Source organism: Bubalus kerabau, chromosome 5, assembly GCF_029407905.1.
Source record: "Bubalus kerabau isolate K-KA32 ecotype Philippines breed swamp buffalo chromosome 5, PCC_UOA_SB_1v2, whole genome shotgun sequence".
Classification (NCBI taxonomy): Eukaryota; Metazoa; Chordata; class Mammalia; order Artiodactyla; family Bovidae; genus Bubalus; species Bubalus kerabau.
The window spans coordinates 83,370,188-83,514,366 of record NC_073628.1 but is presented as its reverse complement, the minus strand read 5'-3'; the positions used below and the strand labels follow the sequence as shown (position 1 = coordinate 83,514,366).

At 41.7% G+C, this 144,179-nt stretch overlaps 2 protein-coding genes and 2 long non-coding RNA genes across 6 annotated transcripts in view; 2 read left to right on the top strand and 2 right to left on the bottom strand.

The window, feature by feature from the left end:
* The window catches only part of LOC129653954 (uncharacterized), an 11,906-nt gene extending 2,068 nt beyond the window's left edge, over positions 1 to 9,838 (bottom strand). The window contains exons 1-2 of one of the 2 annotated variants that reach the window (XR_008715314.1): positions 9,591 to 9,838; positions 61 to 188 (exon numbers count right to left, since the gene is read on the bottom strand). This is a non-coding gene — a long non-coding RNA (uncharacterized LOC129653954). Of the gene's footprint in view, positions 1 to 60; positions 189 to 2,150; positions 2,463 to 9,590 lie in introns of those variants that run through there. The other variant, XR_008715313.1, reaches the window with a different exon arrangement.
* A 1,267-nt stretch (positions 9,839 to 11,105) lies between these two features.
* Positions 11,106 to 43,331, top strand: LOC129654260 (uncharacterized). The gene is made up of 8 exons (XM_055583767.1): positions 11,106 to 11,509; positions 35,156 to 35,281; positions 37,823 to 37,893; positions 38,346 to 38,370; positions 40,011 to 40,081; positions 40,516 to 40,540; positions 43,119 to 43,190; positions 43,294 to 43,331. The coding sequence occupies exons 1-8, from the start codon at positions 11,275 to 11,277 to the stop codon at positions 43,329 to 43,331; spliced, it is 663 nt and encodes a 220-aa protein (XP_055439742.1). The 5' UTR covers positions 11,106 to 11,274.
* Positions 43,332 to 80,085: 36,754 nt separating this feature from the next.
* On the bottom strand, positions 80,086 to 93,196 carry LOC129653953 (uncharacterized). 2 transcript variants are annotated; one of them, XR_008715311.1, is made up of 4 exons: positions 92,954 to 93,196; positions 91,690 to 91,874; positions 82,858 to 83,075; positions 80,086 to 80,328 (listed from the first exon to the last, which is right to left on the bottom strand). It is a non-coding gene; the product is annotated as an uncharacterized LOC129653953 (long non-coding RNA). The 2 variants fall into 2 exon arrangements; XR_008715312.1 differs by having other exon boundaries at positions 82,858 to 82,985.
* A 4-nt stretch (positions 93,197 to 93,200) lies between these two features.
* Positions 93,201 to 119,341, top strand: LOC129654259 (uncharacterized). Its single transcript, XM_055583766.1, has 8 exons — positions 93,201 to 93,605; positions 111,160 to 111,285; positions 113,826 to 113,896; positions 114,349 to 114,373; positions 116,017 to 116,087; positions 116,522 to 116,546; positions 119,129 to 119,200; positions 119,304 to 119,341. The coding sequence occupies exons 1-8, from the start codon at positions 93,371 to 93,373 to the stop codon at positions 119,339 to 119,341; spliced, it is 663 nt and encodes a 220-aa protein (XP_055439741.1). The 5' UTR covers positions 93,201 to 93,370.
* The last annotated feature ends 24,838 nt before the right edge of the window (positions 119,342 to 144,179 follow it).

Genomic DNA, 144,179 nt, shown 5'->3' with positions numbered 1-144,179 from the left:
GTGCAGTGGGGATGGCTATTTCTGCTCTAGGATGTTGGGGTCTCAGGAGAGGAGACTCACCAGTTGGGGTTGATACTAACACTAGGGGCTGGACTCCTCTGGAGGTGACGTCACTGCCACGTCTGCAGCTGAAGCCGGGCTTGCTGGCGGAGATTCAGGAAGCCTTCCCACGAGGCCTGGGCTTCCTCCTAGAAGGCAGAACCGCCGAGTTCATTGTGGGTGGTGGACGGCTCCAGCAGGAGGTTGACCTGAGTGGCTCATGGCCTTTTCAGGCTTAACTGTGGACATTACACAGTGTTATTTCCAGGACATCTGTCAGTGGTAAGTAAGCCCTCATCACTCTGTATCAACTCTTGTTAAAAGAAAGGGCACTGGGACGACCCAGAGGGAGGGTATCGGGGGGGAGGAGGGAGGAGGGTTCAGGATGGGGAACACAGATATACCTCTGGTGATTCATTTCAATATTTGGCAAAACTAATACAATATTGTAAAGTTTAAAAATAAAATAAAATTTAAACTTCCTACTGTAAAAAAAAAAAAAAGAAAGGGCCTAGACCCACATCTAAGTGGGTGAAACATAAAAGAAATTGCATAGGTGTTAAGATTTATACCTGTACATATCAGTTTAAAAATCATAGCAACACATTAAAAGATGCTCAGCATCATTAATCATCAGGGAAATGCAGATTAAAAAAAACAACCAATGAGGTATACAAAAAACAAATGTTGGTGAGGATACTGAGAAAAGTGAACCCTCCCACACTGTTGGTGGGTATGTAAATTGCAACAGACACTACAGAAAACAGTATAAAGGTTCCTCAACAAAATAAAAATAGAGCTACCATATGATCTAGCAGTTCTACTCCTGAGTAGATATTTGAAGAAAACCAAAACCACTATTTCAAAAAAGTACATGAAGCCGACTGTTCAAAGCAGTATTATTCACAGTTGCCAAGATATGAAAGTAACCTAAGTATCCAGCAGCCAGTGAATGGATAAAGAAGATGTTATGTGTGTGTGTGTGTGTGTGTATGTGTGTGTGTGTATTCATATATATATATATATATATATATATCTTCACAGACATACAATAGAATACTACTCATCCATAAAAATTAAAATATGCCATTTGTAGCAACATGGATAGATTTGGAAGGTATTATGCTCAGTGAAATAAATCAGAGAAAGACATATACTGAATGATATCCCTTATGTGTGGAATATCAGTAACACAATAAACTAGTGAATGTAACAAAAAAGAAGCAGACTCATAGATAGAGAGCCCAAACTAGTGGTTACCAGTGGTTACCATTTCTTTCTCCAGGGCACCTTCCCCACCCAGGACTTGAATCCTCATCTCCTGCATTGGCAGGCAGATTCTTTACTTCAGAAGGAAAGCCCAGGGAAGCCCACAGATACGTATGAAGATATATATAGATATAGATATAGATATAGATATATAACTGAATCACTTTGCTGTATACCTGAAATTAATACAACATTGCAAATCAACTATACTTCAATCAAAGTTAAATATTAGTTCAAAAAATAAACACACTTTTAAATGGCCTACAGGTAATTTGACTCAAAGCAGAGTAAGCAATAATTTCAGTATCAGCATTTATATATCTCCACTACATAAGACTGTTCAAGTGACCCCTGCTCCCTTCCCACTGTATGCTCCTACCTCTATCTCTAGTCTCAGGCCTCACTCTGATGTCAAACACTACACGTGCACAGCTTGCATTGTGCAGTCTGGGAGAAGGAAAATCCCAGTTTCATTGTTTAATAGCCATGTGAGTGTTCTGAACTTAATATTATCATCCGACACTTATCTGTTGCAGTCTTAATTCTGTATCTACACAGAGAGAAAGCCATGAGAGAACCCTAGGAGAAGGCCGTCATCTCAAAGCCAAGGATGGACTGCTCAAGAAAATCCAACTCGACCTTAAATCCCAGCCTCCAGAACATGAGAGAATAGTGTTCGGTCTTTTAAACAACCGGGTCTGTGGTATTTTGTGATGGCAGGCCTAGTAAACTAAGATAAGACTCTAAAACATCTTTGAATCTAAATTACTTTATTTATATAGCTTGTAATTACAAGGTATTGACGAACGAGTGAAATAATCTAGAGACAATGGTGTACATACCTATGAATTTTATTTTCTCTTGGTATGTTTTTCCTGTGACTTCCAATTCCAATGACCTACTCATTGAACTCATTCTCAGGGCTTCCCTGGTGACTCAGAGGTAAAGAAACCACCTGCCAATTCAGGAGATGTGGTTTTGATCCCTGGGTTGGGAAGATCCCCTGGAGAAGGAAAAGACAACCCACGCCAGTATTCTTGCCTGGAATATCCCATGATCAGAGAGGCCTGGTGGGCTACAGTCCATGGGGTCGCAAAGACTCAGACACAACTTTGCACCTAAACAGCAAACTCAATCCCGTCAAGGTTCATGTTATACAGATAGGGGCAAAGACAATGAGAAGAGAAAAAGTTAATAGTCCAAGGCATTTAGAGAAAGTTCGCTTGCATAAAATTTACAAAATATTATTCAAATAATTTCTCGTTTTATTTTTACTTTCCTCTCATTCTGGTAATACTATTCTTCGTGAATATGTCTGTTAGAATATTATTGCTTTTCTTGAAATGAAAAATTTTGAATTGCATAACACCCTTAGAAATTCTCACAGTATTACAATGTAAGTAAATAGAAAATGAAAATGACTTCATCTTGTTGTCTAAGCAATTAATGCATTTTGGTTTCCTATTTCAATGCCAATTTGTTGGGGCTCCCAAATCTTCTGCCTGGAACTTGTGAGTCGTATTCAAGTGTGCCATCAACTCAAGAGAAGGGATCTTTCTCTGCTGCAATCTGCCTCACTTCAGAGTCCCATAGACTCCTTACAGTGTTTTCTTGACAAAAAGCTGATAATCATGATTAATCCCTCACTTTCTTTCACTTCCCATTTCACATCTGCTAGTTCAACCTTCAGACCACCTACCCAACCTCCACCTCCACCAATTCTGAATCAAATCTCCCCTTACATTAGTTCTTTCCAGTCCTTGAACCACAAACCATAAAAAGGATCAGACCTCACATCTCAACTCTCCTCCAGCAAGGGGGCTTTGCCTCACAGGGCAGTCCCACACATGCTCTTTTTCTCCATCAATTTCCCCGATCCCCATTATCTCTAATTAAAGGCAGGGAGAAGAAAGGAACTGGTATTACCTACATCTGGTGATTCTAGGCTAGCTCCCTTTTTAATTGTGTGTGTGCCCGTAGGGTCCACCTCTTTGCGGTCCCATGGAGTGTAGCCCACAAGGCTCTCCTGTCCATGGATTTCTCCAAGCAAGAATAATTCGGAGTGGGCAGTTATTTCCTTCTCCAGGGGATCTTCCCAGCCCAGGGACTGAACTTGAGTCTCTTGCTTCTTCTACATTGAAAGGCAGATTCTTTACCTCTGTACCATCTGAGAAGCCCATCTTTACATACATGACATTATTACACTCATTTCATAGACAATGAAACCAATGATTATCTGAAATATTTGTGTAGCTCTGTGAATAAGTGTCAATTTAGCTAACTAGTAGTGACACTGGGATTCAAACCCAGATAAATCTGGGGCCAATGTCCACACCCTATCTACACCATCCTGCCTTGAAGGCCTTCTTTAGCACTTCTCATTGGCCTCCCTGGGATCCTAGAAAGACTGTTTTGGCAGGTGGTAAGAGGATGTGGTTTAAGAAACAGAAAAAAAAGAATCTGAAGACCATTTCTTCACATGTAAAAGAGAGAAAATTTCTAACACGGAGAGTTATTTAATGAAATCAAAAGTGAAAGTGAAAGTGGCTCATTCATGTCAGACTCTTTGTCACCCCACGGACTATACAGACCATGGAATTCTCTAGGCCAGAACACTGGAGTGTGTAGCCTTTCCCTTCACCAGGGGATGTTCCCAACCCAGGGATTGAACCCAGGTTTCCCACATTGCAGGCAGATTCTTTACCAAATGAGCCTCAAGGGAAGTCCAAGAATACAGGGGTGGGTAGCCTATCCCTTCTCCAGCAGGTCTTCCCAACCCAGGAATGCAACTGGGGTCTCCTGCACTGCTGGTGGTTTCTTTACCAACTGAGCTCTCAGGCAACTCCAAGAATCAGATAAAGAATCTAGCACTGTTACTGCTGCTAAGCTGCTGCTGCTAAGCTGCTGTTGCTAAGTCATGTCAGTCGTGCCCAACTCTGGGCGACCCCATAGACGGCAGCCCACCAGGCTGCCGTCCCTGGGATTCTCCAGCCAACAATATTGGAGTGGGTTGCCATTTTCTTCTCCAGTGAATGAAAGTGAAAAATGAAAGTGAAGTCGCTCAGTCGAGTCCGAGTCTTCGCGACCCCATGGACTGTAGCCTACCAGGCTCCTCCGTCCATGGGATTTCCCAGGTAAGAATACTGGAGTGGCTTGTCATTGCCTTCTCCTTAGCACTGTTAGTAGGGAAGAATAAGATCACACACAGATATATACCTTGCTACTTTTCCTAACCCCTTTCTGATTAAACAGATCTAAACACACACACACACACACACACACACACACAGTAATTCAGGTCAGGCCATCTGTGTTCTTGTTGACTTCTGCAAATTCACCACCTAACACCTCAGTTTATGTCAACTTCCTTGACTTCCTCACTGTTCCTGGCAGGCACATCCACACAGGGGTGCCTTTGCTTTAGACATCTTCTCTGCCTGCCGAGTTCATCCCCAAGACTTATATCTGTCATTGAGCAAATAAAGATTTTAAAAACTAAGATCAATCTCTGGCCATTTTGTTGGCCAATTGTATCTTCTTTGTCAGTCATATTAAGAGTTTTTAATATGTCTCTGCTGATTGATCATTTGCAATAGAAGTCAAAATTGCAATTAGTTAATTCCACAGGTTGCTTTGGAGGGCAATAAAACAGAAATTTGATACTGTTTGATCTTTTTCACAGTTCTTCCTTTATGGAAGCTTACCTTTTGTAATGAAAATGTACTACTAAACCACTTTGACATTTTCCTTAATGTGCACAAAAACAGATATACACAATAGATCAGAATAGAATGGAAAACAAACTTAAAAATGTCATTGTGGAATATTGTGAAGTGCTCTGAATATTTACCATTGTAAGAAAATGTCCAAGAATAGCGTATATGGAAAGTATTTCTAAATTGTACAGAATTTATTAAAAAAAATAAACCACCATTCGCTATCGTTTGAAAAAAGAAAATATCCAAAAAGGTGTTAGTAATTTTTCTTAATCTGTTTTCAATATTGTTTGAAGCTAGGGTTTGAAAATTTAACAGAAATATAGATCAATGGAACAAAATAGACATGCCTTATGATCCAGCAATCCCACTGCTGGGCATACACACTGAGAAAACCAGAAGGGAAAGAGACACGTGTACCCCAATGTTCATCGCAGCACTGTTTATAATAGCCAGGACATGGAAGCAACCTAGATGTCCATCAGCAGATGAATGGATAAGAAAGCTGTGGTACATATACACAATGGAGTATTATTCAGCCATTAAAAAGAATACATTTGAATCAGTTCTAATGAGGTGGATGAAACTGGAGCCTATTATACAGAGTGAAGTAAGCCAGAAAGAAAAACACCAATACAGTATACTAACGCATATATATGGAATTTAGAAATATGGTAACAATAACCCTGTGTACGAGACAGCAAAAGAGACACTGATGTATAGAACAGTCTTATGGACTCTGTGGGAGAGGGAGAGGGTGGGAAGATTTGGGAGAATGGCATTGAAACATGTAAAATATCATGTATGAAATGAGTTGCCAGTCCAGGTTTGATGCACGATACTGCATGCTTGGGGCTGGTGCACTGGGACGACCCAGAGGGATGGAATGGGGAGGGAGGAGGGAGGAGGGTTCAGGATGGGGAACACATGTATACCTGTGGTGGATTCATTTTGATATTTGGCAAATCTAATACAGTTATGTAAAGTTTAAAAATAAAATAAAATTAAAAAAAAACAAAAAAAACAAAAAAAAAAACCAAAATAGAAAGTCCAGAGATAAATCCACGCACATATGGAAACCTTATCTTTGACAAAACAGGCAAGAAGATACAATGGAGAAAAGACAATCTCTTTTTAACAAGTGGTGCTGGGAAAACTGGTCAACCACTTGTAAAAGGATGAAACTAGAACACTTTCTAACACCATACACAAAAATAAACTCAAAATGGTTTAAAGATCTAAACGTAAGACCAGAAACCAGAGGAAAACACAGGCAAAACACTCTCCAACAGAAATCATAGCAGGATCCTCTATGACCCACCTCCCAGACTAATGGAAATAAAAGCAAAAATAAACAAATGGGACCTAATTAAACTTAAAAGCTTTTGTACAATGAAAGAACCTATAAGCAAAGTGAAAAGACAGCCTTCAGAATGGGAGAAAATAATAGCAAACAAAGCAACTGACAAAGAATTAATCTCAAAAATATACAAGCAACTCCTGCAGCTCAATTCCAGAACAATAAATGACCCAATCAAAAAATGGGCCAAAGAACTAAACAGTTCTCCAAAGAAGACACACAGATGACTAACAAACGCATGAAAGGATGCTCAACATCACTCATTATCAGAGAAATGCAAATCAAAACCATTATAAATTTAAAGAATAAATAAACTGGAAAGTATATCATAAAAAATAAAATTTATTATGATAAATATAATATCATTTATGAGATGGCTTTGACTTACAGACTACAAAAGTAGGTTTCACTCTATTTTATATATTAGTTTAATATTTAAAAAAAAAAAAAGAATCACTTGCCCTTTGGCTCTGACCAATCAGATAAAAAATTCTAACTTTTTTTTTAAATCTATCTAGTTTTTGTATGGTTGTATGATAGGCAAGTTTACGGGAAATATTTACCTTAAAGATATTACTGTTGTTGAAATTAACTTTTCTTAGAAATGTGTTTTTCACTGCCAAGATAAGAACCCAAAGTAGTACAGGGAATTATTATCTGATTTTTTTGTTTGTTTGTTTTTTTCCAGTGGTATTCCTCAGAATAGTTGGAAATTCCCCAGATTTATGAAATATCAATATGAAAAATATAATAACTATTCTATAAAATCTAATTGCATAGGAATTGAAAAATATCCTCTGTTTATTAAAAGGTTTTAGGAATGGAGAGTTTATAAGGGGTTCTCTCTTGAATGTGGGAGAAAAAGTATGCCCCACATTCCACAACCAAAAATAACATTATTGAAGACACACAGCATTACTCAGTGTCATGATAAGGCTGAAAATTCACAGGACAAATTCTATGAAAAAGTTAAGCCATTTATGATACTTATATATAGTAAACCTATATATGTAGTAAATATATATATAGTACAAAATCCATTAGCTCTAAAATTTGGTAGTGCCAATGAAAATTTTGACGTGATAGAAAAACTCCTAAGTATGATGTCCGTGACAAGCACAACTTAGTTCTGAGGTTTAACAATGTTTCAGAAGGGAGGTGGGGTTATTTTCTTTTTTTGCCACACCTTGTGGCTTGCAGGGTCTTAGTTTCTTGACCAAGGATCCAATCCTGGGCCTGGGCAGTGAAAGTTCAGAGTCCTAACCATTGGACCACTGAGGAAGTCCTGTAATGTCTTAACAATGCTCATATGAAACTGGCCACATTTAGGACATCTAACTACTGACAGTTCTCCCCAAATGGTCAAAGCTGTTAGACCGTTAATTTAACTGAGGTGGCAACATTTTTCAAGGCCATGAAACATAAGTCAGTTCCCTGCATAAGGGTCTTAGAGTTACTCTCCGTTAGAAAATTAAAACAGAAGACATACTGTTTGTAATAATTAAGTCTCTGAACCTTGTGTCCTCTTAGGGTCAGGCCACAGGCTATTCAGTTGTGGTAGATGAATCAGAGTACCAAGAACAATCTTCTTATATTGAAATTAAGATGCTTAGCTATGGCATCTTCCAGAGAGAATGGAAATTTTAAGATTTCATTTTATTGACTTGTTTTTTTTTTATTTTAATTTAATTGCAGGACAATTATTTTACAATATTGTATTGGTTTTGCCATACATCAACATGAATCCGCCACGGGTGTACACGTGTTCCCCATCCTGAACCCCCCTCCCATCTCCCTCCCCATACCATCCTGCTGGGTCATCCCAGTGCACCAGCCCCAAGCATCCTGTATCATGCATCGAGTTTACAGAAGATCAAGAAAGGGTCTGATATTTACAAAACTAGTTTTATATTTCTCATTTCATGTTACAATAGTGTTGTGAATTTATTGCAGAACATTTTTGGAAAATAGAAACAAAAAACCAAAAATTAAATCACTGACACATCTACTGCATTAAAACAACTACTGTTAACATTCTGTTTTATACATATTCAACATTTTGTATGCATTTTAAAATATATACTTTACTTCTTTTTGAGAATATTATTTCATTAGCATCTTGGGAACCATCTTCTCATTGTTTTTCTGCCTCACTGATTGCTATTTTTAATGTTTAAAATTTTTTTAACTTAACATGTTTATTTATTTTTTACTTTACAATATTGTATTGGTTTTGCCATACATCAACATGCATCCGCCACAGGTGTACATGTGTTCCCCATCCTGAACCCCCCTCCCACCTCCCTCCCCATACCATCCCTCTGGGTCATCCCAGTGCACCAGCCCCAAGCTCCCTGTATCCTAAATTGAACCTAGACTGGCGATACGTTTCTTATATGATAGCATACATGTTTTAATGCCATTCTCCCAAATCATCCCCCTCTCCCTCTCCCATGGAGTCCAAAACACTGTTCTATACATCTGTGTCTCTTTTGCTGTCTCGCATATAGGGTTGTCATTACCGTCTTTCTAAATTCCATATATATGCGTTACTATACTGTATTCGTCTTTTTCTTTCTGGTTGACTTCACTCTGTATAATAGGCTACAGTTTAATCCACTTCATTAGAACTGATTCAAATGTATTCTTTTTAATGGCTGAGTAATACTCCATTGTGTACATGTACCACGGCTTTCTTATTCTTAAAGAGAAATTTATTAATCAGTTGGCTCCAGATAGTCAGAGGAAACTCCTAAAACTGGCCTTTCTAGGTCCTCCTCACCATTCTATGCAAAACAAAGAACTCTGACCTGAAGAAAAAAAAATGGACAATAAGGTTGATCACACCCAGCTCCTAACTGGTCCCAGCTGGTCTCCAGAATTCCTTGCCCCAGCTGTTTAAGAAATACCTACTCCGAAGACTTCCCTGGCTTCCCTGTGGCTCAGACGGTAAAGTGTCTGCCTACAACGCAGAGGACCCGGGTTCAATCCCTGGGTCAGGAAGATCTCCTAGAGAAGGAAATGGCAACCCACTCCAGTATTCTTGCCTGGGAAATCCCATGGACAGAGAAGCCTGGTAGGGCTACAGTCCATGGGGTCACAAAGAGCTGGACATGACTGAGAGACTTCACTCACTCCAAACAACCCTGGAGAAGAACAGGCACCCGTAACAGTAGATGTCCACATATATGCCTATATATACTTACTCTTTTCTTGGGTTAGCGCAGCAGGTCATTAATCTGATGCTGCCCCTTCTTGCCTCATTAAAGGTGAATCCGTTCTGTAAAGTGCCGGTCTCCTTCTTTTTCCGAACCTCGCCTCCTCTAACTCCCTTACCCTACACTGGTAAGAGCTGCCACATCAGTATTCTTAAACAGAAATCAGGAAGAACCTAAAGAAAAAGGGAATAGAGATAAGAGAAAGGCCAAAGCTCTCCTTATGGCCCTAAAGGGAGTTAACTTTAGGGCTACAAGGGTGGGAGGATACAAGCAAAAACCTGAAGTCTTTTTTTGTTGTGGCAAAAATGGACACTTTAAGAGACAATGCTCCCAAGGCAAGCAGAGGCCACCACCAAGGCCCTGCCCCACTTGCAAGGGAGATCACTGGAAGAGTAATATCCCCAGGGACGTAGGTTTCAGGGGTCAGAAACTCAGACACAAGATCAAGATTCACGGGGCCCAGGGCTTCCCACTTTGGCTTCTGTCCTCATTACCACACAGGAGCCTCAGGTGACTCTAACTAGAAGAGGCCATCCTGTTAAATTCCTACTGGATACGGGAGCCACATTCTCAAGCCTCCTGTGTAATCCGGGTCCTCCTTCTACTAAGTCAGCTACTAAAGGTGGCATTTCTGGAAAGCCAATTACAAAACTCTTTACACAACGGTTGAGTTGTAACTGGGATTCTCTTTTTTCTCATGTGTATATGTGCCTGTGCTCAGTCGTGTCCACCTCTCCGACTCTACGACCCCTTGGACTGCAGCCCGCCAGACTCCTCTGTCCAAGGGATTTTCCAGGGAAGAATACAGGAGGGGGTTGCCATTTCCTCCTCCAGGGCATCTCCCCCATTCAGGGATCGAGCTTGCATCTTTTGCAATTGCCTGCATTAGCAGGCTGATTCTTTTCTACTGTGCCACCTGGGTATCCAAGTGAGCACAGGGCGCCTGGCGTGCTTGGCGTGGGGTGAAGGGCCGTGGCAGCAAAACTCCACGAATTGAAGAAGGGGGAGGGTGATCAGCCGAGGCCGGGTGATCTGCTCCTCCCATGGGGAGGCCGAAGGATCCCCCACACTCCATCCACTAGGGATGCAGCATCCTTCCCCAAAGTTCTGATGGGGAGACCCTCCTCGAGGGCCCGGGCGCTGGAAGTGGGGCTAAGGACACCAGTCGGGCACATCAGGGACGGCCGTGGCCCCTCACTTCCACCCCCCCTCCCCAGGGGTGGCGGTATAGGCATGGTAGCCAGCCGGTGACCTGTGCACACTTGGACGAGCGCACCGCAGGGGGCTTCGCGCCGGGGGCTTAGGCGCTCTTCCTGGTCCAGCACACGACAACATCAGCGGACAGAAGGAGGCAAAGGGCAATGGAGACGGGGCAAGGCGGGCCGGGGAAGCGAGAAGCACCAGGGCGCAGGCCCAGGGATCAGAGGATAGGACGAACGAGGCACAAATGGAGTGCTGCCACGTAGCCCACGTGGCATAGATGCAGCAGAGGCATAGAACCGACAGTGGAGGTGGGGTGGCCGCCAGCTACTGCGAGGGGCCCGGAAGCCATTCTGAATGACCCGGAAGCGAAGCTGCTTCTGCGTCACGCCACGGAATCTGACCGCAAGAAACCTCCAGCGCAGGAGCGCTCCCCTGGCACCCAGGATGTCTATTGCCCTTCCTGGCCCCCATGGAGCTCCCCTATCGGGGCTTGAGCCGACCACCGCCAACACCCAGAGCCACAAGTGGCCCGGGAGAGCACTCTCCAGCCATGTACCGGTGCCTCCACAGCCCTCACGTGCAACTTGTTGTGCCCAGCTTCCCCCCTCGGGGACCGAGGGCACTTCTGTGCCCGGAGACACCACCAGCCATGGAGGCCAGGGAAGGACACCACATGAGGCGAGACGGGTTAGGTCCTAAACAGGGTAAGGGGGCACTGGGCGGTCACCGGTGTGGGGCAGGCCGGGAGCGGGGAAAAGCTGGAAGTGACGGGGAAGAGCAATAAACACGCACAGGGAGGGCCGGGGGACAGGGGCACGCGCGCTGTCTGGTGATCACAAAGACTGAGTCACGGCCGGCCACCTAGTTTTCAAGTAAGAATATTGCTATTTTTAAACAAAAACACGTCCACACCTGTTAAAGGATTTTGAGAGGCAGGTTGGAACCGCTGACCCTTATGTATACTATCAGCTGATTGAGTAGAATGATTTGAATTTGTTTCATGAATATAAAGATATTTTGCTGCATTGTTTTCCAAACGTATACTACAGATTTACACTCCAAATAGTAACAGAGATGAATTTCAGGTGTTTAATACATTCATCACCTTTGGGTAATTTTTTTTCTTTTTTGTTTTATTCATCCTGTTGAGTATGTAATGGGTCCTAATTTTCTTGAATACATATGTTTCCTGATGACTAATGATATTATGCAAGTAAGCTTTTGGGTCATCACTTTTTTTGGCCAAATTTTGTTGGGTTATTTGCCGTATTAGTACATTAAACTTCTTATTAATTGGGACTATGAGTCTTTTCTTAGAATAATATATATTTCAAATAAGTTTCTTCATACTTTGGCCTGTGTATTTACTCAGAAAATGCATTTGGTAAGCAGAAGTTCTTATTCATAATATATTTCAGTTCCTTTTATTTTCCTGTGTAGTTATTACTTTTCAAATCCTGGATAAGAAATAATTCCTACTCCAAGATTTTGAAAATGTTTCCTTATGCTTTATCTTCTAAGAGACAATTCTATTTTTATTTGCACTTATCTCTATAATCTATCTAGAATATATTTCTGTGTTTAGGGTGAGGTTGCTGTTGTTGTTTAGTCACTAAGTCCAACTCTTTGTGACCCCATGGCCTATAGCCCTCCAACCTCCTCTGTCCATGTAATTTTCCAGGCAAGAATACTGGAATGGGTTGCCATTTCCTCCTCCAAGGGATCTTCCCAACCCAGCAATAGAACCTGTGTCCCCTGTCTCCTGCTTGGCAGGTGGATCATTACCACTGAGCCACCTGGGAAGCCCTTAGTATGAGGTAGGTGGTTACATTATTATTATTTTTTGTGTGTGCTTATTTAAACAAACTCATTCAATTTCTTAAAAATAGTAGAATTTCCTCTCACTTCACTGCAGTGGAACATTTCTTACACATAACATAACTTTGTAAAGTATTAATATATGTTTGTCTGTCTTCTGTTTTACTGGCCATTTGTTTTTCTTCCTCTTTTTATACTAAGGCTTCACAATCTTATTTACCAATGGTTTATAAGAGCCTTGATATCTGGTGGTAAATGATGATGATACCAGCAGTTGATATACCAGGCTCCTGTGTCCCTGGGATTCTCCAGGCAAGAACACTGGAGTGGGTTGCCATTTCCTTCTCCAATGCATGAGAGTGAAAAATGAAAATGAAGTCGCTCAGTCGTGTCTGACTCTCAGCCACCCCATGGACTGCAACCTACCAGGCTCCTCCGTCCATGGAATTTTCCAGGCAAGAGTCCTGGAGTGGGGTGCCATTGCCTTCTCCGAAAATTGTGTTTACTAATCTTGATAATAAAAAAAACTACTTAATCAGATGGTTGTATTGACGGCTATGATGATGTATGTTAATGTTTTGCAAAATACAATATTCTCTGAAAATGTATGTATGTATATACACTCTTGAGAGTCCCTTGAACTCTCAAGATCTTGAGAGCTCAAGGAGATCCAACTAGTCCATCCTAAAGGAAATCAGCCCTGAATATTCTTTGGAAGGACTGATGCTGAGGCTGAAGCTCTAATACTTTGGCCACCTGATGGCGGAGCACCGACTAATTGGAAAAGGCCCTGATATTGGGAAGGATGGAAAGCAGGAGGAGAAGGGGACAAAAGCGGATGAGATGGTAGGATGGCATCACTGACTCGATGGACATGCGTTTGAGCAAGCTCCAGGAGTTGGTCATGGACAGGGAAGCCTCATGTGCTGCACTCCACGGGATTACAAGGAGTTAGACATGACAGACAGAGAAGGCAATGGCACCCCACTCCAGTACTCTTGCCTGGAAAATCCCATGGATGGAGGAGCCTGGTAGGCTGCAGTCCATGGGGTCAGTAAGAGTCTGACAGGACTGAGTGACTTCACTTTCACTTTTCCCTTTCATGCATTGGGGAAGGAAATGGCAACCCACTCCAGTGTTCTTGCCTGGAGAATCCCAGGGACCGGGAAGTCTGCTGGGCTGCCGTCTATGGGGTCGCACAGAGTCGGACACAACTGAAGCGACTTAGCAGCAGTACCGGCAAACATGACAGAACAACTGAACCAAACTGATACATCAGTTCGGTTCAGTTCAGTCACTCAGTCGTGTCTGACTCTTTATGACCGCATGAACTGCGGCACGCTAGGCCTCCCTGTCCATCACCAACTGCTGGAGTTTACCCAAACTCATGTCCATTACACAGGCCTCTAGGGTTTCCCAGGTGGTTTAGCCTGCCAAGCAGGCTGACCCGCTTCAGTCTGCGGGTTGGGAAGATCCCTGGAGAAGGAAACGGTAACCCTCCTCAGTCTTCTTGCCTGGGAAATCCCATGGACAGAGAAACCTAGGGGGCTGTAGTGCATGGGATCACCAATGAGTTGGACATGACTTAATGACAAAACAAGGAACGGAAGGGTCCTCTAATCTCCCCAAAGGAGGGAGAAGGGGTGGAAGAGAGATGGGAGGTAAGCAGGTTGACAGGAGTCTATCAAAGTTACAACTCATTCTCAGGGCCTTCTTTCCCAATCCAAACTAGAAATTTCAAGCCAATGATCATTTGAAATTACATTATAATATTGCTACTCTCAGGATTAAAATGGAGAACTTAAATTCAGATAGATGTGTTTTCTGCATTTCCAAGAAATTAGAGACTCTGAGCGTGCCCACAGAAGATGTTCTTTGGCCCAAAACCTATAGCATGATTCCAGAAGAGTACAAGGGATAAGTTTTGTGGTTGTTGCTGTTGTTTGCCACTGAATTACATTGACTTCCACTCTCCCAGTTCCGTGCAAAATAAACCATTGCCATCCTCTAACCTAACCAGATTAGACAACGTATTCCAGATTCCAGCTTTAAGGGTCTCTTTCCTGGAATCACTTCTGTAGCATATGGTTTCTATTTTTTCTCTTTTTATCCTGGATTAATTTTTCAAGAAAACAAATTATTATATACTTGGTCATATTCATTCTCATATAACTTAACATCCATGTAGTTGTGTAATTTTTCTTCTCATTACTCCTTCAAATACAAATTTAAATGTAAATATTTATGGGGTAAATCTTCTGAAGAGGAAAGTGTATGAGAAACATACATATATACACACACACACACACACACACACACACACTCACATATGTATATACAGATGTGTAAAGTCAAAGAAAGAAAGGGAAGTCACTCAGTCGTGTCCGACTCTTTGCGACCGTATAGACTGTAGCCTACCAGGTTTCACCGTCCATGGGATTTTCCAGGCAAGAATATAGGAGTGGGTTGCTATTTCCATCTCCAGGAGATCTTCCCGACCGAGGCATTGAACCCAGGTCGCCCGCATTGCAGGCAGAAGCTTTATCGTCTGAGCCACCAGGGATAGACAGATGTATATATATGTGTATATTCACACACACAAATATATGAATTATCCCCTGATATTTGAAGGTGATCTAGTTGATAAAAATTTTTATCCTAGCCTTCTTTTTTTGTGATTTTTCAAGAAGTTTCATTGGAATGTGGTTGCTTTTCAATGCTGTGTTAGTTTCTAATGTATAGCAATGTGAATCAGCATACGTATATATACATCCCCTCCCTTTTGTACTTCCTTGTTATTCAGCTCATCCCAGAGCATTAAGTAGAGTTCCCTGTGCTGTAACATTCTCACTAGGCATGTTTTTAAAATACATAAAATATTGCATTATATAACTACTGAGCAGTCTGATGGCTAGCCCAATCCTTGTCAGAGTCTCAGATGCAGTCCTTGGGAATATCAGCCTGTTGTGTAAATTTGTGGGTGGGGAAACAGTTGCAGGCAAGACCCGAACTTGTACATATCTTTTCTAGTTTATGCACAAATGAGTGCCCAATAAAAGACAGCTACATGATGTCATGAAACTGATAAAGATCATTTTTCATTACTTCCATGTCCAGCTTCCCCAAAGGGCAATTCCATTCATGGGACTGGAGAGATAACTGAATTCATGGTGACTTAGAAGGAAAGGAATAAGAAAGTTGAATGTCCACAGACGTGTGGTTAGTTGAAACCAATATTCATCTCTTCTGATAATGACCTGTGAACACATAGGCTAGGTGTCAAATCTTGTGAAAGAAAAAGATCACAATTATCCTGGGGAACCAGAGAGAAATAAGAGGTCAATGGAAGCATTCCACACTATTCTATTTAATGCATATTCAGTATTCACTGCAACACCGATGCTAATTTTTCCGACCTAAGAGACTCTTTTGTGAACATTTTTGTCCTTAAGCCTTTATATAAAAGCAATTCTAGGGTATATACCTGAAAGTGGAGTTTTGGGATCATGTACAAGGGCATCTTAAACTTTCTCAGATATTAGCCAAATGTAATCTAAAGTACCGTAAAATATTTCTATTTAAATGCAAGCAGTGTGTTAGAGTTTCCTTTACATTTTTATAAAAGAATAATATTTTAGACTATTTTAAATCAATATTAAATAAGTGTATAGTGGTATCATCGTCCTTGTTGTTCAGTCGCTCAGTTGTGTCTGACTTTTTGCAACCCCATGGACTGCAGCATGCCAGGCTTCCCTGTCCTTCACCATCTCCTGTAGCTTACTAAAACTCAGGTCCATTAAGTTGACGATATCATCCAACCATCTCGTCCTCTGTTGTCCCCTTCTCTTCCTGCTTTCAAACTTTCCCAGAATCAGGGTCTTTTCTAAGAAGTCAGCTCTTCACATCATGTGGCCAAAGTAGTGGAGCTTCAGCTTCAGCATCAGTCCTCCAATGAATATTCAGGACTGATTTCCTTTAGGATTGACTTACTTGATATTCTTGAAGTCTTCTCCAATGCCACAGTTCAAAAACATCAATTCTTCAGCACTCAGCCTTAACAATTAGTATTTTAGACTATTGTAACTCCATTTTATAGGTGGACAAAGGTATCATATAATCTTTTAATTTGAATATTCCTGATCATCAATGCAATTGATTATTCTTTTATTTGTTTTCTGACTATTTTGATTATTCTTCTGCAGATTACCTGCCAGTCCAAAGTTTTCATCAATTATGCTCTTGGTCTTTTCCCTTTTTGTGTGTGCACATTTAATGTGTATCTTTGAGACTAACATTGGTGATTTAGTTACATTGCATATTTGTCATAGTATTTAAGGTCAATTTTAAAAAAAATAAAATCTTTTCTTCTGTGTGTGTGCTTAGTCACTCAGTCGAGTCTGACTCTTTGTGACCCCATGGGCTGTAGCCTGCCAGGGTCCTCGGTCTATGGGGATTCTCCAAGCAAGAATACTGGAGTGGGCTGTCATGCCCTGCTCCAGGGGATCTTCCCAAACCAGGGATTGAACCCAGGTCTCCCGCACTGCAGGCAGATTCTTTAGCATCTGAGCCACCAGGAAAGCCAGTGTTGTTTTATATTTTAGATGTCTAGTAGGTGGAGTCCCCCTTTGTACTTCTCTCTTTTTGATTGGAATGATGTTTATTTTGGAGATTATTTAGGAAAAATAATTTCTATCAGTGATATTGTTACTGTAGACTTATCACCTTTATTTTTGCATGAGCACATTTTTGTTTTAAACTTCAATGTTACTTCTGAGCAATTTCAAAGTGGTTTATTAATATTTTCTGTGTTATATTATTCTTATGATTTTTCATTTTCTGATCACTTTTTTTGCGTTTTTATATTCAGAATTTATAGAGAACTAACTTGGCATTTTTATTTAATTTATTTAATAAATCTTTTTATTCCTTAACACATTCTATCTATCTATCTATCTATCTATCTATGTATCTATCTATCTAACCTTTTGGCCATACTAAGTGACATGCGGGATTTTAGTTACCCAACGAGAGATCGAACCTGTGCCGCTTCAGTGGAAGCTGAGAGACCTAACCACTGGATCTCCAGGGAAATCCCTAACACCTGGCATGTTTTTAATTTGCTTGTTTATTTAATTAATTTATTTTTAAAGACGGATATTTGCTTTTCCGAATTTGTTGGTTTCTGCCAAACATCAACATGAATCAGCCATAGGTATACATATGTCCTTTCCCTCTTGAACCTCCCTCCCCAAACCACCCCTCTAGGTTGATGCAGAGCCCCTTTTTGAGTTCCCTGAGCCATACAGCAAACTAGCTATCTATTTTACACGTGGTAATGTGAGTTTCCATGTTACTCTCTCAATATATCCCACCCTCTCCCTCCTCCCTTCTCCCCATTTCCATAAGTCTGTTCTCTATGTCTGTGTCTGCATTGCTGCTCTGAAAATATTTCCATCAGTACCATCTTTCTAGATTTCATATATATGTGTTCAGTTCCGTTCAGTTCAGTCGCTCAGCAGTGTCCGACTCTTTGCGACCCCATGAACTGCAGCACGCCAGGCCTCCCTGTTTATCACCAACTCCCGGAGTTGACTCAAACTCATGTCCATCAAGTCGGTGATGTCATCCAGCCATCTCATCCTCTGTGGTCCCTTTCCCCTCCTGCCCCCAATCCCTCCCAGCATCAGAGTCTTTTCCAGTGAGTCAACTCTTCGCATGAGGTGGCCAAAGTACTGGAGTTGCATCTTTAGCATCATTCCTTCCAAAGAACACCCAGGACTGGTATCCTTTAGAATGGACTGGTTGGATCTCCTTGCAGTCCAAGGGACTCTCAAGAGTCTTCTCCAACACCACAGTTCAAAAGCATCAATTCTTCAGCACTCAGCTTTCTTCACAGCCCAACTCTCACATCCATACATGACCACTGGAAAAACCATAGCCTTGACTAGACGGACCTTTGTTGGCAAAGTAATGACTCTGCTTTTGAATATGCTATCTAGGTTGGTCATAAATTTTCTCCCAAGGAGTAAGCGTCTTTTAAATTCATGGCTGCAGTCACCATCTGCAGTGATTTTGGAGCCCCCCAAAATAAAGTCTGACACTATTTCCACTGTTTCCCCATCTGTTTCCCATGAACTGATGGGACCAGATACCATGATCTTCCTTTTCTGAATGTTAAGCTTTAAGCCAACTTTTTACTCTCCTATTTCACTTTCATCAAGAGGCTTTTTAGTTCCTCTTCACTTTCTGCCCTAAGGGTGATGTCATCTGCATATCTGAGGTTATTGATATTTCTCCCGGCAATCTTGATTCCAGCTTGTGCTTCTTCCAGCCCAGCGTTTCTCATGATGTACTGTGTATATAAGTTAAATAAGCAGGGTGACAATATACAGCCTTGACGTACTCCTTTTCCTCTTTGAAACCAGTCTGTTGTTCCATGTCTAGTTCTAACTGTGGTTTCCTCACCTGCATATAGGTTTCTCAAGAGGCAGGTCAGATGGTCTGGTATTCCCATCTCTTTCAGAATTTTCCACTGTTTATTGTGATCCACACAGTGTTAGGATACCATATTTATCTTTCTCTTTCTGACTTGCTTCACTCTGTAATAGGCTCTAGGTTTATTCACTTCATTAGAAAGGACTCAGGTGTTCCTTTTATGACAGAATAATCTTCCGTTGTATATATGTACCACAGCTTCTTTATCTATTCATCTGTCCATAGACATCTAGATTGCTTCCATATTCTGGCTATTGTAAATAGTACTCTAATAAACAGTGGCGTACATGTGTCTTTTTCAATTTCTCTAACCTGGCATGTTTTTAATAAGCTTTATTTGTGGTAAATAAGAACTATAAAATAATTAATAAAACATATTCAGAGTTTGTTACTTTTTACAGTCTATTTTTAACTCTCATGCAATATATATATATGTATATATAAATATTGAAGCATAGTTAGAAAATGAACATTTACCAGTAATTTCAAGAACTACCAAAGTATTATTAGTATTGAATGTAGATGTCTGATCTAGTGTAGTTTAATTTCACTCTATTTTATTCCATAGTTTATTACTCATTTAAATGTCAGTTATGCTTTCAGATATAATTTTGAACATCATTTTTAGACTTATTTCAAGACTTTGAAATGTTGCTCTTTACAGATTAATTTGATCAGAAATCAATTTTTAGCTGTCAACTTCATTTGGATTTTCAAGATTGCCTTTCTTATTGTTTTGTTTTAACTTTTGTTGAGAGTTCATTGTCAGCAAGAGCTTTTGGATTTTTTATTTTTCTTTTCTTCTGTTTGGCATTTTGAAATTAAGTAGCTCATAAGGAATTCCAGCTTTAAGACATGTTTGAGAGAGTGATTGCTAAGTCACACAGTCGTGTCCAACCCTTAGTGTCCCCATGAACTGTGCCCACCAGGCTGCTCTGTCCATGGAATTTTCCAGGCAAGAGGACTGGAGTGGGCTGACATTTCCTCCTCCAGGGGATCTTCCCAATCCAGGGAGATATGTTTAGTAGTACTTAATTATTTTCCCTTCTTTTATTCACTGATAGAAGTGGAAATACTGACTTCGAGTATTAAGTTAACCTGAGGTCCCCATAATCCTAACAATAAATTGGCACACCAACCAAGAAGGAGCAATACTCATGTGATAGTCAAACTCCTTGTTCTCGGATTTATTTCATATATGAACCCAACCGTCCTTGTTAGCTTTCTTCATGTTTATAGTTGCTCTGATTTTAAATAAAGGGCAACATCAAAGCTAGAAAAAACTTTCTGTACTGTGCCAGTTGTTTGGGCTGAGTTTCAGAACTGCTTCAGAATCCAATAGAAAAAGCAATTTTCAATTATTGGAAATAAGTACGATATACTTTCACAATATAATAGGTAGCCTACACTGTATACAAAGGGTCATTCTATGTCATATTGCCTTCTAATTTATGATTTTGAGGAACCACCGAGAATTTTTATGCAGTTAATGACATTTTAATCTATGCTGATTTATTTAGATTAGAAAATGTTACGTTTTCTAGTTTTGTGGATAACTTCTCAATAGCATTGCTTGTGTGATCATATGTACTCGTATGTATAGTATATCAGCAACTTCATTTTTTAGTTTGAACTGTTTCTGTTACATATATTTTATTTCCTTTTTTCTTTTGGAACAATTACAGTGACATAAAAATTAACTTACTTAGATTTACAAAATGCGTTATAGGAACCAGAAAACTGGTGCCTCTCACTGTGGCCTGTACAGACAGGACTGGAGATTGAAATGCTATGAGGAACTGATATTCTTTGGGAAGATTCAGCTTAAGCTTTTATCTATCATTAGTGTTCATGTCATAAGTGTATTCAGCTATTCATGAATTCTGTGTTTGTTCCACAGTAAGAACTACCTAGTCAAATACCTTACCTTTATGACTAAGAAACACAAGGATCCAACTTGTGACATTTGTTACAAACTGTCACAAGTTGGAAAGCATTCTTAAGATGATAAAAATTTACAAGTAAATGGATACAGTTCTTTGACATTAAGCATTGTAAAACTGTAAACTTAAACTGTAAAACTCCTACATTACCAGTTGAAAAGTATATTCGAGTTTAAGAACTGTGTTATAATGTTAACCTAATTATTTCTTACATAATCCAGTGGCCTGTAGTTGGATTACTTCCATCAGATAATTCAGGTTTAAGAAAACATAATTTAGCAATGGACTGGAATATATAATGGCTGCTTCTATGTACTATTCTGCTTGAGTGCATGCTGTGTGTTTGATTGTGACACCAAGGACAGCAGCCTTCCGGGCTCCTCTGTCCGTGGATGTTTCCAGCAAGAATACTGAAGTGAGTTACCACTTCCTCCTCCAGGGGATCTTCCTGACCTAGGAATTAACCCCAGTTCTCCTGTGTCTCTTGCATTGGCAGGCAGATTCTTTACCACTGACCCACCTGAGAACTTCGTTCATTACTTGCAACAGTGCCGATCTACGCAAAACAAATTACACACCCTCATTATCCTAAACTAATGTCAGCCATGACGTCTCCGGAATAACAGCATTTAACTTTCTTAAGGAAATTAGGTGTGACAGCAATGCAGCTTTCCCTTACCAAGCAATAAATAAGAGCTTGTTTTATTTTGGTTAGTCTGTGTGACTTCAAAAAGCAAAAGTTAAAAATATTCCATAAAATGATTATTTTCTACATTATATAGATGTTCTGAAATAAAAGTTCTAGTCAGTACTTTTTATGCATATCAGAAGATGGAATGTAAACAAAATTTGCACTTGAAGGTGGAAGATTAACTATATTAATTTAGATCCACAAAATGTGTTTTCTAAGTGTGAATGAGTGTTATCCAATTTTTATGTTTCTTTCTATAAAAATGAGATTTCTTGTTTTAAAATCTTCTGCTCTTGGATACGTGCCTTACTCCTTTTCATAGAATTAATGTGGTTTGCATCATTTCTCAGACAGGACTCTTGGTGTCTCTTTCTTTCATCTGGACTGGTGTGAGTCCATACCTTTTGTAAGGTCTGTATGGACACAGGACTCTTACAGAAAAGTACAGTCTAGTTCGCTCTGTAGAGAAAAACAAGTGATGTTCTTTCTGTTCTTCTTGGTCACATTTCTGTCTTATATCAGAAAGTTTGGGTTCATATTCTGATCAAAAGAAGTGATATTTATTATGTCTTATCAGTTATTTTATTCTTTACTATAAAAGTACATTTAATTACACTTAACAAACTTACCTGCTCACCTATTTTCTGTATTGAAATCTAATTCTGTAATTTCTTTTGTATATTTTCCCTTGTGTACAGGAATAATAAGAATTACATTTACACTCATTAGATGTAGCAACTAGTTGAAACACACACACATAATTTTTTCTTCACAACAGTTTTATGAAATAGATGTTATTATGTCTCAGTTAAGGAAGACAAGATAGGAAAAGGATGACTAACCACTCCTAGGATACAGACCAAGTAAATGGTAAACTAAAGATTCATCCTCAAACAGCCTAATTTCAGAGTTCATATCTTTTAAAATTTATTTTCTATCTCACATAGCATTTTTAGTAATTTCTTCATTAAAATTGTATATAACATAAAACAAAGTAATTGTTCCAAACAACTGACCGTGTACTTCAGTTCAGTTCAGTTCAGTTCATTTGCGCACTCATGTCTGACTCTTTGTGACCCCATGAACTGCAGCTTGCCAGGCTTCCCTGTCCCTCACCACCTCCCAGAGCTTGCTCAAGCTCATGTCCATCGAGTCGGTGATGGCAGTGGCACTGAGTAACCTCTCTCTCTGCCAGTAGTGCTTCGAGCCCCATTAGATCTGCTGACCCGTGGGACTTTAGTGGCAGAGCAGTTGCAGCTGGTGCCCCTGGGCATCCAGTCCGCTGCAGTCTTCCTGTCTGACTGCTGCGTGTAGACATTAAGCTTCAGCTCGGTGCTGAATATTCTCTGACTCTTAATGAGTATTGCTTGTACATGTGAGTAGAAATAGGATGTTTAAATTATTTTGCATCTTCTTCTTCTTCTTATTTATACTTCTATTCCTGTTTATCATGAGGCAAGATACTCTGACCTACCAAGGCACAAAGTCAGGCACGTGTGACAGTGCTCCATTATCAAATGGAAGTGGGAATGAAGGAGACAGGGCTTGAGCAGGGCTGAGGAAAAGTAGCTTGTGTGAAGGAGGTAGCTCACATCCCCATGGCTCCAACTCATATATCACATTCTTGAGCCCAGGAAAGACAGTACTGTGGGATATAAAGAGACCACCTAAAGCTGACAGCTGGGGCCATCTAGTTTCTGTCTGGGGGTACCTCTAAAGGACAGGGCTGAACGGAGGCTCGACCAGGAGACTTGTCACAGAGCACAGCCAAGAGCAGACCTCAGCACAGCCGTACCTGTGAGCTATTACTCTGCACCCTGTTACCAGGCAACAAGTCCTGTTCAGCCATTTTCAATGGGCTCCTCCCCCCAAGGAAGCAACTGTCAGTGAGTGACTGTTAGTGGGGACAACCAGGCAAGGTCAGCGGAGCAGGGGTTGTCACGTGGAAAGTGAGGTAAGAGTCAATCCTGGCCTCCCCTCCAGGGTGCTCCAGTTCATCCAGCCTCAGACCAATGGTGATGTGGGGGCATCAGGGCACATGTGGGGGTCTGTGTCCTGTTGACCCTCCAGAGCCCTCACTGTGGCCTCTACTGGCCGCGGCCAGGCCTTGAGGAGGCAGTGACCCTCTCCCCGCCTCTGCCACCTCCTGGCAGCACCATCTGCCCTGGATACCATCTGCAAGACCTGCTCCCACACCCCCCACATGGCTGGCCTGAGGAGCCGGAGGGCCAGTTGCGTTTGGCGCCTGGCTCCCTCAGCAATGACAGCTGAGCAGGGTCTGAGGACCCAGCGCTGAGGGCGCTGCCAGCTGAGCTCTCACTCTGCCAGAACTGGACCCTGGAGGGTAAGCCGTGCCTCAGGACCTGCCCTTTCTTGTCAGAACAGAAACTAACACTCATGAGGTATTTACGGGAACAGTTACCTGACCCTGACCTGGCCCCCAGATCTAGAGCTCTGACAGCAAGATGTTTAAACACCTCACCATGCTCCTGCCTCAGCTTTCTAGGAAAGGGCTTCCCTGAGAGCTTTCAGGCAGTTTGGGGTTTTTAAGGCATGAGCCACTCCTCTCCTTGCAGGGCCCTCAGTACGTCTTTCTGGGCTCTACACCCTGACCTTCTGTTGTTGTTTAGCCTTCCTGTAAGTTGGGCATAGGGACTTGTTTTTCAGTAAAAGGCAGAGCTTCAGTCAGGGTAATTGCCTGTTTGCTTTTGCCTTTAAGGCGAAATGCCAAATGACCAGCTCGATACCAATTCATGAAATGTGGCCAATGGTTTGGTGGAATGATTAGGGGCACAATTGTAAGATTCATGGAAAAAGAATCTTGAAGATGGTCTGTAGGTAGATGTCTTTAGAAACAGGATAGGAAGATATTTGTGTTCCATGTGAATTAGTAAAAAGAAAACCAACCAACCAACCAAACACACACACAAAAAAGAGGTACTTTAGCAATCAAGTGACTAAGATGGCTTCTCCTATGAATGTCTGTGAGCATCCTGTTCAGCCACCTCTGTCTTTGCTCAGTGACTCATGAACAAAGCAGCTCTGGTGACAAGGATGGGATGAGCATGAGGTTACCAACGCTGAATTCTACCCCCAAGGCTGGCCTAGCTGTTGACTCTGTTGAGTGTCCTTATCCCCAAAATGGAGACTGACCCTGAGTTCTCTGAGGTGATCAGCCAGCTACCTGGTGGCAGGCTGACTACATCAAATCCCTTTCTTTATCCAAGTGGGTAACATCTTGCTTTCCTTACTCAGAAAATGAATTTGCTTTCCTTGTCCACAGTGCTTCCCCCTAGACTACCATGACTGCTATATCCACGGTCATGGTTTCCCACACAGCTTTGCTTCTGAAGTAAATCCTGCAGAATTCCCTTTCTAGTGTGTTTCTCCATCAGGTAGGCTGTAAGAGCTACAGTCCTGTGAAACTTCAAGGAGGCTTTGAAATAACTATTTTATAGTGCACACAAACACACACCTCCTAATGACCTAGTTACACACTCATCTTTGCACTGCTGTGTAGGAGTTTTGAAGCTGCAATGAAATTTATTTAATGAATCAGGCCTAAGAAGTCAATTTGATTAAAAGATATATCATCTTGGGTGGGCCAAATTTAATTAATCCAAAGGCCTTTAAAAGACGGTGTGTGCGTGTTAGTCGCTAAGATGTGTCTGAATCTTTTGTGACCCCATGAATGAAAGCCCACCAGGCTCCTCTGTTCATGGGGTTTCCCAGCCAAGAATCCTGAAGCAGATTGCTATTTCCTTTTCTAGGGGATCTTCCTGATGCAGGGATCAACCCAGGTCTCCTGCATTAGCAGGTGGCTTCCTTAGCCTTGAGCCACATTGGAAATTCCGTTAAAAAAGGATAGACCCTTTTTATGTCCAAAGATTCCAGGCTTCATTTCATATAGTTTCCAGTCATGAGTTTTAGCTCCTGGCTATATGCCTTGCCAAAGTTCTCTTCTTTAATCAGCTACCAGAAATGGGTGAACCAGTCCCTTGTAATAAGTATTGCTTCTTTTATTGAATTTCTGTGCACAAAAGTAATTCATGTTATTAGAGATTATTTCTAATGTGAGAAGCACGTTTGTTAATTACATTTCTTTATTTTTGATTATAATTTTTACAACTGATGGACCAATGTTGTCACCTGATGATCCAGTAAGCACCATAATTTATGTTAGGCATCACTCTTCCTGTTGCACAGTTTTGTGGGTTTTGACAAATGCATCATGCCATGTGTCCACCATTGTAATATTGTATAGATAGTTTTAGGACCCTAAAGACCCCTGGGCTCCACTTATTCTTCCTCTTTCTCCTCCCCTTGCACCAAACTTCTGGCAGTCCCTGATCTTTTCAACACCTGTAGAGCTTTGCCTTTTCCAGAATGTCATATAGGTGAAAGCATGCCTTTTGATTCAGTATTTTGAGAATGACTTCTTTCACTTAGTAATAGTTCTTTAAACCTTCTCCATTTCTTTCAAGGCTCAGTAACTCATTCCTTTACCTACCAAATACTAATCTGTTGTATGAATGCATCACAGTTTATTCACTTACTGAAGGACAACTTGATTCCTTCCAATTTTGGGCAATTATGAATAAAGTTGCTCTGAACATCTGGGTGGAAGCTTTCATGTTTTCAGTGCATTTGGATAATTAGCTAGGAGTGTGATTGCGGTATGACATGATAGGTAGCCTATATTTAGCTTCATAAGAAGCCCATAAAGTGCTTGTACCGTTTTACATTCCAACAACAGTTAATAACTTGAGTTCCTTTTGCTCTGTATCTTCACCAATATTTGGGATTTTCTGTTTATTGGAGTTTAACCACTCTGATAATTGGCGTAGTGGTATCTGCTTTTAAAAGAAATGAATTTTTCATTCTTTCTTACTTTACTTTAGACCTTATTTTTGTATTTATTTGTTTATTTAGTAGTGTAGCTGTAGTGTAGTACCTGAAAACTTTAATCCTAGAACCTGGTTTCTTAGGTTCAAATTCCAACTCTACCTTTTACTCCTTGGTGACATAGGTTAGCTATTTAACATGTGCTTCAGTAACTTTATGGGTTTCCACAGTAAAGAGCTCAGATGCTAAAGAATCCACCTGCAGTGTACAAGACCTGGGTTTGTACCCTGGGTCTGGAAGATCCCCTGGAGAAGGGAATGGCAGCCCATTCCAGTATTCTTTGGTGAATCCAGTATACAGAGGTTTTAGTCCATGGGGTCACCAAGAGTTGGACAGGAATAAGTGACTTTCACTTTTTTCAGTAGCCTGAATGATAAGATATACCTCACAGAGTTGTTACAGTAATTAGGTTTAGATTATTCTGGAACATATAAATAGCAATGAGTATCTGGCCCGTCCTAAACTCTTTTATTATTTAATTGTATAAAATAACTTCATTTTTTGTCAGAGGAAGCCAGTTAGAATGTAAATAATTCCAAATATAGGTAGAATAATGGTAATTATTTTAATTTTAAATTAATTTTAAGGAAAACTTTCACATACTGAGAACATTCCTCCATTGCTGCAGCATTACCATATTCAGTTATGACTCCACTATTTAAATTGTAATTCAGTCACTTCACAGTTGTAGGTCTTTTCACAAACCTTCAATATTGAGAAGGGCAGCCTAAAGAGTTCTTCTTTATTTAATGAAGGGGAAAAGGATGCATTTTAACCCCCACTATTTTGTAATTTTGTTTGATCATGGCTTTGACTTGATGAAACTGAGTTCAGTATAATAAATGAAATTGCAAGTTCAAGGTTTTGATCCTATATTTATTGTTAAATTCTAGCAATCAGAATCCAGCAACACATTAAAAAGATCATACACCATGACCAAGTGGGCTTTATCCCAGGGATGCAAGGATTCGTCAATATCTGCAAATCAATGTAACACACCCCAACATTGCAGCTCAACAGACAGGAGGGTCATAGGTCTCTATCATTGAAAGCTGACGTGAGAAATATGTGATGCCAGGTACTCACTAATGGATTTAATTATGATACAAATACCATAATAAGTGAAGGAGTAGGAAATCTCGCGTGTTGCAGTCCATGGAGTCACAAAGAGTCCGACATGACTTAGTGGCTGAACAACAAGAAACTGTATTTTAATAAGTTTTCTTCAATTTTACTCTGGCTAATGCGCTTGCAAATAGGAATACGCACATATCTGTATGTGTTCAGGGGTCTGGGTGTCTCAGGGGGATCCCAAGCTGATAGCAGTCTGGCATGACTTCTAGCCCCTCACACTGTTACCATTACAAGATTAGTCATTATAATATATACTCTCATATCATTGAGCAAAACATCCAAAAGCTTTGATTTGTTGTCATTGTCGTATTTGTCCTTCATTAAAATGTAGAATTGTAAAGTATGTATTAATAAAAGATATTATCAAGAATGATGAGGGATTATTTTTACTGCTTCGTTTATTCAGAGTTTCTTCATGAATAAACCACAATGTAAAATGATTAGCAGTGCATGTCTACCAGATCAAAAGATTTTCTTTTGTTTATTTTTGCCTTTCTATCAAGAGTTAATAAGCAAGAACTAGGACTTGACGAAAAGGGCCTTAAGAGTCCCCACAGTTTGTATAAACTTCAGACATTTTTAAAAACTAATTTGTCTTGGAGTACAGTTGCTTTACAATGTTGTGTTAGTTTCTGCTGCACAGCAAAGTGAATCTGTTACATATATACACTCATTTTTGACTCTCTCTCTCTCTCTCTCTATATATATATATATATATATATATATATATAAAAATTATGGAGTATTGACAGAGGAGCCTGATGGATTACAGTCAATGGGGTCACAAAGATTTGGGCACGACTGATTGACTAAGCACAGCACATAGAGTATTGAATAGAGTTCCCTGTGTTGTATACTAGAGCCTTATTAGTTGTCTACTTTGTATATAAGTGTATAACTATAAATCCCAATCTCCCAATTTATTCCAGACACTTTTTCTTGATCTCCTTGTTCTTTGACCATCTACTTCAGAAGGTGTGTCAATTCCTTCTCTACCATGATGGTATGTGAACATTTTACAACCCAGGAATGTCTTTCTCGAGAACCTGTGAGCCCGCCTTCCTAAAAGTGATCATCTGAAAAATGGGTCCCTTTATCCCAGTCTGTGTAGAAAGGCGGAAGCTTCATTTCCACAAGTGCCAATGACTAAGCACAGATGGGAACCTTGAGGCTGAGGGCCTGTGTTATGTTCTCATTAGCTCACTCAGTGTTTACAAATCCCCCTATCCCAGTCACTTGTTTCAGGGGAGTTGAGTTCAATCTTTCTCCTTCCAGTAGTCTCAACCTTTATCACAATGTCTTGAATAAAGTTTTCCTTGCCTATTTAACTCTTTCCAGTGCAATGTTTTTGGGAGGATCTGTGGCTCCTTTCTATTAACTAAATAGCTAAAGAAAACTCTTACTCTCAAAACCCATAATGATAGGTGCTTCAGTCAGTTAGGGGTGCAGTAACAGAATACCTTGGATGAGGGTGCTTATACAATAATTATTTGTTTCTCATAGTCTAAAGGTTGAGAGTCAAGGTCAGGATTCAGCACGGTCAGGTTCTGGTGAATGTGTCTTCCTTAGATTTTGCCACCTTCTCATTTATCTTCATGTGGCAGAAAGAAAGGACGAGCTTTATTCCTCTTTTTAGAAAGATGATAATGTTATGGGGACTCCACCCTCATGATGTAATTACCTCCCAAAGGCCCCACCTCCTGGGACCCTCTTACTGATGGTTAGGGTTTCAACATATAAATTTATGTGGGGACAGAGAGATTTAGTCCATAACAATAATAGCTCACACTACTTATAGTCAGCAGAATTTAGTTAGGATATTCGAGGTACTATGCGCTTAACAGAGTGATATTCTCTAAGTTGGTCCCATTTCCTTGTTTTACATAATTTATCCTGTTTAATTATTAGAAATATTCACCAACTTTTATAAATAGTTCTTGAATCAACTGTAGGAAAACTTGCAAAAAGTCCAATATGTTGCTTGGTCAAAGAAATACAAATAGACTTGGCAAATTGGAGCTGTAGTAAAACTCAGTGAATTCTCCATCATTGAAATCATTAATAGGACATACCAAATTTAATCACAAATTCTTTTAAAGTTCTTTAACTAACATGAATTGAACGTGCCCCTCTTTTCTCAGAAAACAACTGCAAGTTCATTATCTGATGAATAGACACATTGTAAATGAAATTTGTTAAAATGACTTAATCATTGATATACCACCATTATCACTTCCAAAATGTTTTCAGGTTTTTGAGACATAAATGATCACATGTGCTTTACAGAACACGCAGTTCCATTTATGACTTCATCAGGATATTTCTACTCTATATCATTTCTGGGGGAAATTTTCTATCATTACCCTAAAAAATTAATTAGTCCATTTTGACAAACATCTTTAGAAATATTTAGAATTGTTTAATAGAAAAGTTGTCTTTAAACACCTGCTGTTATTTTCCTAGTTATTAAAATATTTTTAAAGGAGTACTTGGCCCTTAATAAAAATATTAGTCATACCATCCTTCCCCTTTTCCTTCTCACAACCAAAATAACAAAAATATTTAAATTACTGATGTTTTTGAAACTAAATGTCTTCATGATAGAAGTAAAAGTAACCTAGTACAAAGACAGTGATGGGACTTCCTTTGTGGCCCAGGGGTTCAGAATCTGCCTGCCAGTGCAGAGGACATGGATCTGATCCCTGGTCTGGGAAGATCCCACATGCCGCTGAGCAACTAGCCCGTGCACCACAGCTACTCACCCAGGACCCTAGAGCCTGCGAGTTACACCTACTGAAGCCTGTGCACCTAGAGCCTATGCTCCACAACAAGAGACAGGTCCCTACTCAGGACAGCTAGAGACAAGACAAGCATGACAAGGAAGACCTAGCATAGACAAAAACAAATAAACAAAAATTAAAAAAGCAATTAAAGATAGTAATAAATTGAAAACATGCTTGCAACACACGGCAAAAACGTTCATTTTTGTGAGAAGAATTTACAGGGATCCAAATAAAGAGTACAAGTGGATACATTAGGTGTGAAACTTAATTTTGTTTATAAGATTAAATCTTAGGCTTTGTTTCTTCTAGGAAAGCCTGGGGACTCAGAAGGAGTAGAAATGGGTAGAGGAGGCTGTGCTAGGGGAGGGGTGGGCGCACAGTCAATATTGTAAGACCTTCAGTGGGACCCTTAGCCTAGGGTTAGAGGTCATGCTCCACCAACAGGAAACCTGTCAGCAGTCCTCACCAGAGTTTGATGAGTCTGGGACAGAGGCCTGTCCATGCGCTATCCAACCCTCAGGCCTCAGGGCAGATGGGTGAGATGGGGGCCCAGGACAGTCTGGGGACTGTGTCCCACAGAGTCCCAGAGCCCTTGCCATGGGTGCCCACAGGCCAGATCCAGGCCACAAAGCAGCTGAAGTGAAAGTGAAAGTCGCTCAGTAGTGTCTGACTCTTTGCGACCCCATGGACTATACAGTCCATGGCATTCTCCAGGCCAGAATGCTGGATTGGGTAGCCTTTCCCTTCTGCAGGGGTTCTTCCCAACACAAAGCAGTGAACCTCTCCCCAGTCCCTGCCTCCATGACCTATAAGCTGCAGAGGACGATCTGGGCATGGTCCCCAGAGCCCTGGGCAGCTGGAGGATATGACCCTGGCTACTAAGGACAGAGTTTCCCAGCTCCTGTTCTCCATTCACGTTTCCACACTTGGTCCAGCATTGATTGGTTGTCCACCCCCAGGAGGTGGCAGGAGGTTAGGTTGGTGTGCAAGGATCTTACACATCATTTCAGGCTTGCCTCTGTGGTTGGGACTTCTTTCAAAGAGAGTAATTGTTGTGAAGTAAAGATTAACCCAGTTGGAAATTGCTACAAGTGTGTCTCTGCAGCTTAAATGAAGAGCCTGAGGCCCGGCTGAGTCCTAGGCGCCAGGACCCAGACAGATGAAAGTTGGATGGGGTCTGGGACTTGGCTTTGAGGTGCTGCCCGCTGAGACCTGCCCCCTCAGCCAGGGCCAGGCACTGGACATATGACCCCGACTGGGTGCCGGATACCCTGCACGCCCAGGACCCCGTCCTCCTGGCCTGGGCCTGGACCCCAGAGGTAGAGGGTGGTGCCTGGGACCTGATGCTTGCTTTTCAGAACTGAGAGTAGCATTTGTTTGGGGGGGAGGTTTACAGCAACATTAGGGCTTCCCTCTTGGCTCCATCGGTAAAGAACCTGTCTGCAGTGCAGGGGACCTGGGTTTGATTCTTGGGTTGGGAAGGTCCCCTGGAGAAGGCAATGGCAACCCACTGCACTATTCTTGCCTGGAGAATCCCATGGACAGAGGAGCGCGGCAGGCTACAGTCCATGGGGCCGCAAGAGTCGGACTTGACTCAGCGACTAAACCACCACCGCTACCACAAGAACATCATGACCTGACCATGACCTGACCTCAAGAGCAAAGACTCTGACCCCAGAAGTAGCCAGGCCACTCCCTCAGCGTTCCTAGAAAAGTGTTTTGCTGAACGTTTTCTGGGTGCTCAGCTTTTTTTGGTTGTCTGTCTTTTCTCCTTGTGTGGCCCTGCAGTAAGGCTTTCTCTCCTCCCTGTGTGTTAGGAGCACAAACTTGTGATCAGTACCAAGATGATATTCTCATCAATAATAGAATCTCTTTATTCTCAATGTGTTAGATTTGTCCCTCCTCACCCTGAAATGTTCACTATCAGCTATACTTGGGGACAGAACATTTTAATTCATATAAATTATTTTCATAATCAGAGAGGAATGTGTGAGCCTGAGATTCAATTTTTGAAATAAAATGGTTACTCTGAAAAGCCAAACTTGTCCATGAAATGACAGTAGCAGTTGGACAGTGGCAGTTGGACTCATCCTGTGCAGAGTCCAGTTAATTCTGAAGGTTCTGTGATGTGTGGTCGCCATGGTAATGTGGTGATACACATTCTGCATTCAGTGTGTTTTCGAGCTGAGAGCTTCATGTATGGTGGCAAAGAGAAATGGGTAACCTGAATTGTTTGGGAGGTAAGTTCCCACTGATCCTCTGAAGGCTGCTCCTTCAAATGGGCTGGTTAATCTTTACTGATGAACTTTCCTCATCTTTTTTTTTTATTATTTTTCTTTTCCATCACTCTAACTTATCTACAGAGTTATAACTGTGTTTTATAGTTTTGTATTATTCCTTAAATTATATTTTGATTCTCCTGTCAGCTGGCTGCCTTAAATATCTTCCTAGATTTCCAATTTCCCAATGCCAGTTTTGTACACCAGAAACAGATGAAAAGAACTAACAGAGGAGACCCATGATGTCTCCCCAACATTGGACATTATAGTAAAGGGAATTACATCTCAACTGTTCTCAAATGCTGCTGCCCAAATCTACAAACACTAGCAGTGTAAATCTAGAGACTTAAAAAGGAAAGAAACTGGAATTTACTGGTAGGATTCCCATGGGTGATGTGGGCTGGATCATTGTTTGTCTGTTGCCAAGGAGTTTAGTGAGATGGCATAGTGCTATTGGGTTGGTAGGAATAACATTTGGTCACTGAGGGAAGAAGAGCCTGTCTGTTGATCCTCAAGGAGAATCTAGGGTTACGGTCTCCAGGCTGTGAGGATGGAGATGATTTTCAAAAAGAATATGGGGCTCTGTTGTCTTCCACTACAGGGTCTAGAGCATGATGAGAAGTTGATAGAGTCAGAATTTTAGTGGAGAAAGATTGAACTCCTGCCCATTCTTAGCTAGCACTTGGTCCAGGCTGCTCAAATAAGTGTTCAGATCAGCTGTGAGACTTGGAGCATCTCAGACTTAGTTAAGCCACCAAAGGCCAGCACAGAGCCCACCTCCCAAGTTAACTCACATTAACTGCTCATCCAGACTTGCTCAAGTTAAAGGGAAGTTAATTCTTGGTAGAACCATCATGTGGCCTTTGGTTTAGACGGTTCTGAGCTCTGAGCCAACTTGTTGGCCAAACAGACCGCTGGTCACTTAGCACGGTGAACTGGGCTTTGGGAAGGCTGCTCGTGAGACGGTTGAGTGTGTGAAGAAGCTTTGGAGGATGGACAGACTTGGAATCCTGTGGTCTTTCTGAGGGGCTTTGCTCAGAGGAAACTTGTATTTTGGATCAGGAACTGAGATATAGGCATGAGTGGTAGAAGGAGGATTTGAGCTCTTTTTAAGGCTGAGGCATCTTCTTCAGGGCATCAGCTCTTATCCACAGAAAACTAGGGGCAGGATAATTTGAGTTGGAGGTAGGGTTGAGGTCCTGGGTAAGGGGTTTTAGCACAGGTCTCAGGGGTGCAGGCATCTGTGTCCTCAGGGAACCATCTACAATCCTGCCCCAGGTTCACTATTTATTATTGTGTGACCCTTGGAAAATCACTTCCTCTCTCTAAATTTCAACACCATCTAATGTAACATATGGATTACAGCCCACACTTTGTCCACCCTTCCTCTTGAACAGGGCTGAGTGTCCGAAGAGGTGCTAATAGATACTCTCCATGAGCTATAAAAACTTGTTTCGGTGAAAAAGCTAAGGAATAAGCTTCCATCCCCACTTATTGGAGCCATCAAAATGTCCTCTCTGCTTTCAACCACTACTGAAGGTCCATCTTATTCTTGCCATCATTCAAGGTTGAACATTTAACAGAGAAATTATGAAGCACCAGTCATTTACTTTTGTATTTATTTATCTGTCTGTCTATCATTTATTTATTTGGCTGGATCGGGTCTTAGTTGTGGCATGTGGGATCTTTATCACATTGTGCAGATCTTTCGTTGCAGGGCACTGACTCTCTACTTGGGGTGCTTGACCTCAGTAGTTGCAACAGGTGGGCTTAATTGCTCAGAGACATGTGGAACCAGAGTTTGCCGAGCAGAAATCAAACCCCATCCCCTGTGTTGAGAGGCAGATTCTTACCCACTGGACTGCCCGGGAAGTCCCTCCTTTATGTTTCTAATATTTTACCTGTATTTAATCATTCTTGGCCTCATAATACTAAAAATAGGCCATGTTAACATTTCTCCAACTCAGGACAGGGAACTGAGGCAAAGAGGGATCCATATGTCTTTCCCAAGTACCTGCTTCTCCTAAATGTGATTTGAATCCAGTCCATCAGGCATGGTAACCATGCTTTGCTGAGCTTCTAGATCTCAGTTAAATAGAGATATTTGCACACACAGCCAGTCTGTTGGATGTTTTCAGTGCACATCAAACTGCAGAACTTCCTAAGTCCACCTTGGATTCAGGAGGCCTTGCGAGGCATCTGGTGAGGAAGGGGACCAGAGGATTGAATTATGGATCAATTATTATTAGTTCCTGGGTGGTCCTCTGCCGGCAACATGTCGACAGCTCTCATCATTTCACAGGAAGTCTCATCCAGAAGGAGAGAAGGAACACCCCTAAAATGTCAAGAACATCAAAAAGCAGCTGGTTGAAGAGAGTTTCGTTTTGGCCACATAATAGGGTGCACCCTATAACTGACTCAACTGAAGGTACTGTGGAAATTTTCTCATGAAGTTCATTCAAGAATGAAAATTGTAGTATGTTCAGGGCCTGATATTTAAGGAAAAAAAACCACCAGAAATATTAAGCAATGTCCTTTTATTTCATGTGTTCAAATGGAAACTATATCAGTTGGTACTGCTTTAACTATGAAAGGAAAGATGCATTTTAAATTCAACATTTGGTACATGCTTAAAAGTGGAAATGGTCTCTAGCTATGGTTTGGACATTAGCTAATGTTTTAACACTAGCTGTGATGTGTTCCCCCCGAAGTCATGTTTCAGGATTTCTTTAAATCATTAGACTTTATTTAAAGCAGGATTACATTGACATAAAAGTTGTATGGATTAGACAGAAAATTCCAATATCATATCACTTCAGTTTCGGCTATCAAATTCTACTCACAGATAACATATCTATGCTACATTTTTTACAATTAGTGAGAAAATATATTTTTAGTAATTCAAAGTCTAACATTGTTAGTTCACCTAACATTCACACTGTGTATTGTTATATTCAGTGATATTTTAAATATGCACATTTAAATTATAGGACCATACAGACATCTACACACTAATGTTCACAGTGTATTATTAGTAGTTAAATACTAGAAACAACCCAAAGACCATCATGTGATGAATGGATAAATGAAATGTGGTATGTACTCAGAATGGAATACTATCCCGCCATAAAAATGAATTCAGGATTGAAATATGCTATAAAATGGATGGACGATTAATACAAACATTTATTATAGTTAGTGAAATAAGGCAGGCACAGAAAGACAAATATTGCATGATTCCACTGGGTTAAGGTACACAGAATAGGCTAACTCATGGAAGCTGGAAATGGAAATTACCAAAGTGAGGAGGCAATGGAGAAGGTGGATTATGACTTAAAGGGTACAGAGGTTATATTGGATCTGATGAAAAAGATGTAGATGGTGTTGATAGGTACATTAAATTGTGAATATAGAAAAATCAAGATTGCCGCAAGAAATATCAATAACCTCAGATATGCAGATGAGACCACCCTTATGGCAGAAACTGAAGAAGAACTAAAGAGTCTCTTGAGGAAAGTGAAAGAGGAGAGTGAAAAAGTTGGCTTAAGGCTCAACATTCAGAAACTAAGATCATGGCATCCGGTCCCAGCACTTCCTGGGAAATAGATGGGGAAACAGTGGCTGACTTTATTTTTCTGGGCTCCAAAATCACTGCAGATGGTGATTGCAGCCATGAAATTAAAAGACGCTTACTCCTTGGAAGGAAAGTTATGACCAACCTAGAGAGCATATTAAACAACAGAGACATTACTTTGTCAACAAAGGTCTGTCTAGTCAAGGCTATGGTTTTTCCAGTAGTAATGTATGGATGTGGTAGTTTGAGTATAAAGAAAGCTGAGCACCAAAGACTTGATGCTTTTGAACTTTGGTTTTGGAGAAGACTTTCAACAGTCTCTTGGACTTGAAGGAGATTCGACCATTCCAACCTAAAAGAGATCAGTCCTGGGTGTTCATTGGAAGGACTGATGTTGAAGCAGAAACTCCAATACTTTGGCCACCTTATGTGAAGAGCCGAGCCACTTGAAAAGACCCTGATGCTGGGAAAGATTGAGGGCAGGAGGAAATGGGAATGACAGAAGATGAGACAGTTGGATGGCATCACTGACTCAATGGACATGGGTTTGGGTGGACTCTGGGATTTAGTGATGGACAAGGAGGCCTGGTGTGCTGTGATTCATGGGGGTCACAAAGAGTTGGACACGACTGAGCAACTGAACTGAACTGATGGAACTTTGTCATTCTTAAAAATTATGAGAAGAATAAATACAATTTATTTTTGATGACAATGCTGAGTCCCTAGTATATTTCTGTGAGCCCATGGACAGCAGCACACCAGGCTGACCTGTCTTTCACTATCTTCCTGAGTTTGCTCAAATTCCTGACCATTGAGTTGATAATGCTATCCAGACATCTCATCCTCTGTGGCCCCTTCTTTTCCTCCTGCCCTCAGTCTTTCCCAGCATCAGGGGCTTTTTGAGTGAGCCTGTTCTTTACATCAGGCGGCCAAAGTATTGAAGTTTCAGCATCAGTCCTTCCAATGAATATTCATGGTTGATTTCCTTTATGATTAACTGGTTTGATCTCCTTGCTGTCCAAGGAACTCACAAGAGTCTCTTCAGCACCACTATTCTAAAGCATTAATTCTTTGGCACTCAGCCTTCTTAACGGTCCAAGTCTCACAAATGTACATGACTACGGAAGCCTAGTGTGATTTTTAGTGCTTCCCTCTGTCAGACCGAGTTTCAAGGCGATCAGGTTCCCCTTAGCCAGAAAGCTTAAGGCTCTCTGACTCATTTCTGAAACGTTCATCTCCTTTGCCTTCCTCCAGCCATGAGAAAGGTTGGCCAACAGATTTCAGCCCACACTTATTAACCACCCGTATCCACACACTCCCCCGATGTGTCCACATTAACAAGGTCTTCCCAATGAGCATCACAAATGTCCTGACAATTCCTCTATGTCCTCCTAGAGCTCCCTGAGAACCAGCTTGAGGGGCTACCCATTTCAACGCTGGAGGAAGAGGCTCTGCCCAACTCCATAGTAAGTGCCTCCGATTCATCTGAGATAAAAGTGTTGCTTCATGACTGTATTTTCTAGTGGAATTCAGATAAAGGTTGAAAATATTCAAGACAGTTCATATAAACAGTTTTTAATTTGATGGATGAATCTCTCCCAGCAGGTAACTGTTTCAAAAGGATGTTTTTCAAAAATGACAACATAAATTAAAAACTGGAATCGGGAGCAGTTTCCTCAGCAGAAACTATTCCTTCCTGAAATGAAAGTTTTAATTACTGGTGAAAATGAGCTGGAGTGCTCTTCCAGGAGGAGCTCCAGCCTTTCCCACAGATGTCCTCTATGTGTTCTTTTGGGACTACGGACTCAACGGCACATTCCCATTTGGTTTTCTGAAAAGAAAAAGAGAACAAAAGCCCTGAATGCACAGTACTCAAGATGCTGACACCCTCACACTGTTTTCTTCTTTCTAATTGCAGGCCTGTGAACAAGCCAGTGAACACGGTAATTATTCAGGGATCATCCCTCTGATGAAAATAATCTAGTTGATGAAGGTGGCAATCTCTTGCCAGCTCTATTTGGAGAGTCGCCCTGACACTGGATTCCTAAAGGGGGTGAAGGCACAGGGTGCAGATAAGAGACTAATCTCCCGGGAAAGAAAATGTCTGTGCTCTATGGTACCTGGAAACCACTACATCATTTAGATGCGTGGGTTTGGGTCCCATGTGTGAGCCCATGCAGTGTGATTCTAAAGCTGTCTGTGTGTGTTTCCTCAGGAGATGTTTCCCTCTTATAAAGCACAAGTCAACTGTGAACTTTCTAAATACTTCTCAACACACTGTGCACTGGCTATAGATTCCCTAATTCTTTCCTCATCTCAGTCATTCCTCAAGTTCGGTTAATATTCATCTTGCTCGAAGGGAGATGGTGCTGAGAAAAATGGACCAAGCTATTGACCTCCTAAGTGGGAAAAAAATAACCTGAGAACCTTGGGGTGGTCCCAGTGTGTCTGCTGTGGACCCGTGACCTGCACTTATCACTCAACCATGGGATCCTCAGTCATGGAGCAAGGGGGTCCCTGCATCTACGTTTATGCCTGGAGGTACTAGAGCTCCAGAGGTCCAGATTGTGCCCATCATTGTAAGATGGGCTCAGTGGTCATGGAACCCAGGGCAAACGTAGGTGGATTATTGCCAACATTGTCACAGTCGTTATTGTGGAAGGCACCTTGGGATTCATATCCTCTTGGTGAGTTCAAAGCTCTGAAAGTTGTGTTCCCTTGTTTAGACAGTACAGGCCACATCTGTTGGTGCTAGTGTCACTGCTTAACCAAGGACAAAAGCAGAGTGTCAACAGAGAGATATTTCATTGTACTGGGTGACATTACCATAAGCCTTACATTGGTTAAACCCTGTAGCACACTTTTAAGGGAAGGTGTCAAATAGATCTCACAGTGGAACTTGACACTCTGCTTGGTGACCTTGACTCTTGCTGTAAACCTCCTGCATGCCAGGGTCCAAGAAGGTCAACGTTTACCCCATGCTTTCTCTCCATGATGAACTGTCCGTCTAAATGTATGGCTTCACTGAGTGTGAACAGACACTGACTCAGTGGACGTGGAAATATTTGGAAAATGAAGACTAAGAAGAAACATCACATGATAGATTATAGCTATTTGGCAAGGTAGGGTTGAATTCAGTTCTCTTAACAGAGATTGATTATAATGAAGAACAAAATCTCACAGAAAACTTAGTAAGTGCATCAGCTGAAACTGAATCCTGGGGAGGCAGTGATCTAGGAAGAAATCCAGAAGATAGGTGTGATTTACCAGAAGCTCTAAACAGAAAGGAGGGTCATGGGTCTCTGTCATTGAAAGCTGGCATGCATTGTAATGTTTCACATTTCCCCATTGGTTTGGTTATCACCAGTTACATGCAGCCAATCTCCTTCATTGCCTTCTTGCTTGTCTCCTTGGTTGTACTTCATCCAGCAAAGGGGAGGATTCAAGAGCAGCTCAGTCCATAGTTACTAGCCTCTCTCCTGTACACATTCCACCCCATGTCCCATCCAATAAACACACAAAAAATCTGAGATCTTTGTAAACAGCCTCATCTCTGTCCTCATGGCCTTCTGTTTCCCTCTAGCTCCCCAGGAGCACCTGGTGTTGGAACTGCCCCAGGCCGGGGCTGAGGATCCGCCTCTGCCACCCCTGGAGGTAAGCTCAACTGTCTGTGTCTCACAAAGGCTGCTGCTTCACCTCTTTATGTTTCATTCAGCGAAATACAGTTATAGTCATCTGACAATGTATATTAGCACTTATGCATGCAGTTTGTTGCTGGTGAAATATTGACGTTAAATCTGTTATCAAAACAGAACTGATCCAAAAGGACACTAAAAATAGCATCAATTCCGACTGTAGGTACATTCCTCAGTAGAATTTTTTCCTCCTGGAAACTGAAAGATCTTAAGTGAAAGAGCCCAGCCTTTGCAACAAGGGTCCTCTCTGTTTTCTTTTGGAACGATTGATTTTTTAAAGAGTTTAGGGGGTTAGTTACCTGAGGAAAACAAAAAAATCAGATAACATAAAAGTTACTGCAGAGAACACACGATGCTGCCACCCTCACACTGTTTTCTTCTCTCTAATCACAGGCAGCCGGAGAAGCCAGTGAACGTGGTAAATATTCAGCAACCATACCTCTGCTGAGGAACAGTTTAGCTGATGATTGTGGGGCTCTCTTGCCAGCTAGCTTTGCAGAGTCACCCTGATGCTGGATTCCTAATGAGAGTGAGGGTTGGGGGTTCTGAGAAAAGACTGATCTCACATTAAGAACAATGTCTGTGCTCTATGGTCCCTGGAAACAACCACATCTTTTAGATGATGTGAGTTTGTGTGAATCAGGGTTGGGGGCCCATGTGGAAGCCCCTGTGATGTGATTCTGAAGGTGTGTGTATGTGTGTTTCCTCAGGAGATTTTTCCCCCTTACACGGCACAAGTCAACTGTGAACTTTCTAAACACTTCTCATCACCACTGCCCACTGATTATACATTACCTGATTGTTTCCTCAACTCAGCCATTCCTCAAGTTTCATTAATATTCATTTTCCTCAGATGAAGATGCTGCTGAGAAAAATGGCCCAAGCCCTTGTCGTCCTAAGTGGAAAAACCAAACTGAGAACCTAGGGGGCTTCCAGTATTTCTGGTCTGCAAACCTCACCTGAACTGATCACTCATCCTTGAAATCCTAGTCATGAAACAAGGGGTCCCTGCATCTATGTTTATACCTGGAGGTATTATAAGCTCGAGGTCCAGACCGTGCCCATCATTATAAGGTTGGCACAGTGGTCCCAAAACCAGGGCAAGCAAAGTGGATTAACAGCTACCTTTGGCACAGTCTTTATTGTGAAAGGCACCTCGGGGTTTGCATCCCCTGGTGAACTCACAGATTGTTAGTTTGGCGGCCTTGTGTCGACAATGCTGGTCCTGTCTCTTGGTGCTAGTGTCATGCTTAAACAAGGAATAAAGCAGATTATCATCAGGGAGGTATTTCATTTTACTGGATGATATTACCACAAGCCCTACATTGATTAAACCTGGTAACACACACTCTAGGGAACGTGTCAAATAGATCTCACATTCGATTTCGATAGTTAGCCTCGGACCATGAGTCGTCGTAATCTCCTAAAGCGCTGGATCAGAGACAGTCAGCATTCACCCTTGGTTCCTCTCCATAATGAACTGTCTGTCCCATTAAATGTATCACTTCTCTCATTGTGGACAGCCACTGTCTCAGTGGACATGCAAATATTGTTTGGAAATTGAAGACTGGGAAAAAATATCACATGATTGATAATAGATATTTGTAAAGGCAGGATTGAATTCAGTCCTCTAATAGAGCTTGCTTTTAATCAAGAACAAAATCTCATAGAAACTTGGTAATTTCAATAGCTACAACTTTGCATCCTGGGGAGGGAGTGATCTAGGAAGAAATCCTGGGCTGATTTAGCAGATGCTCCAAACAAGCAGGAGGGACGTTCATCTCTGTCATTTAAAGCTGGAATGCATTTTAGTGTTTCTTTTTTCCCCACTGTTCAGGTTATCATTAGATCACTTGTTAAAATGCAGAGGCTCTCTTTCATTTCTTTCCCGTTCCTCTCGTTTGTTCTCCTTCATCCAGCAAAGAGGATGATTCAACAGCAGCTTAGTCCATAGCTACTTACCCCCTCATGCATACACTTCAGCCCTTGTCCCTATCAAAAAAAAAAAAAAAGGCTGAGTGACTGGTGAGTAGCCTCACCAGTGTCCTAAGAGCTACTCTGTCTCTCTAGCTCCCCAGGAAGACCTGGTGGAGGAACTGTGCTTTCTATAACCAGCTGTCCCACTAAACAGATGGCCCCTGTGAGTATGAGCAGCTAGTGGCTCAGTGGGCATGTACACACTATAGAAAATGAATATTGTGAAGAAGCAATAAAGGGGACGAACTAGCATTTTATAATTCTATAATTTGAAAGACTTAAATTCCAAATGGCAATTTAGTTCCTGATCCAGAAAAAATAAAATTATAGTACCTTCACATAAAAAAAGAAAATATTGATAGAAAAATATTATTCCTAATAGCTATTTATAAATGGTAGGAATTCAGTAATATAAAAACTTGTGTATTTGATTTTCTCTAAGACAAGTAATTAGTGAATTAATAGAATAGCATACTTTACCCAGGATTGATTTCAGTCCTCTAACACAGTTTACTTTAAATCAAGTCCAAAGTTTCATAGAAAATATGATGAACAGAGTAGCAGCAACTGTGGATCTCGGAGGAAGAGTGATCTGGGAAAAATCAGGAGACAGTGGCGATTTAGCAGGAGCTCAAATGATGGGCTGCCGTCTATGGGGTCTCACAGAGTCTGACATGACTGAAGTGACTTAGCAGCAGCAGCAGCAAACGAGCAGGAGGAGTCATGGGTCTCTTTCATTGAACAGTACACCCATTTTAGAGTTTTCCATTTCTTAGATTGAATATTTCATGTTGATTAGATTCCTCTAGCTAGAAAGCCAAAGATGTGTTTTCATTTCCTTCCTCCTCTTCTTTACTTTCCTTCCTCCTCCAAAGAGGATGGAGGAACACAAGTTCAGTCCATGCTTATTAACCTCCCACATCTATACACACCACCCCATGTCCACACGAAGAGAAAAAACCCTGCATGATTCCTCAGCCTCCTCTCTAGCATTCTAACAGCTACTCTGTGTGCCCTAGGTTTCACTGAGGACCTGCCAGTCAACCCAGCTTGTGACAGGACCGAAGAGACTCCATATGTCTCCAAGGAAAGTTCTTTTTTTTTTTTTTCCTTCCTCTGGTCTGAGATAGAAATACTGTTTCATTTCTTTTTCAGTAGAATTAAGTTATGAGCCTTTGAAGGTGTTTGTTTCAGATAGAGACAGTTCCCTTGGTTGGGATAATGTGGAGTGAGATACTTATTACCAAATCATGATGCCTCAGTCCACAGGATATTAAAATTGTTAGCATCCATTACATCCTGTTGAGTACAGATTTCTCTCTCCTGCAGTCAGATTTCCTCTAAGAAAAGAATTCTGCAGTTTCCAACCCAAACGATCTTGGAAGTTCCATCCTCCAGGCAAAGGTCTTGCCTTTCATCCTGAGTATGTGTGTTCTGATATTGCTGAACTCCACCAGTGTTCCTCATCAGGATCTGTCACTAAATGAACCAAAGAGTGTGCATCTATGTGATCTTATCCTCATAGTGCCTTCTCTTCTGTACTTGCAGGTGGCCCTTTCAGAATGTGAAAATGGTATGTATTCTAGAAGCATTCACTTTGGGAGAAAAACTTTGTAGATGAGAAAGTTGGGGCTTTCTCTCTGGTTTTAGTGTAGAGGCCAAACTGATTCCAAATTCCCGCTGGCAATGAGTGTAGGGGCCCTAGTGACAGAAAGTAATGTATAAGTCGAGCAATGTGGCTGATTACTGTAGTTCCAGGAGGAACCTGTACCATGGTTAATAGTGTAGGTTTGTGTCCATGGGACTGGGTGTGTGTCTGTGTGTAATGAATAGTGTGATTCTCCATGTGTCTGTGAATTTTCTGTCTTGTGCTTTCCTCGATATTTGTCACCCTAAACATCACTGTTACTGGTGTCAACTTCCCCCCAGAATTTCCCATCACCGTGTACCATTAATGAGTATGTGCATAAAAATTAAACCAAGTATACACATTCACTGTATCCATTGATTTTATACCAAGTGAACATCCGATACCCTGAAAGACAAATCTCATCACTCCCCAGGAACATGTTGACCCCAGAGTCTTTTTAATTTTTCTTGAATTTCTTCTTGGCTCTGCTGGGTCTTCATTGCTGCACAGGGTTTTCTCTGCTTGTGGAGAGTGAGGGCATCTCTCTAGTTGTGGTGCATAGGTGTATCACTTTAGCAGCTTCTTTTGCTACAGAGCATGGCTTCTAGGGCTCTTGGGCTTCAGTAGTTTTGGAAGGTGGGCTCAGCACTCGTGGCTCCCGGGCTCTAGAACACGGCTCAGTCCTTGGGGTGCACTGACGGGTTTAGTTTCTCCAAAGCATGTGGAATCTTTCCAGACCAGGGATTGAGCTCGTATCTCCTGCGTTAGCATGTAGATTCTTAAGCACTGAGGCACCAGTGAAGCCCGATACGATTCTTAAAAAACAAAACTGTGTTTTAGTATCCCCCTCCTGGGTCAATCACACCTTCATTTAGTCATAACTCCCATTTCTTACTAGGTCTTATAGAATTTTGATTGGTCATGATTCATCTGCCATTTCCATCATTCAAACTCTTTCCTATTAGAGCCTCAGAATGAGTCTTTCCCCCTCAACCAAGGCCCCCAGTACTGGGGAGGCTTCTTCCTTCTGCAGGGATCCCTGGTGGTACCCACATGCCACACCCAGGTCTAGAGGAATCTGAGAAAGGAGGAACCTAAAAGCATAGATGAAGTTCAGGCCAGCTTTGCCTGTTAATCTTTGAAGTGTCCAGTCAGTCCTGTTAATTCAGTGCACTGTGTTGTTCAGCTTGTCTCTAGAACTTCTCCATCCTGCAACAAGAATGTTATACCCATTAAACAGACACTCCCTCTGTCAACCTCCTCCCAGTTCTTGGAACCACCCTTCTACTCTCTGCTTCTCTGAATTTTCCTTTAGAAACCTGAGGTAAATGGAACTGTGCAGTATTTGTCCTTCATTGACTACCTTATTTCACTCTTAGCAGGATCCTTGAGCTTCATTCACAGTGCTGCGAATGACAAGGTATCCTTCATTTTTAAATGCTGAAAGGCTTCCAGTGTATGTGTACACCCCATTTTCTTTTTTTATTTATCTGCCCGTAGACACTGGGCAGTTTTCTTGGATTTTGTGTACAAGATGGCAATGGATATGTGATTGTAGATATCTCCTGGACATTCTCATTTTATCTTCTTTGGACATAAACTCAAAAGAGTGATTTCTGAATCTTATGATCAGTCTCTTAATACTATTTTGAGGGACTTCCAAACTGTTCCATAATGGCTATGTCATTTCACATTCTTAGCAACAGGTACAAAAGTTCCAGTTCGCTACTTTATTGCCAAAATCTTTTCTTTTCTTTTTAGAATACACAACCTGAAAGGTGATGTCTCTTTTTGACTTGGTTTCCATTTCACTGATACTTCGTGATGTTGAGGACTATTCCTATGTATATTGATCACTTCTCTGTCTTCTATGAAAAAATGTCTATTGAAGCCTTTACCCATTTTTAAAAGTCAGTTGTTTGCCTTTTGTTGTTTTGAAGCTGAGTTGTAGGAGTTGCTATATATTCTGGATATTGGCCCCTTATTCAGATGCAAAGTTTGCAGATACTTCCTTTCATTCCATCAGTAGCCTTTCTGTTGATTGTTGAAGAGACCATCTTTTCTTGATTTGGTCATCTTAGAACCCTGGCGAAGATCATTTGGCCTCACGTGTGTGAATTTATTCAAGATTCCCTCCTTATGATTCCTTGGTCTCTCTGCCTGTTTTGCTGCAGGTAGAACACAGCTTTGACTGCTGTGGCATCCTTACCTGTTTTGAATTCAGGAAGCCTGAAGGCCCCATTGTCGTTCTTTGCTCTCAGGATTGTTTTTGCTCTTTGGGTTTCTCTTCGGTTGCATAAATTTCAGTATTTGGGGATTTTTTCTTTCCATGTCTATAAAAATGACATGAGAGTTTGTGAGTGGTTTCAATATATATGTACATCACTTTTAGGAGTATAGGAAGGTCAACAACACTCAGTATTCCAGTCTATGAATATAGTATGGTATTCTGATTACTTGTCTCGTCTTTCTTTCAAAAGCATTCTGTGGTTTTCAGTCCACAAATCTTTCACTTCCTAAGGGGCATTTTCTGTTGCCTTGCTTGGGACCTCCAGAGTCAGGGATGAGAAATATGGGCTCTTGAAGACTGTGAATGTCCCTTCCCTCCCCTCTGTACCTACTCTCTAGTTACTTGTCAAACAGGAACTCTGGGCCATGCCCTTCACCTCTGCCTACAAGTGAGCCCCCTACTGGGGATTTGCTTTGAATCTGAGTGTTCACCTTACTATTTATTGGAATGTTCACAAGCACTCTCCTAGTCCCTGGCCTAGGATCAAGAGCCCCAAGTATCCCTATATATGAATGATCTCATCAGGGCATCAAATTGTCTACAACAGAGAAAAACCTGAAGAGGCAATTAATTACCTTTTCCTCGTCTTTGGAGCTATGAGAGCGGAACTTTCCAACGTAGTAGGCAGTAGTCACGTCTCCCTATCTGTAATTAACATATCGAAACAATAATTAACATATTTTAAAAAAATCACAAAAAACACACATTTGTTGATCACAGTAGCCATATTTCCAGTGTGTCCACAACTGTTGGAATTTCAGCTTTGTAAGCTTGAATGTAAGCGCTATATAGGGCCTGTAGAAGTGTAGTGTTACAATGTGATTCTGTCAGCATCTCTCTCTCATACGAAATTTTGCACTGGGATCGACATCTTGTTGAGAGGCTCTGACTCCACAAACACGGGGGAGGTCTGTGAACCTGGAAGAAAGACCAGGGCAGTGCTGTGTGAGCCAAGCTGAGGAGGAGAAATGGGTGGGTCAACTTGTATAATAACTGTATTATTGCTCCTGGTTGTCTTTCTGCAGACTGCTTCCTGGAAAATATTAGCAACAGTGATGCAGAAGACAACTCAGGTAGGGAACAACTCTCAGGTGGGCTTAACAGGGAGAGGGTTCCAGGACCACTTGAGTTACACTTAACTCTTTGAAGATGAGGCAAGGTGAATATCAACTGAGGAAGTAGAAGGAAATATGTGTAGAATTTTTATTTGTTCTTTTCATATTTTAATGATTTTATAGACCCATGTGATCATGTGCTATATCGTGCTGTGCTTCAAGACATCTCTTTTTATTTGTCCATTTAAAAATCTCCTTTCTGACAAGACTACTCTTTCCTTGCCCTTTCACTGCTAAATGTGAAAGCTTGGCTTCTGGTCAATACCTGCAGGGTTTTATGTACAAGGAACTTTGGCTTTTTGTTTAGATTTTCCTGTGATGACCACATGCTGTGGACACACAATTCTCGTGGTCACTTGACACTGGAGACCAAGTTCTGGCAGTGAGTGTCAGGTGGCGGGTGAGACGTGAACCCATCTCCCTCTGCATTTTCAGGACTTGTGGTTTCCCCTCATGTTGGTCCTCACTGTTTGTTCCTTGTATGAAGGGTGCTCTCAGAGTTGGATGAGTCAAAGCTCATGTGCTCTGGTGTCCCTGTCTGGGCTGAGTCTCCTGGAGCTCATCTCCGCACCACACCTCCCCAAGGACGCTGTGTTGCGTGAGAGCAGTCCATGTGCAGCTGCCCCTGGAGACCAGCATATCCACAGATTCTAGAGACTGTGAAGGGGCCGCTGGCTTTCTTTACACATTTGCTCTAGCAGTACTGCTGACCTGGTCTCCTGGGACTGACCAGACCTAGGTCAGAGACTCAGAGCAGCAGGACCCGGGGTGACTGCTCCCCTTAGGACCACTACTCCCTCCAGACCAAAGCTCCAGGTGGTTTTGATCACCGTCTTTGCACACTCCTCAACTCATTTGTTTACCTTTTATTTTTTTGTTTGTTTTGCATTTGAGCTTTGGGATTTTGTGATATATTTTGAGTATGAGTTCCTAATGTGATATATGGTTTGCAATTTTTCTGGAGGTTAACTTTTCATCCTACTGATTGTTGAAGAGACTACCCTTTCCCTATTTTGTTGTCTTAGAACCTTCGTGAATTTCATTTCACATTGAATCCATGAGTTTACTTGTTTCTTTGTTCTTTATTCTGGTATTTAGGGCTATGCATCTATTTCTATGTCAGTATCATACAGCTTTGATTCCAGTAACTTTGTAATGTGTTTTGAAATCAAGAGGTGAGAAACTTTGGTCTTTGTTCTCAAGATCATTTTGTCTGTTTGGAGTTCTTAGTGGTTCCATGCATATTTTTGGAATTGTTTTTTCTATTTCTATGAAAATGACATTAATATTTTGCTTGGTATTGCAATGAATCTTTACTTAGGTTTAGGCACTGCAGAAATGTCAGTAGTACTAAGCCTCCAGTCTCTGAGCATGGAATGTCATGTCAATTCCTCGTCCTTGAGTCACTCTCTCAGTGTGGTGCGTAGTGTTCAGTGTGCTGGTCGTGTCTCTCTGAAGGCCCTGTGTCCCTCCTTCCCTGATCTCAGAGTCAGTGGTGGAGGGATGGGCTTGTGAGGAGACACAGTGTCTCTCCCTCCCTCCTCACCTCTTCTCTGATGATGTTCAGCACAGGTGCCCTGGGCCCTGTATCCATACCTGTCCCCTCAAGAGGAATACCTGCTGGGAATTCCTCTAAGATCTGGGTGTTGACATTGCTGTTTCAGTGTCCCAAAGGCTCATGAGTACCTGGGATGTGTGCATGAGCCCAGGAAATACCTACAAATGAATAATCAAATCAAGCCAGGCGGATGGATGCTCTGCAGAAACTGTTGGGGTACAATTCACAGGCCTACAAGTCCTGTGCTTATCTAGACTTGAGACCAAAGAAAGATCCCAGAGTTGACAGAGATCCCAAAGGTTTAATAGATGGGGTGATTTCCATGTCTGGAGTAAAAGGATCCTGGAGAGACACCCACTGTGGATAGCAGGGGACCGGCAGAAGACAGCAGCTGCAGCATTCGTCACTCGGGGGGGTTGGAAGTCTACCAGTTACAGTGGGGATGAACAGCAGGTTGGCTCCTTGGTTGAATTGGTTACCATGGAAACCAGTGGAGCATCACATCCCTCTCCTAGCCCCTCAGGCTAAAGACTTTCATGGGGCTGAAGTCTTGTCTTTGTTAATCTGTCAGCAAACAGCCATCCTGAAATGGCCAGAAATTGCAGAGGGAAGAGAGAGGAGAGGGAAAACAACAGAGGGGTGGTAACATCCTATATATAGCCTTGCATGCTCAGTCACTCAGTTTTGTCTGACCCTTTGAGATCCCATGGACCCATATCCCACCAGGCTCCTCTGTCCATGTATTCTCCAGGGAAGAATATTAAAGTGATTCACCATATCCTCCAAAGCCTCTTCTCAACCTAGGGATCCAACCCATGTCTCCTCTATTGGCAGGCAGATTCTTTACTACTGAGCCACCTGGGAAGCCCCACATCCTCCCTTGTAACAAAGTACCCTGGCATTCCAAAAACTGTTCTACCACAATCTATCAGAAGTGTTAGAACAAGTGGTACTGATCTCCAGATTCATTCAATCTTCCCTGGTGACTCAGACAGTAAAGAATTCACCTGCAATGCAGGAGACCTGGGTTTGGAACTTGGGTCAGGAAGATCCCCTCAAGAAGGAAATGACCACCCACTCCAGTGTTCTTGCCTGGAGAAATCCATGACAGAGGGGCCTGGTGGGCTACAGTCCATAGGGTCACACATTGTTGAACATGACTCAGTGACTAAGCACATGCACGTGTATAAGCTTATATAGTGGGTGTTGTGTGTTATAGTGTGGTAGCCACTAGCCAGATATGACTGTTATAATTTGCTTAAAGGCATGTTTTACATGTGTCAAAAACACTTGGAATTTCAGGTTGGTTAGCATGAAGGTGAGAAGTCTAATGGGCCTGTAGAAGTGAGAGGTTGGAATTGACTCTTTCAGCATCTCTATCTTTAGGTTTGCAACTGAGATCAGTGTCTTATTGAAGGTCTCTGACTGCACAGAGCACAGATGACTGCCATCTGCTATCCACGGTGAAGTGTCTTTCTAGAATCCTAGGAAGACGTTCAGGGTGATGCTGTGAGAGCCAGCGGGGCCTCAACTGGAGCAGAAGTGGGTGGGTCACTCATCTAATCACCTTGTTGCTCCTGGTTGTGTTCCTATGGAATGCGTTGTGGAGAGCATTTGGTGCAGTGATGAGGAAGGGGACACGGGCAGGAAACAATATTCAGTTGGGATCTGATGGGAGAGGCTTCCTGGAACTTTAGGGTTAAATACCCTGCTTGGAGCCTAAGGAAGGTGAACATTAAATTAGGAAGAAGGAACTCTGTGTACAGTTCTGACTTACTATTTTCATATTTTCATGATATGATAGAGAAATTGTGTCCCGGACTTGCATCGTGCTCTGTTTATAAACACCTTTTGTTGCTTTACTCTTCAAAAATTATTTTGCCCATACGAGCTGCTCTTTTCTGCTTTTCCACTAGTATGGAAGCCTGGTCTCTGGTCAGCACATCTCGGGTATTGTGCACTGAAGTCTGTTTTCTATTGCATGTTGAACTCTGATGGCCATATCCTAGTGGGCACAAAACTGTCATTGCCACTTGACACTGGAAACCATGTACTTGTAGCGCATGTGAGGTAGTGTGTGAGATGTGAACTCTGTCCTCCTGAGCTTTCAGGACTTGTGACTTCCCCTCATGTTTGCCTTCACTGTTAATTCCTCATGTAGATGTCGCTCCCAGGGGTGGATGAGTCACAGCACACAGGTCCTAGTGTCCCTCTCTGGGCTCGGTCTCCTGGCGCTCAACTCAGCCTCCGCACCAGCCAAGGCTGATGTGCTTCCATGTGAGAAGTCCACGTCCAGCTGCTCCTAGAGAATGGCTGCAGATTCTAGAGTCTGTGAAGGGGCCACGGGGCTTCTTCACACAGTTGCTTTCACAGCCCTGCTGACCTGCTGTCCTGGGATTGAGCAGTCCCAGGGCAGCAGGTCCTGGGGTCACTTCTGCTCTCATAACCCACTGCTGCATCCAGAGAGTCCTGCCCCTTCTTCCCAGTCCCAGGCCTGCCCCATCCTCTGTCCTCTGTCCTTTCCTTACACCTTCCCAGGTTTCATCCCTCCAATTTTCCAAGTCTCAGTGCAAACCTGGAAGCTACCAGGTGTTTATGGAGGACCCTTGCCACATCATTCTGGCTAAATGAAATTGGAAGCATTTGCCTCTGTCCTCTCTAAGGGTTTGGGAAACTTAAGGTGTTGCTGTGAACATTAAGCATCTCCCAGAGACCTCAGGTCACCCCAGTCAACGGGAGAGTCTCTGTTGTGTGGAATTTTTGTCCTTCCCTCCCGCGGGGGTCAAAACCCTCTCAGATCCATGCCAAGTCCTCCCTGGGAGGGATGGATTGGTTAATTCAACAATGGGCTGATTGGAGATGTTGGTCATATACCCATGGTCCTTCTTCCAATGTGCCCCTGTTGGAGAACTCTAGGGTTGGTGGAGGTTCAAGGAGGAAGGAAAGGAGCAGGGACAAGAAGAGAGAAATGAGGAAGGAAGAGAGAGGAAATAGTGGGAGAAAGAGGCAAGCGAGGTCATGGGCAGAGATGCACGGAGACAGTGACCACCTGGAGGAGGAACAGGTGGTCACGGCCTCATTTCTGGTCACATGTAGACAAGTTGAGGGTGGCAACAGGATGTTGGAGGTCAGAGACCCACTTTTTCATTGCAGAGGTGAGACTCTGAGGCCCTGGGAGGTCCTTGAGGCAAGTACACCAGGGGTCCCAAAGCCAGGCTGTGAGGAGCACCAGGGTCCCCTGGTCATATCCTGACTCTAAGTCTCCCATTTGCTTTCCCACAGCCTCTGCATACGACTGCTGCCCTGAGACACCAGACGAGTACATGGCAGATGATGAGGATTCAGAGACGGTGAGCAAGAATACTGAGGTCATTTATTTCTTCTTTCATATCTTTCAAAAATTTTACCTTTCTCTGATCCATAGACTCTTCCTTGTAACCCTTCCCCATCTCCTCTTTCCAACTTTTTGTGATTAACCTTCTGGAGGACTTGGTCTCTTGTAGGCACTTAGGGTTCTGGAAGCTTATATAAAATCTATGAAATCTGTCTGCAGCCCTCTTCCCCCATTTTGTTAGCATTGCCCTGGCTCCTGACCGCACGTCTACACCCTTGAACCTGGCTTGGTCACCTGCTGAGTGGCCTGAGCAGGAGTTGAGGCTGTAGTCAGTTGAGGCTGTAGTCAGCAGGTCTGGACCCACACAGCTGAAGGAGCCCCATGAAGTCTGCACTGCCCTGAGCTACTCCATATGATTGCTTTCCTGCTCTGGGACCTGCCTGACTGATCTCTTCCTTCCAGATGTCAGACAATTCTCTAATCAGCTCTTTGGAGAATGGCAAAAATGTCCTCAGTGATGATGAAAAAGACCAGGAGGAAGTGTGAACGTGGGGCCCGAGTTGAAAAGGTGAGGCAGACGAGGGCATGTGTCTCCATCATGACCCCAGCTCACTTGGTGCTTCAGAAACATGAGCAAAAACCCTGGGGTCTGCTGCTGAGTGTGACCACACAAGTGGAGACAAGAGGGTGGTAGCAATCTGCACCGATGAGTGGAGGATGCCCTTAGCACGTCTCCCCAGGGCACAGGTCCCGTCCACAGACACCCCCGAGGCTGCTGGGCTGGCTCCTCCGGCAGCTCTTACATTTGCAGGGAGGCTGGGGAACTGTGGGGCCACCGTGTGCAGGAGTCCAGGAGCTGCTGTTGCAGTGTGTTCCTTTTGAAGATCCCCACTGGGGGCTTCCTCATCTCCCTCTGCAGGACCCAGCTCTGCCCTCCAACCCCCCCAAGGCAGCAAGGGGAACCCCTAGTTCATCACCAGCTGCAGAGAGAGGTTCGGGCGGCCCCACCCTCCCCAGTCCTGGGCTCCCGGGAACAGAGTGAAAGAGACACGGGCGCCCAGAGCTCGTGCAGTCAGGGAGTCACCTGGCAGCTCTGCCTCCCTGTGTGTGCTCCGTGGCCCTGAGGGTCCCAGAGAGCCTGGGGGGTGTCTGAGTCTGGGGTCCCTCAGGATCTGGAACCCTGGGGTCCTGGGTCAGCTCAGGTACCTTTTCTCAACCTGAAGTTAGAGGTTGTGTAGATTCTTCTGTGTATGTGTCCAATTCCAACTTAAGAATCACCAGAAAGCAATTCAGTGCCGTGTGCACTTCAGATGGTGGTGCTGGTGGTAAAGAACCCACCTGCCAGCGCAGGAGACACAGGAGCCTCAGGTTCAACTTCTGGGTAGGGAAGATAGACTGGAGAAGGTAATGGCAACCCACTCCAGTATTCTTGCTTGGAGAATCCAGTGACTGAGGAGCCTGGTGGGCTATCATCCATAGGGTTGCACAGACTCGAACATGACTGAAGTGACTGAGCAGCATACTTGGGATGAGTGGCAGGATTGAACTTACTCATGTTCCTTTTATTTATTTTTTTTCCAATTCTGTCCTTAATAACATATCTTGTTTTATTACTGTTTAAAAAGCAGTGTCTTCTCTCAAATTTTAATGTTGTAATATGCTAAACAAATAAAATGCACCTTTATAGTATAACAACATAATAACAATTTAACATCATAAACCTCAGGAGAGTTTGGCTGGGGGTTAGAAATGATTACTCAGGAAAAGAGAGACCCTATGTGTCTGTCCATTTCCAGTGCTCAGGTCTCAGGAGCAGTTGTATTGAGTGTAGGATGGGTGAACAGGTTCTCCTACCCACTGTGTCATCTGATCCCCGCTCCTCCCAGGGCCTAGAGGGAAGGGGGGCCCAAGCTTTTAGTCCTGAATCCGAGTCCCCTGTTCCTCCACCTGAGTCTCACTGTCCAGGGGCCCATCAGTTGAACATCGCTGGCCAGACGCTCAGGTGCACTTGCTCCTGTGGGGCATTTCTAAACGCTTCCCACTCACAGACAACACCCTCAACAGGGAGCAGCAAGCAGACCCAGCGCCCTGAAGATCGGAGCCCCAAAGCCAAGGCTAGATCCTGGGAAGCCTTCTGGGTCCTGCTCACCCTCCCCAGGGAGCCTTCCTCTGTCTGACTCTGCACCTCCCAGGGACTCCATCACCTGTGTTGTCGTTGCAGGCTCTCAGCTGAATCCCTGAAGACCTGGACCCTAGAGGCGGCGGAGCCCACACAGCACCAGGAGCCTCATTTGGATCAGATTAGGGGAGGCCTCACTGCTTCTTTCCTGAGGGCCCTCATTTAGTACAGCTTCAGTTGTTTTGTTGTATAGATTTTGTATTAGTTTTATCTACAAGTTCTGTATGTATCTGTATGTTCAATGTTTATAGGTAAGGTTTTTCATTAAATTTAAAAATCTATTTGTTATTTTTACAAAATATTTGCTTGTAAAACACACATGTATAGAATAGCAACCTCAGCAGAGGTAGAACTTAATGAATTGTCGTGAGCCAGTCGCCCTAGCCTCTGCTACTAGGGTCACTGCCCCTTTCACTCAACTCAGTCTTCTTTGAGAAAGGAACTGCAGACTTAGTCCTTACATCTGTCCAGGGTCACCAGCTTCCTCTGCTTCCTTTAAATAGTCCCCCTGGCTTGATTTACTGAAGTGTGTCTGGACTGCTCTTTTCGTTAATCTGAACAAACTGTCGACAAGATAGCTGTGCACTTTCCTGGCAGAGGCCTGACTATCAGGACTCTGAAAGCATCGGAATCTAATTCAGGATGCACGCTTGGGGTCTCCGTACCAGTGAATCCATACAAAGTGTGTTTTGAAACAGACAGAAGAGCCACAGCGTCAGGCCCTGGCTGCGATTCAAAGACTACAGGCTAGTCATCTGCCCTGGGGCCTCGAGAGAACCCTGCTCCTCTGATGTTGCAAAGGAGGCTGCAGAGACCCACGCTGAGCAGAGCCTGGGGCAGATTCAGGGGTCCTACAGCATCAGTCAGGGGCCTTTCAGACTTGATGTTGATCCCATGCAGCTGCTCACCTGCCCATCCTTTATTTTGTATTTTTTAAATTAATTTTATTGCACAATAGTTAACTTTATAGAGCTGTGTTAGTTTCTACTGTACAGAAAAATGAATCAGCCATATATGTATGTGTGGGTATATATATATGTGTGTGTGTGTGTATATATACGTATGTGTTTGTGTGTGTGTATATGTATGTGTGTCTGTGTATATATATGTGTGTGTGTGTATATATATGTGTGTGTGTTAGCAAGGCTCCGTGAGTTTAGCTCATAGTGTGACTGGGAGAGTGAATCTCATTAATCTCCATTCCTCACTATTCAACCTAATGCCATATATGTGTGTGTGTATGTGTATATATATATCTATGTGTGTGTGTGTATATATATATATATATCTGTGTGTGTGTATATATATAAATGTGTGTGTCTGTATATGTGTGTGTGTGTGTATATATATCTGTGTGTGTATGTATATATATATATATAAATGTGTGTGTATCAATGCCAAAGAATGCTCAAACTACCGCACAATTGCACTCATCTCACACGCTAGTAAAGTAATGCTCAAAATTCTCCAAGCCAGGCTTCAGCAATATGTGAACTATGAACTTCCTGATGTTCAAGCTGGTTTTAGAAAAGGCAGAGGAACCAGAGATCAAATTGTCAACATCTGCTGGATCATGGAAAAAGCAAGAGAGTTCCAGAAAAGCATCTATTTCTGCTTTATTGACTATGCCAAAGCCTTTGACTGTGTGGATCACAACAAACTGTGGAATATTCTGAAAGAGATGGGAATACCAGACCGCCTGATCTGCCTCTTGAGAAATTTGTATGCAGGTCAGGAAGCAACAGTTAGAACTGGACATGGAACAACAGACTGGTTCCAAATAGGAAAAGGAGTTCGTCAAGGCTGTATATTGTCACCCTGTTTATTTCACTTATATGCAGAGTACATCATGAGAAACGCTGGACTGGAAGAAACACAAGCTGGAATCAAGATTGCTGAGAGAAATATCAATCACCTCAGATATGCAGATGACACCACCCTTATGGCAGAAAGTGAAGAGGAACTCAAAAGCCTCTTGATGAAAGTGAAAGTGGAGAGTGAAAAAGTTGGCTTAAAGCTCAACATTCAGAAAACGAAGATCATGGTATCCGGTCCCATCAGTTCATGGGAAACAGATGGGGAAATAGTGGAAACAGTGTCAGACTTTATTTTTCTGGACTCCAAAATCACTACAGATGGTGACTGCAGCCAGGAAATTAAAAGATGCTTACTCCTTGGAGGGAAAGTTATGGCCAACCTAGATAGCATATTCAAAAGCAGAGACATTACTTTGCCAACAAAGGTTTGTCTAGTCAAGGCTATGGCTTTTCCTGTGGTCATGTATGTATGTGAGAGTTGGACTGTGAAGAAGGCTGAGTGCCGAAGAATTGATGCTTTTGAACTGTGGTGTTGGAGAAGACTCTTGAGAGTCCCTTGGACTGCAAGGAGATCCAACCAGTCCATTCTGAAGGAGATCAGCCCTGGGATTTCTTTGGAAGGAATGATGCCAAAGCTGAAACTCCAGTCCTTTGGCCACCTCATGCGAAGTGTTGACTCATTGGAAAAGACTGATGCTGGGAGGGATTGGGGGCAGGAGGAGAAGGGGACAACAGAGGATGAGATGGCTGAATGGCATCACTGACTCGATGGATGTGAGTCTGAGTGAACTCTGGGAGTTGGTGATGGACAGCGAGGCCTGGCGTGCTGCGATTCATGGGGTCGCAAAGAGTCGGACACGACTGAGCAACTGATCTGATCTGATATATATGTCTCTGTGTGTGTATATACATCTGTGTGTGTGTATATATATGTACATACATGCATATATGTGTATATACACACACAGACACACACACATCCCCTCTCTTTTGGGTTTCCTTCCCATTCAGGTTGCCACAGAGCATTAAGGAGAGTTCCCTGTGCTATTCAGTAGGTTATCATTAGTTATTTATTTTCTACATAGTTCTCTATATATGTCAATCGCAGTCTTCCAACTTACCCTATTGCCCCTTTCCCCCTCAGTGTCCAAATGTTTGTTCTCTATGTCTGTGTCTCTATTCCTGCCATGAAAGTGGGTTCATCTCTACCATTTTTCTAGATTCCACGTATATGCACTAATACACAAAATTTGTTTTTCTTTTCCTGACTTACTTCACTCGGTTTGACAGTCTCCAGGTCCCATCCTTTAAAAGATACTTATGAACCACCTCTCAGGCACTGCTTTTTGCTAGACTTGCTACTGAAGATACCAAGTAACTCTGAGACTGGAGATGCGACAACTACATATTTGTAAGGAAATCGTTTAAATATGGAAGGGACATATGTTTTTAAATTCACTAATTTAATGATAAAGGAAATTAACTGCACTTCTTTAGCAATAGACAACACCTACAGATGACTAGACACAAACTCCAAGCTTTTGCTTACCCGAGACCCATGCCAGGATGTCAAGGGCACGTTGGTTAGCAGTGGAGTGAGAACGCTTGATATTTCGCTCAAGACTGGGCAGGGGCCACTGAAGAGTGTGACTCCCTGGGCTGCAGACACTGGGGGATTGTCTCTGTCTTGTGGGCTTTTCCTCCATGAACATCAGCAGGCATCTGAGGGGAAGCTTGTCGCGGGGTGGGGTGGTGTTCCTGGGGAAGGTTTACCTGTATGGCCACCCAGGGGATGCAAATGGTGGGCATTGCTGGAACTCTCCACGAATCCATCTCCTCCCTCTCCTCCACGGAAAGCTTTTGTCTACATGGAAAAGGAATATATATGTCCACATATATTTCCCCCTGAAGTCACGGTAGAAATCTGTAGCACCTGGGGTATGAGAACAGGGAAATTCTACTGCTGGAGGAGGAGCAGGAAGGCATCTTAGGATCAAAGGTAGACCTGCAGGAGGGACAGAAAACCTTGTGACACCTTCGTCCCAAAGCCTAGGTTGACGGGGCTGCCTACAGTCCACAGCTAATCAGAACGTCAGCCAAGACCCAGTGTGACTCCACCACACACTGACAAGCACAGGTACCCGGGGCAGAGCTGCCCTAGGCAGGTTTTCTTGAGCGACAGCACAATGGGAGCCCCAGAGACAAGCAGAGAAAAGATGTTCAAAGATAGAAACACCGGCAATTATCTCACCACAACATGAGGTGTGGCTAGAGTAGTCTGACATCTGTGCAGTGAGAGTTACCCCAGCACAGAAAAACTATGAGCTCAGTCCAAATCCTGAGGCGATGAACACAAATCCCCACACTGAAGGCCTGTCAGAAGGAAAGGAGGACTTCCTTCAAGCAAAAATGGTATTTACCTTGGTACCAGCTTCTTTGGGCTTGCCAGGTGGCTCAGTGGTACAGAATCAGACTGGCAATGCAGGAGACACAGGTTCAATCCCTTGGTAGGAAGATCCCCAGGAGGAGGGCATGGCGACCCACTCCAGTATTATTGCCTGGGAAATCCAAAGGACAGAGGAGCCTAGCGGGCTACAGTCCACAGGGTTGCAAAGAATCAGACACAACTGAGCACACACACATCAGCTGTCTTATTCGACATGTCATTATATATACACACAAACACACACACATGTGTTAGCCTTTTCTCTGGTACACTTTTTCATACTTAATGCCATGTTTCCTATGAAATAGATTGCTACTTGTCTCTTATTAAGACCTTAGATGCTAGAACATCTTAAAGCTTAAGGATAATAGAATTTCTTTGACTTTTTCCCTAGAATATTTAAATAATAAATTCATAAGTGGAAATAGTTCTGACTTTAAATGAAGTTCTATATATAATGTATGGTAAGCAGGCTTTTTCTTTGTTCAAATGTAACATTGCTTTTTAAAAGTATCAAACACTTTTATTTAGTATTAAATTAGCCTTAAATTGTACAATAAGGTCTTTCTCACTAATTTACTTGATGATACTTGTTGAATTTTAGATAACATAAAACCAGTTCTTAAAATTACATTAAAGTAAATTTTAAAAAGACAGTGTTGTATGAGTTTAATATGGTCGAATATTCATAGGAGGGGCTTCCCAGGTGGTGCTAGTGGTCAAGAATCTGCTTGCCAATCCAGGAGACTCCAGTTTCTATCCTTGGGTCAGGGAAATCCCCTGGAGAAGGAAATGGCAACCCGTTCCAGCATTCTTGCCTGGAAAATTCCATGGACAGAGGAGCCTGGAGGGCTACAATCCATGGGGCCTCAGAGAGTTGGACCCAACTGAGTGACTAAGCCCATGTGTGCGTGCATACACACACACACATGTTCATAGGACGCTGTATTGAAATAAACCCAGCTTTACTTAGTTTGCAATGGAAAATTATTTTAAATTTGTCCACAAGATGGTGCTATCACAAGTTCAAAGAAATAAAATTGTATTCCAAAGTGCTTGTGTTTCTTTCCAACCTAAGACTTTAAATGTAAATATTCTTGTCAATCAGTGACTTCTCTTAAATTATGTTGTATTTCTTGATGTGTTCCATGTCTGTATTTTTTTTTTGCCCCTCATATCTACTACCTCAGAGAATATTAATTAAGTCTATTGCATTGAAACCTATATGCAATAATAGCAAAATAAGATTTCAAAAATAGGAAACAATATACTGCCATTTGTATTCATTATTGTTGTTGACTCGTTTCTTGTTATTTAATAGTGAAGAGATTTCCTGCTCCTGGATCAGTGTCAAACAATGACAAACAGAGCGAGCACTTGGGAAAATAATACACTCAATAAGAAGCTGAAAGGATATTTTTGTTCACTGGGTCAGGTCCCTCTCTTTCCTCACCATCTGGATCTCCATGTGTTGAAAGGTTTGCTTAACCAGCTGAGGCAACAAACAATTAAGGAACTTCTCCAAGATACATAGAAATTGAGAGAAATGCATAACAAAGCATCAATCCCAGATGATTTGATATTCTTCACACTGCTTTTGATGGTCCTGTGTCCAAAACGGTGTGGATACTGGTTAGTACTCTTTCATGACCCTCAAACAACTCAAGACCCTCATGCTTCAGCTTGTCTAGAAGCTGAGTGTAACGTCTGAAGCTTCTTAAGACCCTCAGTGTGTCCTAAGGACAGAGTGATTTGAGGATTTAGAAGCCGAGAATAAATTGTACTAGAAATTGCAGCCGCTAATCCTTATGGCAGAAAGTGAAGAGGAACTCAAAAGCCTCTTGATGAAAGTGAAAGTGGAGAGTGAAAAAGTTGGCTTAAAGCTCAACATTCAGAAAACGAAGATCATGACATCTGGTCCCATCACTTCATGGGAAAGAGATGGGGAAAGAGTGGAAACAGTGTCGGACTTTATTTTTTGGGGCTCCAAAATCACCGCAGGCGGTGACTGCAGCCATGAAATTAAAAGACGCTTACTCCTTGGAAGGAAAGTTATGACCAACCTAGATAGCATATTGAAAAGCAGAGACATTACTTTGCCAACAAAGGTCTGTCTAGTGAAGGCTATGGTTTTTCCAGTGGTCATGTATGAATGTGAGAGTTGGACTGTGAAGACAGCTGAGCTCCGAAGAATTGATGCTTGTGAACTGTGGTGTTGGAGAAGACTCTTGAGAGTCCCTTGGACTGCAAGGAGATCCAACCAGTCCATTCAGAAGGAGATCAGCCCCGGGATTTCTTTGGAAAGAATGATGCTAAAGCTGAAACTCCAGTCCTTTGGCCACCTCATGCAAAGAGTTGACTCATTGGAAAAGACTCTGATGCTGGGAGGGATTGGGGGCAGGAGGAGAAGGGGACGACAGAGGATGAGATGGCTGGATGGCATCACTGACTCGATGGACGTGAGTTTGAGTGAATTCCGGGAGTTGGTGATGGACAGGGAGGCCTGGCGGTGCTGTGATTCATGGGGTCGCAAAGAGTTAGACACGACTGAGCGACTGAACTGAACTGAATGGTCCACAGGTTAAAAAAAAAAAAAAAAATGACACCGTGGACTGTGGGTACATATTTTAGGAACTGTCTTGCTCCACCTCAGAGTTAGCACCCATGGGCACTCTGTGAATGTACATGTAGGGAAAATCCCCTGGAGAAAGGGCATGGCCACCCACTCCAGTATTCTTACCTGGAGAATCCCATGGACAGAGGAGCCTGGTGGGCTACAGATCATGGGGTCGCCCAGAGACAGACAGGATTGAGCAACTAACTTCTACTTTCAAATCATTTGTTATATGGATTTTCTAGGTGCAAGGCATTTTACTGCTATCCAGAGAAAATTGCTCTCAGAAATCTAAAAATTTTCAATTGTAAAGTTTAAAAATAAAATAAAATTTAAAAAAAGAGAAAAGAAAAAAAGAAATCTAAAGATTTTCAATGTGAAATTAGGATGGGTACCCCCTTTAGATTTATAACCATACGTGTTAGTCCCATCTTGGTTTATTTATTCATCATAAGACTGATTTTCTTGGTCCCATGTAACCAGAACACCTCTTTCATGGAGGACCCTATGCCCTTCCTTCTATACCGCAAATAGTTTTTCTCTAACCCTGCATCTCATTCTTCATTGTTCTCTGCTTTTGCTTTTGTATATTGACAAAAAACCTCATAAAGAAAAAAAGAAAGATGAATGGAAGATAGATTATCTGAGTCCTTCCGAATCTCAAAAATGACCTTCTCTACCCTCAGAAGACCCTGATAATTTTATTTGGTATAAAATCAAAGTGGAAAATGATTTCCTTTAAACTTGAAAAGCATAGCTCCATTCTAGACAAAGTGTGTCAAAGAGCAAACTGTTGCTGATCTGAACTTCATTTATTTCTAGATGACCTGTTTTAGTTGTGTGTCTGTTCGTTTTTCTTGGTTTCTCTGGGAGCTTTAGGTTGTTGTTTTTATGACTCAAGGCCTAAATCCCAGGGCGTGTCTAGGTGTATGTGGCAGCAGCCATTGGTTACGCTCATTAAGTATCTCCAGCTCTCTCTTCTGAGCCCTTGAGGCAGGTTGTACCACAAGACCAGCTATGCACAGTGAGCGTGGGTGAAGGTGTTCTTAGTTTTTGTTCATCTCCACAGACACGGAGACAATCTAAAGAGAGAAGCCTGGCATGCTGCAATCCATGTGGTCGCAAAGAGTCAGACACAACTGAGCAGCTGAACTGAACTGATAATAGGGAGAAAATTTGTTTTTAATTTTCAGAAAATTTTGCTGAAAGAAGAAACCTCATCCCTTAAGGAAATCGAAGGAACAAACACCCCCACAATGAATGCGTCTACCAGAAGTCTGTTTCCTATGAAAAACAAGTTTAATGGCAATAGATGAACAGTCAAAACCAATGGGGAAAACATGTATTCATAACCATATGCATTTTTTAATCAATGAAATCCACAAACGGAAAGACTAAACATTTTTGGTATTTTCTTCCTCTGTTCCCAGCCATATAAAAAGTCAGATGGAAACAGTAACAGAAAAATCCAGGGAAATGAAACTGTGGTACAGGGCTATACATTGGTTCACATATTTATTCCAAGTATTCAGAGAAACTATTTCACTGAAGATGTAATTAAAGAAAGAAAAAAAGCAGGAAAGGTCATGATAGTTTTCAACAGGACTTTGGGGGTACACAAAAAACTTGATCCATGAAGGTTTAATGGGTATAAAATGGGTTACTATTTATGACTTTGATACAAAAACTATTAGCAACAATTTCGCCTTCAGAACTTTAGTTCAGTGGCTTTCTGTGAGGTTTTTGTCTAAACGAAATTCTGTTAAAAGATGGTACGAGCCAATGGATATTTATCTGGAAGTACAACACCCAGATTTTTTTTTTTTTTCCTGGAACTGGATATGTACTTTCAGGATCTTGGACCTGAAACATCTACACTGCATCTTTCAGCATACAAACACTTAGAAGATCTGCATGTAGGGCTAGGTCTTCAGAGTTTAGGATTCTCAATAAAATTACCACCCAGAATATCATTCCTAAATTTACATAAACTGAAATTTTCTTTCTGTCTTTTTTTATAAGCTTGTTACCCCCATTATTTGTTTTTTCCTACTGAGATGATTATATTCTGGAAACTTTGTTCCAGCTGGTAAGGACTCTTGTTCTGAGTAAAGAAGAATTGAGTCTATCACAAAATTTCTGGGCTCTCATGATAATCTGTGTTCCCTCTATGAAATTCAAACTATACCATGATTATGAGATTCAAATTTGACTCCATCCTAATTTTAATATCAAAAGAAAACATGCAAATAAAGATTTAAAGATGATTTGAATATCTGAAGTTATTGATACCCTACTGATATTTTTTAAGTGGGTATAGTTTTGAGAATTGCTTGCATGGACTTCATGAAAGTAAATTCATATCAAGAAGTATTAAATGATTACAGAAAGCATAAGAATTACTCTGTGGGAATGCAATAGTGAAAAATAAGTGACTTGTTATGGGTTTGCATATGAACAATTTTCTCCTACCAAACTTATTTCCCAATTTCATCATGCAGGTACCAAGGCCAGTAGTTTCCAGCCCTCAAAGCCTTGGCCAAAGCATATCAGTTGGTAAGAAATGGGAACAGAAACAATTGCCATGTTACACGATTGAGGCGCTGGTGCTGGATGACAAATCACCTTTGCACACAGCCAAAATTTCCCACCACTTAGCTTCATCTGCATGCCCAGCACAAAGTAGCTGCCTCTGTAAGTGGGTGCAGTAATCCACACCAGGATATAAGATGTGGCAATTACAACACAGGCAAATCTACAGAAGTGATCAATATTGTGTCCACAAAGCAAATTCCTTACTTACCCTTGATCATCATCTGTATCCCATAGTTTATTCTGCAATGATATTGGGAGAGTATCATCAAAGAAACAATTGATTTTGGACTCAGATGAATATTGTCTTTTACCCATGACACAAAAAGACATTAAATTACTTACCTAAGTTCCTTCAAGGATACATGAATTTAGTAATTGTTTTGGTAGCTATTTTATATCAAAAGATAAGCAAAAGGAGGGTGTTGAGAATTATTGAACAATGTCAGGGAAGTTTGATTCTTTTAATATGGAAAATGTCTCTGTTAAGTCCAAATAATTATGAAGCAGACAGATCCTGTCATATTGGATAGTTTCTATTTGAGAAAAAGTTTACAAATATTACAGGGACAATTCTGAAATGCTAAGCTTTTGTTCTTGCAGATTCCTAATAATATACATTTAATAGCATATTTACAAGACATGGCTTTGTTGACCAAAATGAAAAGGGAAAGGAAGCAAACCCAAAATTGCCAAATGATAACTTTATGACAACGACAACCTAGAGGGGTGAGGTGGGGTGGGAGGGAGGACCAAGAGGGATGGAACATATGTATGTGCTGTGCTGTGCTGTGTCACTCAGTCCTGTCTGACTCTTTGTGACCCCATGGACTGTAGCCCGCCAGCTTCCTCTGTCCATGGGGATTCTCCAGGCAAGAATACTGGAGTGGATAACCAATCCCTTCTCCAGGGGATCTTCCTGACCCAGGAATCAAACCTGGGTCTCCTGCATTGCAGGGGGATGCTTTACCTGCTGAGCTACAAGGGAAATGCAGAATATAGGTATAACTATAGCTGATTCATGCTGATGCATGGCAGAAACCAACACAATATTATAAAGCAATCATCCTTCCATTAAAAATAAATAATCTTTTTAAAAGGATGAGTTTATTCAGGAATAGCAGAGGAATTGCAACTTGGGACATGAAATCAATAGCAAATAACAAGCAAGCCTGTTTAGGGCTTGAGGTTAACTGCATTTATGGGCAGAAACATAAAGAAGGGAGAGTTCAGCTAGACTTTTTTAAAATGAAAAACCAGTGGAGACCAGCCTTGCTATTTCCCTACTCAGACAAAACCAGCCTCGCCAGACAAACAAATTCAGTTCAGCTTATTTGTTGAGGCTAACCTTACCTGGATCATTGTTTGTTTCCATGAAGGAAATTTCCTGAGGTTAGTACAAGGCAACACCTGACCCACTCTCCCTCATTTAAGAAATACCAATATTACTGCTGCTGCTGCTGCTGCTGCTAAGTCGCTTCAGTCGTGTCCGACCCTGTGCGACCCTATAGACGGCAGCCCACCAGGCTCCCCTGTCCCTGGGATTCTCCAGGCAAGAACATTGGAGTGGGTTGCCACTTCCTTCTCCAATGCATGAAAGTGAGACGTGAAAGTGAAGTCGCTCAGTCGTGTCTGACTCTTGGCGACCGCATGGACTGCAGCCCACCAGGCTCCCCCGTCCATGGATTTTCCAGGCAAGAGTACTGGAGTGGAGTGCCACCAATATTACTAGTTTTGGGTAAATCACATATTGATAGCAAATCATTTCTCACTTCTTAAGTTTTTGTCTTCCTGAGTGCATATATTTGAGATTTTCCCATTTTTCATTCTCTGGCTCCATTTTAGGTTGAAATTCTTTTACAATATCAATATTTCAGCAAAGTCAAGGCGAAAAATGATAGAATGACCTGAAAATGACAAAATAAAATTATTTTATTAAGTAATTTTTAACTTATCTCAGTATCATCTGATAAGTTCTTTCCAAGTGGCACTGCCGCGGCTGCTAAGTCGCTTCAGTCGTGTCCGACTCTGTGTGACCCCATAGACAGCAGCCCACGATGCTCCCACATCCCTGGGATTCTCCAGGCAAGAACACTGGACTGGGTTGCCATTTCCTTCTCCAATGCATGAAAGTGAGAAGTGAAAGTGAAGTCGCTCAGTCGTGTCGGACTTCTAGCGACCCCATGGACTGCAGCCCACCACGCTCCTCCATCCGTGGGATTTTCCAGGCAAGAGGACTGGAGTGGGGTGCCCCGTGGCACTGGTGGGAAAGAAAACCCCTGCCAATGCAGGAGACTTAAGAGACACAGGTTTGATCCCTGGATCAGAAATATCCGCTGGAGGAGGGCATGGCCACCCACTCCAGTATCCTTGCCTGGAGAAGCCCATGGACAGAGGAGCCTGGTGGGCTACAGTCCATGTGGTCACAAAGAATCAGACATGTCTGAGACTCTGAGCACAAGTGAAAAATGAGGATTTCTCACAATAACTTGGAAAAGGCTGAGTACTTCAAAATAAAAGATTTTTCTCCTTTAGTTAGAGATAGTAAATCAAACACAGCTACTTAATTATTTTTAGCAACACGTTTTTCAGTGAAAACTTTAGTCATTTTATAGTCATGTCATAGTGTGCTTTTTCCCAAAAACATTAAAAGTCAATTAATTTCATTAAAAAGTGATCATAAGATAGTCTCTTTTCAAAATCAATTCATTTGTGTCTTAGTTGGCCCCCAAACCTCTAAAATTGAAGCACTTTTCAAGTAGTGTTTCTCTCAATATTTTTTGTCTACGTTTGAATTCTTAGCTAAAATAATAAATATTTCCATTATATGTATACACTTGAAATAATATACATCAATAATCGTATTTACAAATCTCAACTTGAGTTCTTACTTTGGGCTTAGTAATAAAAGCATCTCATAGGCCTAATCTTTTGTTAAGTTGAGACTATTCCAAGACATACTCAAGTTTTCTTATTCTATATAAGTATTAATAACATACAAATCAGGGAATGGCAGTCTGTAAATTCAGGAACTTTTCCTTTTGGAATTGTATTTAATTTTAAAGTGCAAAACTATCTCGTCTGTTAGCACATGAAATTAAACCTATTTGTACAAAGAGAAAAAGAAAGATATGTCTCTGCGTACAACTCTGAATGTCTTTGAAATGTGACTAAATTACAGTGCAATTTCTTAGATTTCTGCTATTACTTAGGAGGACAGACATTTTAACTCTATGGCAACATTTTTATTAATAGATATAAACAGTAGAATAACATTTTATTGACTCTTGAGAGTCCCTTGGACTGCAAGGCGATCCAACCAGTCCATTCTAAAGGAGATCAGCCCTGGGTGTTCTTTGGAAGGAATGATGCTAAAGCTGAAACTCCAGTACTTTGGCCACCTCATGTGAAGAGTTGACTCATTGGAAAAGACTCTGATGCTGGGAGGGATTGGGGGCAGGAGGAAGAGGGGACGACAGAAGATGAGATGGCTGGATGGCATCACGGACTCGATAGACGTGAGTTTGAGTGAACTCTGGGAGATGGTGATGGACAGGGAGGCCTGGCTTCTGCAATTCATGGGGTCGCAAAGAGTCGGACACGACTGAGCGACTGAACTGAACTGAAGATAGTACATAATCTTTAATTATAAGCCAAATAATATTTTTTTCAGAACCACTGGGTATAATCTCATATTGGTCTGCCGCAGTGAAATCTGACCTGTTCCTTCAAATAATACAGATTGGAGAACAACCCTATAAAATGATCAGAGATCAAAATGAAATAATAGTTGTCTAATGCTCCACAGAGTAAGTGTTGTCTGTCTTCAAAATTTCCCAGCAGGTACTATTTAATTTGCTAAATTTTCCCAAAATTTGTCCTTCAAATTCCAGGCCTTGGAATTTGATATCACCATTATCTCATGTTATTCAGATGGAGAACTACTGGCTTATGCATTATTGTCAGCCAGGATCTAATCTGAAGAACTACACAGTGATTTTGACAGAGAAAGTTACAGATAATCATTAACTGTATCAGAACCTTGGAGTAATGACAGATTGGTTAGTGCGAAGTACAGAGGACTTGAAAATAACACAGCAATAACAGATATAAGGAGCTTGCATTATCTTAAGAGCTGAGACTGAGCATACAGGAAGAGACCCCAGGACTGAAACCAGGCTGTTGGTATCGCTACAGTTCACAGAATTGCAGATACTTCTGTGGTACTCCTCTGCTGAACATCTCAGGACAGTCTTCACGGAGGAGTGTACCACTGGAGGCCCTTGATTACACAATCATCCTGGGGGTGCTGAAGGAAGCTCCTGGCCACTGGATGTTTTGACCACCATATATTTTAGGTGATGTTCTGTAAACAAGCCACTCACACTGCAGTGTCATCAGGAGTCTGGTGCTGTGACAGCTGCATGTGCTGCCAAGTTGGTCCCGTAGAAAGAGCAGGCTTTTCTTGGTTTTGCTCTTCTCACTAACATGTCCCAGCTTCCCAGTTGGAACAGCGGTAAAGAATCCACCTGCCAATGCAGGAGATTCAGGGGATGCAGACTCAGTCCCTGGATTGGGAAGATCCCCTGGAGGAGGAAATGGAAACCCACTCTAATAGACTTCCCTTGGAAATCCCATGGGTATAGAAGCCTGGCGGGCTCTAGTCTGTGGGGTCACAAAGAGTTACACATGACTGAGCATGCATGCACATGGGTATTTCCAAATAACCAAAGCAATTGTCGGAGGCAAAAAGAAAACCCAGAGAACTCATCACCATGCTGCTCCTCAAGCCCTACTTCCCTAGTCCATCTTCCTTCTCTTCAGCCTTCTAATGCTGGATTGATAATTTCTTTCAAGTTAGCAATTGATAGCTTAATAGACTGATTACTTCTTTCCTTAAGTATTTAACAACTGTTTATTTACCACTAACTTTCCCAATGATATAACCTTCATGTTTATATTGGTTTTGAAATATTAAAGTGACAGATAAAAATACAATTGTGGCAAATCAAAATATAATTTGCCTACGCAACTCAAGTGTTGCCAAAATAAATGTTTTCATCATCAGCAATAATTTTGTCATTCAACCCAACTTAGGTCTGCTTGCTTGAGGCACAGCAAAGCCATCTATGGACACCAGGCAGTGCTGAAGGAGAGTACAGTGTTTATTGCCAGACACCAAGTAAGGAGAACAGTCAGCTAGTGTTCACAAAACTCAAACTTGTCAGTGGCTTTCAAGGAAGGGTTTTTAAAGCCAAGGAGAAGGCGAGGGTCCTTTGCAACTGGCTCATGTACATCCTTCTGGTTGGTTGGGGCTGAGGTAACAGAATGGTTTTCCAGGAATCTCAAGTATCAATTTTCTGGTTCCCACTAGTCTGGGATCTATGTTCTGGTGGTCAGCGTGTAGTCAACTTCTTCCCTTGTGGGGGTTTCAGTATCTGCAAAACAACTCCAAGGTATGGCTCAGAATATGACTAAGAGCTCTTGAGGAATGAAGTGTCCTTGACTCTGTTTTTTTGGCTAAGTTAATACTATTTTGTCTTGCTTGACTGTTTTCCTAGGACATGCAGGATGGTGTGTCTGTCCCTGGGAAGGCCCAGAGGGTGCTGCTCAGTTTCATATCTAGGGTTTTCAGCTGCACTTAGAAGTAACAGGGAGAAAAGTTTCTACTCCATTTCCCTGACGAAAAGTCTAGCTTTGCATTTAAAATTGGTTTTCTCTAAGCACTGTTTTTCTGGCCTTTAAATTACTCTTTTGAATCATTATCCTCTGGGTTTTAAAAGAAAGAAACAAACAAAAAAAAATGTTTTTTTTTCTCTTCTGGCACCTACATTGGTATTTCTTTTTTATTTTTTTCCTTTCCTTTTTTTTTTTTTTTGCCTTCTTTTTTTCCTCTCTTCATCTCTTTCCCTTTCTACTTTTCCCTCCCTTCCATTTGTTCACTTCCTCCTCTGTCTCTCTGGCTTTCCTGTCCTTCTTTCCTTAAGTAATTTAACAACTGTTTATTTATCACTAACTTTCCCAGTGATATAACCTTCATGTTTATATTGGTTTTGAAATATTAAAGTGACAGATAAAAATACAATTGTGGCAAATCAAAATATAATTTGCCTACACAACTCAAGTTTTGCCAAAATAAATGTTTTCATCATCAGAAATAATTTTATTATTCATTTTAAAGCAATGTAACTGGTAGCAAAATGGCACATAGACAATAGACAGACCCAAATCCCATAGGGTTACAAGAACTAATATTGACTTCATAATTTACTTGCATGTGCAAGTGTAAGTAATTTAAAAAGGCAACCATTTGTTAAAAGGCTTTTATAAGTGTGTTTTTATTTTTTAAATAACAGAAAGACTAATAAACTAATAAACTATCAGCAAGCTGATCTGAATTCTGTTGAATTTCAAATTTGGACTAATGTTCATAGTCAAATAATTATTTTAAAATTTATGAAACAAATTTTTTATTTTCATAGAAAATATAGTCAGGTCCTACCTAGCATAAAATCCTAGTCTTGGCAACGGTCATAATGCAAAAATACTCAATTTGAGATATTGGAGGAAATAGAAGATTTCATAAAACCTTGCATTTATTCCTAAACACAACTGCAACAGGTAAAGACATGGCAACTCAGAGAAACATCATATTTAAATTTCAATGTGCAAATATGAAACGAGTTCATTAAGTTTATTATTGTTCTCCATTACATATATTAATTCAATTCTGCCTTCAGTTTGAATAATTTATATGGGAATATGTTTATCAAATGTATTTCACCTGTGTTCATAACATATACACATGTATAGGCATACCGTCTTTGTTTTAAGCTATGTTTCTATTTCCTTGTTTAGTTAAAGAGAATTAAATATAGGGTCTCCCTATTTTAGGGGAAATTCTTGGTGGTCATGTTCTTCTAAAATGAAAGTAATATAAAACACTAAACAAAAACAACAACAAAAAGGCATTTCATATACTCAAAGCCAAATTATACAATAGCTATAATCTATAATTTCACATTTTATACTTTAAATTTTATATTCACAGAATTATGGGGAATATTAGATTTTATTTATTTATTACCTTTAATCTTATTTTCTTTTCAATGTATCTGCTTCTTTGTGTAAAGAAATGATACCACGTCTCTTTCTAGTTTTAAATGTTCTACTTTCTGTTGAATTAAAATTCAAAGTAAAATTCAGAAAAAAAAAATTTGGAACAAAAATATCTTTTAAAATCTGTCAGTATCTATTTCATGGGAATAACAACACGTTCCGACTACCTCCAAACTAAGCCCTGTGTTTGTCAACCCGTTGCTGAAGGGGACTAACGCAATACAGGTGAGAGCACTGGAGTCACACAGGGTCAACCTTTCTTTTATAACTGTCCAATTCTTTATGGTCTGCATTACATTTAAATGGCAGAAACTACCTTTTCTTGTCGGCCACACCACACAGCTCGCAGGATCTTAGTTCTCTGACCAGAAATAGAACTCAGGCCCTTGGCAGTGAAAGCACAGAGGCCTAACCACTACACCACCAGGGAATTCCCCCAAGCCACCTATTTTTATTGTCTATGTTTTCCACACAATGCTAAAGTACAGTTAAATTAGATAAAACTTTTGATACAGCATTTTTTGGAATATGATTAATGCTAAAGGCATAAATGAGGACTTCTAATTCAAAGAATGTTTTGAAAGTCTTTGTATTCTATAAAAAGCATAATTATACTTCTCTTAAAGTATCTTTCTAATGATATATACTATATAGATATATAAAAAATGTTAAAGCTCAAAATTTTAATGAAAGTCATTACATAACACTTCAGTTTCAATTCTTGGATTAAATTTAAGTAGACAAATGTGTTTCAAGTATGTTCCCTATGTTAGGTATACTCTCAGGAGAACAATATGTTAGGAGAGCAAGAAATATTTGCTTTTATACTTTTCTTGGCATGTAATGTGTGTCAAACATAAAGTTAGGGAACATTTCATGTAGTTAATATTTATTTTAGTTGGTTTTGATTTCTTCAGAGTAATAAAACATGCTATCAACATGGCAAATTCTAAAATGGATATCATATCATATGAAAAGGCAACAAAAAGGTTAAAATGACTGAAGAATTCATATTCTAAAGAAAACTATGATTCTTACACAGAAGTCAGCCACGTAAAATTGTTTATCTGTGTAAAGAAGACTAGACACAGTATGATGAGCTGTTTTTATAGAACAGCAATGTAATAGGACACATTTAATTTTAAGAGGAACAACCATCTTTTATGTCCATTGGGATGCACCAAACATAGATTTCTAGTTTACTTTCATAAAGCCTTCATACTTTTTAAAAAATTGGTTTCTACAACTTGCATCATTGTCAAACAAGGAAACGTCAAGTTTAAATTTTTGTGTTCTGATTTAGGTTTTCAAAACCATTCCATTGATGTCTTTCAAATATTAATAGGAGGGGTATCAACAAGCAGTACTTCAAATTTCAAAATACGCTATACTTCCAGGAGAATCTATTTTTTTAAATATGAGAGAACTGGATATATTCCAATCTAGTTTATTTCATGCCAGCAATGCTTTTTCTTTCCTAAGATCTAAAGTTGTTTCAAGCAACATACTTGGAGGGGGGAAAAAACAAACAAACAAACAGCTTATTATTTATTTTTTAAATCAAAGCTGAGTTTCCTCTCAACAGTCCTGAGCCTTGGTGTTGCAGATGCTGTTTTTTTGACTGGGCTCGCTGTTGGGTAGGTAAGCCAGTGGATCTGGTTGGATTAAGTATCTAGTAAAAGAAAGCAAATGACTGCAGTAACAACTAAAGGCAACGCTCATCCACCTGACGCTCTGGACTGTTACTTAAAGTTTATTTGTTTAGTGTTTATGGTTATCAACACTTGTTTCTATATAATGTTGGTGGAAGGACTTGCTGATTATTTGGTCTGTGAAGTTTTGCAGGGCTTGTATTATTTCTATATCTAAAAATGTTGTGAAGATGAATATGGATGAATGATGAATCATTATCGTTCAATTACAATCCATCACCACGTTCACCTTATCAAGCATTTATGTTTTATTCTAGTATTTTGTTGATCTATTATTCTTTTTTTTTCTTTTGAACTTTTTATTTTGTATTGTGGTATAGTCAATTAACAACGTTGTGATAGTTTCGAGTGAACAACAAAGGGACTCAGTCATACATATCCTATTCTCCCCGAAACCCAGCTGCCACCCAGGCGGCCACATAACACTGAGCAGAGTTCCATGTGCTATACGCTAGGTCCTTGTTGGCTGTCCATTTTAAATATATTGATTTATTATTCTTTATTTTGGCTATTTTTCTATCAAGGAGACCTAAATTCTAGCCATGAATATATCACTTGATTGTTCTTAGTTTTATCATTCATAACTATTAATAATTTGATCAAATTATTTCTACAGTCTTTTAATTTAAACATTCTATGATTCTAAAAAAAATTAATGATTTCAGAAATGCTATGAAGAACATTGTGCATAGATACCAGTTTAAATTAATTAACCTAATATTCAGGTTGTGCTATATTAAGCAATTAGACAAAAACATCCTTAATTCACTCTATCAATAAATAGGTAAATGTTCATCTGCCAAGCTCACACATTTCCATGTTAGAATTTGTTTCAAGAAGGATGGTTTACTTCAGACTGCCTAATGATATGAGTGTCTGTTTCTTGAGCTTCTCTAGACTACAAGCTGGATCTGGGAATATGAAAAGCCATACTCTCTGACCCCTGCAGAGGATTTAATTTATGAAGCAGATAAAAGCATGAAAAAGAAATTCCAAACACCACAGAAAGATGAAAAGAAAAGCAGAAAATGAGGGAATGTTTTATTGAGGGGCTTAGGTTGATGTCTCTCCAGGTAGAAGTGGAGTGGAAATACGACTGAAAAAAAAAAAATTCCATCCCAGGGATGGCCTTGGCATGTTCAGAAAATGAGTTTGACTTCAGAGGACTGGTTAGACCAGGAAACAACAGGAGATAAATTCATAAAAGAACCTAGAAAGATGCTAATGAAGGACTTTCAGCTTCAGGATAAGTTTCCATTCCTGTTCTAGAGGCAGTGGGAAGCCATGAGCACTTGGAAGTGAGGTGGAAAGTGAATACATGTAACACAGCTCCTAAAATGTCTTGTTCAGATGCAAATGCAATGAGTATTTCATCACTTTGTAATAATGTTACGAGTCACACAAATACATGGAGAAACTGGGAGCTAAATTGAAGATATTTTCTTCTCTTAAAGACCAAAAGGAAGATATTCATAAATATGTCCGAATTAAAGGACATATTTATTATGAATATTGGATCATAGATGTTCTCTGCTTTATTGACAAAGGCCAAAGCCTTTGACTGAGTGGATCACAACAAACTGTGAAAATTCTTAAAGAGATGGGGATACCAGACCACCTGACCTGTATTCTGAGAAATCTGCATGCAGATCAAGAAGCAACAGTTAGAACCGGGCGTGGAACAATGCACTGGTTCCAAATAGGAAAAGGAGTATGTCAAGGCTGCATATTGTCACTCTGCTTACTTAACTTATATGCAGAGAACATCATGTGAAATGCCAGACTGGATGAAGCACAAGCTGGAATCAAGATTGCCGGGAGAAATGTCAACAACCTCAGATATGCAGATGACACCACCCTCATGGCAGAAAGCAAAGATGAATTAAAAAAATCTCTTGATGAAGGTGAAAGAGGAGAGTGAAAAAGCTGGCTTGAAATTCAACATTCAAAAAACTAAGATCATGGCATCCAGTCCCATAATTTCATGGCAAATAGACGGGGAAACAATTGAAACAGTGAGTAACTTTATTTTCTTGGGCTCCAAAATCACTGCAGATGGTGACCGCAGCCATGAAATTACAAGACGTTTCTTCCTTGGAAGAAAAGCTATGACCAACTTAGACAGCATATTAAAAAGTAAAGCCATTACTTTGCCAACAAAGGTCTGTATAGTCAAAGCTGTGGTGTTCCCAGTAGTCATGTATGAATGTGAAAGTTGGACCATAAAGAAGGCTGAGCATTGAAGAATTGATGCTTTTGAACTGTGGTGTTGGAGAAGACTCTTGCAAGTCCCTTGGACTGGAAGGGGATCAAACCAGTCAATCCTAGAGGAAATCAATCCTGAATATTCATTAGAAGGACTGATGCTGAAGTGAAGCTCTAATATTTTGGCCACCTGTTATGAAGAACTGACTCATTGGAAAAGACCCTGAAACTGAGAAAGAAAAGATTGAAGGCAGGAGGAGAAGGGGCTTACAGAGGATGAGATGGTTGGATGGCATCACCAGCTTGATGGACATGAGCTTGAGCAAGCTCCAGGAGTTGGTGATGGACAGAAAAGCCTGGCATGTTGCAGTCCATGGGATCACAAAGAGTTGGGCAGGACTAAGCAACTGAACTGAACTGATGTCCTTTAATGAAAATGAGAAGAGCAATTTAAAGCACTGTAGTCTATGTTTTTCCATCAAATGAAAGGAAATCGGTGTCCTTGGATCTATCGACTGGATTTTGTTATCTATGTGCCTGCTTTATAATTACTGTGAATATTGATAGCATGGTAGATCAATGAAGAAAACTAATAGTGCCCATTACATTTTTTATCACCATATCATCTAGTGATTTATTGTACTTGAATCAAATTAATATTGTGCCTTCAATTAAAATGAACTTTTGCATGCGATTCTTTAGAAAACCATGTGGGTTTTCTATTTAGAAACCATTTAGAAAAAATTTAGGTATAATCCATTATCCCCTAAATTCATTGATTTAGCTGCAAAAGTCCCCTTCCATATTATAATCACTACTAAACTTATGAGTATAATAAAAAAATAATTCTTGAATGTCTTTTTGTACATCTTGTCATGTTAGCCTTTTTTTTTTTTTGCTCCAGTTATACTAAAATTTAATTATCTCAATGCCCAAAATACAGAGCATAGCAAAGGAGTCTTTTTTTTTAAATAGTAGTCAATTTGATGTTTTAGCTCAAAACTAATACACATAATAGTATCTAAAAGGCATAAAACCCCATGCCTATTTTTCATGTGTATATTGTAACATCCATATTTTATTTTTATGTTTGAGTTTTAAAAAGTTTCAGGAATTATTTTGAGTTACAAAATCTATCTGATGGAAGGCTAGGTACATATACTCACAAGGTTAACATGATCTTACCATTTCATGAAAAATAATCATGGAAAAGAATCATATTAGTCTCAAAAAAAAACACATGATTTTTTATGAAATAAGGTACAATCAATTTAAAACTATATATAATTGAAACTTTGAAAAAGAGGCATGCAGAAGTTGGGACTACAAGGGCAGACTGGATACCTAACAGAAATTGCCTGATTTTATGGGTCAAAGGAGGAAAGATATGTGTAAATATAGACACAAGAAAAACAGAGCAGTTTTATCATATTTTAATTATATATGAAGTGCAGTCTCCAGAATGGGCAGTTGAAAGCCAGGTGTACCACAAATAAGATATTTTAATCGAACTTAAAGTGTTCCACTTCATCATCACCACTGGATATAAATTTTGACAGCTGCCTTAAGAACATTAGCAGCTGGAATTATCATCATCTGATTCCTCAAAGTTCTAACATTTTAACTCTCTGCTACTGCTGCTGCTAAGTCGCTTCAGTCGTGTCTGACTCTGTGCGACCCCATAAGATGGCAGCCCACCAGGCTCTCCCGTCCCTGGGATTCTCCAGGCAAGAACACTGGAGTGGGTTCCCATTTCCTTCTCCAATGCATGAAAGGGAAAAGTGAAAATGAAGTCACTCAGTCATGTCCGATTCTTAGCGACCCCATGGATTGCAGCCTACCAGGCTCCTCCATCCATGGGATTTTTCCAGACAAGAGTACTGGAGTTGGGTGCCATTGCCGTCTCCAATTTTAACTATCAGATGGCAAAAAAAAAAAAAAAAAAAAAAAAAAAGGCATTATTATACTTGCTAGTTGTATCTTTGATGCCTTATATAAAATCTTTTCACGCTGATTTTGGGTCAGAGTTACTCCTGCTCATGTTATTTTTCTGAGGAGTGTTTGAAGAACATTCATCTTTTGGCCCTAAAACTGAGTACTACTACTCAATAGGCCAACATTCATTCTTCTACTTTTTCTTCTTTAAGTATCTTTTCTTTTAAAAAATAATTCGTTTAAGTTTCATTCATTTAAAAGATGAAAAAATAACTAATTTCTAAGTAGAACTAGCTTCTTTCCAAAGCTCAGCACTATATCCCCATAAGCTTTCTAGACATTTCCATTAGCGCATTGAACAATGTACTGAAACCCCAGCTCCTCACCTCTCTTTCCTCCCCACCCAAAGACTGCTCTTTTCTGCTTGGAAAAGTGCCTCACCTTCATGACTTGTTTCAATTAAAGAGGTGGTTTTTTTTGTTTGTTTTTGTTTTTGCAACCACATAGATTTTAACTCTTAAAGCCATGTGAGAGCCATTCTTTTCCAATTCCCAGAACAAAGAACAAGTCTTACACTTGGCCTCCATAAATTTATTCCATAGGTTTTTGTCTTTACAACCCTCATCTAGATATTATGACAGAATCTTATTTCCATCCTGCCAATCAATTCCATTCCTTCATAGACAGCTCTTTCAAAAAACTGAACCCTTTCAATCCCAGCTGAAATCTCCCAGAAAACTGGCAATATCTACAAGTAGGCTTCTAATTGCTGGCATATTACTAGTATCAACTTTAGTTCTAAACAACTTGCATAGATCCACTGTATGCTCTGCATCACAGAATGTCCTCACCCTTCCGAGTCACTGGCCTTATTGCTTATTTTCCTGGTTATAGACACACACACACATCCTGTGGACCTAACACCCACCAATTCAAGTTAATCTTTGGCATTAGTTTTATGTCACTAATACAATCTGGAGTTAACTACCTTGTGTAATCAGGCCTTGGTCTAGAAAAACCTTAGAACCATGGATCTCGGTGGTAGCTTCTTATCGGGGTCCTGCCTTGGTTGAATCCAGGGATTCCCTCAGGATGACGGTGTCGGTGATTAGAATAGCGATAGCTTAGTTAAGTATTAATTAGAGGTATAAAGAGTGGTTAAATAGGGATAGCTCAGTGAGAAAATTCAGTGGAGCAAAGAGGCTGAATAACTTGGTTTATGTGGAAAACCAATAAAACTCCAAGACAAGGAGTTTGTGTCACCTACGTAGGCCACAGGCATCCTCCCATTCTCCCAAAGGAGAGGAGACAGTAAGCCCTCCCCAGTCAGATCTTAGAAGCCCAGGCAAAATTAGTAGGCTTAACGAGCCTCCTTTCTCCAGATGGGAATTCAGCCAGAAGGTGAGAGAAAAACGACATGGGGAGACCAAGCTTCGGTGAGCAAGGCCCCTAGCTTTATTTTCAACAGGGGCTTTTATACCCTAAGTTGCACATAAAGGATAATGGGGGTATGAAATCATGCAAAGTCAGCAGTCTTTGATCCTTATCGAAACCAGGGTTTCTTTTCTGCAAACTTACCATACACAAATGGTTTAGGTGATTTACATCATCTTCTGGCCAGAAGGCCTGTTAACATTTCATGACTCTGACCAAGGTTTGTCAACCGTAAGACTTATTTTCTCTAAGAGTAATAATTTTAAAGTTTGACACCATCCTCCAAAGGTGTTAGATAAAGTTGCATTCCTATAGGGCAAAGGCGCAATGGGTTTACAAGGAAGGAAAGAATTTATTACCTTAAGGGTCTAAAGTTGTTAACACCAAGGCCACTACTTATTTTTTCTACATACCAACTATATTAATTAATACACTTCCAAGGGTACAATACAGGGGATGTGGAAACTTAGCAGCAAGCATGTGCTCAACAATGAAATCTTCTACTAGTTCTATTCTGACAATTTCTAACTCTCCGAGAGGCTCTATACTATTTGAATACCTTAAACTTCCCACGCCTCTTGCGGTTGGGAGACTGTAAACAATCGTATGTGTAGCTGTAGGAGTCCGGGTAAACCTGTCAGGCAAGTTAGAGAGCCATCTGAGGGGTTTGTGAACTAAAACACTCTTGTCACGCCCAGGAACTTTATTAACTGGAGCTGTAAGTTAACTCTTTTTCAGAGGGAGAGATGGTGGTGGGGGACGGCCCCCCATAAAGTCAGAGGTGTAGGTGAGAGCACAAAGCAGTAAAGTAGGCAGACTCTGGTTTGGGGGTAGATGCTCAGGCAGCCCCAGAGGGGCACCCCTCGAGATCTGGCTTGCCTTGCCCACCAAAACTCTCCCACATAACTTTGTTATGGGTTGGGACTCCCCTGCTGGCTCCCGGCAGCTTCTCATAAGGAATTTCTCTCCTAGGCTTACATCAACAGCTTCAAAACGACTTTTCTAACTTTTTGCCACTTTCTTGCTCATATATCCAAGTGCTCTTATTACCTAGACGATTGAGCATAAATTCTTTATTTTCTAATCTAAAATCCTTCCAAAGTCAGGTTTAATATGTTTCCAATACTGCAAAGAATTAACTCATTTGAAAAGACCCTTATGGTGGGAAAGATAGAAGGCAGGAGAAGAAGGGGATGACAGAGGATGAGATGGTTGAATGGCATCACCGACTCAATAGACATATGAGTTTGAGGCGGCTCTAGGAGTTGATGATGGACAGGGAAGCCTGGCATGCTGCAGTCCATGGGGTCGCAAAGAGTTGGACACAACTGAGCAACTGAACTGAACTGAATATCATGTTTAACTAGTTATTTGCAATGCAAATGCTAACAATACAAAGCTTTTACTCTGGTCACACTAGGCTCTGTAGTATTGCCAGCTGGCACACATTATGTGATGCCTAGGTACTGCATTTTCTCAAGCCATTTCCATGTTCTGCAATGATCTCTCCTCTCCACCTGCACAAATCCTATCTACCCTAAGAGTCTAGTTCAAGTCCTCCATCTTTAGAATCAGAGTAACTCACAATGATGCCTTTTTTCCCTGAGTTTAGAAAAACACTATCTCATTTAATGCATGCTTAACTCATGTGACAGTTATGCTATAGAGACCATACTTTTAAAGCAGCACTTTAACACTTTTATGAACATGAATAATACCAATTCTTACTATAGACCCTTTCCTAATAAAGATTTTGACCCATCTACCTTGGCTTTGAAAAGTCTAAGGGATTTAGAATTAGCTAGTGTGGGATATTTTAGGTTTTCCTTTGAACTTCTTTCTTCTTTTTATTCCACAGATTTTCTATCATTTGTCCAAATGTATTTCAATATATTGAATATATTGAAATATATTGAAAACAAAATTCAAGTTGTCTTCTATACCTCTACCATCCTAGGATGCTTTTGTATAGTATGACACACAGCAATACACAATGCAGTACACAAAATGCATTTGTTTATTGAACACCAAAATTAGACTTCAATTTTATAAGTGTTTCTATCACAAAAACAATATGGGGCTTTATGGGGAAATAAAAATATAAAAATAAATAAATGTGTGGTTTTCTGAAAATACAGGCCTTATGTGAGACACATCAACCTACACAACATCATTCAGCTCCCGTGTGGTGTCTGGAGATGGGTTTATCCCCATGTAGGACAGGGTATTTTGATGATCATTCATTTCATCTACAAGATAAATAAATGCCAAGTTAGTTATACCCCTCTGGGCCTGCCTGAGCATCTACCCCAAAACCAGAGTCTGCCTACTTTACTGCTTTGTGCTCTCACCTACACCTCTGACTTTATGGGGGGCCGTCCCCCACCACCATCTCTCCCTCTGAAAAAGAGTTAACATACAGCTCCAGTTAATAAAGTTCCTGGGCGTGACAAGAGTGTTTTAGTTCACAAACCCCTCAGATGGCTCTCTAACTTGCCTGACAGGTTTACCCGGACTCCTACAGCTACACATACGATTGTTTACAGTCTCCCAACCGCAAGAGGTGTGGGAAGTTTAAGGTATTCAAATAGTATAGAGCCTCTCGGAGAGTTAGAAATTGTCAGAATAGAACTAGTAGAAGATTTCATTGTTGAGCACATGCTTGCTGCTAAGTTTCCACATCCCCTGTATTGTACCCTTGGAAGTGTATTAATTAATATAGTTGGTATGTAGAAAAAATAAAATAAAAAAATAAAAAGCAGCAGTAATTGAAATTCAATTGCAAAATGTCATATTCTGATTGTAAAATACATATACTTATCAAATTATGTAAATCTTTCTCTCCTTTACATATATTACTTCCTTTTCTCCAGATACATCTACATGTACACACTTACTTATCTCTCAACCTCTGCCAATTCATTTAACAATTTATCTGTTATTGTGTGTAAAGCCTGGCTATTTACTGAACAAGTAACAAAAAACAATTCATTGTGTCTTCAGCTGTAGGTTAGGTGAAAGTGTATTGTTTTTCTACATGAAGAATTTTAGACCACCCCAAACTCTAGGATTAAATGTGCGTTCTGGGTCACAATTCAACGCCTAATCAATCCCCATTCTCATGGTCATGAACAGTGGCTATAGAATGATAAGTGACCAGCCCCCTAGAACACAGAAGTGAAAACTTTTAGAGAAAGATGAAAAAGTGAGAGTGAAGTCACTCAGTCATGTCCAACTCTTTGCGACCACATGGACTGTAGCCTCCCAGGCTCCTCTGTCCACGGGATATTTCAGGCAAGAATACTGGAGTGGGTTGCCATTCCCCTCTCCAGGGGTCTTCCCAACCCAGGGATTGAACCTGTGTCTCTTGCACTGAGGTAGATTCTTTATTGTGTGAGCCACCAGGGAAGCCCTTCATTGCTGACTCAACTCACCTCACCTCCAAATATCTGAACTAAAAGATTAAGTGGGTCCTTGATGAAGTAAAACAATAATTAAGATGGTGTCAAATTATTTAAAAGGATTACCCAACTGAGATATGAACCAAGTGTGGACTGTGAGGAAAGCTGAGCGCCGGATAATTGATGCTTTTGAACTGTGGTGTTGGAGAAGACTCTTGACAGTCCCTTGGACTGCAAGGAGATCCAACCAGTCCATTCTGAAGGAGATTAGCCCCGGGATTTCTTTGGAATGATGCTAAAGCTGAAACTCCTGTACTTTGGCCACTTCATGGGAAGTGTTGATTCACTGGAAAAGACTCTGATGCTGGGAGGGATTGGGGGCAGGAGAAGAAGGGGACGACAGAGGATGAGATGGCTGGATGGCATCACTGACTCGATGGACGTGAGTCTGAGTGAACTCCGGGAGTTGGTGATGGACAGGGAGGCTTGGCGTGCTGCAGTTCATGGGGTTGCGAAGAGTCGAACATGACTGAGTGACTGAACTGAACTGAAATGAAATGAACAATTTTAGTGCTTCCCAGCTTGACGGAAAATGTGTGTGTGTGTGTGTCTGTGTGTGTGTGTGTATAAATAAGGAAACTGACGAATAAAAATTAAAAAAAGAATTAGGGACTCTATTTCTTTTTTAATAATATTTTTAAAGTATGTATTGAATCTGTTACAATATTGCTTAGTTGTTTTTTATGTTTTTGGATTTTTGGCTCCCAGGCATGTGGGATCTTAGTTCCCGACTAAAGACTGAACCCACAACCCACTCCCCTTACTTTGGAAGGGCAAATCCTAACCACTAGACTGCCAGGCAAATACTGCCTAGGGACTGTATTTTCAAATATATTGGAGGAATATAATTCAAAAGGGAATTGAGGACAGCAGTTCAGACACCCAATTTTGGAAGGAAATCAGAATGAAGCAGAAGACTTCCCTTCCAGTTACCACCTGAGAACTCATGGTGAACGAAGAACAAATGAGTAAATGTAGGTACAGCTCTTAGAAACATGTACGTCAGAGTGTCAGCACTATCTGATAGTTCCATTAATAAGTCTGGAAAAAATAACAGTACTTCCAGAGACAGCATCTAGAAGGCTATAGACTACAGAAGGAAGGAAAGAGATTTTAATATACATTCTGTTGTAACCTGTGAATTTTCCACAAGTGTGTTATTCTCGATGCTTTTAATATAAAATATTTTTATAAACTAAGCCCCACGTCATGGCACGTGACACCCACTTTGGTCCCAAGGTGAGGAATTCAGACAGGGTGCAGTGGGGATGGCTCTTTCTGCTCTAGGATGTTGGGGTCTCAGGAGAGGAGACTCACCAGTTGGGGTTGATACTAACACTAGGGGCTGGACTCCTCTGGAGGTGACGTCACTGCCACGTCTGCAGCTGAAGCCGGGCTTGCTGGCGGAGATTCAGGAAGCCTTCCCACGAGGCCTGGGCTTCCTCCTAGAAGGCAGAACCGCCGAGTTCATTGTGGGTGGTGGACGGCTCCAGCAGGAGGTTGACCTGAGTGGCTCATGGCCTTTTCAGGCTTAACTGTGGACATTACACAGTGTTATTTCCAGGACATCTGTCAGTGGTAAGTAAGCCCTCATCACTCTGTATCAACTCTTGTTAAAAGAAAGGGCACTGGGACGACCCAGAGGGAGGGTATCGGGGGGGAGGAGGGAGGAGGGTTCAGGATGGGGAACACAGATATACCTCTGGCGGATTCATTTCAATATTTGGCAAAACTAATACAATATTGTAAAGTTTAAAAATAAAATAAAATTTAAACTTCCTACTGTAACAAAAAAAAAAAGAAAGAAAGGGCCTAGACCCACATCTAAGTGGGTGAAACATAAAAGAAATTGCATAGGTGTTAAGATTTATACCTGTACATATCAGTTTAAAAATCATAGCAACACATTAAAAGATGCTCAGCATCATTAATCATCAGGGAAATACAGATTAAAAAAAAACAACCAATGAGGTATACAAAAAACAAATGTTGGTGAGGATACTGAGAAAAGTGAACCCTCCCACACTGTTGGTGGGTATGTAAATTGCAACAGACACTACAGAAAACAGTATAAAGGTTCCTCAACAAAATAAAAATAGAGCTACCATATGATCTAGCAGTTCTACTCCTGAGTAGATATTTGAAGAAAACCAAAACCACTATTTCAAAAAAGTACATGAAGCCCACTGTTCAAAGCAGTATTATTCACAGTTGCCAAGATATGAAAGTAACCTAAGTTTCCAACAGCCAGTGAATGGATAAAGAAGATGTTATGTGTGTGTGTGTGTGTGTATTCATATATATATATATATATATATATATATACACGCACATATATATTCACAAACATACAATAGAATACTACTCATCCATAAAAATTAAAATATGCCATTTGTAGCAACATGGATAGATTTGGAAGGTATTATGCTCAGTGAAATAAATCAGAGAAAGACATATACTGAATGATATCCCTTATGTGTGGAATATCAGTAACACAATAAACTAGTGAATGTAACAAAAAAGAAGCAGACTCATAGATAGAGAGCCCAAACTAGTGGTTACCAGTGGTTACCATTTCTTTCTCCAGGGCACCTTCCCCACCCAGGACTTGAATCCTCATCTCCTGCATTGGCAGGCAGATTCTTTACTTCAGAAGGAAAGCCCAGGGAAGCCCACAGATACGTATGAAGATAGATATAGATATAGATATAGATATAGATATATAACTGAATCACTTTGCTGTATACCTGAAATTAATACAACATTGCAAATCAACTATACTTCAATCAAAGTTAAATATTAGTTCAAAAAATAAACACACTTTTAAATGGCCTACAGGTAATTTGACTCAAAGCAAAGTAAGCAATAATTTCAGTATCAGCATTTATATATCTCCACTACATAAGACTGTTCAAGTGACCCCTGCTCCCTTCCCACTGTATGCTCCTACCTCTATCTCTAGTCTCAGGCCTCACTCTGATGTCAAACACTACACGTGCACAGCTTGCACTGTGCAGTCTGGGAGAAGGAAAATCCCAGTTTCATTGTTTAATAGCCATGTGAGTGTTCTGAACTTAATATTATCATCCGACACTTTTCTGTTGCAGTCTTAATTCTGTATCTACACAGGGAGAAAGCCATGAGAGAACCCAAGGAGAAGGCAGTCATCTCAAAGCCAAGGATGGACTGCTCAAGAAAATCCAACTCGACCTTAAATCCCAGCCTCCAGAACATGAGAGAATGGTGTTCGGTCTTTTAAACAACCGGGTCTGTGGTATTTTGTGATGGCAGGCCTAGTAAACTAAGATAAGACTCTAAAACATCTTTGAATCTAAATTACTTTATTTATATAGCTTGTAATTACAATGTATTGACGAACAAGTGAAATAATCTAGAGACAATGGTGTACGTACCTATGAATTTTATTTTCTCTTGGTATGTTTTTCCTGTGACTTCCAATTCCAATGACCTACTCATTGAACTCATTCTCAGGGCTTCCCTGGTGACTCAGAGGTAAAGAAACCACCTGCCAATTCAGGAGATGTGGTTTTGATCCCTGGGTTGGGAAGATCCCCTGGAGAAGGAAAAGACAACCCACGCCAGTATTCTTGCCTGGAATATCCCATGATCAGAGAGGCCTGGTGGGCTACAGTCCATGGGGTCGCAAAGACTCAGACACAACTTTGCACCTAAACAGCAAACTCAATCCCGTCAAGGTTCATGTTATACAGATAGGGGCAAAGACAATGAGAAGAGAAAAAGTTAATAGTCCAAGGCATTTAGAGAAAGTTCGCTTGCATAAAATTTACAAAATATTATTCAAATAATTTCTCGTTTTATTTTTACTTTCCTCTCATTCTGGTAATACTATTCTTCGTGAATATGTCTGTTAGAATATTATTGCTTTTCTTGAAATGAAAAATTTTGAATTGCATAACACCCTTAGAAATTCTCACCGTATTACAATGTAAGTAAATAGAAAATGAAAATGACTTCATCTTGTTGTCTAAGCAATTAATGCATTTTGGTTTCCTATTTCAATGCCAATTTGTTGGGGCTCCCAAATCTTCTGCCTGGAACTTGTGAGTCGTATTCAAGTGTGCCATCAACTCAAGAGAAGGGATCTTTCTCTGCTGCAATCTGCCTCACTTCAGAGTCCCATAGACTCCTTACAGTGTTTTCTTGACAAAAAGCTGATAATCATGATTAATCCCTCACTTTCTTTCACTTCCCATTTCACATCTGCTAGTTCAACCTTCAGACCACCTACCCAACCTCCACCTCCACCAATTCTGAATCAAATCTCCCCTTACATTAGTTCTTTCCAGTCCTTGAACCACAAACCATAAAAAGGATCAGACCTCACATCTCAACTCTCCTCCAGCAAGGGGGCTTTGCCTCACAGGGCAGTCCCACACATGCTCTTTTTCTCCATCAATTTCCCCGATCCCCATTATCTCTAATTAAAGGCAGGGAGAAGAAAGGAACTGGTATTACCTACATCTGGTGATTCTAGGCTAGCTCCCTTTTTAATTGTGTGTGTGCCCGTAGGGTCCACCTCTTTGCGGTCCCATGGAGTGTAGCCCACAAGGCTCTCCTGTCCATGGATTTCTCCAAGCAAGAATAATTCGGAGTGGGCAGTTATTTCCTTCTCCAGGGGATCTTCCCAGCCCAGGGACTGAACTTGAGTCTCTTGCTTCTTCTACATTGAAAGGCAGATTCTTTACCTCTGTACCATCTGAGAAGCCCATCTTTACATACATGACATTATTACACTCATTTCATAGACAATGAAACCAATGATTATCTGAAATATTTGTGTAGCTCTGTGAATAAGTGTCAATTTAGCTAACTAGTAGTGACACTGGGATTCAAACCCAGATAAATCTGGGGCCAATGTCCACACCCTCTCTACACCATCCTGCCTTGAAGGCCTTCTTTAGCACTTCTCATTGGCCTCCCTGGGATCCTAGAAAGACTGTTTTGGCAGGTGGTAAGAGGATGTGGTTTAAGAAACAGAAAAAAAAGAATCTGAAGACCATTTCTTCACATGTAAAAGAGAGAAAATTTCTAACACGGAGAGTTATTTAATGAAATCAAAAGTGAAAGTGAAAGTGGCTCATTCATGTCAGACTCTTTGTCACCCCACGGACTATACAGACCATGGAATTCTCTAGGCCAGAACACTGGAGTGTGTAGCCTTTCCCTTCACCAGGGGATGTTCCCAACCCAGGGATTGAACCCAGGTTTCCCACATTGCAGGCAGATTCTTTACCAAATGAGCCTCAAGGGAAGTCCAAGAACACAGGGGTGGGTAGCCTATCCCTTCTCCAGCAGGTCTTCCCAACCCAGGAATGCAACTGGGGTCTCCTGCACTGCTGGTGGTTTCTTTACCAACTGAGCTCTCAGGCAACTCCAAGAATCAGATAAAGAATCTAGCACTGTTACTGCCGCTAAGCTGCTGCTGCTAAGCTGCTGTTGCTAAGTCATGTCAGTCGTGCCCGACTCTGGGCGACCCCATAGACGGCAGCCCACCAGGCTGCCGTCCCTGGGATTCTCCAGCCAACAATATTGGAGTGGGTTGCCATTTTCTTCTCCAGTGAATGAAAGTGAAAAATGAAAGTGAAGCCGCTCAGTCGAGTCCGATTCTTCGCGACCCCATGGACTGTAGCCTACCAGGCTCCTCCGTCCATGGGATTTCCCAGGCAAGAATACTGGAGTGGCTTGTCATTGCCTTCTCCTTAGCACTGTTAGTAGGGAAGAATAAGATCACACACAGATATATACCTTGCTACTTTTCCTAACCCCTTTCTGATTAAACAGATCTAAACACACACACACACACACACACACACACAGTAATTCAGGTCAGGCCATCTGTGTTCTTGTTGACTTCTGCAAATTTACCACCTAACACCTCAGTTTATGTCAACTTCCTTGACTTCCTCACTGTTCCTGGCAGGCACATCCACACAGGGGTGCCTTTGCTTTAGACATCTTCTCTGCCTGCCGAGTTCATCCCCAAGACTTATATCTGTCATTGAGCAAATAAAGATTTTAAAAACTAAGATCAATCTCTGGCCATTTTGTTGGCCAATTGTATCTTCTTTGTCAGTCATAATAAGAGTTTTTAATATGTCTCTGCTGATTGATCATTTGCAATAGAAGTCAAAATTGCAATTATTTAATTCCACAGGTTGCTTTGGAGGGCTATAAAACAGAAAATTGATACTGTTTGATCTTTTTCACAGTTCTTCCTTTATGGAAGCTTACCTTTTGTAATGAAAATGTACTACTAAACCACTTTGACATTTTCCTTAATGTGCACAAAAACAGATATACACAATAGATCAGAATAGAATGGAAAACAAACTTAAAAATGTCATTGTGGAATATTGTGAAGTGCTCTGAATATTTACCATTGTAAGAAAATGTCCAAGAATAGCGTATATGGAAAGTATTTCTAAATTGTACAGAATTTATTAAAAAAAATAAACCACCATTCGCTATCGTTTGAAAAAAGAAAATATCCAAAAAGGTGTTAGTAATTTTTCTTAATCTGTTTTCAATATTGTTTGAAGCTAGGGTTTGAAAATTTAACAGAAATATAGATCAATGGAACAAAATAGAAAGTCCAGAGATAAATCCACGCACATATGGAAACCTTATCTTTGACAAAACAGGCAAGAAGATACAATGGAGAAAAGACAATCTCTTTTTAACAAGTGGTGCTGGGAAAACTGGTCAACCACTTGTAAAAGGATGAAACTAGAACACTTTCTAACACCATACACAAAAATAAACTCAAAATGGTTTAAAGATCTAAACGTAAGACCAGAAACCAGAGGAAAACACAGGCAAAACACTCTCCAACATAAATCATAGCAGGATCCTCTATGACCCACCTCCCAGACTAATGGAAATAAAAGCAAAAATAAACAAATGGGACCTAATTAAACTTAAAAGCTTTTGTACAATGAAAGAACCTATAAGCAAAGTGAAAAGACAGCCTTCAGAATGGGAAAAAATTATAGCAAACAAAGCAACTGACAAAGAATTAATCTCAAAAATATACAAGCAACTCCTGCAGCTCAATTCCAGAACAATAAATGACCCAATCAAAAAATGGGCCAAAGAACTAAACAGTTCTCCAAAGAAGACACGCAGATGACTAACAAACGCATGAAAGGATGCTCAACATCACTCATTATCAGAGAAATGCAAATCAAAACCATTATAAATTTAAAGAATAAATAAACTGGAAAGTATATCATAAAAAATAAAATTTATTATGATAAATATAATATCATTTATGAGATGGCTTTGACTTACAGACTACAAAAGTAGGTTTCACTCTATTTTATATATTAGTTTAATATTTAAAAAAAAAAAAGAATCACTTGCCCTTTGGCTCTGACCAATAAGATAAAAAATTCTAACTTTTTTTTTAAATCTATCTAGTTTTTGTATGGTTGTATGATAGGCAAGTTTACGGGAAATATTTACCTTAAAGATATTACTGTTGTTGAAATTAACTTTTCTTAGAAATGTGTTTTTCACTGCCAAGATAAGAACCCAAAGTAGTACAGGGAATTATTATTTGATTTTTTTGTTTGTTTGTTTTTTTCCAGTGGTATTCCTCAGAATAGTTGGAAATTCCCCAGATTTATAAAATATCAATATGAAAAATATAATAACTATTCTATAAAATCTAATTGCATAGGAATTGAAAAATATCCTCTGTTTATTAAAAGGTTTTAGGAATGGAGAGTTTATAAGGGGTTCTCTCTTGAATGTGGGAGAAAAAGTATGCCCCACATTCCACAACCAAAAACAACATTATTGAAGACACACAGCATTACTCAGTGTCATGATAAGGCTGAAAATTCACAGGACAAATTCTATGAAAAAGTTAAGCCATTTATGATACTTATATATAGTAAACCTATATATGTAGTAAATATATATATAGTACAAAATCCATTAGCTCTAAAATTTGGTAGTGCCAATGAAAATTTTGATGTGATAGAAAAACTCCTAAGTATGATGTCCGTGACAAGCACAACTTAGTTCTGAGGTTTAACAATGTTTCAGAAGGGAGGTGGGGTTATTTTCTTTTTTTGCCACACCTTGTGGCTTGCAGGGTCTTAGTTTCTTGACCAAGGATCCAATCCTGGGCCTGGGCAGTGAAAGTTCAGAGTCCTAACCATTGGACCACTGAGGAAGTCCTGTAATGTCTTAACAATGCTCATATGAAACTGGCCACATTTAGGACATCTAACTACTGACAGTTCTCCCCAAATGGTCAAAGCTGTTAGACCGTTAATTTAACTGAGGTGGCAACATTTTTCAAGGCCATGAAACATAAGTCAGTTCCCTGCATAAGGGTCTTAGAGTTACTCTCCGTTAGAAAATTAAAACAGAAGACATACTGTTTGTAATAATTAAGTCTCTGAACCTTGTGTCCTCTTAGGGTCAGGCCACAGGCTATTCAGTTGTGGTAGATGAATCAGAGTACCAAGAACAATCTTCTTATATTGAAATTAAGATGCTTAGCTATGGCATCTTCCAGAGAGAATGGAAATTTTAAGATTTCATTTTATTGACTTGTTTTTTTTTTATTTTAATTTAATTGCAGGACAATTATTTTACCATATTGTATTGGTTTTGCCATACATCAACATGAATCCGCCATGGGTGTACACGTGTTCCCCATCCTGAACCCCCCTCCCATCTCCCTCCCCATACCATCCTGCTGGGTCATCCCAGTGCACCAGCCCCAAGCATCCTGTATCATGCATCGAGTTTACAGAAGATCAAGAAAGGGTCTGATATTTACAAAACTAGTTTTATATTTCTCATTTCATGTTACAATAGTGTTGTGAATTTATTGCAGAACATTTTTGGAAAATAGAAACAAAAAACCAAAAATTAAATCACTGACACATCTACTGCATTAAAACAACTACTGTTAACATTCTGTTTTATACATATTCAACATTTTGTATGCATTTTAAAATATATACTTTACTTCTTTTTGAGAATATTATTTCATTAGCATCTTGGGAACCATCTTCTCATTGTTTTTCTGCCTCACTGATTGCTATTTTTAATGTTTAAAATTTTTTTAACTTAACATGTTTATTTATTTTTTACTTTACAATATTGTATTGGTTTTGCCATACATCAACATGCATCCGCCACAGGTGTACATGTGTTCCCCATCCTGAACCCCCCTCCCACCTCCCTCCCCATACCATCCCTCTGGGTCATCCCAGTGCACCAGCCCCAAGCTCCCTGAATCCTAAATTGAACCTAGACTGGCGATACGTTTCTTATATGATAGCATACATGTTTTAATGCCATTCTCCCAAATCATCCCCCTCTCCCTCTCCCATGGAGTCCAAAACACTGTTCTATACATCTGTGTCTCTTTTGCTGTCTCACATATAGGGTTGTCATTACCGTCTTTCTAAATTCCATATATATGCGTTACTATACTGTATTCGTCTGTTTCTTTCTGGTTGACTTCACTCTGTATAATAGGCTACAGTTTAATCCACTTCATTAGAACTGATTCAAATGTATTCTTTTTAATGGCTGAGTAATACTCCATTGTGTACATGTACCACAGCTTTCTTATTCTTAAAGAGAAATTTATTAATCAGTCGGCTCCAGATAGTCAGAGGAAACTCCTAAAGCTGGCCTTTCTAGGTCCTCCTCACCATTCTATGCAAAACAAAGAACTCTGACCTGAAGAAAAAAAAATGGACAATAAGGTTGATCACACCCAGCTCCTAACTGGTCCCAGCTGGTCTCCAGAATTCCTTGCCCCAGCTGTTTAAGAAATACCTACTCCGAAGACTTCCCTGGCTTCCCTGTGGCTCAGACGGTAAAGTGTCTGCCTACAATGCAGACGACCCGGGTTCAATCCCTGGGTCAGGAAGATCTCCTAGAGAAGGAAATGGCAACCCACTCCAGTATTCTTGCCTGGGAAATCCCATGGACAGAGAAGCCTGGTAGGGCTACAGTCCATGGGGTAACAAAGAGCTGGACATGACTGAGAGACTTCACTCACTCCAAACAACCTTGGAGAAGAACAGGCACCCGTAACAGTAGATGTCCACATATATGCCTATATATACTTACTCTTTTCTTGGGTTAGCGCAGCAGGTCATTAATCTGATGCTGCTCCTTCTTGCCTCATTAAAGGTGAATCCGTTCCGTAAAGTGCCGGTCTCCTTCTTTTTCCGAACCTCGCCTCCTCTAACTCCCTTACCCTACACTGGTAAGAGCTGCCACATCAGTATTCTTAAACAGAAATCAGGAAGAACCTAAAGAAAAAGGGAATAGAGATAAGAGAAAGGTCAAAGCTCTCCTTATGGCCCTAAAGGGAGTTAACTTTAGGGCTACAAAGGTGGGAGGATACAAGCAAAAACCTGAAGTCTTTTTTTGTTGTGGCAAGAATGGACACTTTAAGAGACAATGCCCCCAAGGCAAGCAGAGGCCACCACCAAGGCCCTGCCCCACTTGCAAGGGAGATCACTGGAAGAGTAATATCCCCAGGGACGTAGGTTTCAGGGGTCAGAAACTCAGACACAAGATCAAGATTCACGGGGCCCAGGGCTTCCCACTTTGGCTTCTGTCCTCATTACCACACAGGAGCCTCAGGTGACTCTAACTAGAAGAGGCCATCCTGTTAAATTCCTACTGGATACGGGAGCCACATTCTCAAGCCTCCTGTGTAATCCGGGTCCTCCTTCTACTAAGTCAGCTACTAAAGGTGGCATTTCTGGAAAGCCAATTACAAAACTCTTTACACAACGGTTGAGTTGTAACTGGGATTCTCTTTTTTCTCATGCGTATATGTGCCTGTGCTCAGTCGTGTCCACCTCTCCGACTCTACGACCCCTTGGACTGCAGCCCGCCAGACTCCTCTGTCCAAGGGATTTTCCAGGGAAGAATACAGGAGGGGGTTGCCATTTCCTCCTCCAGGGCATCTCCCCCACTCAGGGATCGAGCTTGCATCTTTTGCAATTGCCTGCATTAGCAGGCTGATTCTTTTCTACTGTGCCACCTGGGTATCCAAGTGAGCACAGGGCGCCTGGCGTGCTTGGCGTGGGGTGAAGGGCCGTGGCAGCAAAACTCCACGAATTGAAGAAGGGGGAGGGTGATCAGCCGAGGCCGGGTGATCTGCTCCTCCCATGGGGAGGCCGAAGGATCCCCCACACTCCATCCACTAGGGATGCAGCATCCTTCCCCAAAGTTCTGATGGGGAGACCCTCCTCGAGGGCCCGGGCGCTGGAAGTGGGGCTAAGGACACCAGTCGGGCACATCAGGGACGGCCGTGGCCCCTCACTTCCACCCCCCCTCCCCAGGGGTGGCGGTATAGGCATGGTAGCCAGCCGGTGACCTGTGCACACTTGGACGAGCGCACCGCAGGGGGCTTCGTGCCGGGGGCTTAGGCGCTCTTCCTGGTCCAGCACGCGACAACATCAGCGGACAGGAGGCAAAGGGCAATGGAGACGGGGCAAGGCGGGCCGGGGAAGCGAGAAGCACCAGGGCGCAGGCCCAGGGATCAGAGGATAGGACGAACGAGGCACAAATGGAGTGCTGCCACGTAGCCCACGTGGCATAGATGCAGCAGAGGCATAGAACCGACAGTGCAGGTCGGGTGGCTGCCAGCTACTGCGAGGGGCCCGGAAGCCATTCTGAATGACCCGGAAGCGAAGCTGCTTCTGGGTCACGCCACGGAATCTGACCGCAAGAAACCTCCAGCGCAGGAGCGCTCCCCTGGCACCCAGGATGTCTATTGCCCTTCCTGGCCCCCATGGAGCTCCCCTATCGGGGCTTGAGCCGACCACCGCCAACACCCAGAGCCACAAGTGGCCCGGGAGAGCACTCTCCAGCCATGTACCGGTGCCTCCACAGCCCTCACGTGCAACTTGTTGTGCCCAGCTTCCCCCCTCGGGGACCGAGGGCACTTGTGTGCCCGGAGACACCACCAGCCATGGAGGCCAGGGAAGGACACCACATGAGGCGAGACGGGTTAGGTCCTAAACAGGGTAAGGGGGCACTGGGCGGTCACCGGTGTGGGGCGGGCCGGGAGCGGGGAAAAGCTGGAAGTGACGGGGAAGAGCAATAAACACGCACAGGGAGGGCCGGGGGACAGGGGCACGCGCGCTGTCTGGTGATCACAAAGACTGAGTCACGGCCGGCCACCTAGTTTTCAAGTAGGAATATTGCTATTTTTAAACAAAAACACGTCCACACCTGTTAAAGGATTTTGAGAGGCAGGTTGGAACCGCTGACCCTTATGTATACTATCAGCTGATTGAGTAGAATGATTTGAATTTGTTTCATGAATATAAAGATATTTTGCTGCATTGTTTTCCAAACGTATACTACAGATTTACACTCCAAATAGTAACAGAGATGAATTTCAGGTGTTTAATACATTCATCACCTTTGGGTAATTTTTTTTTTCTTTTTTGTTTTATTCATCCTGTTGAGTATGTAATGGGTCCTAATTTTCTTGAATACATATGTTTCCTGATGACTAATGATATTATGCAAGTAAGCTTTTGGGTCATCACTTTTTTTGGCCAAACTTTTGTTGGGTTATTTGCCGTATTAGTACATTAAACTTCTTAATAATTGGGACTATGAGTCTTTTCTTAGAATAATATATATTTCAAATAAGTTTCTTCATACTTTGGCCTGTGTATTTACTCAGAAAATGCATTTGGTAAGCAGAAGTTCTTATTCATAATATATTTCAGTTCCTTTTATTTTCCTGTGTAGTTATTACTTTTCAAATCCTGGATAAGAAATAATTCCTACTCCAAGATTTTGAAAATGTTTCCTTATGCTTTATCTTCTAAGAGACAATTCTATTTTTATTTGCACTTATCTCTATAATCTATCTAGAATATATTTCTGTGTTTAGGGTGAGGTTGCTGTTGTTGTTTAGTCACTAAGTCCAACTCTTTGTGACCCCATGGCCTATAGCCCTCCAAACTCCTCTGTCCATGTAATTTTCCAGGCAAGAATACTGGAATGGGTTGCCATTTCCTCCTCCAAGGGATCTTCCCAACCCAGCAATAGAACCTGTGTCCCCTGTCTCCTGCTTGGCAGGTGGATCATTACCACTGAGCCACCTGGGAAGCCCTTACTTAGTATGAGGTAGGTGGTTACATTATTATTATTTTTTGTGTGTGCTTATTTAAACAAACTCATTCAATTTCTTAAAAATAGTAGAATTTCCTCTCACTTCACTGCAGTGGAACATTTCTTACACATAACTTTGTAAAGTATTAATATATGTTTGTCTGTCTTCTGTTTTACTGGCCATTTGTTTTTCTTCCTCTTTTTATACTAAGGCTTCACAATCTTATTTACCAATGGTTTATAAGAGCCTTGATATCTGGTGGTAAATGATGATGATACCAGCAGTTGATATACCAGGCTCCTGTGTCCCTGGGATTCTCCAGGCAAGAACACTGGAGTGGGTTGCCATTTCCTTCTCTAATGCATGAGAGTGAAAAATGAAAATGAAGTCGCTCAGTCGTGTCTGACTCTCAGCCACCCCATGGACTGCAACCTACCAGGCTCCTCCGTCCATGGAATTTTCCAGGCAAGAGTCCTGGAGTGGGGTGCCATTGCCTTCTCCGAAAATTGTGTTTACTAATCTTGATAATAAAAAAAACTACTTAATCAGATGGTTGTATTGACGGCTATGATGATGTATGTTAATATTTTGCAAAATACAATATTCTCTGAAAATGTATGTATGTATATACACTCTTGAGAGTCCCTTGAACTCTCAAGATCTTGAGAGCTCAAGGAGATCCAACTAGTCCATCCTAAGGGAAATCAGCCCTGAATATTCTTTGGAAGGACTGATGCTGAGGCTGAAGCTCTAATACTTTGGCCACCTGATGGCGGAGCACCAACTAATTGGAAAAGGCCCTGATATTGGGAAGGATGGAAAGCAGGAGGAGAAGGGGACAAAAGCGGATGAGATGGTAGGATGGCATCACTGACTCGATGGACATGCGTTTGAGCAAGCTCCAGGAGTTGGTCATGGACAGGGAAGCCTCATGTGCTGCACTCCACGGGATTACAAGGAGTTAGACATGACAGACAGAGAAGGCAATGGCACCCCACTCCAGTACTCTTGCCTGGAAAATCCCATGGATGGAGGAGCCTGGTAGGCTGCAGTCCATGATGTCAGTAAGAGTCTGACAGGACTGAGTGACTTCACTTTCACTTTTCCGTTTCATGCATTGGGGAAGGAAATGGCAACCCACTCCAGTGTTCTTGCCTGGAGAATCCCAGGGACCGGGAAGTCTGCTGGGCTGCCGTCTATGGGGTCGCACAGAGTCGGACACAACTGAAGCGACTTAGCAGCAGTACCGGCAAACATGACAGAACAACTGAACCAAACTGATACATCAGTTCGGTTCAGTTCAGTCACTCAGTCGTGTCTGACTCTTTACGACCGCATGAACTGCGGCACGCTAGGCCTCCCTGTCCATCACCAACTGCCGGAGTTTACCCAAACTCATGTCCATTACACAGGCTTCTAGGGTTTCCCAGGTGGTTTAGTGGTAAAGAATCAGCCTGCCAAGCAGGCTGACCCGCTTCAGTCTGCGGGTTGGGAAGATCCCTGGAGAAGGAAACGGTAACCCTCCTCAGTCTTCTTGCCTGGGAAATCCCATGGACAGAGAAACCTAGGGGGCTGTAGTGCATGGGATCACCAATGAGTTGGACATGACTTAATGACAAAACAAGGAACGGAAGGGTCCTCTAATCTCCCCAAAGGAGGGAGAAGGGGTGGAAGAGAGATGGGAGGTAAGCAGGTTGACAGGAGTCTATCAAAGTTACAACTCATTCTCAGGGCCTTCTTTCCCAATCCAAACTAGAAATTTCAAGCCAATGATCATTTGAAATTACATTATAATATTGCTACTCTCAGGATTAAAATGGAGAACTTAAATTCAGATAGATGTGTTTTCTGCATTTCCAAGAAATTAGAGACTCTGAGCGTGCCCACAGAAGATGTTCTTTGGCCCAAAACCTATAGCATGATTCCAGAAGAGTACAAGGGATAAGTTTTGTGGTTGTTGCTGTTGTTTGCCACTGAATTACATTGACTTCCACTCTCCCAGTTCCGTGCAAAATAAACCATTGCCATCCTCTAACCTAACCAGATTAGACAACGTATTCCAGATTCCAGCTTTAAGGGTCTCTTTCCTGGAATCACTTCTGTAGCATATGGTTTCTATTTTTTCTCTTTTTATCCTGGATTAATTTTTCAAGAAAACAAATTATTATATACTTGGTCATATTCATTCTCATATAACTTAACATCCATGTAGTTGTGTAATTTTTCTTCTCATTACTCCTTCAAATACAAATTTAAATGTAAATATTTATGGGGTAAATCTTCTGAAGAGGAAAGTGTATGAGAAACATACATATATACACACACACACACACACACACACACACACTCACATATGTATATACAGATGTGTAAAGTCAAAGAAAGAAAGGGAAGTCACTCAGTCGTGTCCGACTCTTTGCGACCGTATAGACTGTAGCCTACCAGGTTTCACCGTCCATGGGATTTTCCAGGCAAGAATATAGGAGTGGGTTGCTATTTCCATCTCCAGGAGATCTTCCCGACCGAGGCATTGAACCCAGGTCGCCCGCATTGCAGGCAGAAGCTTTATCGTCTGAGCCACCAGGGATAGACAGATGTATATATATGTGTATATTCACACACACAAATATATGAATTATCCCCTGATATTTGAAGGTGATCTAGTTGATAAAAATTTTTATCCTAGCCTTCTTTTTTTGTGATTTTTCAAGAAGTTTCATTGGAATGTGGTTGCTTTTCAATGCTGTGTTAGTTTCTAATGTATAGCAATGTGAATCAGCATACGTATATATACATCCCCTCCCTTTTGTACTTCCTTGTTATTCAGCTCATCCCAGAGCATTAAGTAGAGTTCCCTGTGCTGTAACATTCTCACTAGGCATGTTTTTAAAATACATAAAATATTGCATTATATAACTACTGAGCAGTCTGATGGCTAGCCCAATCCTTGTCAGAGTCTCAGATGCAGTCCTGGGAATATCAGCCTGTTGTGTAAATTTGTGGGTGGGGAAACAGTTGCAGGCAAGACCCGAACTTGTACATATCTTTTCTAGTTTATGCACAAATGAGTGCCCAATAAAAGACAGCTACATGATGTCATGAAACTGATAAAGATCATTTTTCATTACTTCCATGTCCAGCTTCCCCAAAGGGCAATTCCATTCATGGGACTGGAGAGATACTGAATTCATGGTGACTTAGAAGGAAAGGAATAAGAAAGTTGAATGTCCACAGACGTGTGGTTAGTTGAAACCAATATTCATCTCTTCTGATAATGACCTGTGAACACATAGGCTAGGTGTCAAATCTTGTGAAAGAAAAAGATCACAATTATCCTGGGGAACCAGAGAGAAATAAGAGGTCAATGGAAGCATTCCACACTATTCTATTTAATGCATATTCAGTATTCACTGCAACACCGATGCTAATTTTTCCGACCTAAGAGACTCTTTTGTGAACATTTTTGTCCTTAAGCCTTTATATAAAAGCAATTCTAGGGTATATACCTGAAAGTGGAGTTTTGGGATCATGTACAAGGGCATCTTAAACTTTCTCAGATATTAGCCAAATGTAATCTAAAGTACCGTAAAATATTTCTATTTAAATGCAAGCAGTGTGTTAGAGTTTCCTTTACATTTTTATAAGAGAATAATATTTTAGACTATTTTAAATCAATATTAAATAAGTGTATAGTGGTATCATTGTCCTTGTTGTTCAGTCGCTCAGTTGTGTCTGACTTTTTGCAACCCCATGGACTGTAGCATGCCAGGCTTCCCTGTCCTTCACCATCTCCTGTAGCTTACTAAAACTCAGGTCCATTGAGTTGACGATACCATCCAACCATCTCGTCCTCTGTTGTCCCCTTCTCTTCCTGCTTTCAAACTTTTCCAGAATCAGGGTCTTTTCTAAGAAGTCAGCTCTTCACATCATGTGGCCAAAGTAGTGGAGCTTCAGCTTCAGCATCAGTCCTCCAATGAATATTCAGGACTGATTTCCTTTAGGATTGACTTACTTGATATTCTTGAAGTCTTCTCCAATGCCACAGTTCAAAAACATCAATTCTTCAGCACTCAGCCTTAACAATTAGTATTTTAGACTATTGTAACTCCATTTTATAGGTGGACAAAGGTATCATATAATCTTTTAATTTGAATATTCCTGATCATCAATGCAATTGATTATTCTTTTATTTGTTTTCTGACTATTTTGATTATTCTTCTGCAGATTACCTGCCAGTCCAAAGTTTTCATCAATTATGCTCTTGGTCTTTTCCCTTTTTGTGTGTGCACATTTAATGTGTATCTTTGAGACTAACATTGGTGATTTAGTTACATTGCATATTTGTCATAGTATTTAAGGTCAATTTTAAAAAAAATAAAATCTTTTCTTCCGTGTGTGTGCTTAGTCACTCAGTCGAGTCTGACTCTTTGTGACCCCATAGGCTGTAGCCTGCCGGGGTCCTCGGTCTATGGGGATTCTCCAAGCAAGAATACTGGAGTGGGCTGTCATGCCCTGCTCCAGGGGGTCTTCCCAAACCAGGGATTGAACCCAGGTCTCCCGCACTGCAGGCAGATTCTTTAGCATCTGAGCCACCAGGAAAGCCAGTGTTGTTTTATATTTTAGATGTCTAGTAGGTGGAGTTCCCCTTTGTACTTCTCTCTTTTTGATTGGAATGATGTTTATTTTGGAGATTATTTAGGAAAAATAATTTCTATCAGTGATATTGTTACTGTAGACTTATCACCTTTATTTTTGCATGAGCACATTTTTGTTTTAAACTTCAATGTTACTTCTGAGCAATTTCAAAGTGGTTTATTAATATTTTCTGTGTTATATTATTCTTATGATTTTTCATTTTCTGATCACTTTTTTTGCGTTTTTATATTCAGAATTTATAGAGAACTAACTTGGCATTTTTATTTAATTTATTTAATAAATCTTTTTATTCCTTAACACATTCTATCTATCTATCTATCTATCTATCTATGTATCTATCTATCTAACCTTTTGGCCATACTAAGTGACATGCGGGATTTTAGTTACCCAACGAGAGATCGAACCTGTGCCGCTTCAGTGGAAGCTGAGAGACCTAACCACTGGATCTCCAGGGAAATCCCTAACACCTGGCATGTTTTTAATTTGCTTGTTTATTTAATTAATTTATTTTTAAAGATGGATATTTGCTTTTCCGAATTTGTTGGTTTCTGCCAAACATCAACATGAATCAGCCATAGGTATACATATGTCCTTTCCCTCTTGAACCTCCCTCCCCAAACCACCCCTCTAGGTTGATGCAGAGCCCCTTTTTGAGTTCCCTGAGCCATACAGCAAACTAGCTATCTATTTTACACGTGGTAATGTGAGTTTCCATGTTACTCTCTCAATATATCCCACCCTCTCCCTCCTCCCTTCTCCCCATTTCCATAAGTCTGTTCTCTATGTCTGTGTCTGCATTGCTGCTCTGAAAATATTTCCATCAGTACCATCTTTCTAGATTTCATATATATGTGTTCAGTTCCGTTCAGTTCAGTCGCTCAGCAGTGTCCGACTCTTTGCGACCCCATGAATTGCAGCACGCCAGGCCTCCCTGTTTATCACCAACTCCCGGAGTTGACTCAAACTCATGTCCATCAAGTCGGTGATGTCATCCAGCCATCTCATCCTCTGTGGTCCCTTTCCCCTCCTGCCCCCAATCCCTCCCAGCATCAGAGTCTTTTCCAGTGAGTCAACTCTTCGCATGAGGTGGCCAAAGTACTGGAGTTGCATCTTTAGCATCATTCCTTCCAAAGAACACCCAGGACTGGTATCCTTTAGAATGGACTGGTTGGATCTCCTTGCAGTCCAAGGGACTCTCAAGAGTCTTCTCCAACACCACAGTTCAAAAGCATCAATTCTTCAGCACTCAGCTTTCTTCACAGCCCAACTCTCACATCCATACATGACCACTGGAAAAACCATAGCCTTGACTAGACGGACCTTTGTTGGCAAAGTAATGACTCTGCTTTTGAATATGCTATCTAGGTTGGTCATAAATTTTCTCCCAAGGAGTAAGCGTCTTTTAAATTCATGGCTGCAGTCACCATCTGCGGTGATTTTGGAGCCCCCCAAAATAAAGTCTGACACTATTTCCACTGTTTCCCCATCTGTTTCCCATGAACTGATGGGACCAGATACCATGATCTTCGTTTTCTGAATGTTAAGCTTTAAGCCAACTTTTTACTCTCCTATTTCACTTTCATCAAGAGGCTTTTTAGTTCCTCTTCACTTTCTGCCCTAAGGGTGATGTCATCTGCATATCTGAGGTTATTGATATTTCTCCCGGCAATCTTGATTCCAGCTTGTGCTTCTTCCAGCCCAGCGTTTCTCATGATGTACTGTGTATATAAGTTAAATAAGCAGGGTGACAATATACAGCCTTGACGTACTCCTTTTCCTCTTTGGAACCAGTCTGTTGTTCCATGTCTAGTTCTAACTGTGGCTTCCTCACCTGCATATAGGTTTCTCAAGAGGCAGGTCAGATGGTCTGGTATTCCCATCTCTTTCAGAATTTTCCACTGTTTATTGTGATCCACACAGTGTTAGGATACCATATTTATCTTTCTCTTTCTGACTTGCTTCACTCTGTAATAGGCTCTAGGTTTATTCACTTCATTAGAAAGGACTCAGGTGTTCCTTTTATGACAGAATAATCTTCCGTTGTATATATGTACCACAGCTTCTTTATCTAGTCATCTGTCCATAGACATCTAGATTGCTTCCATATTCTGGCTATTGTAAATAGTACTCTAATAAACAGTGGCGTACATGTGTCTTTTTCAATTTCTCTAACCTGGCGTGATTTTAATAAGCTTTTTTTGTGGTAAATAATAACTATAAAATAATTAATAAAACATATTCAGAGTTTGTTACTTTTTACAGTCTATTTTTAACTCTCATGCAATATATATATATGTATATATAAATATTGAAGCATAGTTAGAAAATGAACATTTACCAGTAATTTCAAGAACTACCAAAGTATTATTAGTATTGAATGTAGATGTCTGATCTAGTGTAGTTTAATTTCACTCTATTTTATTCCATAGTTTATTACTCATTTAAATGTCAGTTATGCTTTCAGATATAATTTTGAACATCATTTTTAGACTTATTTCAAGACTTTGAAATGTTGCTCTTTACAGATTAATTTGATCAGAAATCAATTTTTAGCTGTCAACTTCATTTGGATTTTCAAGATTGCCTTTCTTATTGTTTTGTTTTAACTTTTGTTGAGAGTTCATTGTCAGCAAGAGCTTTTGGATTTTTTATTTTTCTTTTCTTCTGTTTGGCATTTTGAAATTAAGTAGCTCATAAGGAATTCCAGCTTTAAGACATGTTTGAGAGAGTGATTGCTAAGTCACACAGTCGTGTCCAACCCTTAGTGTCCCCATGAACTGTGCCCACCAGGCTGCTCTGTCCATGGAATTTTCCAGGCAAGAGGACTGGAGTGGGCTGACATTTCCTCCTCCAGGGGATCTTCCCAATCCAGGGAGATATGTTTAGTAGTACTTAATTATTTTCCCTTCTTTTATTCACTGATAGAAGTGGAAATACTGACTTCGAGTATTAAGTTAACCTGAGGTCCCCATAATCCTAACAATAAATTGGCACACCAACCAAGAAGGAGCAATACTCATGTGATAGTCAAACTCCTTGTTCTCGGATTTATTTCATATATGAACCCAACCGTCCTTGTTAGCTTTCTTCATGTTTATAGTTGCTCTGATTTTAAATAAAGGGCAACATCAAAGCTAGAAAAAACTTTCTGTACTGTGCCAGTTGTTTGGGCTGAGTTTCAGAACTGCTTCAGAATCCGATAGAAAAAGCAATTTTCAATTATTGGAAATAAGTACGATATACTTTCACAATATAATAGGTAGCCTACACTGTATACAAAGGGTCATTCTATGTCATATTGCCTTCTAATTTATGATTTTGAGGAACCACCGAGAATTTTTATGCAGTTAATGACATTTTAATCTATGCTGATTTATTTAGATTAGAAAATGTTACGTTTTCTAGTTTTGTGGATAACTTCTCAATAGCATTGCTTGTGTGATCATATGTACTCGTATGTATAGTATATCAGCAACTTCATTTTTTAGTTTGAACTGTTTCTGTTACATATATTTTATTTCCTTTTTTCTTTTGGAACAATTACAGTGACATAAAAATTAACTTACTTAAATTTACAAAATGCGTTATAGGAACCAGAAAACTGGTGCCTCTCACTGTGGCCTGTACAGACAGGACTGGAGATTGAAAGGCTATGAGGAACTGATATTCTTTGGGAAGATTCAGCGTAAGCTTTTATCTATCATTAGTGTTCATGTCATAAGTGTATTCAGCTATTCATGAATTCTGTGTTTGTTCCACAGTAAGAACTACCTAGTCAAATACCTTACCTTTATGACTAAGAAACACAAGGATCCGACTTGTGACATTTGTTACAAACTGTCACAAGTTGGAAAGCATTCTTAAGATGATAAAAATTTACAAGTAAATGGATACAGTTCTTTGACATTAAGCATTGTAAAACTGTAAACTTAAACTGTAAAACTCCTACATTACCAGTTGAAAAGTATATTCGAGTTTAAGAACTGTGTTATAATGTTAACCTAATTATTTCTTACATAATCCAGTGGCCTGTAGTTGGATTACTTCCATCAGATAATTCAGGTTTAAGAAAACATAATTTAGCAATGGACTGGAATATATAATGGCTGCTTCTATGTACTATTCTGCTTGAGTGCATGCTGTGTGTTTGATTGTGACACCAAGGACAGCAGCCTTCCGGGCTCCTCTGTCCGTGGATGTTTCCAGCAAGAAGACTGAAGTGAGTTACCACTTCCTCCTCCAGGGGATCTTCCTGACCTAGGGATTAACCCCAGTTCTCCTGTGTCTCTTGCATTGGCAGGCAGATTCTTTACCACTGACCCACCTGAGAACTTCGTTCATTACTTGCAACAGTGCCGATCTACGCAAAACAAATTACACACCCTCATTATCCTAAACTAATGTCAGCCATGACGTCTCCGGAATAACAGCGTTTAACTTTCTTAAGGAAATTAGGTGTGACAGCAATGCAGCTTTCCCTTACCAAGCAATAAATAAGAGCTTGTTTTATTTTGGTTAGTCTGTGTGACTTCAAAAAGCAAAAGTTAAAAATATTCCATAAAATGATTATTTTCTACATTATATAGATGTTCTGAAATAAAAGTTCTAGTCAGTACTTTTTATGCATATCAGAAGATGGAATGTAAACAAAATTTGCACTTGAAGGTGGAAGATTAACTATATTAATTTAGATCCACAAAATGTGTTTTCTAAGTGTGAATGAGTGTTATCCAATTTTTATGTTTCTTTCTATAAAAATGAGATTTCTTGTTTTAAAATCTTCTGCTCTTGGATACGTGCCTTACTCCTTTTCATAGAATTAATGTGGTTTGCATCATTTCTCAGACAGGAGTCTTGGTGTCTCTTTCTTTCATCTGGACTGGTGTGAGTCCATACCTTTTGTAAGGTCTGTATGGACACAGGACTCTTGCAGAAAAGTACAGTCTAGTTCGCTCTGTAGAGAAAAACAAGTGATGTTCTTTCTGTTCTTCTTGGTCACATTTCTGTCTTATATCAGAAAGTTTGGGTTCATATTCTGATCAAAAGAAGTGATATTTATTATGTCTTATCAGTTATTTTATTCTTTACTATAAAAGTACATTTAATTACACTTAACAAACTTACCTGCTCACCTATTTTCTGTATTGAAATCGAATTCTGTAATTTCTTTTGTATATTTTCCCTTGTGTACAGGAATAATAAGAATTACATTTACACTCATTAGATGTAGCAACTAGTTGAAACACACACACATAATTTTTTCTTCACAACAGTTTTATGAAATAGATGTTATTATGTCTCAGTTAAGGAAGACAAGATAGGAAAAGGATGACTAACCACTCCTAGGATACAGACCAAGTAAATGGTAAACTAAAGATTCATCCTCAAACAGCCTAATTTCAGAGTTCATATCTTTTAAAATTTATTTTATATCTCACATAGCATTTTTAGTAATTTCTTCATTAAAATTGTATATAACATAAAACAAAGTAATTGTTCCAAACAACTGACCGTGTACTTCAGTTCAGTTCAGTTCAGTTCATTTGCGCACTCATGTCTGACTCTTTGTGACCCCATGAACTGCAGCTTGCCAGGCTTCCCTGTCCCTCACCACCTCCCAGAGCTTGCTCAAGCTCATGTCCATCGAGTCGGTGATGGCAGTGGCACTGAGTAACCTCTCTCTCTGCCAGTAGTGCTTCGAGCCCCATTAGATCTGCTGACCCGTGGGACTTTAGTGGCAGAGCAGTTGCAGCTGGTGCCCCTGGGCGTCCAGTCCGCTGCAGTCTTCCTGTCTGACTGCTGCGTGTAGACATTAAGCTTCAGCTCGGTGCTGAATATTCTCTGACTCTTAATGAGTATTGCTTGTACATGTGAGTAGAAATAGGATGTTTAAATTATTTTGCATCTTCTTCTTCTTATTTATACTTCTATTCCTGTTTATCATGAGGCAAGATACTCTGACCTACCAAGGCACAAAGTCAGGCACGTGTGACAGTGCTCCATTATCAAATGGAAGTGGGAATGAAGGAGACAGGGCTTGAGCAGGGCTGAGGAAAAGTAGCTTGTGTGAAGGAGGTAACTCACATCCCCATGGCTCCAACTCATATATCACATTCTTGAGCCCAGGAAAGACAGTACTGTGGGATATAAAGAGACCACCTAAAGCTGACAGCTGGGGCCATCTAGTTTCTGTCTGGGGGTACCTCTAAAGGACAGGGCTGAACGGAGGCTCGACCAGGAGACTTGTCACAGAGCACAGCCAAGAGCAGACCTCAGCACAGCCGTACCTGTGAGCTATTACTCTGCACCCTGTTACCAGGCAGCAAGTCCTGTTCAGCCATTTTCAATGGGCTCCTCCCCCCAAGGAAGCAACTGTCAGTGAGTGACTGTTAGTGGGGACAACCAGGCAAGGTCAGCGGAGCAGGGGTTGTCACGTGGAAAGTGAGGTAAGAGTCAATCCTGGCCTCCCCTCCAGGGTGCTCCAGTTCATCCAGCCTCAGACCAATGGTCATCTGGGGGCATCAGGGGACATGTGGGAGTCTGTGTCCTGTTGACCTCCAGAGCCCTCACTACGGCCTCTACTGGCCGCGGCCAGGCCTTGAGGAGGCAGTGACCCTCTCCCCGCCTCTGCCACCTCCTGGCAGCACCATCTGCCCTGGATACCATCTGCAAGACCTGCTCCCACACCCCCCACATGGCTGGCCTGAGGAGCCTGAGGGCCAGTTGCGTTTGGCGCCTGGCTCCCTCAGCAATGACAGCTGAGCAGGGTCTGAGGACCCAGCACTGAGGGCGCTGCCAGCTGAGCTCTCACTCTGCCAGAACTGGACCCTGGAGGGTAAGCCGTGCCTCAGGACCTGCCCTTTCTGTTATTTTCCTAGTTATTAAAATATTTTTAAAGGAGTACTTGGCCCTTAATAAAAATATTAGTCATACCATCCTTCCCCTTTTCCTTCTCACAACCAAAATAACAAAAATATTTAAATTACTGATGTTTTTGAAACTAAATGTCTTCATGATAGAAGTAAAAGTAACCATAGTACAAAGACAGTGATGGGACTTCCTTTGTGGCCCAGGGGTTCAGAATCTGCCTGCCAGTGCAGAGGACATGGATCTGATCCCTGGTCTGGGAAGATCCCACATGCCGCTGAGCAACTAGCCCGTGCACCACAGCTACTCACCCAGGACCCTAGAGCCTGCGAGTTACAGCTACTGAAGCCTGTGCACCTAGAGCCTATGCTCCACAACAAGAGACAGGTCCCTACTCAGGACAGCTAGAGACAAGACAAGCATGACAAGGAAGACCTAGCATAGACAAAAACAAATAAACAAAAATTAAAAAAAAAAAAATTAAAGATAGTAATAAATTGAAAACATGCTTGCAACACACGGCAAAAACGTTCATTTTTGTGAGAAGAATTTACAGGGATCCAAATAAAGAGTACAAGTGGATACATTAGGTGTGAAACTTAATTTTGTTTATAAGATTAAATCTTAGGCTTTGTTTCTTCTAGGAAAGCCTGGGGACTCAGAAGGAGTAGAAATGGGTAGAGGAGGCTGTACTAGGGGAGGGGTGGGCGCACAGTCAATATTGTAAGACCTTCAGTGGGACCCTTAGCCTAGGGTTAGAGGTCATGCTCCACCAACAGGAAACCTGTCAGCAGTCCTCACCAGAGTTTGATGAGTCTGGGACAGAGGCCTGTCCATGCGCTATCCAACCCTCAGGCCTCAGGGCAGATGGGTGAGATGGGGGCCCAGGCCAGTTTGGGGACTGTGTCCCACAGAGTCCCAGAGCCCTTGCCATGGGTGCCCACAGGCCAGATCCAGGCCACAAAGCAGCTGAAGTGAAAGTGAAAGTGAAAGTCGCTCAGTAGTGTCTGACTCTTTGCGACCCCATGGACTATACAGTCCATGGCATTCTCCAGGCCAGAATGCTGGATTGGGTAGCCTTTCCCTTCTGCAGGGGTTCTTCCCAACACAAAGCAGTGAACCTCTCCCCAGTCCCTGCCTCCATGACCTATAAGCTGCAGAGGACGATCTGGGCATGGTCCCCAGAGCCCTGGGCAGCTGGAGGATATGACCCTGGCTACTAAGGACAGAGTTTCCCAGCTCCTGTTCTCCATTCACGTTTCCACACTTGGTCCAGCATTGATTGGTTGTCCACCCCCAGGAGGTGGCAGGAGGTTAGGTTGGTGTGCAAGGATCTAACACGTCATTTCAGGCTTGCCTCTGTGGTTGGGACTTCTTTCAAAGAGAGTAATTGTTGTGAAGTAAAGATTAACCCAGTTGGAAATTGCTACAAGTGTGTCTCTGCAGCTTAAATGAAGAGCCTGAGGCCCGGCTGAGTCCTAGGCGCCAGGACCCAGACAGATGACAGTTGGATGGGGTCTGGGACTTGGCTCTGAGGTGCTGCCCGCTGAGACCTGCCCCCTCAGCCAGGGCCAGGCACTGGACATAGGACCCCGACTGGGTGCCGGATACCCTGCACGCCCAGGACCCCGTCCTCCTGGCCTGGGCCTGGACCCCAGAGGTAGAGGGTGGTGCCTGGGACCTGATGCTTGCTTTTCAGAACTGAGAGTAGCATTTGTTTGGGGGGGAGGTTTACAGCAACATTAGGGCTTCCCTCTTGGCTCCATCGGTAAAGAACCTGTCTGCAGTGCAGGGGACCTGGGTTTGATTCTTGGGTTGGGAAGGTCCCCTGGAGAAGGCAATGGCAACCCACTGCACTATTCTTGCCTGGAGAATCCCATGGACAGAGGAGCGCGGCAGGCTACAGTCCATGGGGCCGCAAGAGTCGGACTTGACTCAGTGACTAAACCACCACCGCTACCACAAGAACATCATGACCTGACCATGACCTGACCTCAAGAGCAAAGACTCTGACCCCAGAAGTAGCCAGGCCACTCCCTCAGCGTTCCTAGAAAAGTGCTTTGCTGAATGTTTTCTGGGTGCTCAGCTTTTTTTGGTTGTCTGTCTTTTCTCCTTGTGTGGCCCTGCAGTAAGGCTTTCTCTCCTCCCTGTGTGTTAGAAGCACAAACTTGTGATCAGTACCAAGATGATATTCTCATCAATAATAGAATCTCTTTATTCTCAATGTGTTAGATTTGTCCCTCCTCACCCTGAAATGTTCACTATCAGCTATACTTGGGGACAGAACATTTTAATTCATATAAATTATTTTCATAATCAGAGAGGAATGTGTGAGCCTGAGATTCAATTTTTGAAATAAAATGGTTACTCTGAAAAGCCAAACTTGTCCATGAAATGACAGTAGCAGTTGGACAGTGGCAGTTGGACTCATCCTGTGCAGAGTCCAGTTAATTCTGAAGGTTCTGTGATGTGTGGTCGCCATGGTAATGTGGTGATACACATTCTGCATTCAGTGTGTTTTCGAGCTGAGAGCTTCATGTATGGTGGCAAAGAGAAATGGGTAACCTGAATTGTTTGGGAGGTAAGTTCCCACTGATCCTCTGAAGGCTGCTCCTTCAAATGGGCTGGTTAATCTTTACTGATGAACTTTCCTCATCTTTTTTTTTATTATTTTTCTTTTCCATCACTCTAACTTATCTACAGAGTTATAACTGTGTTTTATAGTTTTGTATTATTCCTTAAATTATATTTTGATTCTCCTGTCAGCTGGCTGCCTTAAATATCTTCCTAGATTTCCAATTTCCCAATGCCAGTTTTGTACACCAGAAACAGATGAAAAGAACTAACAGAGGAGACCCATGATGTCTCCCCAACATCAGACATTATAGTAAAGGGAATTACATCTCAACTCTTCTCAAATGCTGCTGCCCAAATCTACAAACACTAGCAGTGTAAATCTAGAGACTTAACAAGGAAAGAAACTGGAATTTACTGGTGGGATTCCCATGGGTGGATGTGGGCTGGATCATGGTTTGTCTGTTGCCAAGGAGTTTAGTGAGATGGCATAGTGCTATTGGGTTGGTAGGAATAACATTTGGTCACTGAGGGAAGAAGAGCCTGTCTGTTGATCCTCAAGGAGAATCTAGGGTTACGGTCTCCGGGCTGTGAGGATGGAGATGATTTTCAAAAAGAATATGGGGCTCTGTTGTCTTCCACTACAGGGTCTAGAGCATGATGAGAAGCTGATAGAGTCAGAATTTTAGTGGAGAAAGATTGAACTCCTGCCCATTCTTAGCTAGCACTTGGTCCAGGCTGCTCAAATAAGTGTTCAGATCAGCTGTGAGACTTGGAGCATCTCAGACTTAGTTAAGCCACCAAAGGCCAGCACAGAGCCCACCTCCCAAGTTAACTCACATTAACTGCTCATCCAGACTTGCTCAAGTTAAAGGGAAGTTAATTCTTGGTAGAACCATCATGTGGCCTTTGGTTTAGACGGTTCTGAGCTCTGAGCCAACTTGTTGGCCAAACAGACCGCTGGTTACTTAGCACGGTGAACTGGGCTTTGGGAAGGCTGCTCGTGAGACGGTTGAGTGTGTGAAGAAGCTTTGGAGGATGGACAGACTTGGAATCCTGTGGTCTTTCTGAGGGGCTTTGCTCAGAGGAAACTTGTATTTTGGATCAGGAACTGAGATATAGGCATGAGTGGTAGAAGGAGGATTTGAGCTCTTTTTAAGGCTGAGGCATCTTCTTCAGGGCATCAGCTCTTATCCACAGAAAACTAGGGGCAGGATAATTTGAGTTGGAGGTAGGGTTGAGGTCCTGGGTAAGGGGTTTTAGCACAGGTCTCAGGGGTGCAGGCATCTGTGTCCTCAGGGAACCATCTACAATCCTGCCCCAGGTTCACTATTTATTATTGTGTGACCCTTGGAAAATCACTTCCTCTATCTAAATTTCAACACCATCTAATGTAACATATGGATTACAGCCCACACTTTGTCCACCCTTCCTCTTGAACAGGGCTGAGTGTCCGAAGAGGTGCTAATAGATACTCTCCATGTGCTCTAAAAACTTGTTTTGGTGAAAAAGCTAAGGAATAAGCTTCCATCCCCACTTATTGGAGCCATCAAAATGTCCTCTCTGCTTTCAACCACTACTGAAGGTCCATCTTATTCTTGCCATCATTCAAGGTTGAACACTTAACAGAGAAATTATGAAGCACCAGTCATTTACTTTTGTATTTATTTATTTATCTGTCTGTCTATCATTTATTTATTTGGCTGGATCGGGTCTTAGTTTGGCATGTGGGATCTTCATCACATTGTGCAGATCTTTCGTTGCAGGGCACTGACTCTCTACTTGTGGTGCTTGACCTCAGTAGTGGCAACAGGTGGGCTTAATTGCTCAGAGGCATGTGGAACCAGAGTTTGCCCACCAGAAATCAAACCCCATCCCCTGCGTTGAGAGGCAGATTCTTACCCACTGGACTGCCCGGGAAGTCCCTCGTTTATTTTTCTAATATTTTACCTGTATTTAATCATTCTTGGCCTCATAATACTAAAAATAGGCCATGTTAACATTTCTCCAACTCAGGACAGGGAACTGAGGCAAAGAGGGATCCATATGTCTTTCCCAAGTACCTGCTTCTCCTAAATGTGATTTGAATCCAGTCCATCAGGCATGGTAACCATGCTTTGCTGAGCTTCTAGATCTCAGTTAAATAGAGATATTTGCACACACAGCCAGTCTGTTGGATGTTTTCAGTGCACATCAAACTGCAGAACTTCCTAAGTCCACCTTGGATTCAGGAGGCCTTGTGAGGCATCTGGTGAGGAAGGGGACCAGAGGATTGAATTATGGATCAATCATTATTAGTTCCTGGGTGGTCCTCTGCCGGCAACATGTCGACAGCTCTCATCATTTCACAGGATGTCTCATCCAGAAGGAGAGAAGGAACACCCCTGAAATGTCAAGAACATCAAGAAGCAGCTGGTTGAAGAGAGTTTCGTTTTGGCCACATAATAGGGTGCACCCTATAACTGACTCAACTGAAGGTACTGTGGAAATTTTCTCATGAAGTTCATTCAAGAATGATAATTGTAGTATGTTCAGGGCCTGATATTTAAGAAAAAAAAAACCCAGAAATATTAAGCAATGTCCTTTTATTTCATGTGTTCACATGGAAACTATATCAGTTGGTACTGCTTTAACTATGAAAGGAAAGATGCATTTTAAATTCAACATTTGGTACATGCTTAAAAGTGGAAATGGTCTCTAGCTATGGTTTGGACATTAGCTAATGTTTTAACACTAGCTGTGATGTGTTCCCCCCGAAGTCATGTTTCAAGATTTCTTTAAATCATTAGACTTTATTTAAAGCAGGATTACATTGACATAAAAGTTGTATGGATTAGACAGAAAATTCCAATATCATATCACTTCAGTTTCGGCTATCAAATTCTACTCACGGATAACATATCTATGCTACATTTTTTACAATTAGTGAGAAAATATATTTTTAGTAATTCAAAGTCTAACATTGTTAGTTCACCTAACATTCACACTTTGTATTGTTATATTCAGTGATATTTTAAATATGCACATTTAAATTATAGGACCATACAGAAATCTACACACTAATGTTCACAGTGTATTATTAGTACTTAAATACTAGAAACAACCCAAAGACCATCATGTGATGAATGGATAAATGAAATGTGGTATGTACTCAGAATGGAATACTATCCCGCCATAAAAATGAATTCAGGATTGAAATATGCTATAAAATGGATGGACGATTAATACAAACATTTATTATAGTTAGTGAAATAAGGCAGGCACAGAAAGACAAATATTGCGTGATTCCACTGGGTTAAGGTACACAGAATAGGCTAACTCATGGAAGCTGGAAATGGAAATTACCAAAGTGAGGAGGCAATGGAGAAGGTGGATTATGACTTAAAGGGTACAGAGGTTATATTGGATCTGATGAAAAAGATGTAGATGGTGTTGATAGGTACATTAAATTGTGAATATAGAAAAATCAAGATTGCCACAAGAAATATCAATAACCTCAGATATGCAGATGAGACCACCCTTAGGGCAGAAACTGAAGAAGAACTAAAGAGTCTCTTGAGGCGAGTGAAAGAGGAGAGTGAAAAAGTTGGCTTAAGGCTCAACATTCAGAAACTAAGATCATGGCATCCGGTCCCAGCACTTCCTGGGAAATAGATGGGGAAACAGTGGCTGACTTTATTTTTCTGGGCTCCAAAATCACTGCAGATGGTGATTGCAGCCATGAAATTAAAAGACGCTTACTCCTTGGAAGGAAAGTTATGACCAACCTAGAGAGCATATTAAACAACAGAGACATTACTTTGTCAACAAAGGTCCGTCTAGTCAAGGCTATGGTTTTTCCAGTAGTAATGTATGGATGTGGTAGTTTGACTATAAAGAAAGCTGAGCACCAAAGACTTGATGCTTTTGAACTTTGGTTTTGGAGAAGACTTTGAACAGTCTCCTGGACTTGAAGGAGATTCGACCATTCCAACCTAAAAGAGATCAGTCCTGGGTGTTCATTGGAAGGACTGATGTTGAAGCAGAAACTCCAATACTTTGGCCACCTTATGTGAAGAGCCGAGCCACTTGAAAAGACCCTGATGCTGGGAAAGATTGAGGGCAGGAGGAAATGGGAATGACAGAAGATGAGACAGTTGGATGGCATCACTGACTCAATGGACATGGGTTTGGGTGGACTCTGGGATTTAGTGATGGACAAGGAGGCCTGGTGTGCTGTGATTCATGGGGGTCACAAAGAGTTGGACACGACTGAGCAACTGAACTGAACTGATGGAACTTTGTAATTCTTAAAAATTATGAGAAGAATAAATACAATTTATTTTTGATGACAATGCTGAGTCCCTAGTATATTTCTGTGAGCCCATGGACAGCAGCACACCAGGCTGACCTGTCTTTCACTATCTTCCTGAGTTTGCTCAAATTCCTGACCATTGAGTTGATAATGCTATCCAGACATCTCATCCTCTGTGGCCCCTTCTTTTCCTCCTGCCCTCAGTCTTTCCCAGCATCAGGGGCTTTTTGAGTGAGCCTGTTCTTTACATCAGGCGGCCAAAGTATTGAAGTTTCAGCATCAGTCCTTCCAATGAATATTCATGATTGATTTCCTTTATGATTAACTGGTTTGATCTCCTTGCTGTCCAAGGAACTCACAAGAGTCTCTTCAGCACCACTATTCTAAAGCATTAATTCTTTGGCACTCAGCCTTCTTAACGGTCCAAGTCTCACAAATGTACATGACTACGGAAGCCTAGTGTGATTTTTAGTGCTTCCCTCTGTCAGACCGAGTTTCAAGGCGATCAGGTTCCCCTTAGCCAGAAAGCTTAAGGCTCTCTGACTCATTTCTGAAACGTTCATCTCCTTTGCCTTCCTCCAGCCATGAGAAAGGTTGGCCAACAGATTTCAGCCCACACTTATTAACCACCCATATCCACACACTCCCCCGATGTGTCCACATTAACAAGGTCTTCCCAATGAGCATCACAAATGTCCTGACAATTCCTCTATGTCCTCCTAGAGCTCCCTGAGGACCAGCCTGAGGAGCTACCCATTTCAACGCTGGAGGAAGAGGCTCTGCCCAACTCCATAGTAAGTGCCTCCGATTCATCTGAGATAAAAGTGTTGCTCCATGACTATATTTTCTAGCGGAATTCAGATAAAGGTTGAAAATATTCAAGACAGTTCATATAAACAGTTTTTAATTTGATGGATGAATCTCTCCCAGCAGGTAACTGTTTCAAAAGGATGTTTTTCAAAAATGACAACATAAATTAAAAACTGGAATCGGGAGCAGTTTCCTCAGCAGAAACTATTCCTTCCTGAAATGAAAGTTTTAATTACTGGTGAAAATGAGCTGGAGTGCTCTTCCAGGAGGAGCTCCAGCCTTTCCCACAGATGTCCTCTATGTGTTCTTTTGGGGCTACGGACTCAACGGCACATTCCCATTTGGTTTTCTGAAAAGAAAAAGAGAACAAAAGCCCTGAATGCACAGTACTCAAGATGCTGACACCCTCACACTGTTTTCTTCTTTCTAATTGCAGGCCTGTGAACAAGCCAGTGAACACGGTAATTATTCAGGGATCATCCCTCTGATGAAAATAATCTAGTTGAAGAAGGTGGCAATCTCTTGCCGGCTCTATTTGGAGAGTCGCCCTGACACTGGATTCCTAAAGGGGGTGAAGGCACAGGGTGCAGATAAGAGACTAATCTCCCGGGAAAGAAAATGTCTGTGCTCTATGGTACCTGGAAACCACTACATCATTTAGATGCGTGGGTTTGGGTCCCATGTGTGAGCCCATGCAGTGTGATTCTAAAGCTGTCTGTGTGTGTTTCCTCAGGAGATGTTTCCCTCTTATAAAGCACAAGTCAACTGTGAACTTTCTAAATACTTCTCAACACACTGTGCACTGGCTATAGATTCCCTAATTCTTTCCTCATCTCAGTCATTCCTCAAGTTCGGTTAATATTCATCTTGCTCGAAGGGAGATGGTGCGGAGAAAAATGGACCAAGCTATTGACCTCCTAAGTGGGAAAAGAATAACCTGAGAACCTTGGGGTGGTCCCAGTGTGTCTGCTGTGGACCCGTGACCTGCACTTATCACTCAACCATGGGATCCTCAGTCATGGAGCAAGGGGGTCCCTGCATCTATGTTTATGCCTGGAGGTACTAGAGCTCCAGAGGTCCAGATTGTGCCCATCATTGTAAGATGGGCTCAGTGGTCATGGAACCCAGGGCAAACGTAGGTGGATTATTGCCAACATTGTCACAGTCGTTATTGTGGAAGGCACCTTGGGATTCATATCCTCTTGGTGAGTTCAAAGCTCTGAAAGTTGTGTTCCCTTGTTTAGACAGTACAGGCCACATCTGTTGGTGCTAGTGTCACTGCTTAACCAAGGACAAAAGCAGAGTGTCAACAGAGAGATATTTCATTGTACTGGGTGACATTACCATAAGCCTTACATTGGTTAAACCCTGTAGCACACTTTTAAGGGAAGGTGTCAAATAGATCTCACAGTGGAACTTGACACTCTGCTTGGTGACCTTGACTCTTGCTGTAAACCTCCTGCACACCAGGGTCCAAGAAGGTCAACGTTTACCCCATGCTTTCTCTCCATGATGAACTGTCCGTCTAAATGTATGGCTTCACTGAGTGTGAACAGACACTGACTCAGTGGATGTGGAAATATTATTTGGAAAATGAAGACTAGGAAGAAACATCACATGATAGATTATAGCTATTTGGCAAGGTAGGGTTGAATTCAGTTCTCTTAACAGAGATTGATTATAATGAAGAGCAAAATCTCACAGAAAACTTAGTAAGTGCATCAGCTGAAACTGAATCCTGGGGAGGCAGTGATCTAGGAAGAAATCCAGAAGATAGGTGTGATTTACCAGAAGCTCTAAACAGAAAGGAGGGTCATGGGTCTCTGTCATTGAAAGCTGGCATGCATTGTAATGTTTCACATTTCCCCATTGGTTTGGTTATCACCAGTTACATGCAGCCAATCTCCTTCATTGCCTTCTTGCTTGTCTCCTTGGTTGTACTTCATCCAGCAAAGTGGAGGATTCAAGAGCAGCTCAGTCCATAGTTACCAGCCTCTCTCCTGTACACATTCCACCCCATGTCCCATCCAATAAACACACAAAAAATCTGAGATCTTTGTAAACAGCCTCATCTCTGTCCTCATGGCCTTCTGTTTCCCTCTAGCTCCCCAGGAGCACCTGGTGTTGGAACTGCCCCAGGCCGGGGCTGAGGATCCGCCTCTGCCACCCCTGGAGGTAAGCTCAACTGTCTGTGTCTCACAAAGGCTGCTGCTTCACCTCTTTATGTTTCATTCAGCGAAATACAGTTATAGTCATCTGACAATGTATATTAGCACTTATGCATGCAGTTTGTTGCTGGTGAAATATTGACGTTAAATCTGTTATCAAAACAGAACTGATCCAAAAGGACACTAAAAATAGCATCAATTCCGACTGTAGGTACATTCCTCAGTAGAATTTTTTCCTCCTGGAAACTGAAAGATCTTAAGTGAAAGAGCCCAGCCTTTGCAACAAGGGTCCTCTCTGTTTTCTTTTGGAACGATTGATTTTTTAAAGAGTTTAGGGGGTTAGTTACCTGAGGAAAACAAAAAAATCAGATAACATAAAAGTTACTGCAGAGAACACACGATGCTGCCACCCTCACACTGTTTTCTTCTCTCTAATCACAGGCAGCCGGAGAAGCCAGTGAACGTGGTAAATATTCAGCAACCATACCTCTGCTGAGGAACAGTTTAGCTGATGATTGTGGGGCTCTCTTGCCAGCTAGCTTTGCAGAGTCACCCTGATGCTGGATTCCTAATGAGAGTGAGGGTTGGGGGTTCTGAGAAAAGACTGATCTCACATTAAGAACAATGTCTGTGCTCTATGGTCCCTGGAAACAACCACATCTTTTAGATGATGTGAGTTTGTGTGAATCAGGGTTGGGGGCCCATGTGGAAGCCCCTGTGATGTGATTCTGAAGGTGTGTGTATGTGTGTTTCCTCAGGAGATTTTTCCCCCTTACACGGCACAAGTCAACTGTGAACTTTCTAAACACTTCTCATCACCACTGCCCACTGATTATACATTACCTGATTGTTTCCTCAACTCAGCCATTCCTCAAGTTTCATTAATATTCATTTTCCTCAGATGAAGATGCTGCTGAGAAAAATGGCCCAAGCCCTTGTCCTCCTAAGTGGAAAAACCAAACTGAGAACCTAGGGGGCTTCCAGTATTTCTGGTCTGCAAACCTCACCTGAACTGATCACTCATCCTTGAAATCCTAGTCATGAAACAAGGGGTCCCTGCATCTATGTTTATACCTGGAGGTATTATAAGCTCGAGGTCCAGACCGTGCCCATCATTATAAGGTTGGCACAGTGGTCCCAAAACCAGGGCAAGCAAAGTGGATTAACAGCTACCTTTGGCACAGTCTTTATTGTGAAAGGCACCTCGGGGTTTGCATCCCCTGGTGAACTCACAGATTGTTAGTTTGGCGGCCTTGTGTCGACAATGCTGGTCCTGTCTCTTGGTGCTAGTGTCATGCTTAAACAAGGAATAAAGCAGATTATCATCAGGGAGGTATTTCATTTTACTGGATGATATTACCACAAGCCCTACATTGATTAAACCTGGTAACACACACTCTAGGGAACGTGTCAAATAGATCTCACATTCGATTTCGATAGTTAGCCTCGGACCATGAGTCGTCGTAATCTCCTAAAGCGCTGGATCAGAGACAGTCAGCATTCACCCTTGGTTCCTCTCCATAATGAACTGTCCCATTAAATGTATCGCTTCTCTCATTGTGGACAGCCACTGTCTCAGTGGACATGCAAATATTGTTTGGAAATTGAAGACTGGGAAAAAATATCACATGATTGATAATAGATATTTGTAAAGGCAGGATTGAATTCAGTCCTCTAATAGAGCTTGCTTTTAATCAAGAACAAAATCTCATAGAAACTTGGTAATTTCAATAGCTACAACTTTGCATCCTGGGGAGGGAGTGATCTAGGAAGAAATCCTGGGCTGATTTAGCAGATGCTCCAAACAAGCAGGAGGGACGTTCATCTCTGTCATTTAAAGCTGGAATGCATTTTAGTGTTTCTTTTTTCCCCACTGTTTAGGTTATCATTAGATCACTTGTTAAAATGCAGAGGCTCTCTTTCATTTCTTTCCCGTTCCTCTCCTTTGTTCTCCTTCATCCAGCAAAGAGGATGATTCAACAGCAGCTTAGTCCATAGCTACTTACCCCCTCATGCATACACTTCAGCCTTTGTCCCTATCAAAAAAAAAAAAAAAAAAAAAAGGCTGAGTGACTGCTGAGTAGCCTCACCAGTGTCCTAAGAGCTACTCTGTCTCTCTAGCTCCCCAGGAAGACCTGGTGGAGGAACTGTGCTTTCTATAACCAGCTGTCCCACTAAACAGATGGCCCCTGTGAGTATGAGCAGCTAGTGGCTCAGTGGGCATGTACACACTATAGAAAATGAATATTGTGAAGAAGCAATAAAGGGGACGAACTAGCATTTTATAATTCTATAATTTGAAAGACTTAAATTCCAAATGGCAATTTAGTTCCTGATCCAGAAAAAATAAAATTACAGTACCTTCACATAAAAAAAAGAAAATATTGATAGAAAAATATTATTCCTAATAGCTATTTATAAATGGTAGGAATTCAGTAATATAAAATCTTGTGTATTTGATTTTCTCTAAGACAAGTAATTAGTGAATTAATAGAATAGCATACTTTACCCAGGATTGATTTCAGTCCTCTAACACAGTTTACTTTAAATCAAGTCCAAAGTTTCATAGAAAATATGATGAACAGAGTAGCAGCAACTGTGGATCTCGGAGGAAGAGTGATCTGGGAAAAATCAGGAGACAGTGGCGATTTAGCAGGAGCTCAAATGATGGGCTGCCGTCTATGGGGTCTCACAGAGTCTGACATGACTGAAGTGACTTAGCAGCAGCAGCAGCAAACGAGCAGGAGGAGTCATGGGTCTCTTTCATTGAACAGTACACCCATTTTAGAGTTTTCCATCTTTTAGATTGAATATTTCATGTTGATTAGATTCCTCTAGCTAGAAAGCCAAAGATGTGTTTTCATTTCCTTCCTCCTCTCCTTTATTTTCCTTCCTCCTCCAAAGAGGATGGAGGAACACAAGTTCAGTCCATGCTTATTAACCTCCCACATCTATACACACCACCCCATGTCCACACGAAGAGAAAAAACCCTGCATGATTCCTCAGCCTCCTCTCTAGCATTCTAACAGGTACTCTGTGTGCCCTAGGTTTCACTGAGGACCTGCCAGTCAACCCAGCTTGTGACAGGACCGAAGAGACTCCATATGTCTCCAAGGAAAGTTCTTTTTTTTTTTTTTTTTTCCTCTGGTCTGAGATAGAAATACTGTTTCATTTCTTTTTCAGTAGAATTAAGTTATGAGTCTTTGAAGGTGTTTGTTTCAGATAGAGACAGTTCCCTTGGTTGGGATAATGTGGAGTGAGATACTTATTACCAAATCATGATGCCTCAGTCCACAGGATATTAAAATTGTTAGCATCCATTACATCCTGTTGAGTACCGATTTCTCTCTCCTGCAGTCAGATTTCCTCTAAGAAAAGAATTCTGCAGTTTCCAACCCAAACGATCTTGGAAGTTCCATCCTCCAGGCAAAGGTCTTGCCTTTCATCCTGAGTATGTGTGTTCTGATATTGCTGAACTCCACCAGTGTTCCTCATCAGGATCTGTCACTAAATGAACCAAAGAGTGTGCATCTATGTGATCTTATCCTCATAGTGCCTTCTCTTCTGTACTTGCAGGTGGCCCTTTCAGAATGTGAAAATGGTATGTATTCTAGAAGCATTCACTTTGGGAGAAAAACTTTGTAGATGAGAAAGTTGGGGCTTTCTCTCTGGTTTTAGTGTAGAGGCCAAACTGATTCCAAATTCCCGCTGGCAATGAGTGTAGGGGCCCTAGTGACAGAAAGTAATGTATAAGTCGAGCAATGTGGCTGATTACTGTAGTTCCAGGAGGAACCTGTACTATGGTTAATAGTGTAGGTTTGTGTCCATGGGACTGGGTGTGTCTCTGTGTGTAATGAATAGTGTGATTCTCCATGTGTCTGTGAATTTTCTGTCTTGTGCTTTCCTCGATATTTGTCACCCTAAACATCACTGTTACTGGTGTCAACTTCCCCCCAGAATTTCCCATCACCGTGTACCATTAATGAGTATGTGCATAAATATTAAACCAAGTATACACATTCACTGTATCCATTAATTTTATACCAGGTGAACATCCGATACCCTGAAAGACAAATCTCATCACTACCCAGGAACATGTTGACCCCAGAGTCTTTTTAATTTTTCTTGAATTTCTTCTTGGCTCTGCTGGGTCTTCATTGCTGCACAGGGTTTTCTCTGCTTGTGGAGAGTGAGGGCATCTCTCTAGTTGTGGTGCATAGGTGTATCACTTTAGCAGCTTCTTTTGCTACAGAGCATGGCTTCTAGGGCTCTTGGGCTTCAGTAGTTTTGGAAGGTGGGCTCAGCACTCGTGGCTCCCGGGCTCTAGAACACGGCTCAGTCCTTGGGGTGCACTGACGGGTTTAGTTTCTCCAAAGCATGTGGAATCTTTCCAGACCAGGGATTGAGCTCGTATCTCCTGCGTTAGCATGTAGATTCTTAAGCACTGAGGCACCAGTGAAGCCCGATACGATTCTTAAAAAACAAAACTGTGTTTTAGTATCCCCCTCCTGGGTCAATCACACCTTCATTTAGTCATAAATTCCATTTCTTACTAGGTCTTATAACATTTTGAGTGGTCATGATTCCTCTGTCATTCAAGCTGTTTGCTATTAGAGCCTCAGAATGAGTCTTTCCCCCTCAACCAAGGCCCCCAGTACTGGGGAGGCTCCTTCCTTCTGCACGGATCCCTGGTGGTACCCACATGCCACACCCAGGTCTAGAGGAATCTGAGAAAGGAGGAACCTAAAAGCATAGATGAAGTTCAGGCCAGCTTTGCCTCTTAAGCTTTGAAGTGTCCAGTCAGTCCTGTTAATTCAGTGCACTGTGTTGTTCAGCTTGTCTCTAGAACTTCTCCATCCTGCAACAAGAATGTTATACCCATTAAACAGACACTCCCTCTGTCAACCTCCTCCCAGTTCTTGGAACCACCCTTCTACTCTCTGCTTCTCTGAATTTTCCTTTAGAAACCTGAGGTAAATGGAACTGTGCAGTATTTGTCCTTCATTGACTACCTTATTTCACTCTTAGCAGGATCCTTGAGCTTCATTCACAGTGCTGCGAATGACAAGGTATCCTTCATTTTTAAATGCTGAAAGGCTTCCAGTGTATGTGTACACCCCATTTTCTTTTTTTATTTATCTGCCTGTAGACACTGGGCAGTTTTCTTGGATTTTGTGTACAAGATGGCAATGGATATGTGATTGTAGATATCTCCTGGACATTCTCATTTTATCTTCTTTGGACATAAACTCAAAAGAGTGATTTCTGAATCTTATGATCAGTCTCTTAATACTATTTTGAGGGACTTCCAAACTGTTCCATAATGGCTATGTCATTTCACATTCTTAGCAACAGGTACAAAAGTTCCAGTTCGCTACTTTATTGCCAAAATCTTTTCTTTTCTTTTCTTTTTAGAATACACAACCTGAAAGGTGATGTCTCTTTTTGACTTGGTTTCCATTTCACTGATACTTCGTGATGTTGAGGACTATTCCTATGTATATTGAGCACTTCTCTGTCTTCTATGAAAACATGTCTATTGAAGCCTTTACCCATTTTTAAAAGTCAGTTGTTTGCCTTTTGTTGTTTTGAAGCCGAGTTGTAGGAGTTGCTATATATTCTGGATATTGGCCCCTTATTCAGATGCAAAGTTTGCAGATACTTCCTTTCATTCCATCAGTAGCCTTTCTGTTGATTGTTGAAGAGACCATCTTTTCTTGATTTGGTCATCTTAGAACCCTGGCGAAGATCATTTGGCCTCACGTGTGTGAATTTATTCAAGATTCCCTCCTTATGATTCCTTGGTCTCTCTGCCTGTTTCGCTGCAGGTAGAACACAGTTTTGACTGCTGTGGCATCCTTACCTGTTTTGAATTCAGGAAGCCTGAAGGCCCCATTGTCGTTCTTTGCTCTCAGGATTGTTTTTGCTCTTTGGGTTTCTCTTCGGTTGCATAAATTTCAGTATTTGGGGATTTTTTCTTTCCATTTCTATAAAAATGACATGAGAGTTTGTGAGTGGTTTCAATATATATGTACATCACTTTTAGGAGTATAGGAAGGTCAACAACACTCAGTATTCCAGTCTATGAATATAGTATGGTATTCTGATTACTTGTCTCGTCTTTCTTTCAAAAGCATTCTGTGGTTTTCAGTCCACAAATCTTTCACATCCTAAGGGGCATTTTCTGTTGCCTTCCTTGGGACCTCCAGAGTCAGGGATGAGAAATATGGGCTCTTGAAGACTGTGAATGTCCCTTCCCTCCCCTCTGTACCTACTCTCTAGTTACTTGTCAAACAGGAACTCTGGGCCATGCCCTTCACCTCTGCCTACAAGTGAGCCCCCTACTGGGGATTTGCTTTGAATCTGAGTGTTCACCTTACTATTTATTGGAATGTTCACAAGCACTCTCCTAGTCCCTGGCCTAGGATCAAGAGCCCCAAGTATCCCTATATATGAATGATCTCATCAGGGCATCAAATTGTCTACAACAGAGAAAAACCTGAAGAGGCAATTAATTACCTTTTCCTCGTCTTTGGAGCTATGAGAGCTGAACTTTCCAACGTAGTAGGCAGTAGTCACGTCTCCCTATCTGTAATTAACATATCGAAACAATAATTAACATATTTTTAAAAAATCACAAAAAACACACATTTGTTGATCACAGTAGCCATATTTCCAGTGTGTCCACAACTGTTGGAATTTCAGCTTTGTAAGCTTGAATGTAAGCGCTATATAGGGCCTGTAGAAGTGTAGTGTTACAATGTGATTCTGTCAGCATCTCTCTCTCATATGAAATTTTGCACTGGGATCGACATCTTGTTGAGAGGCTCTGACTCCACAAACACGGGGGAGGTCTGTGAACCTGGAAGAAAGACCAGGGCAGTGCTGTGTGAGCCAAGCTGAGGAGGAGAAATGGGTGGGTCAACTTGTATAATAACTGTATTATTGCTCCTGGTTGTCTTTCTGCAGACTGCTTCCTGGAAAATATTAGCAACAGTGATGCAGAAGACAACTCAGGTAGGGAACAACTCTCAGGTGGGGTTAACAGGGAGAGGGTTCCAGGACCACTTGAGTTACACTTAACTCTTTGAAGATGAAGCAAGGTGAATATCAACTGAGGAAGTAGAAGGAAATATGTGTAGAATTTTTATTTGTTCTTTTCATATTTTAATGATTTTATAGACCCATGTGATCATGTGCTATATCGTGCTGTGCTTCAAGACATCTCTTTTTATTTGTCCATTTAAAAATCTCCTTTCTGACAAGACTACTCTTTCCTTGCCCTTTCACTGCTAAATGTGAAAGCTTGGCTTCTGGTCAATACCTGCAGGGTTTTATGTACAAGGAACTTTGGCTTTTTGTTTAGATTTTCCTGTGATGACCACATGCTGTGGACACACAATTCTCATGGTCACTTGACACTGGAGACCAAGTTCTGGCAGTGAGTGTCAGGTGGCGGGTGAGACGTGAACCCATCTCCCTCTGCATTTTCAGGACTTGTGGTTTCCCCTCATGTTGGTCCTCACTGTTTGTTCCTTGTATGAAGGGTGCTCTCAGAGTTGGATGAGTCAAAGCTCATGTGCTCTGGTGTCCCTGTCTGGGCTGAGTCTCCTGGAGCTCATCTCCGCACCACACCTCCCCAAGGACGCTGTGTTGCGTGAGAGCAGTCCATGTGCAGCTGCCCCTGGAGACCAGCATATCCACAGATTCTAGAGACTGTGAAGGGGCCGCTGGCTTTCTTTACACATTTGCTCTAGCAGTACTGCTGACCTGGTCTCCTGGGACTGACCAGACCTAGGTCAGAGACTCAGAGCAGCAGGACCCGGGGTGACTGCTCCCCTTAGAACCACTACTCCCTCCAGACCAAAGCTCCAGGTGGTTTTGATCACCGTCTTTGCACACTCCTCAACTCATTTGTTTACCTTTTATTTTTTTGTTTGTTTTGCATTTGAGCTTTGGGATTTTGTGATATATTTTGAGTATGAGTTCCTAATGTGATATATGGTTTGCAATTTTTCTGGAGGTTAACTTTTCATCCTACTGATTGTTGAAGAGACTACCCTTTCCCTATTTTGTTGTCTTAGAACCTTCGTGAATTTCATTTCACATTGAATCCATGAGTTTACTTGTTTCTTTGTTCTTTATTCTGGTATTTAGGGCTATGCATCTATTTCTATGTCAGTATCATACAGCTTTGATTCCAGTAACTTTGTAATGTGTTTTGAAATCAAGAGGTGAGAAACTTTGATCTTTGTTCTCAAGATCATTGTGTCTATCTGGAGTTCTTAGTGGTTCCATGCATATTTTTGGAATTGTTTTTTCTATTTCTATGAAAATGACATTAATATTTTGCTTGGTATTGCAATGAATCTTTACTTAGGTTTAGGCACTGCAGAAATGTCAGTAGTACTAAGCCTCCAGTCTCTGAGCATGGAATGTCATGTCAATTCCTCGTCCTTGAGTCACTCTCTCAGTGTGGTGCGTAGTGTTCAGTGTGCTGGTCGTGTCTCTCTGAAGGCCCTGTGTCCCTCCTTCCCTGATCTCAGAGTCAGTGGTGGAGGGATGGGCTTGTGAGGAGACACAGTGTCTCTCCCTCCCTCCTCACCTCTTCTCTGATGATGTTCAGCACAGGTGCCCTGGGCCCTGTATCCATACCTGTCCCCTCAAGAGGAATACCTGCTGGGAATTCCTCTAAGATCTGGGTGTTGACATTGCTGTTTCAGTGTCCCAAAGGCTCATGAGTACCTGGGATGTGTGCATGAGCCCAGGAAATACCTACAAATGAATAATCAAATCAAGCCAGGCGGATGGATGCTCTGCAGAAACTGTTGGGGTACAATTCACAGGCCTACAAGTCCTGTGCTTATCTAGACTTGAGACCAAAGAAAGATCCCAGAGTTGACAGAGATCCCAAAGGTTTAATAGATGGGGTGATTTCCATGTCTGGAGTAAAAGGATCCTGGAGAGACACCCACTGTGGATAGCAGGGGACCGGCAGAAGACAGCAGCTGCAGCATTCGTCACTCGGGGGGGTTGGAAGTCTACCAGTTACAGTGGGGATGAACAGCAGGTTGGCTCCTTGGTTGAATTGGTTACCATGGAAACCAGTGGAGCATCACATCCCTCTCCTAGCCCCTCAGGCTAAAGACTTTCATGGGGCTGAAGTCTTGTCTTTGTTAATCTGTCAGCAAACAGCCATCCTGAAATGGCCAGAAATTGCAGAGGGAAGAGAGAGGAGAGGGAAAACAACAGAGGGGTGGTAACATCCTATATATAGCCTTGCATGCTCAGTCACTCAGTTTTGTCTGACCCTTTGAGATCCCATGGACCCATATCCCACCAGGCTCCTCTGTCCATGTATTCTCCAGGGAAGAATATTAAAGTGATTCACCATATCCTCCAAAGCCTCTTCTCAACCTAGGGATCCAACCCATGTCTCCTCTATTGGCAGGCAGATTCTTTACTACTGAGCCACCTGGGAAGCCCCACATCCTCCCTTGTAACAAAGTACCCTGGCATTCCAAAAACTGTTCTACCACAATCTATCAGAAGTGTTAGAACAAGTGGTACTGATCTCCAGATTCATTCAGTCTTCCCTGGTGACTCAGACAGTAAAGAATTCACCTGCAATGCAGGAGACCTGGGTTTGGAACTTGGGTCAGGAAGATCCCCTCAAGAAGGAAATGACCACCCACTCCAGTGTTCTTGCCTGGAGAAATCCATGACAGAGGGGCCTGGTGGGCTACAGTCCATAGGGTCACACATTGTTGAACATGACTCAGTGACTAAGCACATGCACGTGTATAAGCTTATATAGTGGGTGTTGTGTGTTATAGTGTGGTAGCCACTAGCCAGATATGACTGTTATAATTTGCTTAAAGGCATGTTTTACATGTGTCAAAAACACTTGGAATTTCAGGTTGGTTAGCATGAAGGTGAGAAGTCTAATGGGCCTGTAGAAGTGAGAGGTTGGAATTGACTCTTTCAGCATCTCTATCTTTAGGTTTGCAACTGAGATCAGTGTCTTATTGAAGGTCTCTGACTGCACAGAGCACAGATGACTGCCATCTGCTATCCACGGTGAAGTGTCTTTCTAGAATCCTAGGAAGACGTTCAGGGTGATGCTGTGAGAGCCAGCGGGGCCTCAACTGGAGCAGAAGTGGGTGGGTCACTCATCTAATCACCTTGTTGCTCCTGGTTGTGTTCCTATGGAATGCGTTGTGGAGAGCATTGGTGCAGTGATGAGGAAGGGGACACGGGCAGGAAACAATATTCAGTTGGGATCTGATGGGAGAGGCTTCCTGGAACTTTAGGGTTAAATACCCTGCTTGGAGCCTAAGGAAGGTGAACATTAAATTAGGAAGAAGGAACTCTGTGTACAGTTCTGACTTACTATTTTCATATTTTCATGATATGATAGAGAAATTGTGTCCCGGACTTGCATCGTGCTCTGTTTATAAACACCTTTTGTTGCTTTACTCTTCAAAAATTATTTTGCCCATACGAGCTGCTCTTTTCTGCTTTTCCACTAGTATGGAAGCCTGGTCTCTGGTCAGCACATCTCGGGTATTGTGCACTGAAGTCTGTTTTCTATTGCATGTTGAACTCTGATGGCCATATCCTAGTGGGCACAAAACTGTCATTGCCACTTGACACTGGAAACCATGTACTTGTAGCGCATGTGAGGTAGTGTGTGAGATGTGAACTCTGTCCTCCTGAGCTTTCAGGACTTGTGACTTCCCCTCATGTTTGCCTTCACTGTTAATTCCTCATGTAGATGTCGCTCCCAGGGGTGGATGAGTCACAGCACACAGGTCCTAGTGTCCCTCTCTGGGCTCGGTCTCCTGGCGCTCAACTCAGCCTCCGCACCAGCCAAGGCTGATGTGCTTCCATGTGAGAAGTCCACGTCCAGCTGCTCCTAGAGAATGGCTGCAGATTCTAGAGTCTGTGAAGGGGCCACGGGGCTTCTTCACACAGTTGCTTTCACAGCCCTGCTGACCTGCTGTCCTGGGATTGAGCAGTCCCAGGGCAGCAGGTCCTGGGGTCACTTCTGCTCTCATAACCCACTGCTGCATCCAGAGAGTCCTGCCCCTTCTTCCCAGTCCCAGGCCTGCCCCATCCTCTGTCCTCTGTCCTTTCCTTACACCTTCCCAGGTTTCATCCCTCCAATTTTCCAAGTCTCAGTGCAAACCTGGAAGCTACCAGGTGTTTATGGAGGACCCTTGCCACATCATTCTGGCTAAATGAAATTGGAAGCATTTGCCTCTGTCCTCTCTAAGGGTTTGGGAAACTTAAGGTGTTGCTGTGAACATTAAGCATCTCCCAGAGACCTCAGGTCACCCCAGTCAACGGGAGAGTCTCTGTTGTGTGGAATTTTTGTCCTTCCCTCCCGCGGGGGTCAAAACCCTCTCAGATCCATGCCAAGTCCTCCCTGGGAGGGATGGATTGGTTAATTCAACAATGGGCTGATTGGAGATGTTGGTCATATACCCATGGTCCTTCTTCCAATGTGCCCCTGTTGGAGAACTCTAGGGTTGGTGGAGGTTCAAGGAGGAAGGAAAGGAGCAGGGACAAGAAGAGAGAAATGAGGAAGGAAGAGAGAGGAAATAGTGGGAGAAAGAGGCAAGCGAGGTCATGGGCAGAGATGCACGGAGACAGTGACCACCTGGAGGAGGAACAGGTGGTCACGGCCTCATTTCTGGTCACATGTAGACAAGTTGAGGGTGGCAACAGGATGTTGGAGGTCAGAGACCCACTTTTTCATTGCAGAGGTGAGACTCTGAGGCCCTGGGAGGTCCTTGAGGCAAGTACACCAGGGGTCCCAAAGCCAGGCTGTGAGGAGCACCAGGGTCCCCTGGTCATATCCTGACTCTAAGTCTCCCATTTGCTTTCCCACAGCCTCTGCATACGACTGCTGCCCTGAGACACCAGACGAGTACATGGCAGATGATGAGGATTCAGAGACGGTGAGCAAGAATACTGAGGTCATTTATTTCTTCTTTCATATCTTTCAAAAATTTTACCTTTCTCTGATCCATAGACTCTTCCTTGTAACCCTTCCCCATCTCCTCTTTCCAACTTTTTGTGATTAACCTTCTGGAGGACTTGGTCTCTTGTAGGCATTTAGGGTTCTGGAAGCTTATATAAAATCTATGAAATCTGTCTGCATCCCTCTTCCCCCATTTTGTTAGCATTGCCCTGGCTCCTGACCGCACGTCTACACCCTTGAACCTGGCTTGGTCACCTGCTGAGTGGCCTGAGCAGGAGTTGAGGCTGTAGTCAGTTGAGGCTGTAGTCAGCAGGTCTGGACCCACACAGCTGAAGGAGCCCCATGAAGTCTGCACTGCCCTGAGCTACTCCATATGATTGCTTTCCTGCTCTGGGACCTGCCTGACTGATCTCTTCCTTCCAGATGTCAGACAACTCTCTAATCAGCTCTTTGGAGAATGGCAAAAATGTCCTCAGTGATGATGAAAAAGACCAGGAGGAAGTGTGAACGTGGGGCCCGAGTTGAAAAGGTGAGGCAGACGAGGGCATGTGTCTCCATCATGACCCCAGCTCACTTGGTGCTTCAGAAACATGAGCAAAAACCCTGGGGTCTGCTGCTGAGTGTGACCACACAAGTGGAGACAAGAGGGTGGTAGCAATCTGCACCGATGAGTGGAGGATGCCCTTAGCACGTCTCCCCAGGGCACAGGTCCCGTCCACAGACACCCCCGAGGTTGCTGGGCTGGCTCCTCCGGCAGCTCTTACATTTGCAGGGAGGCTGGGGAACTGTGGGGCCACCGTGTGCAGGAGTCCAGGAGCTGCTGTTGCAGCGTGTTCCTTTTGAAGATCCCCACTGGGGGCTTCCTCATCTCCCTCTGCAGGACCCAGCTCTGCCCTCCAACCCCCCCAAGGCAGCAAGGGGAACCCCTAGTTCATCACCAGCTGCAGAGAGAGGTTCGGGCGGCCCCACCCTCCCCAGTCCTGGGCTCCCGGGAACAGAGTGAAAGAGACACGGGCGCCCAGAGCTCGTGCAGTCAGGGAGTCACCTGGCAGCTCTGCCTCCCTGTGTGTGCTCCGTGGCCCTGAGGGTCCCAGAGAGCCTGGGGGGTGTCTGAGTCTGGGGTCCCTCAGGATCTGGAACCCTGGGGTCCTGGGTCAGCTCAGGTACCTTTTCTCAACCTGAAGTTAGAGGTTATGTAGATTCTTCTGTGTATGTGTCCAATTCCAACTTAAGAATCACCAGAAAGCAATTCAGTGCCGTGTGCACTTCAGATGGTGGTGCTGGTGGTAAAGAACCCACCTGCTAGTGCAGGAGACACAGGAGCCTCAGGTTTAACTTCTGGGTAGGGAAGATAGACTGGAGAAGGTAATGGCAACCCACTCCAGTATTCTTGCTTGGAGAATCCAGTGACTGAGGAGCCTGGTGGGCTATCATCCATAGGGTTGCACAGACCCGAACATGACTGAAGTGACTGAGCAGCATACTTGGGATGAGTGGCAGGATTGAACTTACTCATGTTCCTTTTATTTATTTTTTTTCCAATTCTGTCCTTAATAACATATCTTGTTTTATTACTGTTTAAAAAGCAGTGTCTTCTCTCAAATTTTAATGTTGTAATATGCTAAACAAATAAAATGCACCTTTATAGTATAACAACATAATAACAATTTAACATCATAAACCTCAGGAGAGTTTGGCTGGGGGTTAGAAATGATTACTCAGGAAAAGAGAGACCCTATGTGTCTGTCCATTTCCAGTGCTCAGGTCTCAGGAGCAGTTGTATTGAGTGTAGGATGGGTGAACAGGTTCTCCTACCCACTGTGTCCTCTGATCCCCGCTCCTCCCAGGGCCTAGAGGGAAGGGGGGCCCAAGCTTTTAGTCCTGAATCCGAGTCCCCTGTTCCTCCACCTGAGTCTCACTGTCCAGGGGCCCATCAGTTGAACATCGCTGGCCAGATGCTCAGGTGCACTTGCTCCTGTGGGGCATTTCTAAACGCTTCCCACTCACAGACAACACCCTCAACAGGGAGCAGCAAGCAGACCCAGCACCCTGGAGATCGGAGCCCCAAAGCCGAGTCTAGATCCTGGGAAGCCTTCTGGGTCCTGCTCACCCTCCCCAGGGAGCCTTCCTCTGTCTGACTCTGCACCTCCCAGGGACTCCATCACCTGTGTTGTCGTTGCAGGCTCTCATCTGAATCCCTGAAGACCTGGACCCTAGAGACGGCGGAGCCCACACAGCACCAGGAGCCTCATTTGGATCAGATTAGGGGAGGCCTCACTGCTTCTTTCCTGAGGGCCCTCATTTAGTACAGCTTCAGTTGTTTTGTTGTATAGATTTTGTATTAGTTTTATCTACAAGTTCTGTATGTATCTGTATGTTCAATGTTTATAGGTAAGGTTTTTCATTAAATTTAAAAATCTATTTGTTATTTTTACAAAATATTTGCTTGTAAAACACACATGTATAGAATAGCAACCTCAGCAGAGGTAGAACTTAATGAATTGTTGTGAGCCAGTCACCCTAGCCTCTGCTACTAGGGTCACTGCCCCTTTCACTCAACTCAGTCTTCTTTGAGAAAGGAACTGCAGATTTAGTCCTTACATCTGTCCAGGGTCACCAGCTTCCTCTGCTTCCTTTAAATAGTCCCCCTGGCTTGATTTACTGAAGTGTGTCTGGACTGCTCTTTTCGTTAATCTGAACAAACTGTCGACAAGATAGCTGTGCACTTTCCTGGCAGAGGCCTGACTATCAGGACTCTGAAAGCATCAGAATCTAATTCAGGATGCACGCTTGGGGTCTCCGTACCAGTGAATCCATACAAAGTGTGTTTTGAAACAGACAGAAGAGCCACAGCGTCAGGCCCTGGCTGCGATTCAAAGACTACAGGCTAGTCATCTGCCCTGGGGCCTCGAGAGAACCCTGCTCCTCTGATGTTGCAAAGGAGGCTGCAGAGACCCACGCTGAGCAGAGCCTGGGGCAGATTCAAGGGTCCTACAGCATCAGTCAGGGGCCTTTCAGACTTGATGTTGATCCCATGTAGCTGCTCACCTGCCCATCCTTTATTTTGTATTTTTTAAATTAATTTTATTGCAAAATAGTTAACTTTATAGAGCTGTGTTAGTTTCTACTGTACAGAAAAATGAATCAGCCATATATATATGTATGTGTGGGTATATATATCTGTGTGTGTGTATATATACGTATGTGTTTGTGTGTGTGTATATGTATGTGTGTCTGTGTATATATGTGTGTGTGTGTGTATATATATGTGTGTGTGTTAGCAAAGCTCCATGAGTTTAGCTCATAGTGTGACTGGGAGAGTGAATCTCATTAATCTCCATTCCTCACTATTCAACCTAATGCCATATATGTGTGTGTGTATGTGTATATATATATCTATATGTGTGTGTGTATATATATATATATATATATCTGTGTGTGTGTATGTATATAAATGTGTGTGTCTGTATATGTGTGTGTGTGTATATATATCTGTGTGTGTGTATATATGTATATATATATAAAAATGTGTGTGTATCAATGCCAAAGAATGCTCAAACTACCGCATAATTGCACTCATCTCACACGCTAGTAAAGTAATGCTCAAAATTCTCCAAGCCAGGCTTCAGCAATATGTGAACCGTGAACTTCCTGATGTTCAAGCTGGTTTTAGAAAAGGCAGAGGAACCAGAGATCAAATTGTCAACATCTGCTGGATCATGGAAAAAGCAAGAGAGTTCCAGAAAAGCATCTATTTCTGCTTTATTGACTATGCCAAAGCCTTTGACTGTGTGGATCACAACAAACTGTGGAATATTCTGAAAGAGATGGGAATACCAGACCGCCTGATCTGCCTCTTGAGAAATTTGTATGCAGGTCAGGAAGCAACAGTTAGAACTGGACATGGAACAACAGACTGGTTCCAAATAGGAAAAGGAGTTCGTCAAGGCTGTATATTGTCACCCTGTTTATTTCACTTATATGCAGAGTACATCATGAGAAACGCTGGACTGGAAGAAACACAAGCTGGAATCAAGATTGCTGAGAGAAATATCAATGACCTCAGATATGCAGATGACACCACCCTTATGGCAGAAAGTGAAGAGGAACTCAAAAGCCTCTTGATGAAAGTGAAAGTGGAGAGTGAAAAAGTTGGCTTAAAGCTCAACATTCAGAAAACGAAGATCATGGTATCCGGTCCCATCAGTTCATGGGAAACAGATGGGGAAATAGTGGAAACAGTGTCAGACTTTATTTTTCTGGACTCCAAAATCACTACAGATGGTGACTGCAGCCAGGAAATTAAAAGATGCTTACTCCTTGGAGGGAAAGTTATGACCAACCTAGATAGCATATTCAAAAGCAGAGACATTACTTTGCCAACAAAGGTGTGTCTAGTCAAGGCTATGGCTTTTCCTGTGGTCATGTATGGATGTGAGAGTTGGACTGTGAAGAAGGCTGAGCGCCGAAGAATTGATGCTTTTGAACTGTGGTGTTGGAGAAGACTCTTGAGAGTCCCTTGGACTGCAAGGAGATCCAACCAGTCCATTCTGAAGGAGATCAGCCCTGGGATTTCTTTGGAAGGAATGATGCCAAAGCTGAAACTCCAGTCCTTTGGCCACCTCATGCGAAGAGTTGACTCATTGGAAAAGACTGATGCTGGGAGGGATTGGGGGCAGGAGGAGAAGGGGACAACAGAGGATGAGATGGCTGAATGGCATCACTGACTCGATGGATGTGAGTCTGAGTGAACTCTGGGAGTTGGTGATGGACAGGGAGGCCTGGCGTGCTGCGATTCATGGGGTCGCAAAGAGTCGGACACGACTGAGCAACTGATCTGATCTGATATATATGTCTCTGTGTGTGTATATACATCTGTGTGTGTGTATATATATGTACATACATGCATATATGTGTATATACACACACAGACACACACACATCCCCTCTCTTTTGGGTTTCCTTCCCATTCAGGTTGCCACAGAGCATTAAGGAGAGTTCCCTGTGCTATTCAGTAGGTTATCATTAGTTATTTATTTTCTACATAGTTCTCTATATATGTCAATCGCAGTCTTCCAACTTACCCTATTGCCCCTTTCCCCCTCAGTGTCCAAATGTTTGTTCTCTATGTCTGTGTCTCTATTCCTGCCATGAAAGTGGGTTCATCTCTACCATTTTTCTAGATTCCACGTATATGCACTAATACACAAAATTTGTTTTTCTTTTCCTGACTTACTTCACTCGGTTTGACAGTCTCCAGGTCCCATCCTTTAAAAGATACTTATGAACCACCTCTCAGGCACTGCTTTTTGCTAGACTTGCTACTGAAGATACCAAGTAACTCTGAGACTGGAGATGCGACAACTACATATTTGTAAGGAAATCGTTTAAATATGGAAGGGACATATGTTTTTAAATTCACTAATTTAATGATAAAGGAAATTAACTGCACTTCTTTAGCAATAGACAACACCTACAGATGACTAGACACAAACTCCAAGCTTTTGCTTACCCGAGACCCATGCCAGGATGTCAAGGGCACGTTGGTTAGCAGTGGAGTGAGAACGCTTGATATTTCGCTCAAGACTGGGCAGGGGCCACTGAAGAGTGTGACTCCCTGGGCTGCAGACACTGGGGGATTGTCTCTGTCTTGTGGGCTTTTCCTCCATGAACATCAGCAGGCATCTGAGGGGAAGCTTGTCGCGGGGTGGGGTGGTGTTCCTGGGAAAGGTTTACCTGTATGGCCACCCAAGGGATGCAAATGGTGGGCATTGCTGGAACTGTCCACCAATCCATCTCCTCCCTCTCCTCCACGGAAAGCTTTTGTCTACATGGAAAAGGAATATATATGTCCACATATATTTCCCCCTGAAGTCACGGTAGAAATCTGTAGCACCTGGGGTATGAGAACAGGGAAATTCTACTGCTGGAGGAGGAGCAGGAAGGCATCTTAGGATCAAAGGTAGACCTGCAGGAGGGACAGAAAACCTTGTGACACCTTCGTCCCAAAGCCTAGGTTGACGGGGCTGCCTACAGTCCACAGCTAATCAGAACGTCAGCCAAGACCCAGTGTGACTCCACCACACACTGACAAGCACAGGTACCCGGGGCAGAGCTGCCCTAGGCAGGTTTTCTTGAGCGACAGCACAATGGGAGCCCCAGAGACAAGCAGAGAAAAGATGTTCAAAGATAGAAACACCGGCAATTATCTCACCACAACATGAGGTGTGGCTAGAGTAGTCTGACATCTGTGCAGTGAGAGTTACCCCAGCACAGAAAAACTATGAGCTCAGTCCAAATCCTGAGGCGATGAACACAAATCCCCACACTGAAGGCCTGTCAGAAGGAAAGGAGGACTTCCTTCAAGCAAAAATGGTATTTACCTTGGTACCAGCTTCTTTGGGCTTGTCAGGTGGCTCAGTGGTACAGAATCAGACTGGCAATGCAGGAGACACAGGTTCAATCCCTTGGTAGGAAGATCCCCAGGAGGAGGGCATGGCGACCCACTCCAGTATTATTGCCTGGGAAATCCAAAGGACAGAGGAGCCTAGCGGGCTACAGTCCACAGGGTTGCAAAGAATCAGACACAACTGAGCACACATCAGCTGTCTTATTCGACATGTCATTATATATACACACAAACACACACACATGTGTTAGCCTTTTCTCTGGTACACTTTTTCATACTTAATGCCATGTTTCCTATGAAATAGATGGCTACTTGTCTCTTATTAAGACCTTAGATGCTAGAACATCTTAAAGCTTAAGGATAATAGAATTTCTTTGACTTTTTCCCTAGAATATTTAAATAATAAATTCATAAGTGGAAATAGTTCTGACTTTAAATGAATTTCTATATATAATGTATGGTAAGCAGGCTTTTTCTTTGTTCAAATGTAACATTGCTTTTTAAAAGTATCAAACACTTTTATTTAGTATTAAATTAGCCTTAAATTGTACAATAAGGTCTTTCTCACTAATTTACTTGATGATACTTGTTGAATTTTAGATAACATAAAACCAGTTCTTAAAATTACATTAAAGTAAATTTTAAAAAGACAGTGTTGTATGAGTTTAATATGGTCGAATATTCATCGGAGGGGCTTCCCAGGTGGTGCTAGTGGTCAAGAATCTGCTTGCCAATCCAGGAGACTCCAGTTTCTATCCTTGGGTCAGGGAAATCCCCTGGAGAAGGAAATGGCAACCCGTTCCAGCATTCTTGCCTGGAAAATTCCATGGACAGAGGAGCCTGGAGGGCTACAATCCATGGGGCCTCAGAGAGTTGGACCCAACTGAGTGACTAAGCCCATGTGTGCGTGCATACACACACACACATGTTCATAGGACGCTGTATTGAAATAAACCCAGCTTTACTTAGTTTGCAATGGAAAATTCTTTTAAATTTGTCCACAAGATGGTGCTATCACAAAACAAGTTCAAAGAAAATTGTATTCCAAAGTGCTTGTGTTTCTTTCCAACTTAAGACTTTAAATGTAAATATTCTTGTCAATCAGTGACTTCTCTTAAATTATGTTGTATTTCTTGATGTGTTCCATGTCTGTATTTTTTTTTTTGCCCCTCATAACTACCTCAGAGAATATTAATTAAGTCTATTGCATTGAAACCCATATGCAATAATAGCAAAATAAGATTTCAAAAATAGGAAACAATATACTGCCATTTGTATTCATTATTGTTGTTGACTCGTTTCTTGTTATTTAATAGTGAAGAGATTTCCTGCTCCTGGATCAGTGTCAAACAATGACAAACAGAGCGAGCACTTGGGAAAATAATACACTCAATAAGAAGCTGAAAGGATATTTTTGTTCACTGGGTCAGGTCCCTCTCTTTCCTCACCATCTGGATCTCCATGTGTTGAAAGGTTTGCTTAACCAGCTGAGGCAACAAACAATTAAGGAACTTCTCCAAGATACATAGAAATTGAGAGAAATGCATAACAAAGCATCAATCCCAGATGATTTGATATTCTTCACACTGCTTTTGATGGTCCTGTGTCCAAAACGGTGTGGATACTGGTTAGTACTCTTTCATGACCCTCAAACAACTCAAGACCCTCATGCTTCAGCTTGTCTAGAAGCTGAGTGTAACGTCTGAAGCTTCTTAAGACCCTCAGTGTGTCCTAAGGACAGAGTGATTTGAGGATTTAGAAGCCGAGAATAAATTGTACTAGAAATTGCAGCCGCTAATCCTTAAGGCAGAAAGTGAAGAGGAACTCAAAAGCCTCTTGATGAAAGTGAAAGTGGAGAGTGAAAAAGTTGGCTTAAAGCTCAACATTCAGAAAACGAAGATCATGGCATCTGGTCCCATCACTTCATGGGAAAGAGATGGGGAAACAGTGGAAACAGTGTCAGACTTTATTTTTTGGAGCTCCAAAATCACCGCAGGCGGTGACTGCAGCCATGAAATTAAAAGACGCTTACTCCTTGGAAGGAAAGTTATGACCAACCTAGATAGCATATTGAAAAGCAGAGACATTACTTTGCCAACAAAGGTCTGGCTAGTGAAGGCTATGGTTTTTCCAGTGGTCATGTATGAATGTGAGAGTTGGACTGTGAAGACAGCTGAGCTCCGAAGAATTGATGCTTATGAACTGTGGTGGTGGAGAAGACTCTTGAGAGTCCCTTGGACTGCAAGGAGATCCAACCAGTCCATTCTGAAGGAGATCAGCCCCGGGATTTCTTTGGAAAGAATGATGCTAAAGCTGAAACTCCAGTACTTTGGCCACCTCATGCAAAGAGTTGACTCATTGGAAAAGACTCTGATGCTGGGAGGGATTGGGGGCAGGAGGAGAAGGGGACGACAGAGGATGAGATGGCTGGATGGCATCACTGACTCGATGGACGTGAGTTTGAGTGAATTCCGGGAGTTGGTGATGGACAGGGAGGCCTGGCGGTGCTGTGATTCATGGGGTCGCAAAGAGTTAGACACGACTGAGCGACTGAACTGAACTGAATGGTCCACAGGTTAAAAAAAAAAAAAAAAAAAAAAGACACCGTGCACTGTGGGTACACATTTTAGGAACTGTCTTGCACCACCTCAGAGTTAGCACCCATGGGCACTCTGTGAATGTACATGTAGGGAAAATCCCCTGGAGAAAGGGCATGGCCACCCACTCCAGTATTCTTACCTGGAGAATCCCATGGACAGAGGAGCCTGGTGGGCTACAGATCATGGGGTCGCCCAGAGACAGACAGGATTGAGCAACTAACTTCTACTTTCAAATCATTTGTTATATGGATTTTCTAGGTGCAAGGCATTTTACTGCTATCCGGAGAAAATTGCTCTCAGAAATCTAAAAATTTTCAATTGTAAAGTTTAAAAATAAAATAAAATTTAAAAAAAGAGAAAAGAAAAAAAGAAATCTAAAAATTTTCAATGTGAAATTAGGATGGGTACCCCCTTTAGATTTATAACCATACGTGTTAGTCCCATCTTGGTTTATTTATTCATCATAAGACTGATTTTCTTGGTCCCATGTAACCAGAACACCTCTTTCATGGAGGACCCTATGCCCTTCCTTCTATACCGCAAATAGTTTTTCTCTAACCCTGCATCTCATTCTTCATTGTTCTCTGCTTTTGCTTTTGTATATTGACAAAAAACCTCATAAAGAAAAAAAGAAAGATGAATGGAAGATAGATTATCTGAGTCCTTCCGAATCTCAAAAATGACCTTCTCTACCCTCAGAAGACCCTGATAATTTTATTTGGTATAAAATCAAAGTGGAAAATGATTTCCTTTAAACTTGAAAAGCATAGCTCCATTCTAGACAAAGTGTGTCAAAGAGCAAACTGTTGCTGATCTGAACTTCATTTATTTCTAGATGACCTGTTTTAGTTGTGTGTCTGTTCGTTTTTCTTGGTTTCTCTGGGAGCTTTAGGTTGTTGTTTTTATGACTCAAGGCCTAAATCCCAGGGCGTGTCTAGGTGTATGTGGCAGCAGCCATTGGTTACGCTCATTAAGTATCTCCAGCTCTCTCTTCTGAGCCCTTGAGGCAGGTTGTACCACATGACCAGCTATGCACAGTGAGCGTGGGTGAAGGTGTTCTTAGTTTTTGTTCCTCTCCACAGACACGGAGACAATCTAAAGAGAGAAGCCTGGCATGCTGCAATCCATGTGGTCGCAAAGAGTCAGACACAACTGAGCAACTGAACTGAACTGATAATAGGGAGAAAATTTGTTTTTAATTTTCAGAAAATTTTGCTGAAAGAAGAAACCTCATCCCTTAAGGAAATCGAAGGAACAAACACCCCCACAATGAATGCGTCTACCAGAACTCTGTTTCCTATGAAAAACAAGTCTAATGGCAATAGATGAACAGTCAAAACCAATGGGGAAAACATGTATTCATAACCATATGCATTTTTTAATCAATGAAATCCACAAACGGAAAGACTAAACATTTTTGGTATTTTCTTCCTCTGTTCCCAGCCATATAAAAAGTCAGATGGAAACAGTAACAGAAAAATCCAGGGAAATGAAACTGTGGTACAGGGCTATACATTGGTTCACATATTTATTCCAAGTATTCAGAGAAACTATTTCACTGAAGATGTAATTAAAGAAAGAAAGCAGAAAAGGTCATGATAGTTTTCAACAGGACTTTGGGGGTACACAAAAAACTTGATCCATGAAGGTTTAATGGGTATAAAATGGGTTACTATTTATGACTTTGATACAAAAACTATTAGCAACAATTTCACCTTCAGAACTTTAGTTCAGTGGCTTTCTGTGAGGTTTTTGTCTAAACGAAATTCTGTTAAAAGATGGTACAAGCCAATGGATATTTATCTGGAAGTACAACACCCAGATTTTTTTTTTTTTTTCCTAGAACTGGATATGTACTTTCAGGATCTTGGACCTGAAACATCTACACTGCATCTTTCAGCATACAAACACTTAGAAGATCTGCATGTAGGGCTAGGTCTTCAGAGTTTAGGATTCTCAATAAAATTACCACCCAGAATATCATTCCTAAATTTACATAAACTGAAATTTTCTTTCTGTCTTTTTTTATAAGCTTGTTACCCCCATTATTTGTTTTTTCCTACTGAGATGATTATATTCTGGAAACTTTGTTCCAGCTGGTAAGGACTCTTGTTCTGAATAAAGAAGAATTGAGTCTATCACAAAATTTCTGGGCTCTCATGATAATCTGTGTTCCCTCTATGAAATTCAAACTATACCATGATTATGAGATTCAAATTTGACTCCATCCTAATTTTAATATCAAAAGAAAACATGCAAATAAAGATTTAAAGATGATGTGAATATCTGAAGTTATTGATACCCTACTGATATTTTTTAAGTGGGTATAGTTTTGAGAATTGCTTGCATGGACTTCATGAAAGTAAATTCATATCAAGAAGTATTAAATGATTACAGAAAGCATAAGAGTTACTCTGTGGGAATGCAATAGTGAAAAATAAATGACTTGTTATGGGTTTGCATATGAACAATTTTCTCCTACCAAACTTATTTCCCAATTTCATCATGCAGGTACCAAGGCCAGTAGTTTCCAGCCCTCAAAGCCTTGGCCAAAGCATATCAGTTGGTAAGAAATGGGAACAGAAACAATTGCCATGTTACACGATTGAGGCGCTGGTGCTGGATGACAAATCACCTTTGCACACAGCCAAAATTTCCCACCACTTAGCTTCATCTGCATGCCCAGCACAAAGTAGCTGCCTCTGTAAGTGGGTGCAGTAATCCACACCAGGATATAAGATGTGGCAATTACAACACAGGCAAATCTACAGAAGTGATCAATATTGTGTCCACAAAGCAAATTCCTTACTTACCCTTGATCATCATCTGTATCCCATAGTTTATTCTGCAATGATATTGGGAGAGTATCATCAAAGAAACAATTGATTTTGGACTCAGATGAATATTGTCTTTTAGCCATGACACAAAAAGACATTAAATTACTTACCTAAGTTCCTTCAAGGATACATGAATTTAGTAATTGTTTTGGTAGCTATATTATATCAAAAGATAAGCAAAAGGAGGGTGTTGAGAATTATTGAACAATGTCAGGGAAGTTTGATTCTTTTAATATGGAAAAATGTCTCTGTTAAGTCCAAATAATTATGAAGCAGACAGATCCTGTCATATTGGATAGTTTCTATTTAAGAAAAAGTTTACAAATATTACAGGGACAATTCTGAAATGCTAAGCTTTTGTTCTTGCAGATTCCTAATAATATACATTTAATAGCATATTTACAAGACATGGCTTTGTTGACCAAAATGAAAAGGGAAAAGGAAGCAAACTCAAAATTGCCAGATGATAACTTTATGACAACGACAACCTAGAGGGGTGAGATGGGGTGGGAGGGAGGATCAAGAGGGATGGAACATATGTATGTGCTGTGCTGTGCTGTGTCACTCAGTCCTGTCTGACTCTTTGTGACCCCATGGACTGTAGCCCGCCAGCCTCCTCTGTCCATGGGGATTCTCCAGGCAAGAACACTGGAGTGGATAACCAATCCCTTCTCCAGGGGATCTACCTGACCCAGGAATCAAACCTGGGTCTCCTGCATTACAGGGCGATGCTTTACCTGCTGAGCTACAAGGGAAATGCAGAATATAGGTATAACTATAGCTGATTCATGCTGATGCATGGCAGAAACCAACACAATATTATAAAGCAATCATCCTTCCATTAAAAATAAATAATCTTTTTAAAAGGATGAGTTTATTCAGGAATAGCAGAGGAATTGCAACTTGGGACATGAAATCAATAGCAAATAACAAGCAAGCCTGTTTAGGGCTTGAGGTTAACTGCATTTATGGGCAGAAACATAAAGAAGGGAGAGTTCAGCTAGAATTTTTTAAAATGAAAAACCAGTGGAGACCAGCCTTGCTATTTCCCTACTCAGACAAATCCAGCCTCGCCAGACAAACAAATTCAGTTCAGCTTATTTGTTGAGGCTAACCTTACCTGGATCATTGTTTGTTTCCATGAAGGAAATTTCCTGAGGTTAGTACAAGGCAACACCTGACCCACTCTCCCTCATTTAAGAAATACCAATATTACTGCTGCTGCTGCTGCTGCTAAGTCGCCTCAGTCGTGTCCAACCCTGTGCGACCCTATAGACGGCAGCCCACCAGGCTCCCCTGTCCCTGGGATTCTCCAGGCAAGAACATTGGAGTGGGTTGCCACTTCCTTCTCCAATGCATGAAAGTGAGACGTGAAAGTGAAGTCGCTCAGTCGTGTCTGACTCTTGGCGACCGCATGGACTGCAGCCCACCAGGCTCCCCCGTCCATGGATTTTCCAGGCAAGAGTACTGGAGTGGGGTGCCACCAATATTACTAGTTTTGGGTAAATCACATATTGATAGCAAATCATTTCTCATTTCTTAAGTTTTTGTCTTCCTGAGTGCATATATTTGAGATTTTCCCATTTTTCATTCTCTGGCTCCATTTTAGATTGAAATTCTTTTACAATATCAATATGTCAGCAAAGTCAAGGCGAAAAATGATAGAATGACCTGAAAATGACAAAATAAAATTATTTTATTAAGTAATTTTTAACTTATCTCAGTATCATCTGATAAGTTCTTTCCAAGTGGCACTGCCGCGGCTGCTAAGTCGCTTCAGTCGTGTCCGACTCTGTGTGACCCCATAGACAGCAGCCCACGATGCTCCCACATCCCTGGGATTCTCCAGGCAAGAACACTGGACTGGGTTGCCATTTCCTTCTCCAATGCATGAAAGTGAGAAGTGAAAGTGAAGTCGCTCAGTCGTGTCGGACTCTTAGCGACCCCATGGACTGCAGCCCACCACGCTCCTCCATCCGTGGGATTTTCCAGGCAAGAGGACTGGAGTGGGGTGCCCCGTGGCACTGGTGGGAAAGAAAACCCCTGCCAATGCAGGAGACTTAAGAGACACAGGTTTGATCCCTGGATCAGAAATATCCGCTGGAGGAGGGCATGGCCACCCACTCCAGTATCCTTGCCTGGAGAAGCCCATGGACAGAGGAGCCTGGTGGGCTACAGTCCATGTGGTCACAAAGAATCAGACATGTCTGAGACTCTGAGCACAAGTGAAAAATGAGGATTTCTCACAATAACTTGGAAAAGGCTGAGTACTTCAAAATAAAAGATTTTTCTCCTTTAGTTAGAGATAGTAAATCAAACACAGCTACTTAATTATTTTTAGCAACACGTTTTTCAGTGAAAACTTTAGTCATTTTATAGTCATGTCATAGTGTGCTTTTTCCCAAAAACATTAAAAGTCAATTAATTTCATTAAAAAGTGATCATAAGATAGTCTCTTTTCAAAATCAATTCATTTGTGTTTTAGTTGGCCCCCAAAGCTCTAAAATTGAAGCACTTTTCAAGTAGTGTTTCTCTCAATATTTTTTGTCTATGTTTGAATTCTTAGCTAAAATAATAAATGTTTCCATTATATGTATACACTTGAAATAATATACATCAATAATCGTATTTACAAATCTCAACTTGAGTTCTTACCTTGGGCTTAGTAATAAAAGCATCTCATAGGCCTAATCTTTTGTTAAGTTGAGACTATTCCAAGACATACTCAAGTTTTCTTATTCTATATAAGTATTAATAACATACAAATCAGGGAATGGCAGTCTGTAAATTCAGGAACTTTTCCTTTTGGAATTGTATTTAATTTTAAAGTGCAAAACTATCTAGTGTGTTAGCACATGAAATTAAACCTATTTGTATAAAGAGAAAAAGGAAAGATATGTCTCTGAGTACAACTCTGAATGTCTTTGAAATGTGACTAAATTACAGTGCAATTTCTTAGATTTCTGCTATTACTTAGGAGGACAGACATTTTAACTCTATGGCAACATTTTTATTAATAGATATAAACAGTAGAATAACATTTTATTGACTCTTGAGAGTCCCTTGGACTGCAAGGCGATCCAACCAGTCCATTCTAAAGGAGATCAGCCCTGGGTGTTCTTTGGAAGGAATGATGCTAAAGCTGAAACTCCAGTACTTTGGCCACCTCATGCGAAGAGTTGACTCATTGGAAAAGACTCTGATGCTGGGAGGGATTGGGGGCAGGAGGAAGAGGGGACGACAGAAGATGAGATGGCTGGATGGCATCACGGACTCGATAGACGTGAGTTTGAGTGAACTCTGGGAGATGGTGATGGACAGGGAGGCCTGGCTTCTGCAATTCATGGGGTCGCAAAGAGTCGGACACGACTGAGCGACTGAACTGAACTGAAGATAGTACATAATCTTTAATTATAAGCCAAATAACATTTTTTTCAGAACCACTGGGTATAATCTCATATTGGTCTGCCGCAGTGAAATCTGACCTGTTCCTTCAAATAATATAGATTGGAGAACAACCCTATAAAATGATCAGAGATCAAAATGAAATAATAGTTGTCTAATGCTCCACAGAGTAAGTGTTGTCTGTCTTCAAAATTTCCCAGCAGGTACTACTTAATTTGCTAAATTTTCCCAAAATTTGTCCTTCAAATTCCAGGCCTTGGAATTTGATATCACCATTATCTCATGTTATTCAGATGGAGAACTACTGGCTTATGCATTATTGTCAGCCAGGACCTAATCTGAAGAACTACACAGTGATTTTGACAGAGAAAGTTACAGATAATCATTAACTGTATCAGAACCTTGGAGTAATGACAGATTGGTTAGTGCGAAGTACAGAGGACTTGAAAATAACACAGCAATAACAGATATAAGGAGCTTGCATTATCTTAAGAGCTGAGACTGAGCATACAGGAAGAGACCCCAGGACTGAAACCAGGCTGTTGGTATCGCTACAGTTCACAGAATTGCAGATACTTCTGTGGTACTCCTCTGCTGAACATCTCAGGACAGTCTTCACGGAGGAGTGTACCACTGGAGGCCCTTGATTACACAATCATCCTGGGGGTGCTGAAGGAAGCTCCTGGCCACTGGATGTTTTGACCACCATATATTTTAGGTGATGTTCTGTAAACAAGCCACTCACACTGCAGTGTCATCAGGAGTCTGGTGCTGTGACAGCTGCATGTGCTGCCAAGTTGGTCCCGTAGAAAGAGCAGGCTTTTCTTGGTTTTGCTCTTCTCACTAACATGTCCCAGC

Coding starts and splice junctions, on each gene's coding strand:
- LOC129654260 (XM_055583767.1), top strand. CDS start 11,275: ATGGAGCTCCCCTATCGGGGCTTGAGCCGACCACCGCCAACACCCAGA. Junction 11,510..35,155: donor CGGGTTAGGTCCTAAACAGG/GTAAGGGGGCAC, acceptor ATCATTTCACAG/GAAGTCTCATCCAGAAGGAG. Junction 43,191..43,293: donor TCCATATGTCTCCAAGGAAA/GTTCTTTTTTTT, acceptor TGTTTGTTTCAG/ATAGAGACAGTTCCCTTGGT.
- LOC129654259 (XM_055583766.1), top strand. CDS start 93,371: ATGGAGCTCCCCTATCGGGGCTTGAGCCGACCACCGCCAACACCCAGA. Junction 93,606..111,159: donor CGGGTTAGGTCCTAAACAGG/GTAAGGGGGCAC, acceptor ATCATTTCACAG/GATGTCTCATCCAGAAGGAG. Junction 116,088..116,521: donor CGCCTCTGCCACCCCTGGAG/GTAAGCTCAACT, acceptor CTCTAATCACAG/GCAGCCGGAGAAGCCAGTGA.